A 144,179-nucleotide genomic window follows, 5' to 3' on the forward strand; every position below is an offset into this window, starting at 1 on the left:
GGGGCAAAGCTGATACAACCTTATTCATTAAGAGAAAGGGTAAAGATACCCTGCTGGCTCAAATATACGTTGATGATATTATTTTCGGTGCTACTAATGAGTCAATGTGCAAGGAATTTAGCAAGCAAATGCAAACTGAGTTTGAAATGTTGATGATGGGAGAACTCAACTTCTTCCTTGGACTTTAAATCAAACAAGGGAAAAATGGCATCTTCATCAGTCAAGCTAAATATGCCAAGGAGATATTGAAGAAATATGATCTTGAAAATTGCAAGCCAATATCCACTCCTATGGGCACTGATACTGTCCTCTGCGCTGACGAGAATGGTAAGTTGGTAGACAGAAAATTATATCAAGGTATGATAGGCTCTCTACTTTACTTAACAGCAAGTAGACCAGACATTCAGTTCTTAGTATGCTACTGTGCTAGATATCAATCTAACCCTAAGGAATCTCATTACATAGTTGTAAAAAGAATCCTTAGATATTTGCAAAGCTCAGTGAACGCAGGTTTATGGTATCCCAACACTCATGGCTTTACACTCGTTGGATACACTGACGCGGACTATGGTCGAGACAAGCTAGAACGAAAAAGCACCTCTGGAGGATGTCACTTCTTAGGAAGCTGTCTTGTATCCTGGTTCAGCAAGAAGCAGGCGTCAGTAGCCTTGTCTACCACTGAAGATGAGTACATTGCTGCTGGTCACTGTGTTGCTCAAGTCCTATGGATTAAGCAACAGTTTGAAGACTATGGTGTTCAAACAAAGACAATTGAGGTCAAATGCGACAACAAAAGTGCAATTGATCTATCAAAGAACCCAATTCAACACAGCAGAATGAAGCATGTCAGCATAAGACATCACTTCATTAGAGACCATGTACTCAAGGTTGAGATAAAGCTGACCTACGTCCCAACGGATGAGCAACTTGCGGATATCTTCACAAAGCCACTGGCTCGTGAACAGTTCAGTATACTGAGAGAATCCATTGGTATGTTTAATCCTCTTCAGTAAATTCCTGTTCTAAATGTAAAGTTATGCTGAGTGAATTACTATGCTGAGTGATTGTTATGCTGAGTACTTAACGCAAAATATATATCAATACCGAGTAAATATGCACACCAAGTAGTAATCTCAAACTGAGAAATCATCCTTTTATATACTACTGACCACTCAGAATATAAAACGCTTAGTATTCTAAACGTTGAGTGTTAGATCCGTTGCATTAAATGCAAAAGCACGCGAATAGCCACCTAGGATGACGTATGCGACGAATGTGTCATAAAAGCCAGGATCTTTGTCGGTTGACAATCCCAAGGCAAAACTGACACATGGATTCGATAAGATCCATTCTTCACCGCTATAAATAATGGGTAAATCCCCATTTTTTATTTTCTTTACACTTACCGAATTCTCTGGCAAAGTATTCTCTCTATTTCTAAGACTCCCAAAGCTTCCCAATTTTCTTTCTGAAACAATGACTAGAGTTTCCGTCAACATCTCCGGTGCCGGTCACCCTAAGACCAGTTCCGATGAACCCTCCAGGCAGACTACTTCACCTGAAACCACAAAGGTCACTACGCCAAGCAAAGGGAAAGCTGGCCAAGCTACCTCCTCTAAGGGAAAGCTGACCAAGGTCAGAACCTATACCAAGGTATTCGAAGACGTTAGGGAATGGAAATTAGACTCCTCACGATGGGTCTCGGAAGCCTTCGTAAAAACTGAGCAACCCTTCTACGAATGGATATCAAAGAATGGCTGGACCGAGCTGTTCTCCATTAGAGATCACACCTACCCTAACCTAGTAAGGGAGTTCTACCACAATCTTCGAGTTGCCAATGATAACCAGGACTATCTGGTAACTGTGGTAAAGGAAAAGACTATCTTTATAAACCCTACCTATCTTGCTAACTTGTTGAAGTTAAAGAATGAGGGAACAAAACTGAGGAGATCTGGGGATCACGAAGGAACTGGGTACGATACCACCTTCTGTAAGCCCGCTGGCCACTCTGGAGAAATCTCCAGCACCTCAATGGGTCAGCACCAAAAGATGGCTCACTATCTTCTGACCTACTTCATTTATCCCAAGATAAACTGCACCACCTCAGCAACGAATTTTGAGCAATGCTTCATATGGCATATGCTGACATACAAGCCGATCAACATGCCAGTATTCTTGATTGCTGGCTTCCAAAGGAGCACTGGAACTCTCAGGCTGGGATCGCTCATCACCAGAATCCTCCTAGATCATCAAATTGATCTATTTGAGGAAACTAAGGTTAGAGGATTTGAGATAACCGTTGCTTCGCTGAGGGCTTTGAAGTTCAATCAGCCAATAAAGAAAGGAAAAGCTGTTGCTGAACAACAAGCTGAGGAAACAGCTCCAAAGCAAGGCAAAAGGACAAAGGCTCCAGCTGCCCGCAAGAGGAAAGCCGTCGGGACTCCTTCAAAGAAGGCTGAGCCTATAACTAAGAAGCACAAGTCAGCTGCTGATCAAGGTCAGGAAAGACCTAAGTCAGCTGAAAAGAGGAGCAGGCAAGATGAGCCTGAAACAGAAGAGCATCCCCTGAAGAAGAATAAGTCTTCAGAGCTGACCCCTATTGATGATGTCCCCACTGACATCATCGTTCCTGGTAATTCTCACTACACTCAGTGTCTAGGAACTGAAGCTGAGCATCAAGAAGATGATGTGCATCTGGATGATCAGTTCATTGCACAAGTTGAGGAAGAGTTAGATGGCAAGGATGAAGAAGATGATGAACAAGGAGAAGAACACAGTGATGATACTGACTCCGAGGAGACAGCTAGTGAAGTTGAAGCTGAGCCAACCAATACTGTGTTGGCTGCTGGAGATGAACAAGAACCTGACCAACCCAATGTTGATCAAGAACAAGAATAAGCTGACCAGCTTAATGCTGATCAAGAAGAAACTTCTCCCTCTCACTCAGGAGAGTCTATCCAAGCTGACCCTCCTCCTCCCAGAAGAAGATTAGTTAAGGCAAGTCAGAAGTCTGTCATTGACCCTCCTGCTCAAAAACCAACTGTCCCTGACTTTGCTATCCAGAAGCCGACCAAGGATCCTTCTACACTCAAGCTGAAATTTTTCAGAAAACAACCATCTTCTACTCTATCGGCTTCTCTTGAAAAGAAAGCCTCTGTTTCTTCACCAAAGGAACACGCCGACTTGAATGCTTCTGCTAACTCTACAAGCCAAATGGAGCAAATTCCCATCAATGATGTCACTACAAGCATTGTGCTGACTCAGAACATCCCTGCTCCAGTCAGCACAGACATCATTCGAATTCCTTCTTCTCCAATCAACACTTCTGCCGATCAATCAGCTCTACCCGAGCCTCAAGTGCAGATCGAAAACACACTTCCAGTCACTGACCATGTTATTCCACTGACTCCTCTTCCAACCGGTCATACTGAGGAAACAAGGCAAGTTACTGAACACTCTCTCAGCTACTTGCATGCCACCGAGTCTGGTAAAAGAATCATCGACTCGGTGCAAACATTAATTAAAGACCTTCATCAAACCACTCCACCTGCTACTGGGTCTTCTACTGTTGAGACAACTCAGCTTTCCCATGTAACTCAGCTTCTCAATGAAGATAAGGGATTCAAGGATTTGCTAAGTGTCATAGTCTCCATTCAAGCATAGCAACCTAAGCAGGATTCCATCACAAAGCTGACTGAGCTCCAGCTGACAATAATTCAACACCTAAACACTCTTCAAGGTCAAGTTCAGACCTTGTCAGCTGCGAACACGCGATATGCAACTTCTGATGAAGTCAAAATGCTCTTTGCTCAGCTTCACACCGAGCAAATCAAGACCAACGAGCAAATGGTCTCCTATTCTCAATGCTCAGTGGAGCAATTTGGAGAGGCTGTTCGATTGTTGAACTTAAACAAACAAGAGATGGACACTGACGCCATGAAGCAAAATGAGATATTGTCTGTCACAAGACAAACCTTCAACCATGTACGTCACAGCAACATTCAGCGTCAATACTACGACACATCCTTACTGAAGACATTTCATCAAGTTGTTGCTGGTCTGTCCGATGCACTTACCTGGATCGGTAAATCTCAAGCTTTCATAGTAAGCATGATCAGCGCTGCTGAACTCAATATACCCGCCGAGGTCTCAGATGATGGCGTTGCTATCTTTGACGGCGTCAATGAAAGTGCCGATAGACTTAAGGAGCTGTCCACAGAACTGACCAGAGCCGTCTTAACCGACGCCTTTAGGATTCCTCCTCCCGATGCTGACAAAACGGGGGAGAAAGAACAAGCTAGAACACAGTATGAGCATAGTCAGTCCAAACAAAAGAAAAAGAAATAGAAATTAGGCTAGCTCAGTGTATGCTAAGTTTGTAGTCTCTATGCTTATATGCTTATCTTTTGTTGTATGCGCTGACTACTTCTATTAATATCAATACTTGCATCTTCTTATCCAAAACCTGAGTTATGAGTTATTATATACGATGCTGAGTATTAAGTTATTATGTATCTTCAATTACATCAACTATGTTTAATGCTTATAAAACTTATTGATGTACCCAATGCTGATAACATGTTTGACATTGACTTGTATGTTTATAAAACATTGTCTTATAAGACTCATTGAACAACAAATTACTCAGCGCCCTCTGAATGTTAAAACTTCCGCTTAAACACTGAGTAAAATAGAATATGTTTCATGAGTTGACCTATATCTGAAAACTGACCTTAGACTTACTCGATTAAACCTTTAAATGTTTAGAGTAAAACTAAGTCAGTGGCTCAACCCTGACGGGGGAGTTTGCTAAGTTATATTAGGTCAACTATCATGGGGGAGCTCAATACTGAGTTCTTCGCTGAATAGTTTTGCCAACATCAAAATGGGGGAGTTTGTTGAAACACCTTTCCACATAATTTTGATTTGACAAAATTGTTTAAGTGTAATTAAAAATATTATAAACACACTAAGTTTAAATGCTTTGATTTATTCTACTAATGTGTTTGTTCAATGTTGAGTTAAATTGTTCATAAGACACAAAGATTAAAAGCCCCAAAGCCCAATATGGAAGTCAAAGCCCAAGTCAAACAGTTTAAGGCAACTCGGCCCGCATATGTCAAAACGCTGTCGTTGTGTACAAAACGCAGCCCAGCGGAAGAAGGATCTAGAAGACCTTCGTGGAACAACTTCGGACGAAGCTGCTGAGTTGATTCGACAAAGAGTACAAGACAGCAGCTGAGCAAGAACAACTTCCAGACAAAGTGTTTTCACTTTGGGTAAAGTTCAGAAGACACAGAATGTTGTCTAGTTGACCTTACCATAAATGGAGAGACATTCTGCCGAGCTGACCAAAAGCTGACCGAGGACAGAAGATACTCAAATCTGATTGGCCGAGAGCTCTAAGCAAGACAGGATGACAACGACAGGAAGCCGTTTCCCTCCAACGGTTATTTCGAAATTCGAAATGACTGATGCCTCAGACGTCTCTATAAATAGAGCCCTTCAGTTGCTTCATTCAACACAGAACTTGATCAAGCCATTACGCTGACCAAATTTCTACGCAAAGTTCTGCAAGAAAAAGCAAAGCAATCTTTCACTAAATTTCATATCTTTTGTGTAAAAGTCTAGAGTGATTATTCAATCATCTAAGGTGTCTTAGCAATCGTTGTTTAGGACAAACACTTATCATTTCTAGAGATTAGAAATGAGAGGCTGAGTACTCGGTTATAGTACTCAGCGGGAGATTAGGATTGAGTAGAGGTATAGAGGAAGTTACTCTTGTTATACTCAGTTGCTAAGATTGTAAAAGGTTTGATGCTCTACCGTTAAAGAGCTCAGTAGAGAATTCGAAATCTCGGAACGTGTTCCGAGGACAGGACGTAGGCTTGGAGGCCGAACCTGGATAAATCTGCTGAGTAACATATTTCTAACCTTAAACTCCTTTACATATTTATTGCTTGCTTAAACAAAAACTGACCAAGTAAAGAGGTCAAGCTGAGTTGTGCGCATTGAATATCTGAGCTCAGGAATAGACTCTAAGTGCTATCTCATGACTCAAGTAAAGAAACTGACCTAGTAACAAGTTGACTAAGCCAGTATCTTGCTATTCACTCAGCACCGCTGTTAAAACCTTTTTTTCACGAAAAAGAAGTCTGCCCTAACTTAAAATTTTTAAATAGTTCCTAACCCCCCTTGAAACTATACTTGTAACGTTATAAGGGACCAACAATTCCGTCTTCTACTAGGCTCCAGAATTCCTTTGCTCGAAGGAAATTCTCCATCAATTTTGCCCAATGTTCATAGAAGCCATCAAATTTTGGGATAGCTGGTTGCACAAAACCATTATTATTGTTGCTTTCTGCCATCTCTTCACACTCTTCTCTCGTGTTTCTCTCACACTCTTCTCTCTCAATCAGGCCTGTTTAGAAAGGCTCTGATAACAAATGATAAATATTGATCAGGATTCTTAGATTACTCTCTGAGTCTCTCTATATAAACATTGTTTTTCCTACTTCTTCTTTCCATTGTTTATTTCTTCTCTGTTTCTCTAATTTAGCTGCCATGGAGTTACCCACCAATTCAATTCCGATCGACACTCTCTCTCTTTCCCTCGCTAATCTTTCCTTTTCCGACCAAAGGCTTCGAACCAGTCCGTCAGGAACTCAAGAATCTGTGTTCAACAATTCAAATCCTCCGTTTTACCCTCATCAATCCATCTGGGCTTCAATTCCAGGCAATATATATCAAATCTTTACAGGTTTAAACAATGAAATTCCGGTAATTTCAAATTCTGAAGAAGGAAAGATAGAAGACTTTGTTTTCTTGAAACTTGCAATCAATCCTGAAGGCTCAAGAAAGCTTCAGGAAATTTTAATAATGGCCGGAGATTCAACGGTGATTGGAGTAGTCGAAATCATTACTTCCAAGATTTCGGGAATTCCCCTAATTTACTATCTGATGATTGATCCGTACGGTTGCCTTGTCTGTTCCAAGCTGTTTGATGTCTGCAACAAATTTCAATTGGGGTTTCTGGTGGAGAACATAGCAAAAGATGACGAAATTTTCGTCAGTTTAGCGACGAATATACACGGAGCCACATTGATGAAGAAGTTGATAAGATTGGTTAAAGGATCATCTTACAGCTCTTTTATTGTTTTCAGAATGTCGCTTTCGTTTAACCGGTTAATGAGGAATAAAGCCGGATCGTATGTCGTAAATTGCTGCCTGGATTGCCTTGATATCAATCAGAACACACCACTTTATGAAGCAGGAATTTCAGAATGTCTTGATTTGGCAACTCATGTAGTAGGATGTGTTTCTTTGAATTACATGATTGATAAAATCCAAGGGTTTCATAGGCAACAACTTCTCGAATTGGTCGCGAAAAACGCCGCGTTCCTTTCACTGGATCCTTCAGGGAACCATGTTGTGCAGAAGGTTTTAGAGCTCGAAAATCCGACCTTTACTACGCTAATAGTGTCCATGCTTCGAGGTCATTACGTGAAGCTATCGATGCAGAAATGGAGCAGCCATGTCGTCGAGAAGTGCTTGAAATCGGAGGCGGGTATGGAATACGGAGGGGAGGATTTCTTGCACTGTAGCAGTAATCAATTCTTGCAGATTGCTAAAGATCAGTTTGGTAATTATGTGATTCAAACAGCATTGAAATTGAGCAAGCAACGAAAAGTGTCGCTTTATCGGAGACTTGTCGAACGCATCCAAACGAATCTCAGCCCCCTTCGGTTCGGTTACGGGAAGAACATCTATAATCTGATCATGAGTGAGATACATTATAGCAATGGGATTTGATACTATGTTAGTTTCTGAATATTGTAGTTTCTGTTTTCGTTTTTATGGCTGTGGTATGTATTATCTTGAAGGATGTTTTATTCATTAAACGGCTTAATAAATTTGGTCCCTTTCGGGTTTTATGAGCTGGTGCCAATCTGGTTAGGATTAGTCTCGGGTTTCCACTCGAATAGGTTACCTATGTTTTACTTTTAAAAAGTGGTTCATTTAATGTTTAGATGTCCTTATAGCTTTTGGTCCAATACGAATTTAGTAGGTTAATCTCATGCTAATAAATAATTGTTTATTTTTTAATTTACCAAAAACCGATACAAAAATTTGTCTCAACTGTGGTTGGCGTACTAATCCGAAATCAACGAAAATATTTAAGACTACTATATCATCCTGTAATACTTTTAACCGATAGTAATATTACATGCAATCTATAAACACTCAAGTTTTGGATCAAAATTTTGTATTAGTCGGAATTAGAGTGATATGAATATTTAAAATTGTTAGTATTTTTTTTTTTTTTTGTATTTTTCCATTTCATCTTAAACAAGACACGAAAACAACACCAGTTCAATTTTATCGGCTATAACACGTAACTTATTGAATTGGGTTACAATCGACAGACCACAAACGCAACCTACTTACATCTATTTGACACCCTTAATCGCAACCAGATAAGCAATAGGTATTATCATTATTCATGGAGTTGTTATTTTTTCTCATACAGCTATATTGTGAAAGAGGGAAAAAAATGCAGATTTGTGTAATTGACCAGTAAAAACTAAATAAGTATAACGTTCAAATCCGAATACCAAAAGCAATTACTTTTTAATTCTAACGGAACACTTTATATCTACTATTTAGATGAAAAAAAAAGCATACAACACACAATAGCTTGATAACGGATAGATTCACGAGTAGAACCAGCCAAGCTAGTGATAAATTTTACAAAAAAAATAAAAGAAAAATAATTGTTTACAATGTTCAATTTCATGAACAAATACAGACCATGAATTTGGCGTCCTGCCCCAAACCCGGTCTATTAAACCTTACCAATGTGCCAACGAAAACATGACAATCTGACAATCGTATAATTGTTTTTCTTTACACCAATTGTTTTTGTCCGTTCCACCCGATCCACTGTAAAACTTCTCCACATCCCACCTCTCCTTGGAAAGAAAATATGACAGGAAAGTAGGAAATCTATTCACCCAATACTGTACTGTACATGCTATCCCCAGCCCTTAGAGCAATTTGAGAATTTAACAACAGAGCATCAAAAACAAGCCCTCTCTTAAAGAAAAGATGAACATAATTTGACAACCCAGCCCGAAGTAAAAGAAAAACCCGAAGAGAGTTCTACCAACATATAAGGCAGCTGAGTTGCATGTTTTTTTCACAGCAGTTGTGCAAAGTTGTGTGAAAATGACCGAATACAAACTTGAAAACTAAAACCCGAAAGCATTAAAAACTGACTTGCAATGCTCCGAAGCTTCTGCTTCATTTACACCACGTACTCCTAACTAAGCGATGGTGCACAAGCACAGCAGCATAGAAACAAATACCCCAGAACATCGATTGTCCAACAATTTGTTACACTTGCTCTGTCCAAGACTGCATCGACTTGGGCTCATGGGTTATCGAGTAACATAGCATTTTCAAGTTGCTCATATTAACTCAGTACCGATTAGGTATTCATTCGACTATTACCAGCATCTTGAACACTCAAGGATCTTTGAGAAAGATCGTATAACATCTTCTTTTGGAAATCATTAGTGTGGGGAACACTGGCACGTAAGAGCTCCATAGGTAATTCCCTCTTGATAGCTTCAGCTGGATCTGGCAAAGTAGACTGCATAATGCTATCGTATTTGTTGATGCAATACTTCACAAGTAGACCAAAAAACTCATCAAACGAGGCCTTCCAAAGTGCCCGATTTGTCACATTATAGTTGCTAGCATCTTGAATTTCACTCAACAATTCGGTTGCCCTCTCCAAGACAGACATTAAAATGATAGAAGCCCCATTTCCAGTAGTGTTTCCTAAGGGTCGAAGGGGGGGCTGCTCAGAGGAACAAACTACTGCTGCAAGACAAGCACTGAGCGAACCAAGGTCCATGCGTCGGGCACAAAATGAGACAACCCTAGCAAGGTTATTAGTACTTTCTGCGGCTCCAGAATCAGAGGGGAGGCCTCCAAACAAAAACCTCAAATGACGAAAAATAGCCATGCAAACAATCCGCATAAGGTCACTCCCAGGAGAAAGAAGCTGAAGGTACCTAGCAAGCAGCTTTCGGCCCTTGGAAAGTGATACTATCCGTAAAAACACAAGATCATCCTTTGGAGCAAGTCCAACTGTATGTCCTGTCTTCCCAAGTGGATCAACCAACTGCAGAGAGGCTGCAAGCCCCTCCAACAAGACATGCCTCCTACGTCTCAATTGGGCTCCACCATCTTGAAGCTGATTGAATTCTACAAAACGGTCAATATCATCTACATCAAGAAGAAGGCAAAGACCATCTTCAATTGCCACTCTAGCTGCAAGCATTGGTTCCTGTTCAAGGGGCTTCTCAGTAACTTTCTGATCAGAGCCACCAGTAATAGACGAGGTTGGTGGGTCAACCTCAAGAAGTGGACGAGGTCTTCGAATTGAAGAAAAGGCAGCTCTTCCTAGAGCATCAACCTGAAGATAAGCATGTGGCTCATTATTAGGCCGTGCTCTAGGAGGAAGTTCCCTCAAATGAGTGGGGCAGAAATGATGTTTGAGCTTAGCCCCAGCAGACTTTTTTGAAAGGCAAGCCTGGTGATAATAATCATCCACATACGGATCATTACTGTGCGTTGCAGCCAACTGCATTCTGAGAATACTCTCAATTTCATCAGCTGTCATATGCTTAGATCTGAACTGAGGCCAGATACTCTGTCCATTGGTATCAAAGCCCTGTTGAGAATACCGCATATTTTGTCTACCTTTCTGAGCTGACTTTGGTCTTTGATCTCTCATATCGCCTAGACCAAGCACTGCTTCAAACCTATTCATCATCGGTGGGGATGGAGAAAGATGAGGATTAAACAATTGCGACTGCATTCCTGATAAATGGCCTAATGATGGCTGACCAGGGGGATGGTGTAGTCTATGCTGATGTGACTGCAGTTGATGCAACAACTGTGGATGCATCAAACCATTTTGATGAGGTAGTTGCTGCTGCTGCAAAATATTGTTCAAACGGTTTGGATGATCTCCATGATATAGGCCTGTATGGTTAACCCATTGGTCAGGTGGCCGGCTATTTCCAGATAGACCAGAAGAAAATTGTGATGCATTTCCACTAAAATGTGGTGATCCATGATGCAAGCCTGGCAATTGAAGCTGGGGACTTGAAAACGGAGAGAGATTTGGTAAAGATATTGCCGTTTGGGGCCCACCGCCATGATATGGAATATTTAGATGACTATGATTTGGTGAAGCCTGAGGAGATTGACCACCAGGGGGAGGATATGAAATATAAGAAGACTTTGGCACAGGAATTGGTTCACTTGAGAAGTATTGATGCTGTTGCTGCTCTGGGTATGAAGATGTTCTGTACAAAGACCTTAATTCTGAAAGGCGAGCAGACGAAGAATATGGCTGTGAGGACCACCTTTTGCCATCCAGATCGCCTTCAGGGTCAAAGGGCTGCTGTTGATCAAACCAGTTAGGATAATCGTCTACCTGTGCCCATTCAGCAGCAGATGAACCTGGAATAAAAATGCATACTTAGGCTCCCATCATTGAGCATAACTAAGAAAATCAAACGACTATGATGGAGGATTGATGCATCTAAAATTTGACTACAGTAATAGAATTATGAAAGGTAACACTTGAAAATAGCATATATAGACATGCTTTGATTACCCTGTATATTCAAAAGAGCATATCTACAGCTGTAGTCAGGCAACTTAGTGGTTTATTTTACTTGCAGCAATCAATTACATCAGTGGGTCCTAATAAATGAATAAAACTGAATGGAACATATTCAGATTTCAAAGTGCCTCAGTACTAAGAATTATAGAGTTTGCCATTTAGAACTAAGCAAACCCAAAAGAAAAATGACTATGGCACGCTTTAATATGCTAGAAGCTACAGGATTCTATATTACCCCCATAGGTAAAACTTAAATCTTAAATCATGAATAAAACAACTAAACAACATCTGACCAAAACTTTTCTGCCGTAAACTTTACCCAATAAAAGACTGCATCATACATAGTGTTTAATGCATATGATATTCACCATGAAGGCAGGGGTGCTTTGCTTGCGTTTAGATCTCTACTCCATGCAGAAGAACAGAATGTAATACAGTGCCCAGGAGAACAATTGATAAGTTTAAATGTATTTAACAAAAAAAATTCTACCCATATGCAACCTCAACCCGATAATTGCCCACTGATGTACTCTAAAAGCCACCATGACATGATAAAGAGACCAATTAAAAAGCATAGCATTCACTAAAACATCACTTAAAACTTCATAAAGATTGCTGAATTTTTTTTTTTAAGAACTTTCAAATTTTAGATTAACATAAATGCATTAGGGAATTCTCAAACTCACTTTCTCTGGATCCCCTATCACCAATCACTCCTCCACTCCAAGGTCCACTGACAACCTTGTTCAACTGTAACGGGAAAAAAGGCAGTAATAAAGAATTCAGTATATAATGGCACATGCACACTAAGTGATTAACAACGTAACTGTCATAAGCTGATCATGCCACTTGTTCTTATTTAATTTAAAATTTCCCTTTTTTTGATAAATGATGTAAAAGTTTTGCAAATATATTAGTACAGAACTTGTATGAGGAAAACCTCTTCTACAACACTGAAGAGGTAATTTGAGCTTCCAGACAGCCAAAGTCGAAATTTATGAAAGCAGAAGGAAACCAAATACACACTATAAAGCTTGCATTGGAAAAGCGTGTTGAAGTATGCACTTAATGGTAGCAAAAGCCAAAAACAATTACATGTTATCTTTGGAATGTTTTTTTTTTTTTTTAAGAATCAGCAAATACCAAGTAATAAACTAACCTTTGAAAAAGTACTAGCAAGATCATCAACATCAGACAGAGATCTTGCAAACCCACCCTACACAAATAAGAAAGAACAGTTAGTTCTTAGCAGCAAGAATGGAGATTCCTATAACTTGAATATTGTGAACCAAAAATTTAAACCTGAAAGAATGGTTTTACATAACTGGGATCTGAAGCTTAAAATTGATTCTATGTAGAGTTTGTTAACTCATGAGAATGTAATAGGATGCAATGAGGTTCTACTACTTGTTTTCGCGAACTTACTGGATATACGGTATATTAATTGCAAGTAATTAACTTATCTTCTATTGTAGAAAGGATAAAAAATGAGTAAGATCAAATTATGCACCCTTTATCTAAACTTCTAACTAAATCATGTAAATTCCACCAACACATGACTTGAACAGTATATTCCTTATTTTGTAAACATCCAGATCCATTTTCTTTTAGGCTGTCTCTGACATCTGCTTTATTAAAAATTGCATATATATATATATATATACACGCATATAATAGTACTTCTAAAGATGTCAAATAGCCACTTAAATAAGCCCATAGGAAAATGGTCCTCAAATGTATCTGCTACTCTCTTATAGCCCAAAAAAAAGGTACAATCATAAATCTCATTCATACATGCCAGGCCTACATAATTGTAATAATGCTATAGAAAGTAGAAATACTGAGGCAGGACTCAACTTTGACGAACAGCACAAATTCAACTAAATTTCTAAAGAAGTGAAGCTAATTACAAAATTTGAACATTTAAGATGCAGCCAGCCACATCGTAGATCTCTCTCCTCAATCCACCATCCAGAACAAGGGTTTGTTTCAAATCAGTAACCAAAATCACAGTAGGAACAGAAACAGAGAAGAATAGCTCATGCTTTAAGCAACTACTTCAAGGAATATTTACTATAGTATTATTGGGGAATGTGGATCAGGAACAAACATCTTTTATAAGTTCATAACGATGAACTCCTGTTCTTTGATTTCCTTTCACATCTCTGGTTAATTATGATCCTCCAAGTTAATCTCATCAAGACATAAACTAAAACAATTCAAAACAGGACAGAAAATTCACAAATCAAGATCAGAGTGTAACCTCTTGTCTTCTAAAGACAAACTCCTCTTCATCAAAATCAGCAGCGGGCACATCTTCTTCTTCATCGTCCAATCCTCCTAACTCAACCTCCCCAACAAGATCTTTACCAAAAAAGGCATATTGAGATGCATCGAACATAGGCTTCTCTGTGCAATGAAACAATTCAACTGAAAAGACTATAAACTCAAAGAACATAACTACTTGTACAATATTACAATTAACACCAGAGTTATTAAACAATACAGAGACCTACTACTCATTTAGAAAAAGTAAAAATCACTCATAGAGCAAAATCGATCATATAAAACGGATGCAGTCTCATAAAAGCAAGTAAAAGCGTTTGAAGCCATTATCCTTCAGCAGATATTACTATTCAATTAAAACGATAAAATATTAAAACGAGTTGGATCTTAAAATAACCAAAGAAAAGTCTGTATACATTAAACTTAATCCACCATTAACGTTGACCAGTTAAGTACAATCACTTAAATCCATATCTAGTCTATTTTGAGGAACCAAACAATAAAATCAACAAAATTAGATCTCCAAAATTCCAAAATGGATAGTACGGATCCAGCTAAAACGAACAAAAACATGAACGATAATAAGAAAATAAAAACCTGCAGAACTATCTCCAATTTGCTTTAGATCGCCAGCTTTGGCAGCCTCCTCAATACCACCCCCGACATCAAATCCCTCCATATCTACAAGCTCTTTTTAGCACTAATTCTACAACTACAAAAAATTTAAAGAAAAAAATCCAAAAGAAAATTGAATCCAATCTATAACACAAAACGAATACTCAAAAACCCTCAACATTGAAACTTCTAGGGTTTCATTCAGGAAGATTTACAGAGTGAATGGATACAAATAATTATTCCTACATAAAGGTTATTGAATTGAAAAATGCTAAGAGAAGCCCTATCCGAGAGAGGATAACGATGCCGATTTATTATTGCATCCGATAGAGAAATGGAGAGGGGCCGGTGAATATTGTCAAATTGTTTCTTCTTCTTCTTCTTTTTAAATTTAATTGAGATTTTTATCTTTTATTTTTGGTGAAATATTAAGAAACCATGAACAACTGTAATGGAATCGTTTTTTAATTAAAAATAATTCAGGCTACTATTTATTTTATTTTATTTTATAAAGGCTACTATTTATTTATGCACTTCAACTATTTTTATCCTCAAACTAAAGTTTTAAAGTCAATTAGGATCTTAAATTATCAAAATCATCAATCAAGTTCATTGACTAAGTAAAAATCATCAATTGAGTCTTCATTCTATCCTAAAATCATAAACAGTGAATATTTAATATAAGCTGTAATAATTTTTGTGTTAGTTCAAAATAAGTTTATAGAAGAGAATCTCAAACTGTTCAATCGAATGATTTTTAATAAGACCTCAATTGATGATTTTTATTTAGAATAGGAACATGATTGCTGATTTTTTATTAATTTAGAGATCTATTTAATAATTTTAATAGTTTAAGATTTTAATTAACTTTGAAAGCTTAGTTTAAAGAGTGAAATGTGTATTATCCCTTATATATTTATTTAGTTTCTCATGTAATGGAGTTTTAAAATATGTTATTTCATGATATAAAATGAAAATGTAAAAATACTCCCTCAATTCTGGTGTTTCCAATTTATGTGGACTTCTGATGGTAGTACGTGGTGTTTCTGGAGCTTTCATGGCATGTTTGCATCTCGATTGTGCATGGATTGCACGATCTCAAAATTATTGAAGTCTTTACATCTAGGAAGAGTCTCCTTTGGATCATTTCTCTTAACTTGTCTCATGTTGTTTTTGAGATGGATGAGAAGTTGGAGGCAAGGGCGGAGCCAACCCAGGGCTCGGGGGGGCCGGAGCCCCCCGGCCACCGGCTCTGCCCTTGAGTATTTATCGTTTTGTCCCGGTAGCCCCCCCTAAAATTAGTATAGATTAATTCTATGTAGTATTATTTTGATGTTTAAAGGTGGATGAGATGGTTAAAGATGTATACTCATATTCAAGAGATCCTAGGTTCAACTTCCCCTAATCTCATTTTATTTTAGAATTTTTTATTTATTTTAACTTTATTTTTTTCAATAATTATAAAAACATGTTACCATTTTTATTAATTTAAATAGACTCTTTATTTTGATAACACTTTTGAATTCATTTTTATTATGTCTTTATCATTAAAAAAATTAATTTATTATTTTTGAGATTCAAATAACTTAGTTTTTAAATTAAATCTTAAATTATGAAAAATATAAAAAATTTAAAAATAAAAACTGTAAAAATCTTATAATTTTTTAGAAACTAGCATTGAACTAATAGAAAATTAAATATATTTACTATTTTTACGCTGGACATTTTTAGCAATCACACCGTCAGATACTTTTAATGTTTTAGCAAACACACTAAAACGATGGTGTGTTTGCTAAAATATTAAAAATGTCCAACATGAAAAGAGTAAACATATTTAACAAATTTTTATTAATTCAATGCTAGTTTCTAAAAAATTATAACATTTTTACAGTTTTAACGCATACGGTGTGTTCGTTAAAATATTAAAAGTTTCCAACGTGAAAAGAGTTTTAATTTTCTATTAGTTAAATGCTAGTTTCTAAAAAATGATAACATTTTTAAAGTTTTAAAGCGTTGGAGGCTAAAAAATTTTTGCCCAGCCCTCATGGACTGGACTTTAAAAATTTACCCTTAACTCCACGGCTAAAATTAGCCCCTCCCCAAATTTAAATTCCTGGCTCCGCCAGAGGTCAATGGTTTGGCTTCCAATCGTCAAGGTTTATCTGAGTTTGGTAGTCACCTTCTGTTAACAAAGACATTTTAGTCTCTTTTATTTCTAAATTTAGTGATTGGTGTTGTCCACTTAGTTGTTCGGCATATACTCCCTCTTTTATTTTTTATATGTCGTTTACGATTTTTCATCAAGACTAATGCAACTTTAATTACACTATTAAAATGACTAATTTGTACTTTCTATGAAAAAGTCTTTCTTTTTAATTTTTATATCTTAATTAAAATTATTTGCATCAACACTGATGAGAGAAGTGGACCCACAAACATATAAAAGCTAGCAAGCCCACCTCCGCCATCATCCAAAGGGTTAGCCCAGCTCAAGTCAAGCTCATTAGGCCATCTGCCCAAAGACACATCAGTCACGAAGCCCGTTACTGAATCCTTATAAATGGATGAATTGCACCATTGGTGAAGGGTTCCAGGATCTCTCTTTGGTACTTTTATTTGGTCAATTGCACTACTTTATTTCATCCACTAACTTGACCACCAAAGTATCCACAAGGACCGTTCCCGATGCAGGAGTAGAAGACATTACTCGAAAATCTCATAACATTATTATTTTGGTGCGGTGAGTATGGAGGAATGCACGACTTCTCTTCTCATTTTGAAAAGTCATCTTTCCCACTGTAAATGTGTTAAGCATGGCGGATCAACAGTCAACCTATACGTCGATAAAAGAGATGGTAAACCCTTTGATTACCAGCTCTAGCTCCCCCCTCAATAGAAATCCAACATAGCCATGCAATACAGTCATAGAACCTAAGACCTCTACTGAAGGAGGTCGACTCTGATGAAGAGTCTAATGGCCCAATAGGCAGCTCATTAACATGATAAAAAAAGCAGCACATGGTGTTGATTATGCGTCGGTTGAGGTGGTTCCGATGTTAGTTTCGAATAGGATGAATGGGGATCTTATTCGACCTTTTACGGTGGATGAGTTCAAAGCCCCTATAATGCAAATGCATCCGGATAAATCCCCGGGCCCGGACGGTTTTAGCCCGGGTTTTTTCCAGCATTTTTGGGAAGATATTGGTGACGATGTGTTTAATGCATGTATTGGTTGGTTGGAAAGATGTGAGTTCCCAAATGGGTTAAATGATATTGTTATAACTTTGATTCTTAAATGTGAAAACCCAAAGCAGATGGCGGAGCTTCGACCTATATCCTTATGTAACGTGCTGTATAAGCTAATTGCTAAGGTTTTGGCCAGTAGAATGAAGGGCATTTTACCAAAGGTGATTTCACAGACTCAATCTGCCTCCGTACCAGGTCGATCCCTGCTTGATAGTGTACAGAATGCGTTTGAAATGTTACATTATATGAAACGTAAGCAAATGGGAATTAAGAGTGAAGTGGCTGTGAAAATCGATATGAGTAAAGCATACGATAGGGTGGATTGGGGTTTTTTAAGATGGGTTATGGAAAGTATGGGCTTTCATGAGAGGTGGGTGGAGTGGATAATGTTGTGTGTAACCACGGTCTCGTTCTCAGTTGCTGTGAATGGAGAATTAATTGGACCCGTTGCTCCTGAGAGGGGTCTGAGACAGGGGGACTCGTTATCCCCATATTTATTTATCATGTGTGCTGAGGTTTTATCAAGATTAATTGCACAAGCAGAAGCTGAAGGAGAGTTAACAGGCTGTAAAATTTGCTCTGGGGCACCTAGTGTATCTCATCTTTTTTTTTTTTGCTGATGATAGCTTCCTTTTCTATAGTGCTACTAAGCAAGAGTGCACAAAATTGATGGAGATTTTGAAAAATTATGAGCAATGTTCCGGGCAGGCTATTAATTGCGAAAATCGGGTGTGTGTTTTAGTGCAAACGTTAACGAGCAAGTTAGAGGAGCTTGTTGCAAGTTACTGGGAATTTCTGGAAAGTATTTGGGTTTGCCTTCATTAATTGGTAGGTTGAAAAAACAGAAATTTGGATTCCTGAAAGATAGACTATTTAAGCGGTTTAGAAACTAGACATTTCGTTTTCTATCTGCAGCTGGGAAGGATGTGTTACTGAAAGCGGTGGCTCAAGCATTGCCAACATTTTGTATGAGCACCTTTTTACTTCCTAAATCCATTGGGGTTGAATTGGAGAGGATGATGAATTCCTTTTGGTGGGGTACGAAGGAGAATGAGGAATGGAAAATTCATTGCTGTAGTTTGGATAGACTATGTCTACCTAAGGAAGAAGGAGGATTGGGATATCGGACCATGAGAGAATATAATTTGGCACTTTTGGGTAAGCATGGTTGGAAATTTTTGGATAAACCTCATACGTTGGTAAGCAAGATCCTCAAAGCTAAATATTTTCCGAATGGATCTTTCCTTTCGTCCAAATTAGACACTAATCCTAGTTTTGTTTGGAGGAGCGTATGGAGTTCGATAGAGGTTTTGAATTGAGGAATCAGATGGAGAATTGGAAGTGGGGAGATGATATCGGTTTGGAAAGACCCTTGGGTGATTGATGATAGATCCAGGTGTGTCACTTCAGTTTATAGAGACGGCGTGCGGTCTGCTAAGGTGGATGATTTATTCATTCCTGGCTCCCGGTTATAGAATCAGCAGAGAATTCGGGATTGGTTTTCTCCTGCTGATGCGGTAAAGATTCTGCAGATGATTGTCCCTCTCGGTGGTGGTTCTGACAGGTTGTTATGGCACTTTACAAAGAGCGACTTGTATTCCGTTAAATCTAGGTACAAACTGTTGGCTCGGCATCAGGAGGGGGCGAGATATGGCAATGGTTGGAGGAGATTATGGGCATTAGAAGTTCCGCCAAAAGTTAAAATATTTTTATGGAGGTTTTGCGCAAAATTATTACCCACGTGGTTGAGATTGGCGGATAGACGGATTGCAATCCCTATACATTGTCTGATGTGTGGTAATGATATCGAGCACATATGGCTTCTATTTAGTGGGTGTGAGTTTTGCGCGTGACTGCTAGTCTTTTACGGGTATTAGTGCACCGGGAGAGGAGTTTGAGTGGGTTGAGGAGTAGTTACTGGACTGTTGTGCGAATGAAGGGGATGATTGGCGTTGTTGAGCTGCTATGGTACTATGGGAAATTTGGAACTTTGGTATGGAATGGCACCAGGAAATCTTCGTCTTCTACAGTTGAGGAAGCGCTGCGATTTTTGGGAGAATGGAAGCGTGTAAGGGATGCGGATGCAGGTAGGCAGAATCCACGGATTGGACGGAATGGGGCGGATCGTAGTGGGTGGACGGCACCGAGCGTTGGTCATCTGAAATGCAATTCAGATGCTGCTATCCCGTCGTCGGTTGCAGTAGTGGGTTCGGGAGCGATTATTCGAGATTATCGGGGGAACTTTATAAGGGGTTTGTGCACGTTTCAGCAGGGCATTGCTAATGCTAAGTTAGCAGAGGCGATGGCGTTGAGGTGTGCAATTGATTGGGCTCGTGATCTCGGGTACAGAAACGTGGATTTTGAAGTGGATGCGAAGAATGTGGTGGAAGGTTTAAAGAGAAGGGAGCGGAATATTACTGAAGTCGGAGGCGTTCTTGATGATATTAAGGAATGTCTTGTTTCTCGTCCGGATTATACCGTGGCTTTTGTCCCAAGATTACCGAATGAAGCGGCTCATTTATTGGCCCCGTAATGCTCATTCTTATGCTAATTTTTATCATTTTTAGATGTTCCTAGTTTTTTTGTTCTACATTATGTAAGGATTTGGATTCGGGTTTAATATAATAACTGTTTTTTATTAAAAAAATATTAAAAATCATAATACATTATGTGCACGGATTTTCATATTATACTAAATTTAATTCCATAAACATATTTACATAAGGAAATGATAATATCTTCGAATAAAATTGTCCCAACAAAAAAAATCTTTATTGTTAAGAAAAAGTTCACATTGCTATTAGTTTATATATATATATATATCAAATTTGCTCAAGCATAAATAACTTTAGACAACCATTTTAAATAGACTTTCAGATATAATTTTATTAAATCTTAAGTAGGCAAAAAGCATCTTAAGGTCCCTGATGTTTTATTGTTTGGTGCATTAAACCCTTGATCTTTTATTTAGACACATTGAGCACCTAATCTTTCATTGTTTGATGCATTAAGCCCTCGATCTTTCATTTAGACACATTGAACTCTTGATCTTTCATATATGAGTGTATTAGACTCTTTCGTAAATCAATTTATATGGATGTATTAAGAGCCTGTTTGGTTAGGTTTATATAACCACATCGTTTAGCATTTTCTTTGGACACTGCAGCATTTGAGAGCTTTTCATGAACAATTATTTGTAATTACATGTTATTGATAAAATTATCCTTCTTATTTCCACAAAATGTGTTTCCTTTTGAACATTATTTTTATTTTTAGGACATAATTATCGAAAAACAAGGTTTTATTGCGTTCCATAAATTTTTTATTTAAATTATTTTTATTAATTTTTTATAATACATTTTTTATTTTATAATTTATTTATTGATTAATTTAAAACATGTCCATATTAGATATTTTAAATACTAACAACAACAGTTCAGTATAATTTTACTAAACACTAATAATTAAACAGCTAATAACAAACAGTTTACTACAACCGCAAACAACTAACATCAACAACAACATCTATTAGCTAACAGTTGAATCAAACATGCCCTTAATACACTCATATATAAATTGATTTACGGAAGGGCCTAATACACCTATATATGAAAGATCAAGGGCTCGATATGTCTAAATGAAAAATCGAAGACTTAATGCACCAAACAATTAAAGATTAGAGACCTCAAGATATTTTTTAGGGTAAGTAATTTATTAGTCCCTATATTTTGACAAAACATACTGTTTAGTCCCTGTATTTTCAAAAGCACGCGGTGAAGTTCCTAACGTTTTTTTCGCTGAACTGTTTAGTCCCTAACGTTTTTCTCGGTGAACTGTTTAGTTCCTGCCGTTAGACTCTCATGAAGATTATGTTAGTCAATTTGGATTTGCGTTCTTCTTTTCCTTTATTTTCCGTTCCTTTAAACTCTAATGCATCTGAAATCAACTTTGAGTGTTCTTCTTCTTGATTTTCTTCTTAATCGTTCAAATTCGTAAGCATTAGGCCTGTTCTTTTTTTTGTTCTCCATACAAATAGCTTCTTCTTCTAAATTGAATTTCCTCTTTTGAAGTTTGAAGGTAAATAGTAAAGGCTAATTTAGTAATTTCTGAAGTCATAAACGGTAAAAATCTAACAAACAAATGGAATGACTAAACAATTCACTGAGAAACAAATTAAGAACCTTACCATGTGTTTTTGAAAATACATAGACTAAACAGTGTGTTTTATCAAAAAAAAAAAAAATATAGAAACTAATAAATTAATTACCCTATTTTTTACCATCTAAGTATTAGGGCTGTTTTGAATCTATCGCTTCACGTATAAAAATCTTTATGACGAGTTTCACTTTATCATAATTTTCAATAGGAAGATTTATCTAATAATATCTTATCATTAATTGAATTAATTTAATCTAATGATATATCATGTCTCAATGTGTTCAAAATAATTAAAAAATGACAAATATGAACAATATGAATTAGAGGATGTGGGGCCAACAAAAATCTGGTGGTCGGAGAAGCGGCTGTTCAGCTTTGATAGCGACGGAGACGTTACTAGTAGTCTTGGTGAAGACTGAAAATGGAATGGAATTAAGGTATATACTTTGTATTTATTTTAGCATAAAGTGTTATGATGAGTGGCCTCATGTTTCATTGTTTGCTACATTCAATCCTGATTTTTTGGAATAATATAGAAAAAAAAAATCACTATTCAAAACCAAGTCGGTCTCGACCGTTTGGGCCCGGTTCAGTAGGGATGGCAACGGGTAGGGTACCCGTGGGTAATGCCAATCCCAAACTCTTACCCTTTTATTTTGTAATTACACGTACCATTTCCATTACCCTAACAGGTATACCTTTTGCATCCCATACCTGTCCCATTTAATTCGCGGGTACCTGCGTTTACCCTTACCCATTAAGAATCAATAAATGAAACAAAAATATTACAAATTTAACAAAGTATAAATTTAATAAATCATCCATTTAAAAATTGAACACGTTGAACCTTAATTAATAAGAATAAATTAGATTAGTGGTATCACTCAATAGTTGAAAAACAAAAGTTTGGGGTTCAAATCTCACGTCCTACATCTAAAAAACAATGATATTTATTAATATATAAAAAAATTATAACGGGTACCGGGTACCCTGGGGGGTATTCCCATACCCGTCCCATTACCCTAACGGGTAATGGTTTTGATCCCATACCCATCCCATACCCTTTTATACAGGGTACGGGTAGTCCCATTAGAATCGGGTAGTGTCGGGTACCCGCGGGTAGGGTACCCGTTGCCATCCCTACGGTTTAGGCGTTTGAAATCGAAAATCCGCTCCAGTTTTCTCTGATTAGTCCCTCTAAACGTTTTTCTGTCCCCAAAGCGATTTTTAGCCGACCAGACTTCGCCTAAACCGTCTCAATGCCGCGTAAACCGACTAGCCGCTGGCTAAATGATGATGAAAAAATGTATTTTTTTTATTTTGAATTTATTTTTGCTTTATTGTAATTCACTTTAAAGTTGTTCAATTATATTGTTGAAATATTGATGTTTTTACATTTTTAAAGATATATTGTAAATATGTGTTTTTTTTATATTAAATAATTTTATAGTATTATTTTCTTAGATAGTATAATATATATTTTAATCGAATTTATATAACAATTTGTTAATTAATAAATAAAAAATACAAAAATACAAATCTGATTAATCCCCGATTAATCCTCAAGGACTCCGTCCACCCGACTAGCGAATAACGTTTTTTACAACCTTGGTCAATATAATTTAGTTTATTTCTCAAAATTCAGTTTTTCTTATTTATTTAATATATAAAAGGTTTAAGCGATAAAAAAACATAATATTCACTACGAATATTACAAGAATATGTAAAAACTTTATATTTCTATGTAAAAATATTATTCAAAATTTGAATATTAAATAATTAATTAAGGAAAAGCATTCATTTATGTTTTTTTATATGTAATAAGAATATTAAATTTATGGGATTTCAATAGAATTTATTTATATTTATTTGTTCAAAGAGGATTTTAATGATGAAAATTGAATTATTTTTCATGAATTTATAAAATTATTTTAATGAATGGGATGGGCGCGGTAATCAGGGATGATGCGGGTGAGTTCCTTTTCTGCAGCAGCAGTTTCATTCCATGTATAAAAGAGTCACGAGTTATTGAGGTGCTTGCATTACGCACGAGCCTTATTTCGCTAGCTTCTATGAGGTACATGAATGTGGAATTTGAATCTGATGCTAAGCTAGTTGTTGAAGCGATTCATTCATGCAAACAATATATCTCAGAATTTGGATCGTTTGTTCAAGATTGTCAAGCTATTTTGCGATCCAATCCTTTTTTTAAATTATTTTTTATTCCTCGTTTAGCGAATAGGGCTGCACATCTGGTAGCTAGGCAGGCCTGTTCCAATGCTAGCGATTTTTTATCAACTGTAGTGCCTGATTGGCTGTCAAACGTTGGATGTCAATTCCATTTATATATGAAACTTATTTCCAGATTAAAAAAAATAGTGAAATTTAATTTTTATAATTATTTAATTTTAGATTTTTCTTTTATTTTTTATAATTTCTTTTATTATCTTCATGGATTTTGTAATGATCCTAATTGGAATTTATGTAGGAATTTATGTCTCTATATTTATATTTTATTTTATTTTTTAATTGAAAGATATATGTTTTGTTTTAAATGAATATATTAAAGGCTAATCTTTTAATTAGGAGCAATAATTGATATATTATATGGTTTTCATAAATGATGAAACCTTGAAAAGAAAAACATCTTTACCTAACAAATTGATTACTTTTGTGTTATCAAAAAAAAAAAAAAAACAAATTGATTACTTTTGCTTTCCTTTATGCCAATAAAGATAGGCAAAATGCACCATTTAAACCCCTGTCTTTCATTTTTTTTGTTTATTAAGCCATTAATTTTTTTATTTGGATATATTAAGCCTCTAATCTTTTATTTTTGGTCTCATTAAGCCATTGATAACGAAATTAGTAAGTTGTGAACATCTAATTCTGTTAAAAAGGCGTTAATAACTTCATCTGTATTTGAAATTATTAAAAAAACACTTTTCACAGTTTGAATTAAAGTTTTTACAGTTTTCCGATAGCGACATTACACATCTAAAACTGCTTTCAAACAGTGAAAAAAAATACAAATTTCGAATATAGGTGCAATGAATAGCAGTATGTTGTCCGAATTTTATGTTCAACATGATGTTTTTTGGTCATCAAGAACTTAATGAAACTAAAAATAAAAGATCAAGAACTTAATATATCTAACTAAAAGATCAAGGGGTTAATGAATTAAAAAATAAAAAATTAGGGACCTAACGATGCTTTTTGCCATAAAGAGAAGCCCTACTTGGAAACCAGCCGCGCTTGTATCCATGTCCAAACAAGATGAATAGCTAAGCATAATGGAGGATTATAAAGCCAAAATTCATCGCACCAAACAGTAGTAGAAATTTAGATTTGTTTAGACCGATGGTGGGGTAATTTTTCAAAGTCCAATCTGTTAGAACTGATAAATTTTTTTTAGCCTCTAACGTGTTAAAATACAATTATTTTTGTGTGTTCTCTAAACAATTAAAAGTATTCAACGTGTAAAGGAGTTATTTAATTTTTTATTAGTTTTAATGATAGTTTCTAAAAAGTTATAACATTTTTACATTTTTTATTTTTAACTCTAAATTTTTTATATTTTTCATAAATTAAAATTTAATTTAGAAATTAAGTTGTCTGAGTCTTAAAAATAAGAAATTAATTTTTTAATAGAAAACACACAATAAAAATGAGTTCAGAAATGTTATGAAAATAAATAAATTAATTAATAATGGTAATTTTATAATTATTAAAAATAAAGTTCAAATAAATTAAAACATTCTAAAATAAATTGAGAAATTAAGTTGTTTGAGTCTCAAAAATAAATAAATAAATAATGATAATTTTATAATTATTGAAAAATAAAGTTCAAATAAATAAAAATAAAGCCAAAATTCACCACGTGGTGAGGCGTGATAGCCACACGCCCGTGTTCCGTAAAGAAAAAAAAATAATTTTTTACAAAGACTGAAACAATAAAGGCAGTTTCATCATTTCACAGGACTAAGGGTGGGAAATGGTGGCGGATATAACAACCCCTTTCAAAAATATACTAATTGGTGTAAGTATTTATCATGTCAATCTAATACAAGGTCTCTGATTCGAGTCATGGGAAGCTAATTTGTTTGCAAAAACATATCTGTTATATCATGTTATTTGTTATTATAAGACATCAAGGTTTCGTGGTGTAGTTGGTTATCACGTCAGTCTAACACACTGAAGGTCCCCGGTTCGAGACCGGGCGAAGCCATTTGTTTTCTTTTTTTATTCCGCAAAGTATCAAACGACGTCGTTGGCAACGTAAAAGACGCGACAATCACTCCAATCCATCATCTTCTCTACCACGTCAATCAGGACTCAAATTCAGTAATTCCAACGAATCACAGCCAATCATATATCTCATTATATATTTACTTTTATTGTGGTATTTAAAATTAGATCTTTTCGAAAAAAAACTTTAAAATTAGATTTTTTTAATAATAAAATTATTAAAATCCCTAAAAGATTTTTGAAGAAAAAATCCGGCAAATTTTTTAGTAGTATTTTGGCTTAAATCACTATTTTGCCTCTAATCAATTCAAAATTTTGTCATTTGACTATATTATTTGGTCATATTTTGCTTCTGATCTATCCCAATTAATGAACTTTTATCCTGTTTGTATTAAAACTTAACTGAATCGTTATCTCATTGATAAGTAACGATTTAGTAGATTTAAGTTTATGATTTGTTTTTTTTTATTTTTTTCTTTTTTAATCTAATTAATTATTCCCATATAATATGGCAAAAAAAAAAACTTTAACAAATATCACGTGTCAAATTTAAGTGTCAAAATATCGTTGCTTGTCAATGAGACAACGATTCCATTAAGTATCTATACAAATTGGGTGAAATTTCACTAATTGGGATAGATCATGAGCCAAATGTGACCAAATAATAGGCCAGAGACCAAATGACAAAATTCTGGATAGGTCAGAGGCCAAATAATGCTTTAAGCCTAGTATTTTTTATTGATATAATGTTTTTCTTTTTTTACCGTTGATCAAGTCAAAATAAGCGATAATGACATCAAAATAAAAAAAGTCGAAGAATTAAAATTGTATAGAACTACATCTGTCAACAAACTGTGGTTTTTTTTATTTTCCAAATCACGGTTTTCAAAGTTTTTTTTTTCTCTAAACAACCATTTTTTATGTATTAACCAAACAACACCTAAATAATCCTAAAACGAAAATATTCAAGAATTAAAAATTGCTTAGAATATAATTTTCACCAGCTACATGAAGAGTTACTTGTTATTAGAGTGACCATGTTGGTCAATGGTAAAAATGATCATTATATTAGTTAAGTGTAAAGTTTATAGACTTGAATATTCGATTTTGAAGTTCGAGGATTATAAATAAGTATAGATTTGAAGGACCATGAGTACATAAATCTATCATATTAAATGATAAATGACGAGGGCATCTCCCTGAGAAGTCCAAGTCAAGACTGAGGAAGAGCTTACACTACATGTCACATAAGCCACACGTCGTGTGAGCGTGGTACTGAAGGAGGGAGGTGATGGTTGAAGGACCACACGTCATGTGGCTAGCTTGTTGAAGCTCCTGGAACTTTTGCATGAATTCACACGGTGTGTGACCTTCTTAACGTGTCATGTGACGCTAGTTGAAGAGCCGCCAAGGACATTGCCCATACTTTTTTTGATTTACAATCTAGTTTTGTTAGCCACATGGCGATCATATACCGTGTAGACTTCCTTTGACACCAATGAAACAAGCCTGCCACAATCCTGTTTTAATCTATTTACTATTTTACCATTAAGTTTCTTTTTTTCCCATCTTACCCCTAGTTTGTAAATAGAGTTTGTAACCCTAGAAAAGGTTTAGGGGTCTTTTGTCATTTAAATTAGGAGAGGTATTTAAGCCCCAAGTTTTATAAAGATAAACAACTTTTATATCGGGATGGAGAAACAAGTTTTGTAAGGATAAAAAACAAAATTCCTTTTGGAAGAAAGTTTCTAACCTATATCGGGATGAACTCTTACTAGTTAAGCTCGTGAAAAACTTATTTTATTGATTTAAGATCAAAATAAACTCTATCGTCACGAATCCGTATCAATAAAACATTGGCTTAATACCTCCACTTGCTTATTCACCTATTGGTCAGCTTAATTTGTTTAAAACGGTTAGCAAGTCTGTTGTAGGCCAATAATAGATTTTTTCATATTAGTTGCTTTCATCCAGTAAAAGATTGGGTAAATTACACCTGTGCCCACTGAACTTTACAATTTTAACATTGTGGCCACTGAACTTCAATTCTTAACCGTATGACTACTGAACTTTACACTTTTTAACACCGATGACCATTAAACTTTAACAAACTCATCAAAATAACAATTAACGACCTCAAAATAAAAATATTCAAGAATTAAAGTTGTTCAGAACGACATTTACCATAAAACCACATGTTTTATTTTTCAAAATCACCTTTTTTGGAGCTCTTTCTCTAAAAATTCACCATCTCTGCTAACCAAACAACACCTAAATGACCCCGAAACGAAAATTTTCAATAATTAAAGTTCCTTAAAATATCATTAACTCTTCGAATTTATTATTTATAGACCATCAACAGTCATTTTGAGACGTTGAGTCGCCACCGGTGTTAAGAAATGTAAAGTTCAGTGACTATACTGTTAAGAATTGAAGCTTAATCAGTGGTCGTGAGTGTAATTTACCCAGTAAAGATTATACGTATATGCATGTTAGGATGGTAATTTCCCCTAACAAGCTTAAATTCCAAAGTTAAATATTAAGTGTTGAGTTAGAATTAAGAAAAAATTACTTATAAACAAATGTTAATATCTAGATGGGAAAATTACAAAACTAGGTCAGATGGGAAGCCCATTTACATATTTAACCCATTTACTCAATCTATTACATATCTAGACTGTTTTTGTGTGACTTTCCCATAATACCCCCAATCTTTCATCTTCCTCTTCCTTACGGTTTCCTCTTCACCCAAAATGGCTCCTCCTCCTTCCACAGGGATCTAACCTGCAAAATCCGTTGTTGTTTGACGGCGTTCTCCAGCAACTCCTACTCCAGTGAGAGAAAAGGGAAGCGAACGGCGGAAGAGGAAAAACGAGAGGGCGATTTTAGGGCGAACAACGTTGAGAGAAGGTGAACAGTGAGAGCAAAAAAGAAGAAGAATGCGAACAGACGGTAGAAGAAGGTGAACAGTGAGAAAAAAGATGAGGAAGAAGGCGAACAACAGATAAAGAGGGCGATTTTAGAGCGAACGACAACCTCGTTCCGTGAGGCAGAAGATTGGGAAACGCAGAGAAAATGCCTAATTCTATAAATCTCACTGAATTATTGTTGGTGTATTCATTTATGTTCTGATTTTTTTGTTAAATAATGTTAGAATCCGTTGTTGTTTGCCATTTCTTTTGTTATATACCACTTAGCAAATTTTGTTAAAAACACATCCAGACTTCGCATGTGCTAACTAAAATCATCAACTAAACCAAACATTCGCGTCGCAGGCTTCGCAGGCTTCTCATATGCTAATTAAAATCATCAACTAAACCAAACATTAGCTTCGCAGGCTTCGCATATGCTAACTAAAATCATCAACTAAACCAAACATTAGCTTCGCAGACTTCGCATATGCTAACTAAAATCATCAACTAAACCAAACATTAGCTTCGCAGGCTTCGCATATTTAGCTTCGCAGGCTTCGCATATTTAGCTTCGCAGGGTTCGCATATGCTAACCTCTGCGAAGTCAGACGGGAGGAAGACAGCCGCGCGTAAATATTGAGGGTATTATAGAAAAGTCACATAAAATCAGTCTAGATATGTAGTAGGTTGAGTAAATGAGTTAAATATGTAAATGGACCTCCATTTGATTCATTTTTGTAATTAACCCTATCTAGATTTGAACATTGCTTATATTTATTTAGTTTTCACTTGTCAATTATTAAATCGATTAGATTAGTAATTTTTCATGAGGTTTTTGCACAAATTTTCGTATTTCGACGGTTATTGAGTTATTACCACAATATGTATTTTCCCTCTCTTTAACAATCAATGTTTTTTTTTTTTTTTGAGATAACAATCAATGTTCGTTGTCAAAAAAAAAAAACAATCAATGTTCAAAAATCTGCCTAAGTGGCATATAGGAGGAGATTTTTAAAATATCGTCCCGATTTTCTTAAGTCGAGTGACATAAATTGGTTTATCGATTTTTAACTGCCCAAATGATTTTAAACGGCCCCTTTAAAAAATAAAAATTGGCCATTGAATTTTATTTAATTTTTTTAAAATTTTAAATAAATTATTAACTAACCAAAACTAAAATAAAATACCTAAAAATATCAAATTTTATTTTTTAAGGATATTAATGTTATTTTATTAGCATATTTTGTTGGTAAATTTTTATTTTTTTTAAGGATATTAATATATATATATAATTCTATCTTAAATATTTTCTATTATTGTAGTGTTTGATATTCTCATTGATTTCGGATGAGTATTTCAACCACAATCTGAGGCAAATTTTTGTATCGGTTTCAAGTTAATTAAAAAATAGGAAAATTTACATAGAAATTCATTTTTGAAAAACTATTTACAATTATGTTAAATCATAATTTTTAATTATGTCAAACTAATAAAATCATTATTTTTAAAGATTAAAGTTTATAAATTACGGGTCTAGAATATATTATCAGGAGTCTGAGATTTATGAATTGGGGTTTAAACTTTTTAAATTAGGTGTAAAAACATATTAGTTTGGTATATATAGAAAAAAAGGACATATTGAGAATTAAGTTTGATGATATGATTTAGTTGTAATTTTGTAGTCAATTATGATATTCATGTAAAAAGCCCTAAAAAATAACGTAACACGACAATAATGAATAAAACATCCTTCAGGATAAATACATATAAAAAAAACAGAAACTAATATAGTATCAAACTCCATTGCTATAATGTATCTCACTCATGATCAGATTATAGATGTTCCTCCCGTAACCGAACCGGAGGACACCGATATTCGATTGGATGCCTCCGACAAGTCTCCGATAAAGCGAAAAGTTTCGTTGCTTGCTCAATTTCAATGCTGTTTGAATCACATAATTACCAAACTGATCTTTAGCAATCTGCAACAATTGATTACTGTTACAATTCAAGAAATCCTCCACTCCGTATTCCATCCCCGCCTCCGATTTCAAGCACTTCTCGACGACATGGCTGCCCCATTTCTGCGTCGATAGCTTCACGTAATGACCTCGAAGCATCAACGCTATTAGCACAGTAAATGTCGGATTTTCGAGCCCTAAAACCTTCTGCACAACATGGTTCCCCGAAGGATCCTGCGAAAGAAACACCGCGTTTTTCGCGACCAATTCGAGAAGTTGTTGCCTATGAAACCCTTGGATTTTATCAATCATGTAATTCAAAGAAACACATCCTACTACATGAGTTGCCAAAACAAGACATTCTGAAATTCCTGATTCATAAAGTGGTGTGTTCTGATTGATATCAAGGCAATCCAGGCAGCAATTTACGACATACGATCCGGCTTTATTCCTCATTATCAGGTTAAACGAAACCGACATTCTGTAAACAATCATAGAACTGTAAGATGATCCTTTAAGCAATTTGATCAACTTCTTCATCAATTTCGCCCCGTGTAAACTCATCGCTACACCGACAAAAATTTCGTCGTATTTCGCTATGTTCTCCACCAGAAACCCCAATTGAAGTTTGTTGCAGACATCAAACAGCTTGGAACAGACATGGAAGCCGTACGGATCAATCATCAGATAGTAAATCAGGGGAATTCTGGAAATCTTTGAAGTAATGATTTCGACTACTCGACTCACAGTTGAATCTCCGGCCATTATTATAATTTCCTGAAGCTGTATCGAGCCTTCAGGAGTCATTGCAAAACTCAAGAAAGTAAAGTCTTCTACCGTTGCTTCTTCAGAATTTGAAATTGCCGGAATTTCATTGTTTAAACCTGTAAAGATTTGATCATTATTGCCTGGAACTGAAGCCCAGATGGATTGATGAGGGTACAACGGAAGTGCGGGAGGGTTTGAATTGTTGAACACAGATTCTTGAGTTCCCGACGGACTTTGGTCGGAAAAGGAAAGATTAGTGAGGGAAAGAGAGAGAGTGTCGATCGGAATTGAATTGGTGGGTAACTCCATGGCAGCTAAATTAGAGAATCAGAGAAGAAATAAACAATGGAAAAATAATGTTTATATAGAGAGACTCATCAGAGAGTAATCTAATCGGACATGGAATTCGTTTTTCTAATGGTTTTAGGAATCCTAATGAGCAAAGTAAAAATAAATCGAGAAGTCTTTTTATAGTTAGGTTAGGATTAGACAATGGCATTTTTAAATGAGGGATAAGGTAAAAAAAAAAATTAATGTGGTAAATGATATAAATATAACTATACATATGATATTTGTAATTTGAATTTTATTTTTTAAATAATATTAGAAGTTTGAATAATGTTTAGTTATTGGCCCTGTCTGGGAATTAGTAGCTGATTACATTAGCTGATTTGACTAGTTGTTTGTGTAGACCTGTTTGGTAAAAATTAGCTGATTGATAATAGCGGTTTGTGCAAAAAGACGAATAAGGGCATTAATTTTGGCGCAGGAGAAGAGGAAGTCTATCTATTAGGGTTAAAGAAGTCCATTAATTTTAATATTGCAAAACGCTAATTGAAAAAGCTCCTTTTAAGAGCTTAATCTAAATTAGCGTTTTCATCCCAAAACTCTCTCCCAAACCTCTCTCCACCAAACACTCCAATTAGCGGTTTCAGTGGTCAAACCTCTAAAGTTGGTCAAAACCGCTCTTTTTATCCCAAAACGCTCTTTACCAAACCGGGCCATTATTAATGAAGCATTTTATGCAATCAGTAATCTCGTTATATCCACTCCACCATTGCGTCTTGTTACCACTCATTAATAACAGATCAAATACGTGTAAACGTAAAAAAGAAAGAAAAATAAAGGCTTAATATCCCTGAATTTGTCCAAAAAGCTTGATTAGCCTCTTGAATTTTCAAAGTGTCTCGATAGTCCATTCAAATTGCATAAAATATTCAGTTAGCCTATTGAATTTGCGCAAAATATAATAAATTGATCACTCGGTTGTAAAAAAGTAAGTTAAATGCGGAAGATGTATTGTATACGTCTTAAAAAAAATAAAACGACAAAGATCGGGATATACAGTTTTAATATTAGCGAAGACAAGTTTTATAGTTTAATAAGTAATAACTTCCTTTTTAATCTATTTTTAATTATGTAATAACATTCTAAGATGCGTGGAATACATGCTCCGCATTCAATTTACTTTTTTACAATCGAGTGTTCAATTGATTACATTTTACGCAAGTTCAAGGGGTTAACTGGATATTTTATGCAAGTTGAGGAGGCTATTGGGATACTTTGAAAGTTCAGAAGCCAATCAAGCTTTTTGGACAATTTCAGAAGGCAAATGATGTATTAAGCAAAAAATAAAAATGTTAAAAAATAAGAGCGTTATTGACATATCCAAAAATCCAATTCAGCACAGCAGGATGAATCATGTCAGCATAAAACATCACTTCATTAGAGATCATGTACTCATGAATAAGATTCCCATCATTCGCTTGCTTTAACAATGTTGTCAGGCCTTCCGTGCACATAATGAAGAGATACGGAGACAACGGGTCACCCTGTCGGAGCCCTCTTGTTGGTTTAAATCCAGCGAATTCAACATTCATGTTTACTATTTGGTATTCTACTAAAGATACACAACTCATTATCATATCAATAAACTGGAGTGGGAAATTCATACGTACCATAATAGCTCTTATGAATGGCCATTCCACTCTATCGTATGCTTTAAACATGTCTACTTTCAGTGTGGCATACCCTTAACGTCTTCCTCTACCTAGTTTTAAGGCGTGGCCAACCTCATATGCGATCATGATATTATCCGTAATAGACCGTTTAGGAACAAAGGCACTCTGGGATGGAGAGATGATACTATTTATTATCCGTTTCAGTCTGTTTGCAATAACTTTGGTCATGATTTTCATCAGGATGTTGCATAAAGCAATGGGTCTAAGATCCGTGATGCTAGAGGGCGGAAACTTTTTAGGAATGAGCACCAAATTGGTAATATTATGATGTGTTGGGATGGAGCCACTATTGAGACAGGAGATGCAAAAAGCCGCCACTTCAGGGCCCAAAGTTTCCCAGTGCTGTTGGTAAAATCTCAGATTAAGCCCGTCAGGGCCAGGGGATTTATCCGAGTGCATAGAAAAGAGTGCCGATTTTATCTCCTCTGCCGTATAACCCCTGAGGAGCTGCTGCCCTTGTGCCGTTGAGATACTAGACTGGACTGCCTCAACTAAATTTAATCCATCGCAACCTTGTGATTTGAATATATTTTCAAAATGCAACTGAATTTCCTTTGCCAAGTTCGAGCTCCACAAACAGCGGGTTCCTGCTACGCTTTGTAGGTTATCAAAATCGTTTTTTATTCTTCGGTTCTTAACCATTTTATAGAAAAAACGCGAGTTTTGATCGCCCTCACGGAGCCATTGCACTTTCACCCGTTGTTTCTAATATATCTCCTGCTTATGTCTGACTTTGTCCAGTTCTGCCGAAACTGAATTAAATTCCTGACTATCCCCTAATCATCGTAACGCTTCTAACCGTGCATGTAGCTGATGCGTTCGCCCTCTGAACCTCTGTCTGAACTGACTGCCCCAATTACTAATTGTATTTCTGCATTCGGCCAATCTGGTAGGGAAATCCCTCCCATGCGATGCGCTCCAGCTATTAGCAATATGCATCCGACACTCCTCTTCAAGCCACCATGCGTTTTTGTACCGAAATCTTCCTATCCCAAGTGTCATCGGATTTCTTATTTTCAGAATAAGAGCAGAGTGGTCCGACTGTGTAGTGATAACATTAACTATGTAGGCTGAAGGGAACCGATCCAGCCATGCTTGATTTGCTAGCCCCCTGTCTAACGTCTCTTCCAACGTATGCTGACCATGTCTTCTTCTGCTCCAGGTAAATGGATAACCATGCATAGGGACTTTTGAAAGTTGACAAACATCAATGGTGTAATTAAAACTGCTTAGGAGTTGGGCAGGTTGTCTTCAGCCACCTTTCTTTCCAAATGTACAGAGCATATTGTTGAAGTCTCCTATAACCACCCACGCTAAATTAGCAATACAATATAGTTCTTTGAGACATTGCCAAGATTGAATTCTTCTTCCTCTTTCTGGAAACTCGTACAAACCAGTCAATGTTCATTCCTCCATCCGTGGCACTGATATTTTGACATCAATGAAGTTCCTACCAAATTTAAAAAGGTTAACCGAGACGTCACTCTTCCATAACAACGCTACACCTCCTCCTCCACGAACACATGGCACAACGAAATTACCTACCATAGTTTCCATTAAGAAGATCATGTTAGGTTTATGGGTCTGAATGAGCTCTTTGAGCTCCCTTATTGACTCTAGGTTACCCATGCCTCGACAGTTCATAGCTTTCAGCTGGCCCGTTCATGGAGCCTTCTGGTATCTCTTCATTAGTATTCTCTTTCATTGTTTTCTCTCCTTCTGCTTCATTCATTCTTTTTCGCTTTGCATCTGACAGTGATTGCCTCCTTCTTGATGTAGATGATATTGACCGTTTTGTAGAATTCAATCAGCTTCAAAATGGTGGAGCCCAATTGAGCCGAGGAGGCATATCTTGTTGGAGGGGCTTGTAGCCTCTCTGCAGTTGGTCGATCCACTTGGGAAGACGGGACATACAGTTGGACTTGCTCCAAAGGATGATCTTATGTTCTTGCGGATAGTGTCGCTTTCCAAGGGCCAAAAGCTGCTTGCAAGGTACCTTCAGCTTCTTTCTCTTGGGAGTGACCTTATGCGGATTGTTTGCATGGCTATTTTTTGTCATTTGAGGTTTTTGTTTGGAGGCCTCCCCTCTGATTCTGGAGCCGCAGAAAGCACTACTAACCTTGCTAGGGTTGTCTCATTTTGTGCCCGACGTATGGACCTTGGTTCACTTAGTGCTTGTCTTGCAGCAGTTGTTTGTTCCTCTGAGCAGCCCCCTTCGACCCCTAGGAAACACTGCTGGAAATAGGGCTTCTATCATTTTAATGTCTGTTTTGGAGAGGGCAACCGAATTGTTGAATGAAATTCAAGATACTAGCAACTATAATGTGACAAATCTGGCACTTTGGAAGGCCTCATTTGATGAGTTTTTTGGTCTACTTGTGAAGTATTGCATCAACAAATATGATAGCATTATGCAGTCTACTTTGCCAGATCCAGCTGAAGCTATCAAGAGGAATTACTTATGGAGCTCTTACGTGCCAGTGTTCCCCACACTAATGATTTCCAAAAGAAGATGTTATACGATCTTTCTCAAAGATCCTTCAGTGTTCAAGATGCTGGTAATAGAAGAATAAATACCTAAACGATACTGAGCTAATATGAGCAACTTGAAAATGCTATATTACTTGATAACTGTTGGAGCTGGAATATAAAAACAGCAGGAGACCGAACAAAAAATAAATAGGCAGAGTCGCGGACAATGTCGCTTTCTTTAAGACGTTCGCGGAACTGTCGGAAAATTGCAAGCAGTATGAACCCCGACCGCCTCCAGGATAAAACAGCCCTCTGTAATACGAAATTGTATTGCAACCGTACAATTTCATTTCTGTCTACACTCTCAGTTTGCTCAGTTTCGAAAAATTGAATGAATGAATTAATGTGTAAGTAAACCAGTCTCTCACACCTATTTTATACTGGAAAAAAGAGCTGTTGAGCTTTGATTCAGTGGAGAAGAAGGTGGGAGGATAATCAGGGAAGGTAGGGGAGACTGGGTTTGAGAGAGACACGTTCAGAAAAGACTAATTTAGAGTATTTAACTAAATAAAAATTAATAATAAAAAATATTATTAGTTTTTTCAATAAAAAATTATAGATTTTACACCACACCACACCACACCCAACCCAACCCGGTTTGGACGGCGGCAACGGCGTGTGTGGTGGTCAACCAAGAGGTAGGTCCTCACCCTTTCACAAAAGTGTGTACCCCTTGGGGCACACCCCAAGTGTGTGAGGACCTCCTTAATAAGTATCTCCACCAAGTGCTTTGAAAGCAATGTGAGATACTTTCCATCTTGAAAACTCAAAGGCATAGGCTCTTTTCATAAACTCAAAGATCCTTAAGTGTTCAAGATGCTGATAAATAGTCGAATAAATACCTAAACGATACTAAGCTAATATGAGCAACTTGAAAATGCTGTATTACCTGATAACCCTTGAGCTCCAAGTAGGTCCAGTCTTGGAAAGAGCAAATGTAACAAATTGTTGGACAATCGAGGTTCTGGGGTATTTGTTTCTATGCTGTTGTGCTCGTGCACCATTGCTTAGTTAGGAATCCGTGGTGTAAATGACGCCGAAGCTTTGGAGCATTGCAAGTCAGTTTTTAATGCTTTCGGGTTTTAGTTTTCGAATCTGTAGTTAGTCATTTTCACACAACTCCGCACAACTGCCTTGAAAAAAAACATGTAACTGAGCTGCCTTAGATGTTGGTAGAACTCTCTTGGGGTGTTTCTTTACTTCGGGTCGGGTGGTCACGTTATGTTCATCTTTTCTTTAAGAGAGGGCTTGTTTTTTATGCTCTGTTATAGCATGTACAATACAGTATTTGGTCAATAGATTCCTACTTTCCTGTCATATTTTGTTTCCAAGGAGAGGTGGGATATGGAGAAGTTGTATAGTGGATCGGGTACAACAGGCTGAAATGGAAAAGCGATTGGTGTAAAGAAAAAAATTATACAATTGTAAAATTGTCATGTTTTCATTGATAAGGTTTAATGGACCGGGCTTGGGACGGGATGTCGCTTTCATGGTCTGTATTAGTTATCGGTTTCAGGTTAATTAAAAAAATAATCAATTATTTATTTAACATGACGTTAATTTATCAAATTTGTATTGGCTTCGGGTCGTATTATCAGATTGTATCAAAGGATTTAATTTAACTCTCATTAAAGCAATAAGGACATTAAAACATTAACCGAACCATTTTTGTTAGTAAAAGATGGGTAACCTAAAACCCGAAAACTAATCCTAACTAGATTGACACCAGCTCAAAAAATCCGAACAGCTAGGGACCAAATTTATTAAACCTTTTAATGAATAAAACATCCTTCAGAAACGTAAAACAGAAACTACAATATTCAGAAACTAACATAGTATCAAACCACATTGCTATAATGTATCTCACTGTTGATCAGATTGTAGATGTTCTTCCCGTAACCGAAACGAAGAACACTGAGATTCGATTGGATGATTTCGACAAGTCTCCGATAAAGCGGCACGTTTCGATGCTTGCTCAAATTCAATGCTGTTTGTATCACATAATTACCAAACTGATCTTTAGCAATCTGCAACAATTCATTACTGCTACAATGCAAGAAATCCTCCCCAACGTAATCCATACCCGCCTCCGATTTCAAGCACTTCTTGACAACATAGCTGCCCCATTTCTGCGTCGATAGCTTCACGTAATGACCTCGAAGCATCGACACTATTAGCGTAGTAAATGTCGGATTTTCGAGCCCTAAAACCTTCTGCACAACATGGTTCCCTGAAGGATCATGCGAAAGGAACACCGCGTTTTTCGCGACCAATTCAAGAAGTTGTTGCCTATGAAACCCTTGGATTTTATCAATCATGTAATTCAAAGAAATACATCCTACTACATCAGTTGCCAAAGCAAGAAATTCTGAAATTCCTGCTTCATAAAGTGGTATGTTCTGATTCATATGAAGGCAATCCAGGCAGCAATTTACGACATACGATCCGGTTTTATTCCTCATTAACCTGTTAAACGAAAGCGACATTCTGAAAACAATCAAAGAACTAAAAGATGATCCTTTAAGCGATTTGATCAACTTCTTCATCAATTTCGCCCCGTGTAAACTCATCGCTACACCGACAAAAATTTCGTCGTATTTCGCTATGTTCTCCACCAGAAACCCCAATTGAAGTTTGTTGCAGACATCAAACAGCTTGGAACAGACATGGCAGCCGAATGGATCAATCATCAGATGGTAAATTAGGGGAATTCCCGAAATCTTGGAAGTATTGATCTCGACTAGTCGACTCACCATTGAATCTCCGGCCATTCTTATAGTTTCCTGAAGCTTTCTTGAGCCTTCAGGAGTGATTGCAAGTTTCAAGAAAGTAAGGTCTTCTACCTTTTCTTGTTCAGAATTTGAAATTGCCGGCATTTCATTGTTTAAACCTGTAAAGATTTGATTTATATTGCCTGGAATTGAAGCCCGGATGGATTGATGAGGGTACAATGGAACTGCCGGACGATTTGAATTGTTGAACACAGATTCTTGAGTTTCCGATGGACTTTGGCCGGAAAAGGAAAGATTAGCGAGGGAAAGAGAGAGATTGTCGATCGGAATTGAATTGTTGGGTAACTCCATGGCTAAATTAGAGAATCAGAGAATGGAAAGAAGAAGTAGGAAAAGAATGTTTATATAGAGAGACTATGTAGCGGGAACTCTTTTAAATTAGGGATAAATGATCATTTTTGGTGTATTTTGATTGGCACAAAAAATCATCAATTAGGTCCCTGAATTAACAAAAAATCATCAATTGAGTCCTCATTCTAAATAAAAATCATCAATTAAGGCCTCATCGAAAATCATTCGGTTAAACAGTTTCAGACCATCTTCCTTAAACTCATTTTGAACCAACACAGAGATTATTACAGTCTCTATTAAATAGTCACAGTTTCTGATTTTAGAATGAGATGAGGATTCAATTGATGATTTTTATTTAGTTCAGGGACTTAATTGATGATTATGAGAGTTTAGGGTTCTAATTGACTTTGAAGCTTCAGTTTGGAGATCCAAATGGGTATAATGCCATTTTGATTTCTTGATAATTGGAGCAATTTGGAATTTTTAACGGGTAAGGGTACCTACGAATTAAATGAGACGGATATGAGATGCAAAAAATATATCTGTTAGGGTAAAGGGATGGATACGGATAATTAAAAAAAATAAACAAGTAAGAGTTTGAGATTGGATACCCTACCTGTTGCCATCACTTGTTATAACACATCAGTAACTTATGTGTACATGTGTGTAAACATGCTATATTTTTTAAATTTGGGCTTAAAACATCATTTGCCCCTTGAACTTGTCCAAAATAGTTGATTGGCCCCCTGAACTTTCAAAGTGTCTCGATAGTCTCCTGAACTTGCATAAGTTAACCCCCTGAACTTGCATAAAATGTAATCAATTAATCATTCGGATATGTTACACGTGCCTTAGAATATTATTACATGCTTCACAAAATAGATTAAAACATGTTAAAAAAGATGTTCTTACTTATTCAACTATAAAATATTTTCTTCTCTAATATTATAATCGCATACCCCGATCTTGGTCGTTTTACTTTTTAAAGATGTGTGGAACATATCTTCCGCATTTAACTTACTTTTTTACAACCAAATGATTAATTGATTACATTTTATGCAAGTTTAGGGGGCTAACTGAATATTTTATGCAAGTTTAGGGGGCTATCGAGATACTTTGAAAGTTCAGGGGGCCAATCAACCATTTTAGACAAGTTCAGGGGGCAAATGATGTATTAAGCCTTAAATTTGTTTCTTGTGTTTTGAAACCATCACTGATAAGTGACATCATGACGCATATGTGGAGTGGAAATAATGAGATTCATAACTACGTTATATATAGTTAGACCTAAAATTGGTCCAACTAGCAAATGTTAAGAGTATAATTATAGAGATAATATTATTTTTTACCTTAAACATCGAGTATTTGTACATATTATCCCTACAAATTATTTCTTAAATGAATCCAGGCACGAGGCTAAAAACCAGGGTTGTAAATTTTTTATTTTTAGTTTAAATTTAATTTAAAAAATTAATTTCATATATAAATTTTTTATTTTATTTGTTAAAAAAACAAAAAAAGAAAATAAAAAAATTATATATGAAATTAATAAAATATAATTATAACAATTTGAGATTTTAATTAAATATTATTATTATTTTTTTGAAACAAAATATTATTATTTTAATTAATGTTATAATTAAAATTATAAAATCAGTATTAATATTTAAACACTATCTATAATTTCATTATTAAGTTTATGATCCCTACGGAAATAGAGATAGATTTCCCACGGAGCGCAAAGAACATATTACTCATCCTTCTTCAAATTTCAAGCAAATTTTTTTTACTATTCCCATCCTCTAGGATTCTTTTTAGGAAATCTTTGTCTGTATCTGGGCGGATTCCTGACAGAGATATGAAATACAGAGATATGAAATACTTACTACATTAACAATCCTAGATCAAACACGGTTAGGTGGTCCCATAAGAACTTTGCATATTGCAACATGTAGGAATGTGTAAATGTAAACTCACTTAAAATTTTTTTGGAAAAACCATTCACTAAAGTTTAAATCATTTAACAATTAGTTAAGTAAGTGATTGTCCACGAACCTAGTTTTACTTCAGATCCATTTCGCCGATTTTTTCCGGTTGGTTGAAACTGGATGGCGACTCTATCTTTTACAAATCAAGTGTTTTGAAGTGCTCTTTTGTATCGAATTACACGATACGGTTCCTCACCAGTCTAGCATCGAACCTTATTCTATTTATAGTGTTTATTTAGATTTAGGGTTTTGAACACGGTTCAGAAGTAGAGGGATTTGAGGCTTCTATTAGCAATCTCTCTAGAGAGAGTTTATTAATATCTAGATTTCAACATTGCTTATATTTATTTAGTTTTCATTAGTCAATTATCAACTCGATTAGATTAGTAATTTTCACGAGGTTTCTGTGTAATTTTTGTATTTCGACGGTTATCAAGTATTACCACAATATTTTGTCTCAATAAATTCACTCCAACGACTTCAAGAGTAAAAAGACATCGGAAACATGACTTAGCTTCCACATTAACTAAACAATGGGTAAGTTATCTGAGTGGAAACCCGAGATTAATCCTAACTAGGTCGGCACCAGCTTAGAGAACCCGAACATCTAAAGACCAAATTTATTTAACCATTTAATCATATCCAATGTAAACAATTACTTCCAAGCTACAAGCCTATTCTAAATGAATAAAACATCCTTCAGGATTAATACATAAACTAACTTAGTATCAAACCACATTGCTATAATATTGTATCTCACTCATGATCAGATTATAGATGTTCTTCCCGTAACCGAACCGCAGGACACCGAGATTCGATTGGATGCTTTCGACAAGTCTCCGATAAAGCGACACGTTCCGTTGCTTGCTCAATTTCAATAATGTTTGTATCACATAATTACCAAACTGATCTTTAGCAATCTGCAACAATTGATTACTGTTACAATTCAAGAAATCCTCCACTCCGTATTCCATACCGGCCTCCGATTTCAAGCACTTCTCGACGACATGGCTGCCCCATTTCTGCGTCGATAGCTTCACGTAATGACCTCGAAGCATCAAAGCTATTATCATAGTAAATGTCGGATTTTCGAGCCCTAAAACCTTCTGCACAACATGGTTCCCCGAAGGATCCTGTGAAAGAAACACCGCGTTTTTCGCGACCAATTCGAGAAGTTGTTGCCTACGAAACCCTTGGATTTTATCAATCATGTAATTCAAAGAAACACATCCTACTACATCAGTTGCCAAATCAAGAAATTCTGAAATTCCTGCTTCATAAAGTGGTGTGTTCTGATTGATATCAAGGCAATCCAGGCAGCTATTTACGACATACGATCCGGCTTTATTCCTCATTAACCGGTTAAATGAAACCGACATTCTGAAAACAATCAAAGAACTGTAAGATGATCCTTTAAGCAATTTGATCAACTTCTTCATCAATTTCGCTCCGTGTAAATTTGTCGCTACACCGACGAAAATTTCGTCGTATTTCGCTATGTTCTCCACCAGAAACCCCAATTGAAGTTTGTTGCAGACATCAAATAGCCTGGAACAGACATGGCAGCCGTACGGATCAATCATCAGATAGTAAATTAGGGGAATTCCTGAAATCTTTGAAGTAATGATTTCGACTACTCGATTCACCCTTGAAGCTCCGGCCGTTATTATAGTTTCCTGAAGCTGTATCGAGCCTTCAGGAGTCATTGCAAAACTCAAGAAAGTAAAGTCTTCTACCGTTGCTTCTTCAGAATTTGAAATTGCAGATTCTTGAGTTTCAGACGGACTGGCTCGAAGCGTTTGGTCGGAAAAGGAAAGATTAGCGAGGGAAAGAGAGAGATTGTCGATCGGAATTGAATTGGTGGGTACATCCATGGCTAAATTAGAGAATCAGCGAAGAAATAAACAATGGAAAGAGGAGTAGGAATATCGATGGTATAATGTTTATATATATTACAGTAATTAATCTGTAATCTAATCGGACATGGAAATCGTTTTTCTAATTGGTAACGGATTTCTTTGTTTTAGGAATCCTGATGAGCAACGAAAAAATAAAAGTATGTTTTTTTTTTAATTAAATATATACGGAGAAGTCTTTTTATAGTTAGCTTAGGATTAGAGAATGATATGTTTAAATTAGGGATAAGGTAAAAAAAAAATTCTTAATTTCATAAATAATATAATTATAAGGGATAAGGTGAAAAAAAAATACCTTATTTTACTTTTAACGTTTAAAATAGTGCAATTTTACTCCTAACGTTGGCAGCCAAAAACAATTTTACCTCTAACATTAGCAAATTGGTTCAATTTCGGACATTATTATAAAACACAGATATTTTGTTCCTTATTATGTACTTGATATCGGGCTAAACGATATCATATGCGTGACGTCATCACTACACTTTTACAACCTAGGCCCAAACGACCTTAGAAGGACAGAAACCATTGATGCGACCCAAGCCCAAACGAGCAGCGGCCCATCATCATATATTCCAGCCTCCAAGCCTTAACACATCAAAGGACCTTCTGGAATCCTACAAGATAAAGGATTCCTCACATGATCTGGAATCATAAGCTTGTAAGGATTCTTAAGGAGCTGACAAACCTTAAACCTAATCATGCACTATAAATACACAGGTATAAGTATAAGGTTCGATACGTTAACTATTATCTTTAAACTAGTCCATTCCCTTCCATTCAATCTCAGATTATAAACTGACTTAGGCATCGAAGCGGGTTTGCTGTACTCCAACCCCGTCTGGCTTGCTTATTGTTTTATAGGCTCTAATATGACGTCGGATCATCGTCACGATCGAATCCCGTGACCAAGTTCAAGTAACGAGATATCATTGGTGCGGTGAACGTGGATTGATCTTATCTACCATCTGTCAAAATATTCCGTGATGGCTCAATCCGATCGAGTTCATTCAGAAATCCACCGGAGTAGCAATGAATAAGTGGACTAACGTGTTGGGCCCTAACCTCAGTTAGACCCTCAGTATCAGCTCTTGGCAAGGAAGTATCCCACAAATTTGTGCAAAATTTAGCCACTCATGAGCTAGAGATTGCCGATCTGCAACGACAATTGCGGAAGGCCAAGGAGGGTGAGAGGAAAAAGCCCGCACGGGAGGTAGAATCTGGTGGGGAGTCCTTCGGAACCCCTAGGGCCTTTCCCTGAAGCCCATCACCTAGTCGAAGGTATTCCAGATCAAGGAGCCCTCGCAGGCACTATACTAGGCGAAGGAATCTGAAGGGCAACGAAAACCCTATGGGTGAGGCAAACACCGTTCCCTATTAAAGCCCTAGAGCAACCACCGTCGAAGGTCCGAGCCTAAGCAAACGAGGGTTAAAGAAGGCACACCCTTTGTTATCACCATTTTAGTAGGGTTTAGAATATAGTTTTATCTGTATTTTTTAGTCTTAATGTATATATTCCACTGCTTATTAGTGACTTTTAACTTATTTTGGTCTTGGTTAGAATTTTGAGCGATTTCAGCCAATTTCAGGCCTTAAACGAAAAAAAGGCAGTTTGAAAGGTTGCCCGTCCATGTAGCTCGCTGAGCAACCTAGACGAGCTATGATTTTGAGTTAACAAATGAAGTTCAAAGTCACAAAACACGAGTTGTATAAGTAGCTCGACGAGCAAGGCATCATAGCTTGGTGAGCAACGTCAGAAATCGACATTTGATTCCAATCGGAACTCTAATTGAAAAGGGCTTGTTCTTATCCAACTTCTACAACTCTAATCTGACTAGATGAAGGTTAGAAGACCTACTAGAGATCAGAGGACAACCTAATAACTATAAATAGGAGCTTTTACAATGTAATTATGAGAAGGAATTAGCTTAGTTCTTAAATTAGCTTAGTCATAACTTAGTTTTGCTTTCCATTTTCACATACTTTGATTTGTATTTCGCTTTACCTTAGTTTAGATTATTGTTTTTGTTCCATTATTAGTTTAGCTTAAGCAAACTTTGACATTAATTTGTTTTCACCTCTTATTCTTAAGTTTAGTTCATTTAATTCGAGTTTCCTCTAAGGGCCTTTGCCAATCTGTATGCTTTTGCATTCTCCTCTCTGAAGATATGTGATATCTATCAAGTGGTTCCCTTTTATAGGTTTATTAGCCTTTTTTTTTACCTCATCCATGTATTTTAATATAATTGGGTCTTTAGTGACATCTTTTATTGATCTTATTCATTATCAGACTATAGTCACTGAAAATATGTACTACATCTTGCCCCATTTCCTTAAAGAGCTACAATCCTTGAATCATAGCTTCATACTTTGACTTATTGTTGTTAGGGGAGAATTACATCTTTATTTCACATGTCATTCAAATCTTGGTTGGACCTTTAATAGCAATTCCCACTCTGATGCCTTTGAGGGAAGAAACACAATTAGTGTACATTTCCCATCTTTCGATTTCCTTATGCTCTTTTGAGTATTAGGAGATGAATTCATCAACGACATCTTCCAACATTTGAATTTTCAATGATGGTTAGATCTCATACCTGTCACTCCAAGTTGCCACCATTGCCTTCTTGCTGTTCTTCTTTTCCTTCCTCAAGGTAGGACAGCTTGATTTGATATGGCTAGTTTGATGACATTCAAAGCATGTGATGAGCTTTGAGCTGTCCTTCTTGTACTTGCTGTCGCTGGACTCAGCTTTGTACTTATCAAACTTCTTGTAAGGCTTCTTGGAATATTTATCATTCTTTCTGAACAGCCTTTTCATTTTTCTAGTGAACATGGCCATTTCTTCATCGTCTGTTGAGCTCCCATCAGTGGAGTCAGTTTTCATGACAAGAGACTTTTGCTTCTTATCCTCAGACTTCTCCTTCACCTCAAAGTTCTTCATTGAGATCTCATGGGTTAGCAGAGATCCAATGAGTTCATCATACTTGTAGGTGGTCAAGTCTTGAGCTTCCTCAACAACAGTTTTCTTGGCTTGCCAGCTTTTGGGAAGACTCCTCAGTATCTTCTTGACTTGCTCTTCCTCAGTAAAGATCTTGCCAAGTCTTTTGAGCTCGTTGATTATGTTTGTGAATCCTGAGTTCATTTCAGAGATTCCTTCATCATCATTCATTTCAAACAACTCGTATAACCTCATGTGCTGGTTCACCTTAGATTCCTTAACTTTGTTGGTTCCTTCATAGGTGACCTCCAGTTTCTTCTAGATTTCCTGTGCTGACTCACAACCTGAAATTTTATTGTACTCTGCAGCATCTAACGCACAGTGAAGCATGTTTATAGCCGAAGCATGATTTTGTAGCTTCTTGAGGTCATCTTCTGTCCACTTAGCCTCAACTTTAACAACCGTTTGGCCATCAACAGTTTCAACATGAACAAATGGGCCTTGGACTATAGAAAGCCATGCACTCATATTTGTTGCCTGAATGAAGTTTTTCATTCTGTTCTTCCAAAAGGTGTAGTTAGACTCGAAGAACAGTGGAGACCGAGTGATGGACAGCCCCTCAGGAAGAATCTGAGTTGTCTGATTTCCTGGGAGGAAACGAGTGCTGTTCTCAGCCATTGTGGGGATCAGCTCAAGATAGTTGTATCTTGTTCAGTGAGCTGTTAATCTCTAATACCACTTGTTGGTCCCGTGTAATGTGATAAGATTAGTTCCAAGGGGGGGGGGGATAGGAACTATTCAAAAAATTTGTATGTTAAGACTGACTTCTTTTCTTTAAGAAAAGGTTTACACATCAGTGCTGAGTAGTTTAAGACACAAGCTTAGTCAACTAGTGACTAAGTCTGTTTCTTTTCTTGAGTCAGGAGATAGCACTTGAGTCTATTCCTGAACCCAGCTTCTCGGTGCACTTAACTCAGCGTGAGTTCGTTACTTAGTCAGTTTTATAGCAAGCAATATATAAAGGATTTAAGGGTTAGAAATATGTTACTCAGCAGACATATCCTGGTTCGGCCTCTCCTCCTACGTCCAGTCCACGGAACTCGATCTGAGCTTTTTGAATCCTCTACTGAGCTCTTTAAAGGTAGAGCACAAAACTTTTTACAACAGAAGCTGAGTATACAAGAGTACCTTCCTCTATTCCTCTACTCACTCCTATTACTACTGCTGAGTACTATAACCGAGTACTCAGCTTCTCCTTTATATACTTCTAGAAATGATAAGTGTTTGTCCTAAACAACAATTGTTAAGACACTTTAGATGAATAAGATCACTCTAGACTTTTACACAAGATTGGAATTGGTGTAAGATTTGCTTTGCTTTTCTCACGGAACTTCAAATAACAATTTGGTCAGCATTTCGACTTGATTGAAGATCTGCATCGAATGAAGCATTTGAGAGGCCTATTTATAGTGACACTTGATGCACCGGTGATTTCGAATTTCGAAATAACCGTTGGAGGGAAACGGCTTCCTGTCGCTTTCACTCAGTACGTGCTCAGTGTCCTCGGCTAATGAGATTCTTGTATCTTCTGTCTACGGCAGTACTCGGCAGCTTTTCGTCAGATGGAACAGAATGTTTCCACATTTATGGTAAAGTCTTCCAGACAGCTTTCTGCGTCTTCTGAGCTTTACCCAAAGTAGAAATACTTTGTCTCTAAGTTTGTTCTGTTCTGCCGCTGACCTGACTACCTTGTCGCTCAACTCAGTAGCTTCGTCTTGAAGCCATTTAGATGAAGGCTTCTTGATCCTTCTTCATGCTGGGCTGGCGTTTTACTCAGTACGACTGCGTTTTGTCTTCCTGGACCGTGAGGTCTTGATCTGTCGACTTGGGCTTGACTTCCTCTTGTGGGCCTTTAGGCTTTTTATCTTAAAGTCTTATAAATCAAATAACTCAACATTGAACAAACACATTAGTGTGAATAAATCAAAGCATTTAAATTTAATGTGTTAGAATATTTTTTTTATCATTCACATAAATAATTTTGTCAAATCAAAATCGTGTGGAAAGGTGTTTCAACATGTTTCATGGGCCACCTTCTAGTTGCCCCATTACACGGCTAATCTATTACTAGTTAGAATCTGTAAGGCCAAATGTCTTAGAGAAATATTCTTGTTTGAGCCGTATAAGAAGGGTCGTCCCATAATAATGTTATATGTTGATAGTATATTCATTATGGTGAACTCACAATCACCATTCCAAATCACGTCCGCATCACTAAATTAGCACTCCAACATGTTTAGGCTCACACTGGGGCCGAATGTCCTATAAGATCTATCAACAAAACATGTACTAACTCACCACTGATTGGATCTACTTAGTAGCTTGTTGAAATAACTACAGATAATCACATTTATAGAGCTTCCATTGTCAACTAGAATCCTCTTAACCTTGTATCCCTATACTAATGTTGTAAGGACTAAGATGTCTGCATAGGGATAGGATATGAGGTCAGCCAAAAAGAATGAGTGGTTTCAGACATAATACCTTAAGGTGGTAAGAGAGTTAGATCCCAAGCTACGCGCCTTTTTTTTATGGAGGTTTAAAATCTACCATGTCCATTTGTTGTCATGTTTATTCCTCATTATGTTCATTTGGGATTTGACCGAACTTCCCCTACAGCAAACATGTGCCTTATTTTGGTGTTCGCCTTTCCTTTTTAGCAGGAACACTGAGTAGGACTTTAGGATGTAACCTTCCCAATGCGTCACCATCCACTAAGATTTGCATCGTCATAGTGGTGGTGATATGAGGGATTTCCGCCTCCTTTCGTAGTTGAGACACTAATTTGTCCAACATCATACATAAGGTGTTTGCATCTTATAATTTCCCCTTTAGCTTTAGTTTTCTAAAGGAATTTGTCAATGGATTCTGTAGAAGGAGTATCCTTAGGAAGGATGCTAGAGTCGCCTTGAGTCATAAATCCTCAATAAGCACCTCCTTCCTATCCTTCTCGGAACCACCATTAATAACTTTCGTCACTAGAGCAAATGCATGCATGAGGAAATCTCGGCTCCACGCTAAGCACAACAGTGATTTCCTGAAAAATAAGGGAGGTATCAACTGTGCGGTGTAGACGCTCTGATGCCAAAGTCAATATGACTCTTACGAATAATGAAAGCAATTGGAGCATACAAGGAGATTCCTTTAAACCTTCTTTATAGGATGTCATTTTTCTATTGGAGAATTGTTGTCTCAATAGAAACCCTCCACGTAAATCACATTTCTTTGGTTGTGTTCACACTAACCCCTTTTAGATGCATGTCTTATGAACTTCATTTTTGGTTAATCATTTGAAGCCAAGACACGCGACCTTTACTTGAATCCTAATCATACATGGACATTCGTCCATCGGTCTTTACCCGAATCTTAGCCACGTGAACTTGAGGCATACAAGTACATTTGTAGCCATTATTTAAATCTTTGACATGCAGTCATATGACATGCACATATCTTTCTATTAGCTTTTATTTGCATTTTCATTAGGGATGACAATGGGTACTGTACCCGCGGGTACCCGACACTACCCGGTTCTAATGGGACTATCCATACCCTGTATAAAATAGTATGGGACGGGTATGAGATCAAAATCATTACTCGTTAGAGTAATGTGACGAGTATGGGAATACCCCCAAGGGTACCCAGTACCCGTCATAACTTTTTTATATATTAATAAATATCATTGTTATTTAGATGTAAGACGTGGGATTTGAACCCCAACTTTTTGTTTTTCAACCATTGAGTGATACCACTAAACTACTTTATTCTTATTAATCAAGGTTCAATTTGTTCAAGGTTTAGATAGATAATTTATTAAATTTGTAATATTTTTTGTTTTATTTATTGATTCTTAATGGGTAAGCGTATCTGCAGGTACCGCGAATTAAATGAGACGGATATAAGATTCACAAAGTATACTCGTTAGAGTAATAGGACGGATACAAGTAATTCAAAAATAAAAGGATAAGGGTTTGAGATTGACATTACCAACGGATATCCTACCCGTTGCCATCCCTAATTCTCGTTGATGCTTTCCAAACATCCGGCTCAAATATCTCTTGGAAGCTTCGAGGATAACATCTACCTGATATCAAATAGAATTCGAAAGCATGAGATCTCAAATTAAAAAGTAAAAAAAAATGTCTAAGCATTTGTTTGGGAGTTTGGAAGTTAATGGAAGCGAGAGTTAAATGAGGTAATAGAAAGGGAATTGAAGTGATGGAAATGAAAATTAAAAATTAACCTTGTTTAGAAGTTTATAGGATGTAAATGAGGTTAAATTTTTAACTTCGTTTGAGAATTTAAATATGGAGGGGAATGAAAATTAAATTTACTCTGCAGAATAAGAAATTTTAAAAAATTTACGTTACTCCCATTAATCCCCAATTTGGAGGTTTGAGTTTGGAGGTTTGAGGAAGTAAACATTTAACTTCATTAACTTTCATTTACTCTCAAAAAATAACTCTCAAATAAAATTAACTTAATAATTAACCTTCCATTACCCCCATTTACTCCGGTTAATCTTGTCCCAAACAAGGGCTAATTTGAATGAAATTTTGTCTAATTCATTGTTGAAACGACACAGGAAAAGACAAAACGACATAGCAGTAAGAACAAGAAGCATAAGCCTCTCAATTTCAACCACCGAATCCCTTTCGAATTCTCTCTTCTGCAAAAGCACCCATTCCTCTTCCCTCCCTACTCTCTTTTCCTAATTCCACTCTGTGGATGATTATGGTAACAGTTTTAACTTGTTTATAATTCATCAAACGATACATCTCGTTGCGTATGCTTCCACTGGAGAGTAGAGATCTTCTTTAGTTTCGGAGTGAAGGGTTTAATTAGTTTTTCTGAATTTCAGTTCTGCTTATTTGTCTTTTCTGAATGATTTTTACTTCTCGAATTAGTGATTTAGAGAAAGTTTGTTGATATGGAAAGTGGAATTTTTACTCAAGCGGCTGGCGATAGCTCTACAGGTTGGTATTACTCTCTATTGTTCTGTTTGTTCTTTTTTCTTTGTTCGCTCCTCGGTTACGATATTGGATTTCATAGATTTCAGGATTTATTCTATTCGCTTAATTTGATGTATTGCTTTTTGTTATTAATGTCGAATGGTGGATTAATATTTCATTATTTTGCATTATTTTTTTTTGGCTAATTTCAGTGTGTTCTAGTTGATTAAGTTCCAATTTGGCAAATTACGATAGTTTTAAGGCTTAATTTTGTTTGATTAATCAGTTGTAATTGGTCTTTTTGACTTGATTTGTTTCATGTTTGCAGATTCTCTCTTATTTGATGCATCTCAATATGCCTTCTTTGGTAACGATCATGTCCAGGAAGTTGAGTTAGGGGATTTGGAGGAGGAAGAAGAGGAATTTCCTGGTGCGGAGTTTGATGAGGAGGAGGTTCTAATTGGTGGACAAGAGGTTAAACCTTTTCTTTAATATGTGGCTTTTTCCTTTATCTTTCCGGGTACATATGTTAGTAAGGCTGTCAGTTTCAAACACGACAACACAATTTATGGAGATAATCTGCTTAACACGACCTGTTCACATGATTACCGTGTTTGTATCATTTATATCATATATAATCATGCAAAATATATAGATCACATTAACGATTATGACAAGTTAACCCGTTTGAATTGATACCGCCGTTTGTCAGAGATGTGGATCGGTTTGTAGAGCTTATATTATGTAATTTCATGATTCTATGATCATAATTGATGCACAACTGACTTCTTTTTAAACTTCTATTTTGTGGAATCATGGGTTATCAAATGAGGCGTGCCTCAGGAGCTAGGCTCTAGGCATGTTGCTTGAGAAGCCAAAAGGCACGATCTGTTCAAGAGGCGCTTGATTGATTGCGCGTTTCTGAGCCTAGCGTCTTGCCGGAGGCGTGCCTTGGTGCAATTTTATTAGACATAAGTGTTTTTTAGGGTTCCAAGTTAAAATGTGTCAGAAATATCGCAAAGTTTCATGAGTGATGACTATGGCTTATGGAAACTTTAGTTTTGATGAAAAGTAGTTATTAGACTATTAGTTAATTAACTTAGGATGTGGTTGAACTTTAATCTTTAGATTTAAAATTTATTATTATGATTATGAAAGAGTTAGTAGTTAATTTGGAATTTATTTCATTCTAGAATTTATGATTAAGATTATGGATGATTGAATATGACTTAGTATTTGACTATTTATTGTATTTTAGAATATAACTGTTGTTATTTATGATTATGTATATTATTTTTTGAATTAAGGGGCAAAATGGCCAGTTTATCCCTAATCGAAGTTTAGGTATCAACTCAGCCCTTGAGTTGGCAAAAATTGACAAATTAGCCCAAAAGCAATCAGTTTTAATACCTAAACGTTTGTCAAATTTGGGCTAATTTGTCAAGTTTTGCCAACTTCGGGACTTAGTTGATACCTAAACTTCGATTTGAGCTAAAGCGATCCTGCCCCCAACTTCAGGGGCCATTTTGTCCCTTAATTCATTATTTTTATTTAGTTCACCTTGTGTCGCTCAGTCACGTGCCTGTGCCTTGCGCCTAGGCTCCAGGACCCCTTGGCCCCTATTTGTGCGTCTTTAATAACTATGCCAGAAACGTGATGCTGTAAGTATTTCTGATGGTCTAACTAATTGTTCTTTCTTATTTTTAGGGAGAGGCTGTAAGGTCTCTATCAGGTATTGATGATCTTGCACATACGTTTTCGAAGGTTAGTACACTAGTTGCTGATAATGTCAAGTATAAAGTTAATCATTTTTCCTTCTAGTTTATGGCTATGTATCATTTATCTAATTGTTGTTGCAAATAATAGAGAACGATAGATTACTACCTCAAACATCACTTTCCGATATGCCGAAAAGTCATCTGCAGTGTAGCCAAAGATTAGAAATGTTAGATCATGCTTGGTTGTTTGCTAATATATGCTTGATTTTGTTCTTGTGCAGTTGAACAAGGATGTAGGCCAGCCAATAAACGAGGGGACAATAAATTATGGAGAAACTAGAGAATGTAAGTGTGGGAATTTCATGAATTTGGATTTTTATTGAAATGTAACTAAGCCACAAGCTTATAGGTCTTTCTCCTTGCATGCACTCGTCATCACTTTAGATTATGTTACATGGAAACACAAACGGAAACCAGGACACAATATCTATAGAAATTATAGGAGATGGCAATGTGTACATAATAAAACTAATATGTGTATAAAAGGGTGGCCCGGTGCACTAGGGTCCCCGCTATGCGAGGGTAAGGGGAGGGGTCCCACCACAAGGGTGTACTGGGGCAAGCCTTCCCTTGCCAATTTTGGCAAGAGGCCGCTCCTATAACTCGAACACGTGACCTCTCGGTCACACGACAACAACGTTTACCATTGGGCCTTTTTTACTTTCAGTTTGGCTTTTCGACCTGGGGGAGAAAGCCTCTGTGAAATATTCCCTGTCTCTGTAGTTCTTTTTTCGGCGAATCCTTCATCTGACGCCTCATTTGGTCTAGAAAATAACCTCAGGCCCGGGGTAGTTCCTCTTTCTGCGCCAAGGCTCGTCCTCTAAAACTAATATGTGTATATCTATAAAAAAAACATTTAAATTATAAGAATGTAATTTTAATGGTTATTTGTATATACATTAAAAAAAATTACATAATAGAGGGGAAACGAGATTTTTTCATTGTAAAAGCTTATGAGGTAGAAAATATTAGAGATTTACTGAACATGTGATTAACATTGATCCATTTCTGAAAACATATTATATTCTAGGAAATGAGTTTCCAATTTTTTCTAGGTAAAAAGTATCCCGAGGATCTTGATCTTTTATTTTTTGGTGGATTAAGCCCTTGATCTTTTATTTGGACACATTAGTCCCCTGGTAGGACCAAAAAAGTTGATATTTTAACATAAAACTCGGGTAACTAACTGTTATTCATCTCATTTGCATTCTGAATTTGTATTTTTATCAGTTCGAATGCAGTTTTTGATGTGCATAATGTGGCTATAGGGAAACCATAAAAACCTTATTTCGAACCGTATAAAATATAATTTCAGACACAAATAAAATGAATACCATCTTTTTAAGTGAATTAGATGTTCACAATTAACCAATTTGGCAAGTAAGTGCTTAATGTGACAAAAAAATAAATGATCAGGGGGCTAATGTGTCCAAATAAAAGATCAAGGGCTTAATGCACCAAAAAATAAAAGGTCAGGGACCTTAGAATGCTTTTTTCCTTTTTTAAAATTAGGGAAACGTGACCTGGAACATTTCATGAAAGCTTCCAAGAGTTTCAGTTTCTGTTCAACATAGCTTCCCGATATAATATGCTTTCTTTTGGCCACATTATTACCTCCCTGTGCTATGACTATAATTTATAGTAGTGTATCTCGTAGCTATAGTTAATGCATCTTGCTACCTTGGTGACTGTCATGTAATACATATAGGTTTTATGGAGCTCGTAGGTTCAAAAGATTCACAATTAAGTATACTGTGTCTTGGTGTATTTAGAATTGGAACAAAAATAGTTTTCGTCAGTATTGTTAGTTTAATATCGTAGAAGTGTGCGACAATATTTCTGTATTTCAATCCATCTGGCAGACCTTATAATTTGTAGCTTGGAGCCTGAAGGTGAATTTGAAAACACTGCTTACTCTTTTTTTTTTTTTTTGCTTCATTGGGATATTTATCGGGTAATGTTATGCAATAAGGTAGTGGCATATCTCTGGATGTGGAGACTCTTATAAATTGTTGACAGATTTTGTGCATAATGATATTTATACTGCATAAAAATGTTGAGTAAAATACATATATCGGCCCTCAACTGTATTGCTACTAACATTATGGCCCCTAAACTTCATTTTGTGTCAATTTTTTAAATGGAATTTTGTTGATTTGGACGTTTTTTTAAACTTGATTTGGACTTCAATGTTTTAGTAATGTAAAGTTCAAGGAGTTTTATGTCACAAAATGAAGTTTGGGGGTCATAATATTAGTAGCTCTATAATTGAGGGGCCATTAATATATTTTACCCTTAAAATGATGATATTTCTTATATTCTTCTAGTTTTATGCTTAATATTGTAATAAAGCAATTGGTTCCATCTTATAAAACTTTTAGTTCACATAGTTTTGGACTTCACCTCGAGAAATGAATAATGAGAAGTTTATGTATGATATTTTCTTCCAGTTTCATCTACTGGTCAATGGGCACCGCACCCGAATGCTCCTAACTGGCTGGATCAACAGCGGCTAATCAACTTTGGAGGTATTGAGGATGCCCAAAGGCGGTCCATGCCGCCATATACTTCTCAAAGAACATCATACTTAGAGCAGCCAGAACACCATGGGCGTTTCTCCAGTGAACCAATTCCTGTGCCGAAGTCTTCATTTGCATCGTATCCGCCCCCTGGTGAACAATCTTCACCAAACAAAAGTCATTTAGATGTTCCATATCTTGGTGGTGGCTCCCAAATGGCGATACCTTCACCTAACCTCTCTCCCTTTTCTAGTCAGTTTCAGTTAACAAGTTTACGTCATGGCTCACCGCATTTTGGTGGAAATGCATCTCAGTATCCTGTTGGTTTATCTCCAAATAATCAGTCGCCGAACCAGTGGGTTAACCGTATGGGCTTGTACCCTGGAGATTATCCTAACCGTTCAAGTAATATGTTACAGCAACAACCACCTCATCAGAATGGTTTAATGCCTCCGCACTTGCTGCCGCACCAGCAGCATAGACTGCAGTATCCAGTTCAGCCACAGTTGCGCCATTTATCGAGTATGGAGTCTCAGCTACTTAATCCTCATCTTTCTGCATCTCCTCCCATGATGAGCAAGTTCGAAGCAGTGCTTGGCCCAGGCGATGTTAGAGATCAAAGACCAAGAGGAGCTGTGAATGGTAGAGAAAATTGGCAATATTCTCAACAGGGCTTCGACATGTATGGTCAGAGGTTCAACAGTGCCAGGCATCGATTCAGATCAAAATACATGACAGCTTATGAACTTGAGGGTATTCACAGAGCACAGCTTGCTGCAGTTCACACTAGTGACCCGTACGTGGAGGACTACTATAACCAGGCTTGTCTTGCTAAGAAATCAAGTGGGGCACAGCTCAAACATCATTTCTGCCCGATTCATGTGCGAGATATTCCTCCCCATGCACGTGCTAACACTGAGCCACATGCTTTTCTCCAGGTTGATGCTCTTGGTAGAGTTCCTTTTTCTTCAATCCGTAGACCCCGACCACTTCTTGAGGTTGATCCTCCAAATGTATCGAATAGTGATGTTACTGATCAGAAAGTTCCTCAGAAACCCTTAGACCAGGAGCCATTACTTGCAGCTAGAGTGGCAATTGAAGATGGTTTTTGCCTTCTTCTTGATGTAGATGATATTGATCGTTTTCTGGTATTCAATCAGCACCAAGACGGTGGCGGCCAGTTGAGACGCAGGAGGCAGGTCTTGTTGGAAGACCTTGCGACATCTCTGCAATTGGTTGACCCTCTTGGAAACAATGGACATGGAGTTGGACTTGCTCCAAATGATGATCTCGTGTTCTTACGATTAGTATCTCTACCCAAGGGACGGAAGCTTCTCGCATGGTACCTTCAGCGCCTTCCTCCAGGTAGTGACATATTGCGAATAGTCTGTATGGCTATTTTTCGTCATTTGAGAATTCTCTTTGGAGATCTCCCTTCTGATCCCAGAACTGTAGAAGCTACAAATATCCTTGCACGGGTTGTATCATCATGTGCCCGCCGAATGGATGTTGTTTCACTCAGTGCTTGTCTTGCAGCAGTTGTTTGTTCCTCAGAACAGCCTCTGCTTCGACCCCTTGGGAGCTTTGCCGGAAATGGAGCTTCTCTTATCTTAATATCTGTTCTTGAGCGAGCAGCCGAATTGCTGAGCCAGCATAATTCGCCTAATCAATCTATTTGGAAGGCCTCATTTGATCAGTTTTTCGGGTTGCTCATGAAATATTGCATGAATAAATACGATAGCATTATGCAGTCTTCTCTGCCAGATCCATCTGAAGCTATTAAGGACGAACTACCAATGGAGCTCTTGCGTGCAAGCATTCCCCACACAAATGACTTTCAAAAGAAGATGCTATTCGATCTCTCCCAGCGTTCCATAGTCGGTCAAGATGGTGATAACGGCAATTGCACAAATACAGTATTGGTAAAGTCTTGATTCTTATACCAGAAGGTAAAATTTTGAGGCAGCATCCCAGCTCTATGTGCTTTCTTGTGGCTTAACTTGCCCCGAGTTCTGTAACTCGAATCATCAAACTCGCGTTGATTGTCGGCTCTAAGGCCATCACCGGAAAAATTATAAGAATTGGTGCTTTTTGGAGAAGAATTTTGCAGTTGCAGGGAAAAATTCCTAGAAATCCATTACAGATTATGAGGAGAATAGAGTTTTACTTTGATTCAGTATGTTTTAGGAAATAGAACGAACTACTTCAGTTTTAACTAGTTCTTGATTCTTCTTTTTCATCTTCATTTGTATCTGAGAATGAATTTATTGTTATTTTGGTTTTTAATTCACTATTCTCTTCCGTAAATTGCGTCTAAGTTTTTGGCATTCGTTTCAGGAAGTTGTTGCGCTAACGGATCTACAATGGGGGCACTTGCCCCACTGAGATCTAGGAATTTATAAAACTGTGTAATTTATGATTTGCAGATTTTGCCCCCAATTTTTTAAATTTTCGATTTTTTTTTTATTTTTTATTTTTGTAAATTGCATTATTAATAATTGAAATTCAAGAATAATAAATAATTGAAGTTTTTTTGTAAGTTGTGTTGTAGTGTTGATTGAAGTTTTTGTGTAAATTGAGTTATTAATTATTGGGATTTAAGGATGGTTATTGAAATTCGAGGATGATAATGGAAGTTTGTATGTAAGTTGTGTGATGATTATTGAAATTCGAGGATGATAATTGAAGTTTTTATGTAAGTTGTGTTATGAGGATGATAATTGAAGTTTTTATGTAAGTTGTAGTTTTTATGTAAGTTGTAGTTTTGAGTATTGAAATTCAACGATGATAATTGAAGCTTTTATGTAAGTTGTGTTTGCTTCCACTAAGGTTAAGGTAAAAATCTAGATCCGTCTGTGGCGCTATAGATATTTTCTTTTAATAAACTCACCAAGTTTTACATTTGATTTCAATAAAATCATTTCGATAAATTTTTGTATAAAAGTTTGGGTCAAAGTATAAAAATAAACCTTGTGATTACACCTATTTTCGTTCAGCACCTTTATGGTTTAAAAATTTACAAAGTTATTAATCAATAAGGTATTAGTTTGTAAATTTTTAAACCACAAGGGTACCAATCGAAAACAGGTGTAACCACAATGTTCATTTTTGTATGTTTCTCCATATGTAATTATTTAAGAGAGAATAAACATGTTTAATTGTTTTTTCTTCTCTATATATATTTAGTTAATTAATTTAAAACACTAAAACTAAAAGTAGTATGTATTTTTTTTATTTTTTTATTTTTTTGTTTCAAAAAAAAAGTATGTATTTTATTTCGGTTCGGTTTTGGACCGAACCAAAAACCAAACTAGCTTAAAAATTAAAACCGAATCGAATCAAAATATAATTTGGTTTGGTTTGTTCCGGTTTTTTCGGTCTTTGGGTTTTCGGTTCAGATCTGCTCATCTCTACTTGTAAATCATTTATTACTCCCTACATTTTCACTAAAAATACTGTTTAATCCTTTGTCAATCAATCCCATTTTACAACACATACTATTTTTTCAATTTGTATGTAGAATACACAGATTGTGACCAGAAATGCATTCAGTATAAAGGGCAGCCCGGTGCACTACGCATCCCCGCTAAGCGAGGGTTCAGAAAAGAGTCCCACCATAAGGATGTATAGGGGGTAAACCTTCCCCTACCAATTTGTTTGGCAAGAGGCCGCTCCTAAGACTCGAACTCGTGACCTCTTGGACACACGACAACAACGTTTACTTTTTCCATTTCATGAAGTTGCATAAAATTTTGAGGTCTAAAAGTGGTCATTCATACAACAAAAAGAAAATCAGCATGATCAATACATATTTTGGTCAAACAATTTGCTACAGAAACAGAATGAAATGGCCTGCAAAATGAATATTTGTTATAAAATCAGCTTTAAAACCGCCAAATTTGCTGAAATTTTGTGCATGTCAAGCCTTCAGACGTGACCATAAGAGCGTTTTACCCGAAATCAAACCCGACATAAGCAATTTATCAAACACCTCATCTACTTCAAAGAAAACCAGATTTCAATAACTCCATTCAAAGAGTGGTTCTCTTGTGGTCCCAAACACACCTAAAACGCATTCATACTCATTCCTCTCGACTATAATGCTACAAAATTATGTACAACATTAAATCGGAAACTTTACATGTAAAATCCTAAACTTTTACAAATTTGCTGAAATTTTGTACATGTCAATGACTGTCTAGCCTTCAAACGTGACCCGAGAACTTTTTACCCGAAATCAAACTCAACAACATAAGCAATTTATCAAACCAGATTTCAATAAATCCATTCGAAGAGTGGTTCTCTTGTGGTCTCAAACACACCTAAAACGCATTCATACTCATCCCTCTCGACTATAAAGGGCGGCCCGGTGCACTACGCGTCCCCACCGAGCGAGGGTCCGGGGAAGGGTCCCACCACAAGGGTGTACTGGGGGCAAACCTTTCCCTGCCAATTTATTTGACAAGAGGCCGCTCCTAAAACTCGAACCCGTGACCTCTTGGTCACACGACAAAATTCTGTACAAAATTAAATCCTAAACTTTAGGTGTAAAATCCTGAACTTTACAAATTTGCTGAAATGTTGTGCATGTCATGACTGTCTAGGCTTCAGACGTGACCCGAGAGCTTTTTACCCGAAATCAAACTCAACATAAGCAATTAATCAAACCAGATTCCAATAACTCCATTCAAAGAGTGGTTCTCTTGTGGTCCCAAACACACCTAAAACGCATTCATTTTTGTGCATGTCAGCCTTCAGACGTGATCCGAGAGCTTTTTACCCGAAATCAAACTCAACATAAGCAATTTATCAAACCAGATTTCAATAACTCGATTCAAAGAGTGGTTCTCTTGTGGTCCCAAACACACCTAAAACGGATTCTTACTCATTCCTCTCGACTATAATGCTACAAAATTCTGCAATAAACTTTATATATTGACATAAAAATCCTAAACTTTACATTACTGTGTAACATTAATTTAAATCAGCAAGACTTGTCCATCTACATTTTCGATGTACATTCAATTAATTCCTACTCCATAACGATCCCTTACGCTCCCAAAACTGGATCGTTATTACGATTAATGGCAAATATCAACAAAACGTGACTTTGATCATACAAAGCTGTGGAGAACTTCTTAAAACCTCAATTCGGAGTCCTAAAAATGGAAGAATAATCAAGAGAAAGATCCACTTCCTCATCTGAGCTAGAGGAACTAGAACTGGAATCCCCAAGTTCATTCAGTACCTTCGCAAGTTTCGCCGAAATATTGCCATTTCGGTTGAGACGAGTCTCCAAATTTAGTGCTGCAGGTGAACCGTGCTGGATAGGAGAAGCAAAAGGTACAGGCTGTTCAACTTTTATTCGCTTAGCTCTCTTGGGTGAAGAAAATGCATCATTGTTATCTATGTTTCCGACCATGTCTGCCATGAAAATTTAGGATATTAGAGATATAACAATCAAATGCGAAAAAACGCTAAATTCAGTTAAATTGTCTTTTAAAACATAGCTAGAAAACGTAAAAAGAAATTGAAACAGTAATGGGAAAGCAGAAACGGTATTGAGTTTCACTGCAATATAGCAACTTAAAAGGATAGTGCAATTAAGAATAACCATTTGTCTGTATAATGGAGACCGAAACGGACACTGAAAATGTCATTTCTAAAACATAGTATTCAAAACGTAGCTAGGAAATGAAAACGGAATTAAAGCAGAAGAGGAAAAGCCACTAACATTCTAAGGTGTTGCTGTATTGCACTAAAACTCAATAGTGTTTCTGCTTTTCAGTTTCTGTTTCAATTTCCGTTTCCTAGCTATGTTTTAGAAATGATGTTTTTCGGATTCCGTTATACCGACAAATGGTCGTTCTTAACTGCACTATCTTAACAAGTTGTTGCTATATTGCACTGAAACTCATTATCTTTTCTGTTTCAATTTCATTTTAGTTTCCTAGGTATGTTTTAGAAATGACGTTTTCGGTGTCCATTTCGGTTTCCATTATACAAACAAATGATTATTCCTAATTGCACTATCTTTCTTAGTTGTTGCATATTGCACGGAAACTCAATAGTGTTCCTGTTTTTCCGTTTCTGTTTCAATTTCGTTTCTATTTCTGTTTCCTAGCTATGTTTTAGAAATGACAATTTTGGTTTCAGTTTCCGTTATACAAACAAATGGTTATTCTTAACACCGCTATCTTTCTAAGTTGATACTATATGCACTGGAACTCAATAGCTTTTCTGCTTTAATTTTGTTTTTGAATACAAAGTTTTAGAAATGACATTTTTGGTGTCCGTTTAGGTTTCAGTTTCCGTTATACAGATAAATGGTTATTCTTAATTGTATAATGGAAACTGAAACCAAAACCGAAACGGAGACGGAAAACGTCATTTCTAAAACTTAGTATTCAAAATATAGGTAGGAAACTAAAATGGACACCAAAACGAAATTAAATCGGAAAAGCTATTGAGTTTCAGTGCAATACAGAATCAACTTTGAAAGATAGTGCAGTTAAGAATTACCATTTGTCTGTATAACGGAAACTGAAACCGAAACAGACACTAAAAACGTCATTTCTGAAACTTAATTTTCAAAACGTAGCTAGGAAACTAAAATGGAAACAAAAACGAAATCGAAACAAAAACGGAAAAGCAGAAACGCTATTGAGTTTCAGTGCAATATAGCAACAACTTAGAAAGATAGTGCAATTAAGAATAACCATTTGTGTGTATAATGAAACTGAAACTGAAATGGACACGGAAAGTCATTTCTAAAACATAGCTAGGACACTAAAATGGAAACAAAAACGAAATTAAAACAGAAATGATATTGAGTTTCAGTGCAATGTTGCAACCACTTAGAAAGATAGTGCAATTAAGAATAACCATTTGTCCGTATAACGGAAACTGAAACAGAACCGAAAAAATGTCATTTCCAAAACATAGTATTCAAAACATAGCTCGGAAACGGAATTGGAAACGAAAATGAAATTGAAACAGAAACTGAAAAGCAAAAATATTGAGTTTCAGTGCAAACTTAGAAAGATAGTGCAATTAAGAATAACCATTTGATACCCTCTACTTTCCGTTTGAGGGCCTATTCACTTGCCAAAACAAAAGGTAAATTACATCCATAGCCCCCATCACAATTAAATAATAGTTCTATGAGACTAGTGCATAAGCTGTGTAAAAATAAAATCTATATGTATTTTAATTTTTTGTGTTTTTCTAATTTAATCAGATATATCGCCTCGCCTCTCGCCTCCCCTCAAGGTGATATTTTGCCCTTATCGCCTTCCTCCTTTAACAACTATAGCATTACTAATATTATGACTTCTAAACTTCATTGCTTAACATAAAAATCCTTGAACTTATATAACTGTAATATTAAAGTCCAAATAAACAAAAATCCATTAAAAAGTTACTGAAATTATGAGGATAAAATAGATATTTGACGGTAATTTTTGGTGAGATGGGCTAATATCCCAAAACATATCTTAGAAAAGGACCATTGATTCCTAAAAGGAGAAGGATTGCTTCGCATATACGTGGAACCATATAGCTATTTAATTAAGAAATATGAGACATCTAACAATTTTAAACGTGAAACTACCTTGAGAGAGTGAAAAAACAAGTGCATTTGTATTGAAATATAACCATACCAGTTACAGTAAATATCTACATATGTCCAGGAGCAATTCGGATTATGAGGTAATCATGTCAAAATCGTGTCAAAATGTAAGAAAAGTGATAATCGTGCCAATCATATCATGTCAAAAATTACCACCCTTGTTAATAAGCCTTCCAACAAAGTCAAGGTATATGAACTTTGACTTACCCGTTCTTTCTCCACCACTTGGATTTGGATTCGTTCCCAAGAGCAGTTTCACTACATTCCATCAAAAACATAATGGAAATATTAGTCTAACTCACCCAAAACATAGCTTAAAAGGTGAATTTTCACATATATAATGGATATATGAACTTTGACTTACCTGTTCTTTCCCCACTACTTGGATTTGGATTTGGATTTGTTCCCAATAGCAGTTTCGCTACATTCAATCGAAAACATAATAGAAATATTAGTCTAAGTCACCCAAAACATACCTTAAAAGGTGAATTTTCACATATATAATGGATATATGAACTTTGACTTACATGTTCTTTCCCCACCACTTGGATTTGGATTTGGATTTGGGTTTTGATTTGGATTTGGATTTGTTCCCAAGTGCATTTTCACTACATTCAATCAAAAACACATTAGTCTAACTCACCCAAAACATACCTTAAAAGGAGAATGTGCTCATATATATAAGAAGCAATATAATGTGAGTTAAATATATTTAACGTATATCACTCACGCGCCCAGAACTATCTAAAACGTGAAACAAATATTTATGGAAACTAACATTGAATACAAGGCTTTGATACTATGTGGATATTAGCCTAACTCACCCCAAAAGTACATCAAAAGAGAAGGATTGTTTCACTAATCAAGCAATATGAGAATAGGACTATCAGTTTATCACAACGGCAATACGATTTACAAAGACAAACCACTCAACACGACTCATTTGACAAGATTATCATTTTGTTGCACTTATATATCATATCATACCTAATCATATGGAACATATAAATTACACGGTACAACTCGTTTTGACACCCTAATCTGAGATATTTTACACATAAATACAAATAATTGAAATGAAAAATGAGATTCAAGCATTGTATAATACCTGCATTTGTATCAGGAGATAGATTCGCAAGTCCACCCTTCTCAATCTCCCAATCCTTCTCCAAAGACAAAACCCTCTCACTTAGCCCCTTGAGCATGCCTTTATTGACAGCCATTTCAGTCTCAGCATTCAATTTAGCACATTCAAGCTCAGAGTTCTTCCTTTTCAGCTCAATAATCTCTTCCTTATCATCTTGATTCTCTTTGACTCTCTTCAACAATTCATCTTGAACTTCCTTGATTGTCCCTCTACAGATATGCAATTCAATCTCAGCATTCAGCTTAGCACTTTCAAGCTCACAGTTCTTCCTTTTGAGCTCCTCAATCTCTTTCTTATCGTATTCATGGTCTTTCATTATATTCAACAAGCAATCTCGCTCTTCTCTCAATCCAGTAACCAATTCCTTCAATTCCCCAGACTCCTTCTCAAACCTCCGCAATCCATCTCGCTCTTCCGTCAATCGAGCAACCAGTTCCTTCAACTCCGTACATTCCTTCTCAAACCTCTGGAGTCCATCTCGCTCTTCCGTCAATCGAGTAACCAGTTCCTTCAATTCCCCACACTCCTTCTCAAACCCCTGCAATGCATCTCGCTCTTTCGTTAATCGAATAGCCAATTCCTTCGATTCGGCATACTTCTTCTCAAATCTCTGCAGTTCATCTCGCTTTGCCTTGACTGTCCGTTTACAGACATCCACTTCAGTCTCAGCCTTCAACCTAGCACATTCAAGAGCACAGTTCTTCATTTTGAGAACAACAATCTCTCTCTTATCTGCTGTACTTTCTTCCATTTTCTCCAAATATCCAGCTCGCTCTTCCGCCACATGAGTAACCACTCCCCTCAATTCCCTATTCTCCTTCTTAAACATCCGCAATTCTTCCGCCAACCCTTCGATTTCTCTGTCCTTACCCTGGATTTCCATCTTCAAATTCTCTTCTCTAGATAAGAAAACCTCTTCCACTTGAGTAAAAGATGTTTTCAGTAGCTCCGACACCGCCGAGCCTTCCACCTCCTCCTTAACCTCTACAATTTCAGTTCGACCAGCCATTTTTCGAATGAACAAAACTGTGAAAATGAGTATTGAAATTGATCTGTTCTCTTCTCCAATACGATGGATCGGTTCCTTTATTGTCAGTAATGAAGCGAAAATGGCAATTGGCGAGAAAGGAATCTGTTCTGTAGCCTTCCTTATTTGAATTCATTTTACAGCCTTTTTTTTTCAAACACATACACTGTTCACCTATCACACTTTTGTAAATAACTTATCACTCCTTACATTTTCACTTAAAATACTTTTTAATCCTTATATTTTAATAATACACTTTTTAATCCTTTTATTTTAATAATTTTTTTTAATTACAATGAAAAAAATGTTATTTGAAATTTGATTAATTGAAAATTGGGATCCGCACATGTCCTGAATCCACATTAGGGATGCAAATGGGGCGTCCCCATCAGTGATCTGCCCCGACGGGAACGAAGAATCCCCGATAAGGATCCTTATGGGATGGGAATGGGGATAATTTTGTTCCCCATGACAGGGATGAGGCGGGGATGGGAAAGGTATCCTTGCACCGCGGGGATCCCCGTCCCCGCCTCGTTAATCTCCGATGAGGATCCCCGATTATTCTCTATGATAATTGATTTTTTTGGATTATTTAAGTACATTTTAATTAGGTGATTGGATGTTTTCAATTTTTAGTTTTTTTTATTTAACAATTTCGAGAATGGTTGTTAATACCTGATATTATTATCCACTGTTTCCTAAACGTTTTTATTTTACTAATTTATTAAATATAAACAGTGATTCCTCACGATGAATGGGGAATATGGATAACGTTTTTGGAATATTTGTAAACGGTGAATGGGGAGCCCCATGAGGATGGGGATTCCCCATAGGATTAGGATCAATTTGTCCCAATTTAGCTCGTGAGGATGTGGATAGTGAATCCCGAATAGACGAGGATGGAGATAGGAAATGTATTCTCTACCTTGCTCCGCCCCGTTTATATCCCTAATCCACATGAATAAAGACGGGTATGATTTTTTTCCTTATTTCATCAACGGATGATGATGGAAATTTTCCAAATAGACATGGATGGAATGGGGAAGCATTCTCACCTCATCATGTCCCATTTGCAGGTCTATGTATACTTTATATTTGGAATAAGGTAAAAAAAAAATTCCATAGTTTTTTTTGGAGAAGTATCAATTTAGGTTTCATGTACAAAATAACATTAATATAAGCTTAATATTAAAAAATTGTATCAATTTAGAACTCGATAATGGAATAAAGACACATCATTGATATTACTCTGTTAAGTTCTGTCAATTGTATGTATGGGAGAAACCAGAACTTAACGGAATAATAGGAATGACGTGTCCAATCCGTTATCGATATCTAAATTGATACTTTTTTTTTAAACGTTAAGCCTATATTTGTGCTATTTTTTTACGTAAAGTCTAAATTGATACTTCTCCAAAAACCATAGGCTTATTTTGATACCTTATACATTCATATTTTATTTGTCGGAGTTGAATTGTCAGGTTTCAGGTTGACTCTGATTCTTACCGAGTTGTTGAAGAATAGCAAAAACTTAATTTATCGGGTTTCAGGTTTACTTAAAATACTGTGTAGTCCTTCTATTTTAATAGTACATAGTTTAGTCTTTAGTTTTTATTGGCTTAATACATCAGAAGCCCCATGAACTTATCTAAAAAGTTTGATTGGCCTCTCAACTTATATGGTGTCTCATTAGCCGCCTAAACTTGCTTAAAGTATCATGATTAAATCTCTAAATCTATAAAAACATTGTAAAAATATACAAAATAAAAAGATAATTTGTTATAAAGACTTAAAATCACGAATTATGTCTTTATTTTTAAGTTTTGAATTTTTTCACATATTTAGATAAATTGCAATACATATCAATTTAAACAAGTCGAGGGGACAAATGGATCACTTTAAGTAGGTTCATGAAGCCAATAGGTCACTAAAAATAAATTTAGGTGGCTAATAAGTTATTTTAAACAAATTGAGGGACTAAGGAGACATTATGTAAATTCAGATAGTCAATTAAATTTTTTAAACAAGTTGAAAGAGTTTTTAATGTATTAAGCCATTTTTATTCTATTGAACCGATCAGACCCTTATAAATGACCTAAACTGTTTAATAATTTAAATAATTGAAGGAAACTGTTTGAATAAAAAAATTAAAGACTAAATACTGTATTATTAAAATATAAAGACTAAACAATATGTTAGTTAAAAAAACATAAATACTAATAAATTATTTATCCTATTTTTATATTATAAACTTATAATTACTTATTTTTTTTAGCCTACTAGTGCATGAACCCCATTTTGAAGAATGGAACATTGAAATTATTATATTTCATAATGATATTATTCAGAAATTTTTTAAATTACGAACAAAGAAAATGTTATTTAAAATTTGAGTAATTGAGAATTGAAATCCGAACAGGACATGAATCCACAGAGATAGAGACGGGAACAATTTTTTCCTTATTTCATCAATAGTGACGAGAATGGAAATTTACCATCTAGATGGGGATAAGGATGGAAGAGTCATTCTCATCTCCATCCTACCTCATTTGAAAGCCTATGTAAGTGTTATATTTTGTTCGGATTGTTATCGTGTATTATGTTCATTTTAAATCAATAATTTTAAAAAAAAAAAAAATCAATATTCAATCAAGTTTAAAAACATTTCATTCTTAAATGTATTATGAAATTGAAAATAAATAAATTAATTGATAGGTAAATAATACAGAATATATGAATAAAATATTTGATTTTTTCTTTAAAAATATCTAAAATTGATCTAACTAATCAACAATAAATCGTTTCCTAATTAATTATATTTAATTCTTAACCTTCGCTTAAAAATTCAGTAATATTGGATTTAATATTTGACATCGACCATGAATTGCAAAAAATATGAATGAATCTTACTATAATTCTGATAATTCTCAAGGTTGTAAAAATGTTAGGCGCTAATCGGGCGGATAAGACCCTCTATAATTAATCAGAGATTAGTCGGGGATTAATCGGTGATTAGTCGGATTTGTACTTTTATATATTTTATTTGGTAATTAACAAATTGTTATATACCTTCAATAAAAATATGTACTATACTATCTAAAATTAATGATATAAAGCAAAATAAATCACAATAAAAAAATGTTGGCTTAATACATCATTTAACCCCTGAATTTATCCAAAAAAGCTTGATTGGCCCCCTGAACTTTCAAAATATTCCGATAGCCCCTGAACTTACATAAAATATTCAGTTAGCCCCCTAAACGTAGGTAAAATGTAATCAATTGATCACTCGGTCATAAAAAAGTAAATTAAATGCGGATGATGTATTCCACGAGTCTTAAAAAAAGTAAAACGATCAAAATCGGAGTATATGATTCTAATATTAGAGAAGACAAGTTGTATAGTTGAGCAAGCGATAACTTCCTTTTTAATCTATTTTTTAATTATGTAATAATATTCTAAGACGCGTGGAATACATCTTCCGCATTTAACTTACTTTTTTTTACGACCGAGTGATCAATTGATTACATTTTATGCAAGTTCAGGGGGCTAACTGAACATTTTATGCAAGTTCAGAGAGCTATCGGAATACTTTGAAAGTTCAGGAGGCCAATCAAGCTTTTTGGATAAGTTCAGGGGCAAATGATGTATTAAGCCTTATATTAATAAGACCCAGCCTTCCTTATTGCGAAAATGGCAATTGGCGAGAAAGGAATGTATTCTGTAGCAAAAACACCCTAACGTTGACCGGAGTAATTTTACTTTTAAATTCTAAAATTGTGTAATTTTATTCCTAACGTTGACCGTCAATAGTAATTTTATCCCTAATATTGATGAGTTTCATCAATTTGAGAAATAATTCATCAAACCGTGTTATCGATCATGAATCTATCATCTACGTCTCAAATGTGCGTTATTTTATCGCTCATTAGTAACAGATTTTATCGCTCATTAGTAACAAATTATAAACATATGATTAAATGCGAGATTTGTTAAAAAAAAATAGTCTTTTGTATGAGTCTGATAAAAAAAATCAAATATTTCGCTAAATTTATAAATATTAATCTCCAATTCTATTATTGAATTATACAAAAAAAAAAAAAAAAAAAATTTTTTAGAACTAACTAATATGCAATTGGCGGAAAATAAGAAACAAAATATGCGTGTTTTATAATAAATCTGAAATTGACCCAACTTGGCAACTTTAAGAGTAAAATTGCTCTTGTCTACTAACGTTATGAGTAAAATTGCTCTTGACGGTAAACGGTTATTTTTACAGTGTATCCCCTTTTGTAAATCATTTATTACTCCCTACCTTTTTAACAAAAATTCATCTAGTCCTTATATTTTAATAATACATAATTTAGTCTTTAACTAAACTGTTTCTAGTACTTGTATTTTAATAATTCAAATATTTTGGGACTAAATTGTTTGAATAAAAAAAATTAAAAATTAAATATTGCATTATCAAATTACGTAGACTGAGCAATATGTTAAATAAAAATATAAAGACTAATAATTTATTTACCCTATTTTTTATATTATTGAAAGGCTTAATTAATACCCTCACAGTCCCCTCAAGTTGGCTCAATACTGCAACTGATCCTCCGTACTAACACTTTTAACCAATAACTCCCAACTTGCTTATTTCGAACAACTAACCCCTCAAATGGTTATTTCGGGAGTTTTTTTTTTCCATTTACTTAATGTATCACTAGATTAGTTAGATGTAGCAACCGATAATTTGAAATATTTTATTTCTGATGTAGTATTATGTTGAATGTTTTTTTGGATTTAGGGGTTATTTGTTCTAAATAAGCAACTTAATGAGTTATTTATTCCAATTGAGCAATTTGAAGGATTATTTGTTCCATATAAGCAAGTTGAAGGAGTTACTTGTTAAAAGTGTAAATACGGGTCAGTTGCAGTATTGGACCAACTTAATGGGCTACGATGGTATTAAGCCTTATTAAAACTATATTTACTATTTTTTAGCCTACGCATGAGCGGAATTTTGAAGAATTCAATGTTGAAAGTATTATATTTTCATAATGATATTATTAGAAAGCTTTTTTAAATTACAGTAAAAAAATATTATTTAAAATTTGAGTAAGAATTGGATCCGAACAAGACGTGAATTCATGGAGATGGAGACGGGAACAATTTTTTCCTAATTTCATCAATGGTGACGAGAATGGAAATTTACCATCTAGACGGGGATAGGGATGGGGGAGCCATTCTCATCACTAGGGTTGTAAATGAGCCGAGCCGCTCATTACCGGTTCGGTGGTCGGCTCGATTTGTAAACGAGTCGCTCGTGAGTGTGATTTACTGGCTCGGTTCGTAAACGAGCCGGGCTTGAGCAGACCAGAGCTCGGCTCCAAAGCTCGCGAGCAGGCTCGATTAGGACATTTATGAACAAATTTTAGTTTTGTAGAAAACTATATAGTTTTATGTTAGTTCACAAATATTTAAACTTAATATTATTTCATTTGTTATTAGATGAGTTTGTTCACAAACATAATAAATGGGTAGTAGACGAACTATTTGTAAGTATCTTATTTATTTATTCACGAACTTTGCTTGTGAGCTTGTTTATGTACACAATTGAAGAGCTATTTGCGAGCAAACTTCATAAATATAATTAACGATTTTACTCACAAACAATTTATGGTTAAATAATTTTCTTAATGAACCAAGTTCAAAGAGTATTTTAGACTCGAAACAAGCTCGAAGCTCGGCTCGAGCTCGTTTAATTTTTAATGAGCTGAGCCGAACTTGAGCAAGCCAAAACTCTGCTCGGACTCGAACTCGTTAATTTTATAGCGAGCCGAGCATGAGCAGGTCAAAACTCGGCTCGACTCAGCTCGATTACAGCCCTATTCATCTCCATCATGCCTCATTTGTAAGTCTACGTAAACGCTATATTTTATTCGGATTGTTATTGTGTATTATGTTTATTTTAAATCAATAAAGTTTTAAAAAATTCAATATCCAATTAAGTTTAAAGACATTTCATCATTCCTAAATACATTATGAAATTGAAAAAACTATAAATTAATTGATACATAATATGAGAATAAAATATTTGATTTTTTTTTAGTAATATCTGATCTAACTAATCAACGGTAAACTATTTCTTAATTAATTGCTTTTTATTCTTAACCTCCGCTTAAAAATCTAATAATATTGGATTAATATTTGACATCAACCATGAATTGCAAAAATATGAACGAATCTTACTATAATTCTGATAATTCTCAAGATTGTAAAAAACGTTAGACGCTAGTCGGACAAACAAGACCCTCCAAAATTAATTAAGGATTAGTCGGGGGATTAATCTGAGATTATTCGGATTTGTATTTTTTGTATGTTTTATTTGTTAATCAACAAAATGTTATATACATTCAATAAAAAATATATGTACTATACTATCTAAAATTAATGATATAAAGCAAAAAAAAAATCACAATAAGAAATGTTTTTATTAATCATCGTTTAGGCGGCTCCTAGGTGGTCTAGACGGTGTCGAGACGGTCTAGGCGGGACTTAAGCGATCCAGACGAATTTGGTTTTGAACAGTGACAATTCTATAGTCGCTGCTTCGAGTAAAAGAAAAACTTAGCAGAATACACCAAATGAAAATAAAATTAAATACTCTCTTATTAATTTAATCAGTATATATATATAGATATTTTATATTAATTCTATCTATGTACATTTACAATTATACTCTTAGACTTAAATATATTAATAATCCTTTCAAAATGGAGGCTATAATGAAACAAGACCCAGTTTGGAAAGAAAAAAATAAAGAGAAGAAGCGAATAAGGGTTCAATAAGAAAATATAGGAAGTGGAAAGGAAATCGAAGCGAAGAGGTTCACGAACAATGGAAATCAATATTCAAATGTTTGGTTTGTTTGTGAAAAACTGGATTAGAAGCGATATGAATAGCAACCTCATTGTCACAGTGTAGGGCAATAGGTAAAGGAAGGTGAATTCGAAATTCGCGTAATAAATAAAAATACATTTGAGTCAACAACTTATGTTGGTTATACTATGGCACTGACTCGGTGGAAGACTTGCTAATAATAGGTTGCTTTTTAGCTTTCCAAGATATTAAGGCAGTACCAAAAAAATGGAATAACCACTAATAGATCGTCGTGTTTCTTTGCAGCACCTCCAATCAGCATTACAGTAAGTTGTACGGCGCAAATAGGTAGAAGCACTGTAAAATAAACCATAATGAATAGTACATTTGAGAAATAAAGCATCAAGATGATATAACAAGGCCGATTATAAATTGACTAAGTTGTTGAACAGTAAAACGTATACGGGTCGAGTGAAATTTAAGTAGAGTAGTGGTCCAACAAGACGACAATAGTTATTTGGAGCAACGATAGGGTGCTAAAAGATGGATCCAAATTGATACAAGACTGCATAGGTTAAGAAGAAGGATTAGCCGAGGTTAAACTCGTATCAGATAGCAAGTCCAAAGTAATAATTCTGTTGAGATAAAAAAAAATCCAATTAATTTTGATCTCGAGCAAGTTTAATGCTCAAAAAAAAATGTTTAGCAAGACCAAGATCTTTAATAGTAAAAAAAATGTTATATCATTCCATCTGGATAAACAATATGCTTACTTTGCAGTATATTTTATTATAGATATATAATAATTTTATTCCCGAATATCCAATATAAAGTATTTGGGAATTGAGATTGGGTTGGGTCTAATCGAGTTTTACATTTAGTTCTCTTATTCAAGCTCAACTCATACTATATCTATATCGAACTTATATCAGACTAGGCAAGTAACTTCTAAACTTAAGCTCTGTTTGATGAGCCACTTAATTATTTAAATAAAAAAATTGAACATTTATTTAATTTAAGTATGTTTAATAACTATTTTTTAAAAAACATTTAAATTATTCAATTAAGTTAAAATCACTTATTTTTATAATTCAAAATTTTTTTAGACATTATATCCATTTGGATCCCTAAACTAACGCTTCAAAAACAATTAGGACCCCAAACTATCAAAATCATCAATTAGATCCCTGAACTAAAACTTCAAAATCAATTAGGTCCCTAAAATCGGAAACTGTGACAATTTGATATAGACTGTAATAATATTTGTGTTGATTCAAAATGAGATTGAGAAAGGTGTGAAATTATTCAACCGAATAATTTTTAATGAGGCCTCAATTGAAGATTTTTATTTAGAATTGGGATTCAAATGATGATTTTTAGCTTGTTCAGGGACCTGATTGATAATTTTGATAGTTTAGGGTCCTAATTGACTTTGAAGCCATAATTTAGAGATCCAAATAGGTGTTATGTCTTTTTTTTTTTAAGTTATATGTTATCAACTAATATTTTTATATTCAGTATTTATCAAACAATTACATCATTTAATCTTTTTAGTACTTATAATATTCAACACTTAAAATTAAATATTTCTTTTTTTTGTTAGTTCTATCAAACATCATTTATTTTAGTCTGTCTAACTAATATATTTATATTAAAAAAAGTAAAATTACAAATTAAAATTAAATTGTGATTATTGAACACAAATAAATATATAAATTTACATAAAATAAAAGCGATCCGGATATTTAGATTTGGAAATGTCAAATATACATATTCAAACACATCATGTATTAAGCATATTCTTGAGAGTCGCTAAAAAAAAAGTTTGATGTGAACACATGAGGAACAATGCCTTCAAAAACTCGACAACTATATTTGATCCTAAGAAAAGCTAACGAATCAGGATCGGACAGAAAAGAACCCTTACAAAATTAGATTGTAAAGACTCGATCTCAGTTTCCAATAGTTAAAGATTGGATTAAGGTGCAAAAATACCCCTACCGTTTTGGGTCAGGAGCAATTTTACATCTAATGTTTAAAATGGTACAATTATACCTCTAACGTTGAAAGCTAAAAGCAATTTTACCACTAACGTTAATAAATTGGTGAAATTTGAAAAATAATTCATCAAACTGTCTTCTCGATCATGAATCATGTCATCTAACTTCACACGTGCGTCATTTTATCAATAACAAATCACAAACATATGTTGAAATGTGAAAAAAATATACTGTCTTTTTGTACGAATTAGACAAAATAACATTAAAAAAATTCACTGAATTTATAAATATTAATCTCCAATTCTATTATTAAATTATAAAAAAACATGAAATCCTTTTTTTAGAACAAATTATTATGCAATTGGTACAAAATACGAAACAAAAATATCTCTAATTTATAAGAGTGTCCGAAATTGATCCAATTTATTAACATTAGAAGTAAAATTTCACCAAAAAATTTACACACCTTATCTATAAATAATAAAATCATATATTTAATTTTTCTTTCAAAGGATAAAGACAATATTCAACTTCTTTTAAAGGATAAGGCCATATTTAACTCTTACCTTTTAAAAGAACTAAAAAATTAATCTTAACATAAATTCAACTCAAACATATATAAAATGGTATAAATTTAAATCCTAACGTTTTCAAATAAAATTAATTTTAACACTACATTATAAAAAATTAAAACAAAAAACAGTTTATTTAATATTTAACCATCCCTTTAAACTTTCCAAATATCAATTATATCTAAAATATTTAATGTAATAACACAATTTCAAAAAATTTAATATTTTATTAATATAATTACAAAAAAAAAAGCAATAACAAAACTACTTTAATATCCATTATAACTGTTTTTCATCTACTCGATGTTACATTATATTCACATAAAAAACTTTAAACATTAACATAAATCCTAAACTTTACAGTACTGTGTAACAATTCTAGCCCTAAATTCCGATGTACGATTTCAATTCATTCCTACTCCATAACAATCCCTTGGGACCCTCTCTTTCCACCCGGGCTTCATGCTCCCGCATTTCCAACGTACGATTCAATTCATTCCTACTCCACAACGATCCCTTAGGCCGGCTCTTTCCACCCCGGCATCACAATACCAAAACAGAGTTAGAAAATGAGAGTTAAAACATGTATTAAAATTAATGACAAATATCAACAAAATAAGAGTTTAATCATACCGAGCTGTGGATAACTTCTTGAAACCTCAATGAAGTCTTATAAATGGCAGAATAATCAAGAGAAAGCTCCAATTCATCATCTGAGCTAGAGGAACTCGAACTGTGTCATCCTCAAGCTCGCTCAGTATCTTCAACAGATTCGCCGAACTTTTGCCTTTTCCGATGTAATGTGTCCCAAATTCAGTGCTGCAAGTGAACGATGCTTGACAGGAGAAGCAAAAGGCACAGGCTCTTCGACTCTTACTGGCTTACCTCTCGCGTGTAGAAGATTCATCGTTGCTATTTATGACTTCGACTCTTTTCATAAAGGTCTCCAACTGTCTGCCATGAAAATTTAAAACATCAGAGATGTAACAATCAAATGCAAACAAACACTAAATTCATGCTTACAAATTGTCTATATAACAGAAATCTGAAACTGAAACGGCACCGAAAAAGTCATTTCTAAAACATAGTACTCAAAACATAGCTAGGAAACCGAATTGGAAACAAAATTCAAACAGCAACAGAAAAGCAGAAACACTATTGAGTTTAAGTGCAATATATAGCAACTCAGAAAGATACTGCAATTAAGAATAACCATTCGTCCGTAAAAAGGAAACTGAAACCAAAACGAACACTAAAAACAACATTTCTATAACATAGTATTCAAAACATAGCTAGGAAACCGAAATGGAAACCAAAACGAAATTGAAACAGAAATAGAAAAGCAGAAAGGCTATTGAGTTCCAGTGCGATAGAGCAACAACTTATAAAGATAGTGCAATTAAGAAAAACCATGTCTGTATAGTGGAAATTGAAACCGACACCGAAACCGACATTTCTAAACATAGTATTCAAATCATAGCTGTGAAACAGGAAACAGAAACGAGAACGAAATTGAAACAGAAACGGAAAAGCCAAAACTCTGTTGAGTTTCCGTACAATATAACAACTTAGAAAGATAGTGCAATTAAGAATAACCATTTCTGTGTATAACGGAAACTGACTTCGATGGACACCGAAAACCCGTCATTTCTAAAGCATAGTATTCAAATCATATCTAAGAAACAGAAATAGCAACGAAAAAAATATTGAAACAGAAATAGAAATGGAAAAGCAGAAAAGATTAGAGGTGGCAATTTCTGACACGAAAACACGATTATAGAGCCAACCCGACTGACACGACACGATTGACACAAAAATCATTTTTCTAGCATTTATAACATATAAAACCATATGGAACATAAATATGAGATAACACGATTTTGACACGAAACACGAAATTGCCACCTCTAGAAAAGATGTTGAGTTTCAGTGCAATAAAGAACCAACTTAGAAAGATAGTGGAATTAAGAATAACCATAACCCTTTGCCCGTACAACAGAAACTGAAACCGACACCGAAAATGTTGTTTTCATAACATAGCTAGAAATGAAATTAAAACAAAAACGGAAAAGCAGAAAAAAACAAAAACGGAAAAGCAGAAACAATATTGAGTTTCAGTGCAATATTGCAACAACTTAGAAAGATAGTGCAATTAAGAACCATTTGTCTGTAAACGTCATTTCTAAAGGGTAGGCTAAACATAGTATTCAAAACATAGTTAGCTAGGAAATAAGATCGAAATTGAAACAGAAACAGAAACAGAAACGGAAAATAAGAAATTCTGTTGAGTGTCAGTGCAATATAGCAACAAGTTAGAAAGATAGTGCAATTAAGAATAACCATTTTTCTGTATAATGGAAACCGAAACCGAAGTGGACACCGAAAACTTCATTTCAACATAGCTAGGAAACAGAAATGGAATAAAAAACGAAACTGAAAAGCAGAAAAGTTATTGAGTTTCACTGCAATATAGAACCACTTAGAAAGATAGTGCAATGAAGAATAACCATTTGTCTGTATTACGGAAGCTGAAACCGAAACGCACACCAAAAACGCCGTTTCTAAAACATAATATTCAAAACCTAGCTAGAAACAAAAACAAAATAGAAACAGAAATGCTATTGAGTTTCAGTGCAACATAGCAACAATTTAGAAAGATAGTGCAATTAAGAATAACCATTTGTCTGTATAACCGAAACTGAAACCGATACCGAAAACGTCATTTCAAAAATACAGTATTCAAAATATAACTAGGAAATGGAATTGAAAAGTGAAATTGAAACAGAAATGGAAATGCTATTGAGTTTCCGTGCAATATAGCAACAACTTAGAAAGATAGTGCAATAAAGAATAACCATTTGTCTATATAACGGAAACTGAAACCGAAACGGATACTGAAAACATCAATTCTAAAAACGTGGCTAGGAAACGGAAATGAAAATAAAACAGAAACAGAAACAAAAAGCAGAACGCTGTTGAGCTTCAGTGCAATATAGCAGCAACTTAAAAACATAGAGAATAACCATTTGACATGACAAAAATTTCAGTTAAACCCTCTTACTTTCTGCTTGAGGGCCTAATCACTTGCCCAAACCAAAGGTAAATTACACACATAGCCCCTGAAATATAGCATTACTAATATTATGACCCCTAAATTTCATTGCTTGACATAAAAATCCTTGAACTTATATAACTGTAACATTAAAGTCCAAATAAAGAAAAATCCATAAAGAAATTACTGAAATGACCGATAAAGTAGATATTTGACCATAATTTTTTGTGAGCCATATAGCTTAACATCCCAAAACATATCTCAGAAAAGAAGGATTGACTCTATAGCAAGAGCCATATAGCTCCCTAATCTGATACCATGTAAATAAAAGCGTCACACTCCAAAAGATACCTCAAAAGAGGAGGATTGCCTTGCATATACAACAAACCATATAGATGTAGTTATCTAATTAAGCAATATGAGATATATAACAATTTTGAAGGAGAGATTGCCTTGAGAGAGTGAAACAGCAAGTGATTTGTATTGAAATATAACCTACCAGTTAATACCCTCCACATATCTACAGGTGCAATTCGGATTATCGGGTAATCCTGTCAAAATGTAAGAAATATGATAATCGTGCCGAACATATCATGTCAAAAATTACCACCCTTGTAACAAATAAGCCTTCCAACAAAGTCAAGGTATATGAACTTTGACTTACCTGTTCTTTCCTCACCACTTGGATTTCGATTTGTTACCGAGAGCACTTTCTCATCAGAATCAAACATCTCAGTTTCTTCCACTACATTCAATAAAAAAATACATTACAAACTAAAAACAAAAAACAAACAAATAAAGGAAACACATAATGGAAATATTAGTCTAACTCATCCAAAACATGCCTTGAAAGGAGAATTTGCTTATATATATATATATATATATATATATATATATATATATATATATATATATATATATATATATATTTAAAGCAATATAATGTGAGATATTTATTTAACACGTACCACTCATGCCGCCTAGAACCATCTAAAACGTGAAAAAAATATTTATGGAAACTAACATTGAATACAAGACTTTGACACTATGTAGATATTAGCCTAACTCACGCTAAAAGCTATTGTCCTAATTCATGATTATAAGTGACCAAAAAATCAGTTTTTGAAACATAAACTCGATTAAGAGCGCATTATTAGTAATTATGTAATCAATCAACCATTCCTTACAAATTAAAAACACAAAAGGAAACACCTAATGGAAATATTAGTCTAACTCACCCAAAACATACCTTAAAAGAGAATTGCTCACATATGTATATATATATATATAAGAGTCAATATAATGTGAGATATTTAATGCGATCACTCACACGCCCAGAACAATCTACAACGTGAAACAAATAGTTATGGAAACTAACATTGAATACAAGGCTCTATACTATGCACATATTAGCCTAACTCGCCCAAAAAGCCATTGGCTAATTCATGATTATAATCCCTTGCTGACTAAAAAAGTCAGTGTTTTAAACATAAACTCGATTAAGAGCGCATTATTAGCATTTATGTAACCAATCAGCCATTCCTTACAAATTAACATAGTTGTTAAAAGCGCAAGGCACGCTAAGGCTCCAAGGGGTCGTGGAGCCAAGGCGCAAGGCGCAAGGCAAGGCGGGCGCCTTAGATACACGAGTTGCATAAAATAAAATAAAATATATACTCTCTTACTAGTTAAGTGTAAACAGAAAAAAAAATACTTATGACTGCACAAACAAATAAAACCACATAAAAACATAATACTAAATCATTAATGTCAAAAACACCAAATTAATTACATACTTCATAGAGACCCTAACATATACTTAACGTCTTAACCTACCTATAACTGATGCTACTAAACTAATAACCATTCATTATCAATCAAAAAGAACATACCGAACAAAAACTAACAATCATCATCATCAAGACCATCACTCTGTTTCTTCTTCACTGTGTCTGTGGAAGTTTGTTTTTGCCTAATCTTTCTTTACTTTTCTATATATTTAATCATGACATCTTGATATTCTTATTTAAATTCAGGGTTAAGATTAATCTTATTTAAGTTAGATTAGTGGTTGAGATTAATCAAACAGTTATTTTAGAGAAAACTGTAAAAACAAAACTAAAAACCTAAGTAAAAACCGCCACGCGCACCAGGCTCAAGGTCCCAGGCGCGAGTGAGGCGCACAAGGTGAGAGCCTTTTGTACAGAGCCTCATTTTCTAGGTTCAAGGCTCAAGACCCTGAGCCTTGACTGAGGCGCGCCTTTAACAACTATGCAAATTCAAAACAAAAAAAGGAAACACATAGTGGAAATATTAATCTTAATCACCCAAAACATACCTTAAAAAAAGAATTTGCTCATATGAGATATTTAACATGTACGACTCACGCCTCCCAAAACCATCTAAAACATGAAAAAAATATTTATGAACACTAACATTGGATAGAAGACTTCAATACTAACATTGGATAGAAGACTTCAATATTATCTAGATACAGTAAAACCTCTATATAGCAATACACTTGGGACCGGGCTATTTGTATAACAATTGGGAGATTATTACTAAATAGAGTTTAGTACATCTAAAACATGAAAAAAATATTTATGAACACTAACATTGGATAGAAGACTTCAATACTATCTAGATACAGTAAAACCTCTATATAGGAATACACTTGGGACCGGGCTATTTGTATAATAATTGGGAGATTATTACTAAATAGAGTTTAGTATAATAAAATTTCTCAAACACATAAAATTTAAAAATTTTAACAATAACAAGAACTCTAATTATTATTATTCAGAAAATATTTATGTAAAGTTGTTTGACACATTGATATATAGTTTTTATATTTGCTACTAAATCTTTGAACTTATAACAATAGACATTAATGGAACAAATTAAATATTTAGAATTTCAATTTAGAGTTTAGGTGTTCAATATATAGATAATTGGAAGAGTTTTATGGGAAAAATGTAAACATCAATGAGAAAACTAAATATTTATAATTTCAAGTTGTTGTTTGTGTTTCCAACTCATAAATAATTTCAATAGTTTTTTTAATATTTTATAATTTAGTATAAATAAATATATATATATATATATATATATATATATATATATAATTATTACTATATAGAGGCATAGTTTCTAAAGGTGGGACTTGAAAAGTGTATAACAAATAACGTTTGGGAGGTTATTCCTATTTATAACTGGCCCAAGTTGGGACCGAGTTTTTATTTATTACAAAATAGAGGTTATTCCTATATAGAGTATTCCTATATAGAGGTTTTACGGTATTAGCCTAACTCACACCAAAAGCTATTGACCTAATTTATGATTATAAGCCCTTGATGACTAAAAAAAACAGTTTTTTAAACATAAACTCAATTAAGAGCGCATTATTAGTAATTATGTAATCAATCAACCATTTCTCACAAGTTAAAAAAAAACAAAAAAACAAAAAGGAAATACATAATGGAAGTATTAGTCTAACTCACCCAAAACATACCTTAAAAGGAGAATTTGCTTATATATAAGAAGCAATATAACATGAAATATTTAAAGCGTACCACTCACACACCCAGAACCATCTACAACGTGAAACAAATATTTATGGAAACTAACTTTGAATACTAGGTGCTACGTAGATATTAGCCAAACTCATGCCAAAAGCAATTGGCCTAATTGATGATTACAAACCCTTGAGGACTAAAAAAATCAGTTTTGTAAACATAAACTCGATTAAGAGCACACTATTAGTATTCACGTAAGCAATCAACCATTCCTTGCAAAATAAAAAAGGTAACACATAATGGAAATATTAGTCTAACTCACCCAACATACCTTAAAAGGAAAACCGTAAATAATTTACTAGTCCCCTATGTTTTACCTAACACACTGTTTAGTCTCTCTATATTGAAAAACACATTATAAGGTCCTTATCCTTTGTCACTGTTAACCTTTGGTCCTTCTATCTATTTTTTTTAGACTTCTAACCATAGTTGTGAAAGGCGATCGACTGGGTCGCCTGAGGCGCTCCTTCCCCCGCCTTCTTCACTGGAAGGCGGGCGTTATTCAGAAGGTGAACGCCGCGGTCGGAGGCAGTCGCCCTCTGAACTTAGGTGGTTGCTTATAGTTTTTTAAAAAAAAAAAAATTAGAAATAAATATAAAAAGGATATTAGATTAAAGCTATGTTGCCCGGACACGGGAAACGTCATTTCTATAAAACACAGGACACGGATACGTGTAAATCTCTGAAGCACGGACACGCCGGCAACCCAACGTATCCGATACGGAAACACCGGGGACACGGTGTCGGGGCCGTTTCCGTAACATCGGAAAGTTGGACACGCGTATCAGTGAAGGATACGCAAAAACACTCCGATTCTTCAAATCTGAAAAGACATCCGTTCAACTCCAAAGAAATTCTTCAATCATCGATTCTTAGATTTGGAGAGCAAGAAACTCCAAAGGACAGGGGGAATTAATGTCATTTATATGTATTTATTTAGTTATATTACAAAAAAATCACATATAAAAATATATTTTTAATATTTATAAATGTGCCCCAATATTTTTAATATTTACACGGATACGTGGGGACACGTGTAAATATTAAAAATATTGGGGCACATTTATAAATATTAAAAATATATTTTTATATGTGATTTTTTGTAATATAACTAAATAAATACATATAAATGGCATTAATTCCCCCTGTCCTTTGGAGTTTCTGGCTCTCCAAATCTATTTGGAATAAGAATCGATGATTGAAGAATTCCTTTGGAGTTGAACGGATGTCTTTTCAGATTTGAAGAATCGGAGTGTTTTTTTTTTTTCTGGGACACGCGTATCCTTCACTGATACGCGTGTCCAACTTTCCGATATTACAGAAACAGCCCCGACACCGTGTCCCAGGCGTTTCCGGTCGTTTCTGTGTCGTCGGACACGCGATACGTTGGGTTGCCGGCGTGTCCGTGCTTCAGAGGGTTAAAGACATCAGAACCTTTGGAAGCGTAGAAGGAAAAAAAAAAAAAAAAAAAAGCAAAATAGCCACAACAGCAAACCTCCTCTCCACCCACCCAACGGCACCGATCGACATAAACAGGTACGGTCTCTGTTCTCCTTTCTTTTATTTTTGTTTCTAATACTCTTCTCTGTTTTCATTTCTTTTATTTTTCTTTCTATAATATTCTCTTTTCTTTTTCTTTTTTTTCCATCTTCATCCTACTGTTATGCTGCCCAAATTTCTACCCTTTATTTATGACTTATGCAAGTTTTATGCTGCCCAAATTTTGTGGTTTGTGTTATTATTACTAAGTTTTGAAAGTTTAGGAGGAGTTTATGAAAGTGTGTGAAAGTTTATGCTAATGCTACTGTTACGAAAGTTTATGCTACTGTTATGAAAGTGTGTGAAAGTTTATGCAAGTTTACGCTACTGTTATGCAAGTTTGTGGAAGCGTGTGAACTGAAAATGTGTGAAAGTGTTTACAACTCTATGGAAGTTTGTGAAAATGTATGAAAGTGTATGAAATAGTAGCTTACAAGTGTCTAATTTTCCAAACTTTGCACGCTTTTGGACATCAGTATTAGTAATTCTAATACAACGAAAGCGACAACAAGAACGAATCCTTGTTGGAAGTACGATGACATTGAGCTTGATGATGATGTTTGATATGTTATTAGGAATCAGGATCTTAGCATTAGACTAGAAGTTTTACTTTGTTTTACAACTTTAGAAGTTAAACTAGTCAATTTGAGTTATGGTTTTATTTTTTGTTTTTTTCTAATTTGTTTGTCGCCACACGTGCGAGAGGCAGTCGCCTCGCCTCGAGGCGATATTTTGCTCTTATCGCCTCGACTCGCCTTTCACCATTCACAACTATGTTGTTAACCGTTATATTTGGCATAAACAAGCAGACAAAAAAAAGAACAGAGTAACATGGCCATTTTGTATTGTACTATGGTTGTCCTAAGAGCTAAGGTATGTTCAGTTAAAAATCTAAAAAAAAAAAAAAAAGACAAGGACCAAAGAGTTAATATTGACAAAAGATAGAGACGTTATAATATGTTTTCCAAAATAGGGGCACTAAACAGTATGTCACGTAAAAAATTGGGGACTAATAAATTATTTACCCAAAGGAGAATGTGCTCATATTTTACATATATATAAGAAGCATATAACGTGAGAGATATTTAACCCGTACCATACACGCCTAGAACCATCTAAAACGTGAAACAAATATTTATGGAAACTAACATTGAATACAAGGCTTTGATACTATGTAAATATTGGGGTTCCTCACCCCAAAAGCTATTGGCCTAATCTAATTCATGATTATAAGCCCTTAATGACTAAAAAAATAGTTTTTTACACATAAACTAGGTTAAGAGCACATTATTCATTTTAACCATTGGAAAGCAGTTCATTTTAAATGTTTGATGCATTTATAAAGCAGATTTGGAAAGCAGGGGATCAATATGTAGATAAAGGCTCAAATCACCAAAAGCACATCAAAAGAGAAGGATCGTTTCACTGATTAAGCAATATCAGATAGGACTATCAATTTTGGACACGACAATACGATTTCCAAAACCGGATCATTACAAAAAGAGGCTTAAAACATGTATAACAATTAATGACAAATATCAACAAAATGGGAGTTTAATCATACCAAGCTGTGGAGAACTTCTTAAAACCTCAATCCAGAGTCTTATAAATGGTAGAATAATCAAAAGACAGATCCAATTAATCATCTGAGCTAGAGGAACTCGATCTGTCATCCCCAAGCTCACTCAGCCGCTTCGGCAGATCTGCTGAAGGTGAACGGTGCTCAACAGGAGAAATAGAAGGAACAGGCTCTTCAACTTTTACTCGCTTGCCTCTCTCGAGTGAAGAAGATTCGTCGTTGCTAACCATTATTTCGACAATGTCTGCCATGAAATTTTAGGATATCAGAGATATAACAATCAAATGCGAACAATTTGTCTAGATAACCGAAACTGAAACCGACACCAAAAATGCTATTTCTAAATAATAGTATTCAAAACATAGCTAGGAAATGGAAATGAAAACAAAATTGAAACAGAAACGGAAAAGAAGAAACACTATTGAGTTTCAGTGCAATATAGCAACAACTTAGAAAGATGGTGCAATTAAGAATAACCATTTGTTTATATAACGAAAACTGAAACCGAAACGGATACTGAAAAGGTTATTTCTAAAACACAGTATTCAAAGCATAGGTAGGAAACGGACATAGAAATGAAAACGAAATCACAACAGAAACCCTATTGAGTTTTCAGTGCAATATAGAAAAACTTGGGAAGATAGTGCAATTAAAAAATAACCATTTGTCTGTATAACGGAAACTGAAACCGAAACAGACACCGAAAACATCATTTCAAAATATAGTGAAATTGAAACAGAAACGGAAAAGCAGAAATGCTATTGAGTTTTAGTGCAATTTAGCAAAAACTTAGAAAGATAGTGCAATTAAAAATAACCATTTGTCTGCATAATGAAACTGAAACCGAAAAACGAAACTAAAACAGAAACGAAAAAGCAGAAACGCAAATGAATTTCATTGTATATAGAAATAACTTAGAAAGATAGAATAACCATTTGTCTGTATAACGGAAACCGACACCGAAAACGTTATTTCTAAAACACAGCATTCAAAACATAGCTAGGAAACGGAAATGGGGACGAAAACAAAATTGGAACAGAAAGGGTAAAGAAGAAACACTATTAAGTTTCAGTGCAATGCAATGTAGCAACAACTTAGAAAGATAGTGCAATTAAGAATAACCAATTGACAAGACAAAAATTTGAGTTAGACCCGCTACTTTCAGTTTGAGGGCCTAATCACTTGCCAAAACAAAAGGTAAATTACATTTATAGCCCCCTGAACTATAGCATTACTAATATTATGTAGGGGTGGGGCACGGTTCGGTTAACCGGTCCATGGGGTAAAAAATTTAACCGAACCAAAACTATCGGGTTTTTAAACCATCCAATCCGAAATCGGTCCATGCATTATCAGTTAATAATTAATTTCGGTTAGGTTTTTCGGTTAACGGTGTTTAACCAATTCTCGCTGGTTAACCAAAAATCAACAGCTAACCATAATTTTTACCCAAACCTAAATTTTTAAATGATGTTAAAATACACATAATTTCAAATATCCAAACGAAATGAATTCATAATAAAAGTTCAGAATTCAAACATAAGTACCGAACTAAATAAACAATGCATCAAGTTTACATTCAAAACATAAAGAAATACAAATATTCAAGACTTGGATGTAGTTTTCTCAAGATTTTCCATACTTAAAGGAGTACTTGAAGTACCGTCGGTAGTTTCAGTTTTTATCATCGTCTCCCCTGGTAAACAACTGAAAACAGGAAAAAAAAATATAGCAATCTGTTAGCATGTAGACCAACTAATGAGATATCACAAAGTGTTATCAAATTTTATTAACCCTTGCAAAGATGAACTTCTTTTGACATATATATGGCGCTCGCCACTAATTTATGTCCTCTGCTTAAATTGAACTTTGTACCTAGCGACATGCTTGTTTGCTGATGTAGTAATTGGTCCTTATTGCAAACAACTATCTTATTATTATTTATCCTTACTGTTATATTAATTACTATAAATGAGCATATAGATGCTATAATTACTAAACAAAATTACATGTCTATTATCTACATCAGCAGCAAACAGATTCAGTTCTCAAAACATATCAAATTAAGATTCAAACGTATAATTCCACATGAAAAAAACTTCATATCTTTTCAAAAACCTATAAATATAAACTTGACAAAAATTACAAGAATTCTGAACCTAAAGTCAACTAATAGCAAATAATTCAAGAAGAGTTTATTGCCAGCAACTATTGAGAAAATGGAATTTATCACTAAATGCTAGAAGGAACCTGTCTAAATGCTAGAAGGAGCATGCTATTAAAACATAAGTATGTTAAAGAACTTAAGAAGCAACCAATTGTAGTGATTATGAAAGATATTTCTTGGAAAAGAACAAAAATCTTCATAGAAATTATGAACTTAGAGTTTTTCCATTGCATCAAGCATTCATTTTACACAATTGAAGCTATAGCTTTAATAGCCACAAACAAGCAATGCTTAACATGTTGCATCAAGCATTCATTTTACACAATTGAAGCTATAGCTTTAGTAGCCACAAACAAGCAACGCTTAAAAAGAAAGATATGAAGTTGTTACAGGTGCAGTCAAGTTTGTGGATACTGACATCCTAGCAAAAAATGCAGTAAGTTTTATAAGATTAATATAAGTGGGAACACATTTAATTTGGAGGCTAATGTATCTGCTAACAGATAGCATGTAGACCAACTCATAAACAGATACATTATTCTATCTCATTAAACTGTTGTCAAATTTTCCATATAAAGTGTTATCACAATTTCAAAGCTCATTAATGTCATTAGCAAACATTATAAACCCAGACATTAGCAAACATTATAAACCCAGACATTAGCAATTAGCAAACATATTAGCAAACCCATACATTAGCAAACCCAGAAATTAGCAAATCATTAGCAAACCCAGACATTAGCAACTGAATCCAGTTTGCAGCAATAATGTGCAGATTAGTTTTTTAACTTCAGTTACTGTCTCAGATACAAAGTGACTATGGAAACCATACAATGCTACTTAGTAGTTACATGAGAGCTCGAAAGGGATGGTGGACAAGGAACGAAAGCGCTCGAAAGGGATGGAGGACAAGGAACGAAAGCGCTCGAAAGGGATGGAGGACGAGGAACGAGAGCGCTCGGAAGGGATGGAGGAATCGCGGTGGAGTTATGACGAGGAGGAACAGCGGTGGAGGAACGACGAGCTGGTCTGTTGAGGGAAGGACTGGAGATCGCTAGCCTATGTTACATGGACTCAGCAAAAATGCCACTGTACCGGTGTCAACATGACACGGATTCGGGTACGAAATCCGTGTCGGATTCGTGACTGAACACCCGGATATGGCAAGCTCTGAACAGCCCTCCATCTCCGGAGGAATCTGAGGAAGAAGGTCTGCCGCCCCACCGCCGTCAAATGTCTCTTCTTCTTGGTTGAGATTGTTTCAATGAAGCTGGGCACCATTTTAAAAAAAAATATTGGGCCCAGACAAAACGAAGTCGTTTAATCTGGGCCCAGTTTTTTTTAATTGGTTCTGCACGCCAAAACGACATCATTTTGGAGTGCAGAACCAATGAAAATAAAATCCCGCCTAGAGAGTATTTTAAAAAACAATCTATTTAAAGTAAAAGCAGATTAGTTTTTTATATGAAAAAGAAAATTAAACTTAATTGGGAATCAAAAACACTCCTAGAAATCCAAAATAGAATTAAAAGCTTCGGTCTCTCTCTTCTCAGACTCTTCTTCTCCCATCCTATCCCTAATTAATTGCTTCTTCCTTTCTCTAATACAGTTGATGGATGTTTAAAGTTAATTGCTTCTCCCATCCTATCCCAACTTTTAATTTTTAATTAATACAATTGGCAGGGGCAGCTTGCCCCCAGTACACCCTTGTGGTGGGACCCCTTCCCGGACCCTCGCTCAGTGGGAAAGCGTAGTGCACTGGGCTGCCCTTTACAGTTGATGAATGTTTTAAATTTTGGGGGTTTTTTGGAATTTCTATATATATAAATATATAAAAAAAAATTGTTCCCATATCCCCGTATCCGTGTCCAAATTTAGGACAGAGTCCCCATGTCCAAAAAATTTTAACTTGCCGTACCGGATACTCGGATCCACACCCGTTTCGGACACTCGTATCCGAGTCCATGTAACATAGTCGCTAGCGCTAGGTGGTGGGTGGCGGCTTCTTTCTTCTCTTAGACTTTAGGGTATCGTTTTGTTTTTCAGACGGAAACAAAAACATAAAGAAAACTTAGAAAAGAATAATGAGTATAGTATAATTATAATAATGTATATATATTATTTTTTTATGTGTATATATTTGTGTAAAGTATAATATAAATAATAGTATAATATATGTATATATATAATATTATTTTTAAAATAGATATATATTACACGGTTCAGTTAACCGTAAACCGTGGTTTTTGAACACTCCAAACCGAAACCAGTCTATTTTTTCAACCCTAAAACAAAACCACCGGTTCGGATTACCAGTTTTTCGGTTCGGATTACCGGTTTTCCGGGGTTTTTGCCCACCCCTTATCCTAAACTTCATGGTTTGACATAAAAATCATTGAACTTATATAACTGTAACATTAAAGTCCAAATATACAAAAGTCCATTTAAAAATTACTGAAATGATGAGGATCAAATAGATATTTGACCATAATTTTTGGTGAGATGGGCTAACATACCAAAACGTATCTCAAAAAAGGAGGATTGACTCCCATATACAAAGAGCCATATAGCATTAGTAAATTAGATACCGGAGAGAGTGAAACAACAAGGATACCTCAAAGGAGAAAGATTGACTCACACATACATGGAACCATATAGCTATTTAATTAAGCAATATGAGAAATCTAACAATTTTAAAGGAGAGATTAACTTGAGAGAGTGAAACAACAAGTGCAGTTGTATTGAAATATAACCATACCAGTTATAATAAATATCCTCTACATATATACAGGTGCAATTCCGATAGATTATCGGTTCATCGTGTCAAAATGTAAGAAAAATGATAATCGTGCCAATCATATCATGTCAAAATGTAAGAATAATGATAAGCGGGCCAATGATATATGAACTTTGACTTACCTTTCTCTTCCTATGTGATGAGCCACCACTTGGATTTGGATTTGTTTCTGATTGCATTTTCTCATCAGAATCGCCCATCTTCGCTTCTTCCGCTACATTCAATCAAAAACATACCTTACAAATTAAAAACAAACAAACAAAGGAAACACATAATGGAAATATTAGTCTAACTCACCCAAAACATACCTTAAAAAAAGAATTTGCTCATATATATATATATATATATAAGAAGCAATATAACGTGAGATATTTAACGCACCTCTCACGCTCAGAATCATCTAAAACATGAAACTAACATTGAATACAACACTCTGATACTATGTAAATATTAGCCTAACTCACGCCAAAAGCTATTGGCCCAATTCATGATTTTAAGCCCTGGATGACTTAAAAAATCAGTTTTTCAACCTTTACTCAGTTAAGAGTGCATTATTAGTATCTATGTAATCAATCAACGATTCCGTACAAATTAAAAACAAAAAAGCAAACACATAATGGAAATATTAGTCTAACTCACCCAAAACAAATACCTTAAAAAGAGAATTCTCTCCAAGAGCTTTTTCTGCCATTTTTCTTGGTTTTTTCCCCTGGTCAAAAGGAATATAAATTGTACAATTTGTCTACACAAAAGGTTTGCGTCTCTAGAGACGTTATTCTTCATGAGACTCTTTTTCCTTTTCTTACTTTTGTGTCCTCAAATTCTGTTTCTAACCCAAACACAGTTCTACCAGTTTCCACAGATTTAAATCCTGATGTTTCTTGTTCCCTAGCTTCCTCTCCCATGACTGCTACTCAGTGCATTCCTATTCCTAATTCCTTATCCTCTCCTACTTCTGGATCAGTTCCAAAATAAAATGATTTTCCTCCTAATCCTTCTCAAATAACTATTTCAAATTCTTCTCCTATTCCTGCTTCTATTCCTGAACCTTGAAGAACCACAAGAATTAGTAACCAACCAAATTGATTACAAGATTTTGTTGTTAATCAAGTTTGCACAAAATCAGAGACATGACACCCCCTTTCTCTTATACTTCTTCCCATCATGTTGTCTTGTCAAAACTCTCTAAAGAACAGGAACCTAATACCTATAATGAAGCTAGTACTAATCTAAAATGGGTTGGGGCAATGCAACAGGAGTTGCAAGCTCTTGAACAGAACTAAGCTTGGCAATTGGTTCCATTGCCTGTTGACAAGAGACCTATTACCTCTAGGTGGGTATTTCGAAGTATAAGGCAGATGGTTCTGTGGATCGATATAAGGCTAGAATTGTGGTGGCTATTATCATGAGTTATTCTCCCTAGGTACAAAAGTTACAACTGTTAGAATGCTTTTAGCCATAGCAGCAACAAGTCAATGGGTTATACATCAAGCAGATATAAAGAATGCCTACTTACACAGGCATATAGATGAAGAATTATATATGGAACCTCCTGATGGATATAATGTTCCATTTGGGATTGTATGCAGCTTATTAAATCCATGTATGGCTTAAAACAAGCAGGAAGACAGTGGAATTTGGAATTCACAAACAAAACGTGTTCAATGGGTTTTGTCGAGTCAATTCATGACTAATGTCTCTTCACTAAAAAGACACATAGTGATTTTCTTGCTCTCATAGTCTACGTGGATGATATCCTCATTACAGGAACTTCAGAGGATTTAATCATTCAAGTTAAACAAGAGCTTCATGATGCTTTTACTATAAAAGATATAGGAGTTGCAAAGTATTTTTAGGAGTTGAGATGGCTAGATCTTCTTCAGGCTAATTGTTATCAAAACTAATGCAAAAGCAGTGCCTAGTCCTTTTCCTTGTGGCTTGCAATTCACAGATGTTGCAGATCCTTGTGAAGAACATGAACAATATAGAAGGCTTATAGGTAAGCTTCTCTATCTTGGGTTTTCAAGACCAGATGTGTCTTATATAACTCAATAGTTAAGCCAGTTGATGAACAAGCCATCTCAAGTACACATGAAGATAGCTATGCATGTTCTGAAGTACCTAAAAGGGACAGCAAGTCTGGTGTTATTTTATCCATCAAATAATGATTTAAAACTTTAAGGTTTTTGTGATTCGGATTGGAGAAAATGTAATGCTACAAGGAGGTCAGTTACTGGGCATTGTGTTATGCTTGGTAATTCTCTTATTTCTTGGAAATCTAAGAAACAAAACACAGTGACACTTTTCATCTGCAGAAGCAGAATATAGGACCATGACTACTACTACTTGTGAGCTTAAATGGCTCACCTATTTGCTTAAGGAATTTGGTGTCAATATTGACTTATCTCTGAGCTTGCATTTTGACAACCAGTCAACAATATACATTGCAGCAAACCCATTTTTCCATGAACACACAAAGCACATATCAATTGACTGTCATTTTGTAATAGAATACATTCAAAATGGTTTCCTAACAACTCCTTTTATCCCATCTAATCATCAACTAGCTGATTTATTTACTAAATCACTCAGTAAAAATCAAATGAAATATGCTTTGAATAAAATGGGATTGGTCATCTTACCACTGCATCTTGAGAGGAGAGTGTTGGAATAAAACATCAAGAATGGAGATAAATGTGGCACAAGCAGTTAGTCTAGGAGGTATTACCATTCTGTTAGTTAGTTTCAACTGTAAATAGAGTTTTTTTATATATAGCAAGGCTTTCTGTATCAATCATTAAGAGAAATCGATAAGAATTCATTACTACTTTCTATCAGTTCAAACATTAATTATCATGTGGAACACGTATAAATTACATAACACATTAGGACACGACAACCCCTTTTAACATCCTAGAATAAGATATCTAACACATAAATAACAATACATAAAATGGATATGAGATTCAAGCATTGTATAATACCTGCATTTGTATGCAGAGAGAGATTCAGAAATGGGTCCTTCTCCAATGTTCTTAACGTCTCCATACCCTTCTCTAAAGACAAAACCCTCTCATCTAGCCCCTTGATTGTCCCTCTACAGAGATCCACTTCAGTATCAGCATTCAGCTTAGCACCTTCAAGCTCACAGTTCTTCCTTCTGAGATCCACAATCTCTTTCTTGTGGTATTCATTCTCTTTCATTATATTCAACAATCTATCTCGCTCTTCAGTCAATGGAGCAACCAATTCCTTCAATTCGGTACATTCCTTCTCAAACCTCTGGAATCCATCTCGCTCTTCAGTCAATCGAGCAAGCAAATCCTTCAATTCCGTACATTCCTTCTCAAACCTCTGGAATCCATCTCGCTCTTCAGTCAATCGAGTAATCAATTCCTTCAATTCCCCACACCCCTTCTCAAACCTCTGCAATGCATCCCGCTTCACAAATTCATCTCGCTCTTCCAACCCTTGAGTGACCACTCCTCCCAATTCCCCATTCTCCTTCTTAAACCTCTGCAATTTTTCCACCAACAATTCGTTTTCTCTGTTCTTATCCTGAATTTCCATCTTAAATTTCTCTTCTCTAGAGGAAAAAACCTCTTCCACAGTTGTGAACAGTGAAGTAAATAGCTCCACCACCGTCAAGCCTTCCAGATCCTCCTTAACCGCTCCAATTTCAGTTCGACCATCCATTTTTCGAAAGAGAATATAAATGACCAAAACTGTAAAACTCACCTAATAACCGTATGGATCGGTTTCTTTTTGTGCCAGTACTGAAGCAAAAATCGTAATTCGCGACTGAAAGAGATGAAACTGAGACCGAGAAGGTGGTGCTGTTGCTTTTTGCCGCACCGAAGTGAAAGGCAGGAAAGGGATCTGGTACTTGCACCGCTTAGAGAAGATGTCTCATGCTTAGGTATTTTTGTGGTCGAAAGGCGAGAAAGCTACAACGCAGAGGGGTATATTAGTCAAACCTAAATTTTTAAATAATAACAAACAAAATAATATTTGTGAGTGAGACTAATAAAAGTATAACTTGGCAAAATAATGAATACTTAAATTATAACACCAACATTGTTGCAGGGAGAAAAATATTGTTCTCTATCACTTAAATACTAGTTTAGTCTACCTTTCTCAAGTAAATATGAGTATGTTAATTAGATTTTGAGTGATTGTGAGTTCATTCTAGATAAGACAATGACATAAACAACATCTTTCACATAACATTTTAGGAAGTAAATAAATAAAGCGTACAGAGATATTTACAACAAAGAATTAAGCACCAACACCTTCCAAGCCAAGACGGAGCCAGGGCTCAGAGTCCGAGGGGCTCCATTGCACCAAGATTTTTTTTCCTAATAATAACTGACAGTGGCGGAACCAGAACCCCGGATAACCCGGGGCTGAAATATATCAGCAAAAAAAATTCAAAACGTCAACAAAAAATTCGAAACGTCAGTAACTATTATTGAAATCAAATTTAGAAAAAATAGCTAATGAGCAAAACAACGTCGTATGTAAATTTTCAGATGTAACAATAACAGATGTAAATTTTCATATGTGCTACAAATTCAACAGCAAGGTAAGCTAATCCACAATCAAATCAATTCAGAAAACGCAATCCCAAACAAATTACAATAGAAACAGCAAGTAATCAAAAGAAACCCCCAATTCAGCAAGCAACCAATATCCAGAAATCTAAAACAAACAAATTACAATAGAAACAGCAAGTAATCAAAAGAAACCCCCAATTCAACAAGCAACCAATATCCAGAAATCCAAAACAAACAAATTACAATAGAAACAGCAAGTAATCAAAAGAAACCCCCAATTCAGCAAGCAACCAATATCCAGAAATCCAAAACAAACAAATTACAATAGAAAACAAATTACAGTAGAAACAGCAAGCAACCAATATCCAGAAATCCAAAACACATAAATTAAGATACAAGCAGCAATTCATAATCCAATCCAATTCAATCTAATCCCCAATTCAATCTAAAATTCATCAAGCAGTAAAAGCAAAAGCAAAGAAAAATCAAGCAGCAAAAACGAAAACGAAAATGAAAAATCAAGCAGGAAAAATAAAACGAAAACTCACCTCCTTCCTTGCGATTCGCGTTAAACAAGCAGCGGCGAGTGACCGGCGGCTGCAATAGCAAGCAGCGATGGCGGTGGAGAGTGGCTGCTCCTCCCAGTGGCGCGGATTCCTTGCGTTTTCGCGCCGGCTCTGTGCGTGTGCGAGAGGAGGTTTACGATGAAGCCTTCGAGGACGACCTAAATCCTTGCGTTTTTGCGCCGGCTTTGTTAATCTGTTGTTATATTCTGCTGTTAATTTTTTATATCAAAACGACGTCGTTTTGATATACAAAAATTTTTTTTTTTTCCCCGGCTCCACCATATCCCCTCCTAGTTCCGCCCCTGATAACCGAAGGCTTTGATTCATAGTAATAAAATCTGACTTTTCAAAATTTCTGTAATATAACGGTAAAATTGATATTAATCGAAAACGTTAAAACAAAGTTTATACAATTTTAGAAGTTAGGGTCAAATTTGTAGTTCTCTAAAAACATGAAAATGAAATTTGATCCTGAAATAAAAATAAATAAAAAGTAATCATGTAAAAAAAAAACAACTGAGCTTCAAAAATTAATACTAATTAAGAGCTAAGCTACAAACACTCAATTTAAAGTAAAAATATACAATTAAAAAAAATCTATTCATCTTTTTGTATCCTTATCTTTTTTTTCTTTTATGAACTTTGTCCTTATCTTAAAAAAAATACAATTAAAAAAAATAATATAAAATAATGACATAAAGGGTTCTGATATATACAAGGGTTTTCATAATAAAAATATCACAAAAGCGCTACTTACATAAATCAACAACGACGATGAGAGATCAGAACAAAAACGGTGCGAGACAACGGTGGTGCGACGTCGGTGCGAGATGGGACGACAGATGTGCTAGATGGGACGTCTGTGCGAGACGGAACGACGGTGGAGGAACGAGGGCGCTCGGAACGGATAGAGGAACCGCGGTGGAGGAAGGACGGCGGATAATGGAGATCGCTAGGTGGTGGTGGTGACGGCGGCGGCGGCTGCTGTGTTCTTCACTTAGAATTTAGGGTATCAGTCTATTAGGTAATGATAGATAGATCAGTATAGGTTAGGTTTTGTTTTTTTAAGGCTTAAAGCACCTTTTTTGTCCGTTGACCTATTCAAAATTTGTGCATTTGGGCTCTGATCTATTATTTGGTCACATTTGGCCCCTGATCTATCAAATTAGATAAAATTCAATCAATATAAAAAATTAACTTTCTTAAAAAATTAACAGCAGTCACCAATACAAAAACCACACATGACACATAAATAAAATTACTTTTCAACTAGAAATGACAACAGTAACTATTTTACACAGTAAAAAAATTCTAAAAACTTTTTTTAGTGTTCCAATAGAGTGAAAATTAATTTTATTTATTTGTCATGTGTTATTTTGTATTGGTTATTGCTGTTAATTTTCCAACATAGTTAATTTTTATTCAACATGGATTGGATTTTATCTAATTTGATAGGTTAGGGACCAAATACAAAGTCAGGGGCCAAATGCATAAATTTTGAATAGGTCAAGGGTCAAAAAATGTTTTAAGCCTTTTTTTTAAATAGAATAATTATAATAATTTTGTATATAATATTTTTTTGGCCTAATGCTTCTTCAGCCCCCTTAACTTATCCAAATTGGTCATTTTATCCTCTCAACTCATCGAATGTCCTATTTACCCCCTTAACTCCATAAAAGTGGTATTTCTCACCCTTTCAACTTGTCCATTTATCTCTCCAACTCATAGAATATTCTATTTACCCCATTAACACTATAAAAGTGGTATTTTTCACCTCTTACAATTTGTTATCGAAGCCTAAATTGATAACTTTTTTTAAACGTTAAACCTATATTTATGTTATTTTGTAAGTGGAATCTAAATTGATACTTCCCGGTTATTTGGAATGATTGTTCGAGATAGTAATGGCTTGGTATTTATATCGGGTGGAGGTCCAATTGGGTCTACTTTGTCGGTGCTTCATGCGGAATTACCCCATAACTTATCCAAATTGGTCATTTTATCCTCTCAACTCATCGAATGTCCTATTTACCCCTTAACTCCATAAAAGTGGTATTTCTCACCCTTTCAACTTGTCCATTTATCTCTCCAACTTATAGAATATTCTATTTACCCCATTAACACTTTCTTCAGCCCCCTTAACTTATCCAAATTGGTCATTTTATCCTCTCAACTCATCGAATGTCCTATTTACCTCCTTAACTCCATAAAAGTGGTATTTCTCACCCTTTCAACTTGTCCATTTATCTCTCTAACTCATAGAATATTCTATTTACCCCATTAACACTATAAAAGTGGTATTTTTCACCTCTTACAATTTGTTATCGAAGCCTAAATTGATAACTTTTTTTAAACGTTAAACCTATATTTATGTTATTTTGTAAGTGGAATCTAAATTGATACTTCCCGGTCATTTGGAATGATTGTTCGAGATAGTAATGGCTTGGTATCTATATCGGGTGGAGGTCCAATTGGGTCTACTTTGTCGGTGCTTCATGCGGAATTATTTGCGATTCTATATTCATTGCGCGTGGTTCGGGATTGTGGATTCAATTCAATTGTGGTAGCAACTGATTCAGCCTCGGCTATCCAATTAATTAAAGGTGATTTAGCTTTGTCAAATTAGCTTGGAATCATTGTAGGTGATATTCTAGAGGTGGCCAATTCTTTTGCATTAATAGAGTTCGTGCATGAAAGACGTCAAACAAATGCTGCTGCACACATTTTAGCTGCTTGGGCACGATCACTTTCTGAGTTGGAAATTTTTATTGAAGATTTCCCTAATTGTGTTTCTTCTTATGTTCAGAATGATGTAAATTCTTTTGTTTCGTAATATATATGGTTAGGTTTATAAAAAAAATAAAAATTGATACTTCCCCAAAAATTATAGTCCTATTTTGGTAAATTATTTATCCCTGCATATAATGTATTTAACTTATTTATATTAATGTTCATTATTTGCATTTTTTATTCGTTCTTTCTCTTTTCAATTTTTTTTACAACTATAAAGGGATAAGAAATCAATTTTTATGGTGTTAAGAGGGTAAATAGGATCATACGTGGTGAGAAATACCACTTTTATGGAGTTAAGGGGGTAAATGGGATATTCGATGAGTAGATAAGGAGTAAAATGACAAATTTGAACAAGTTAAGGGGGTGAGAAATACCATTTTTATGAAGTTAAGGGGGTAAATAGAACCTTCGATGAGTTGGAGAGGTAAAATGAACAATTTGGACAAGTTAAGGGGGATGGAGAAGCATTAAGCCTATGTTTTTTTATTTGTTGTATTATAATAATTTTGTATATAATATTTTTTTATGTGTTGTGTAAAGTATAATAGTATAAATATAGTATTCTATAAAAAAAATCGTATAAATATAGTATAATATTAATAATATATGTATATATACATATATATTTTTTAAATAAATATTTATTAAATGGTTCGATTAATCGTTAATTGCGGTTTTTGAACATACTAAACCGAAACCAATCTATTTTTTCAATCCTAAAACAAAATTGTCGGTTCGGTTAACCGTTTTTTGGTTTGCATTATTGATTATTAGTTCGGTTATCGGTTAGTCCTGTTTTTTCATCTCTAATTAAAACAGTTTTTTTAAATTTCCGATAAAAATACGGTTAAAATATATCTTACTTAAAAAACTTATGGATAACTTTATAGGTTAGGTTAAATCTACACTTCGTTATATAAAAATAAGTTAGTAACGTTAGTAACAATTTTTAAAATCTGAATAACTTTATTCTTTACACTTTCTTTTTCATTTTTTAGTTTGTCTTTTTTGTTTACAAGAAGGGCGGCTAAAACCCACAAAAAAAAACTGTGTACCAACAATACAACTAGATCTTAACTGTGAACATCATTTAAAATATTGTGAATGTCTGCAAGAGGCATATCACACTCATAATGGTCTAAGGAAGATGATCCTGTGAATTACGTCATCCAGTCAGTAACACATTTACCTTCATGATAGGAGTGAGTAAAGCGAATCTCCTAATTTATGTTCCGTAACTTTAAACAATTAGAAATAAACTAATAGTAAGAATGGTGAGCCCCCACATTTTGACACATGCAATCCAAAACTGATTGAGAATCCATTTCAACAATTAATTGATTCACACCGTTCTTCCAGACAAGTGGTAACCCGAAATACAAGTCCCATAATTCAGTCATAAATATCGTGTAAATACCAATATTAACAAATCCATCATGCCAAGCTTCCATATGGTCCCTAATCAGAGCACATGTTGATGCATAATCCGGGTTGCCCTTGCAAGAGCCATCTGTATTGAGCTTTAACCACCTAGGCTCAAGCGGAGTCCAACGGATCCAAATAATACGAGAAATATGGCTAGGCGCATTATAAAGAGATAAAAGGCATCCTGAAACTCTTTAGTAGCTACAATAAGGAAGGAAAAAGAGTCCCGAGTGAACTGTTTATTCTCAAAAACAGAATCATTCATCCATCTACAAATCCACCATGCCACAGTAAAAAAAGGATGGTCAAGTTCACCAACCCACAAGGAACGTTTAAACCAAAGTTTATGAAAAAAACAATCATGTGTCTGTAAAGAGAGAAAAACGACTTGTTTATCAATTGGGACAAATTGGCACCAAATCTCCTTGGCCAATCGACAATCTCAAAATAGATAGGTTTCTATTTTTTTCGCAAAACACGATGGGCAAATGGAATTATCAGTGGCTATCGTCAGAATCTATTTTTTTCCCAGAATTTGCAGGTTCTAAATTAGAGACTAAAAGCAAGTACAAACATGCCTTGGCGGAAGGAATGTTGCTCTAAACCTGACGCTACAACATAGCAACCCTTCGTTGTTTTTTTCCAGAATTCTTAGATGCTCCCTATAAAAATTTATGTTACAAAGTATCTAATTTTAGACATATATTATAAGGCAATACAGTCATTTGAAGAGCACATCTAAGAAGAGATGATGTTACCGGTTTTATCAACGTCAACCGACATGCCATATTCAAACACTTTACTTTCCACCCTATCATGCGAGCTTGAACTCGGTCAACAATATATTTATAGGTTTCCTTTATTACCATTGGTGCAGTAAGGGCATTCCTAGATACATCCTGAGATCTTGAGTTTTAGCATACCCTAGAACATCACAAATACATCGGTTAATAGTTTGAGAAACTTTATGGAAAAGAAAATACAGGATTTAGAATTATCCATGTGTAGTTTTTAAAAGAAAGAAGAAGAGAAGAAAATTGTGCCGTATATTGATATTTTATTTAATTCACAGTATTGTGAATTTATAGAACTACAGCAAAATTGAAATACATAATCTTTGCCAATAAAATCTCAACAACCTAACTGATCTCAAATAAATAAAACAGATTATTTCATAAATCTAAAAACAGAATAAAAGATAATTGCAGATTCTGAATCCCTAAAAATCAGGAGCAAAATATTGCATAAATCAACACTCCTCCTTGCAATTTTTGCTGAAAACTCTCATCCTTGCTCTCAAATATTTGAATCTGCCTTTTGACAAAGCCTTAGTCATAATGTCTGCAAGTTGTTCCTCTGATTTACAATAAACCAGAAGAATTTCATTGTCCTTCTGAACTTCTCTGAGGAAATAATACTTAATCTTGAAATGCTTAGTCTTGCCATGGAACACAGGATTGTTAGAGATGGAAATAGATGCTTGATTGTCAACGAACAATTTTGTTGCCTCACTTTGAACATGCTTCAAATCAGCCAAAATTTTCCTCAGCCATAAAGCTTAATTGACAGCTTTTGTTGCAGCAACATATTCGGCCTCTGTTGTGGATTGAGCCACCAAATCTTGCTTCTTTGAACACCAAGAAAAACATCCTGATCCAAGACTAAACAAATATCCAGAAGTACTCTTCAATCATCACTTGATCCAGCCCAGTCACTATCTACAAAGCCATGTACAATTGATTTATCTACAAAACCATGTAAATTTGATTTATCTGCTGATGTAAACCAAATTCCATGATCAGTAGTTCATTTGAGATATCTTAACACCCTTTTTGCTGTTTTAAAATGCAACTCGCTTGCACAATGCATAAATCTTGAAAGCAAGCTTACAGCAAACATGATACCAGGTCTTGTTGCTGTGAGATACATTAAACAACCTATGAGGCTCATGTACAGCCCCTCATCGACTTTCTCTCCAGCTTCAACTTTGCTTAACTTGATATTCTGCATTAAATGGGTGCTAATTGGCTTGCAATTCGCCATGTTGAATTTCTTCAAAACCTCATTTGCATATTTCTGTTGCCCAATAAAAATTCCATATTGAGATTGCTGAATCTCCATGCCAAGAAAGTATGACATTTCTCCCAAATCTGTCATTTCAAAAACCTGCATCATTTGGTCTTTGAACTGCTGCAACATGGTTGAGTTGCTTCCTGTCACCAACAAATCATCAACATATAAAGAAATAATTAAAATATCAGCTCCAGAAATCTTTACATATAGAGTTGTCTCACTCAAGCTTCTTTCAAACCCAATCTTCAATAAATGGTCATCAATCCTGCTGTACCAAGCTCTCGGGGCTTGTTTCAAACCGTATAAGGCTTTCTTGAGTAAGTAGACCTTATTTTCTGCACCCTGTACCATAAAACCTTCAGGCTGCTCAATAAATATCTCTTCCTCTAAGTACCCATTCAAAAAAGTTGACTTTACATCAAGTTGGTGAACTTTCCATTTTTGTTGAGCTGATATTGCTAAAAGCATTCTGATAGTATCTAATCGGGCAATAGGTGCTAATGTTTCAGCGAAATCTACACCAAATTGTTGAGCATAGCCCTTGACAACCAACCTGGCTAGCTTTATGTTTGTTGATGGAGCCATCAACATTGAGCTTGGTTTTAAACACCCACTTCACACCGATAGGCTTCTTATGAGTTAGTCTATGCACAAGTGTCCAAGTCTCGTTCTTCTCTATCATTCTCAATTCTTCTCTCATCGCTACAATCCACTTCAAATCTTTTGCAGCTTCAACGTAACCTGTAGGTTCCATCAAGGCAACATTACATCTTTGATAAATTTCAGTTAATGATTTTGTACCTCTAACTGGAGTATCATCAACTGTTTCATCTGCAAATTCATCTTGTGTTACTTCAGGAATATCTTCTTTATTTTCTCCAGTCTCCACTTTTGAATTGTCCCAATTCCAAGATGCATACTCATCAAACTTGATGTCTCTACTCACAATCACTGTGTTAGTTAAAGGTTGATAGACTCTATAACCTTTGGTGATATTACTGTAACCAATGAAGACCCCAACTTCAGCTTTCTGCTCTAACTTGTCCATTTTCACATCAGGAATATGTGTGTAGCAAATGCACCCAAAGACCTTCAGATTTTGAACAGAAGGTTTGTAACCATACCACACTTCAAATGTAGTTTTTCTCTTTAGGGTCTTTGTTGGTAACCTATTTAGCAAATAAACAGCTGTGTTGACAGCCTCTGCCCATAGCTTCTTAGGAAGTTTCTTCTCCAACAGCAAACACCTAGCCATCTCCATTATTGTCCTATTTTTCCTCTCACTAACCCCATTTTGTTGTGGGGTGTATGGTACTGTCAGCTGATGTTCAATACCTGCATCTTCACAAAACTTATTGAACATATTTGATGTGTACTCAGTTCCATTATCCGACCTGAGTATCTTTATTTTGCAGCCACTTTGATTTTCAATCCAATGTTTAAACTTCCAAAACACCATAGGAACTTCTGATTTGTGTTTTAAGAAATAAACCCAACACATTCGACTATAATCATCCACAAATTCAAGATAATACCTGCTGCCATTTAGGGATTGAGTTCTCATTGGGCCACAAATGTCTGTATGAACAAGATGAAGTTTTTCAGTTGCTCTCCAAACTTTGGTACGTGGAAACGGCAATCTTGCTTGCTTCCCTAACTGACAAACTTCACAAATACCACCTCCTTCTTCAACATTTGAAAAATCTTCCACCAACTTCATCTTATCCATGTATGAAAGGCCAGAGTAGTGAAAATGCCCTAGCCTTTTGTGCCAAAGCTGAGATTTTTCAGCAAGCCAAGGATATGCACTAGAATTAGGCTGCTCCATATCTAATGAGAAGCTTTTTTCTTTCATCTTACAAGTTTTATCTTTGAAAACTACAGAGTAATTCTTCTCTAGGAGCTGTTGTAGGTGTCGCGGCCTCGCCCGAGCGGACCGGGGGGTGGACACCGTTGATGATAGATGCTGTGATTGGCGCCGAAAGCAACCAATCGTAGAATCAAGCTGCTCGGCAGGACCGGAGCCTGGAGTATGGAAGAGTCGCCACCCACGAATGGGAAATGAACACCGATCCCTTGCGAGAGACCGGTGAGGGTTCGGGAAACTTAGGTACAAGCCAAAAAGGCTAGCTCATTTCTGAAGAAAGGCTACTAGGCACCCCGACATCGCCCGGTTATGAACCACCGGCCTCCTACTTAGCGTGTTAGGCGATAATGGACTAATCGCATATTTCTTTAAGTTTAAAATTCATTTGAAACCTTTTCTTTCTCGCTTTGAAAACCGTTTTGAGCATGTTATTTGGAAGCCATTTTAGTAAAGAATCACCCATTTTGCATAAATTTAAAGTATATAGGAGAGAGAGGGAGAAGAAAGAATTGATTTATTCACAGTGTGATTTATGCTTCAATTTATATATTAACTCTAAGCTAATCTCATTCCCCAAAAAAACGAGTTTATTTACACGGTTCGTACCTTAATCGTCGTTGGAACGAATTAGGTACGTTTCAAAACCCCGTCAATTTACATGATATCGACTCGAATCGCCGCTGGAACGACTCGAGCATTTGAAAACGTGAGATAAGAAGCTTTAACAAAAAAACGTGATTAAGCATACAAGTCCATTAGTTTTTGTACAAATCCACTTAGTTGGGAAAACAATTCAAAAATCTATTAATTACAATTTAAAAGACGATTTTAATTACAAGGTTCGCTTAATCCGTCATTAGAACGAATTAAGGTTTTAAAACATGATATTTGAGAAATCGTTTGAAAACGATAAAGAATTAAAGAGAAACCTTTTAATTACATTAGGAGGGTAAATTTCATCAATGGTGTACAACGTTTGACCAATTTCACACTTTGGTGTACGAACTTCAATTTGTCTCACTAATATGTACGAACTTATAGGTGACCTCCCACTAAAGTGTATAGCAGGTAAAAATTGTTGGTCCCTTGTAAGGTTGCAAATATAGTTCCAAGGGGGGGGTTAGGAACTATTTGACCTTTTTAATTGATTAGGGCAAATTTCTTTTTCTTAAGAAAAGATTATATGACAACGGCGCTGATCAATCGACAAGACACTGGCTTAGTCAACTAGTGACTAAATCAGTTTCGTTGCTTAGGTCAGGAAATAGCACTTGGAGTCTATTCCTGAACTAATTCGTTGACAGCGCACAACTCAGCTTGACCTCTTTTACTTGGTCAGTTTTAGTTTGTTTTAAGCAGGCAATATAAATAAGGAGTTAAGGTTTAGAAATACTTCACTCAGCAGATTTATCCAGGTTCGGCTTCTTCCAAGCCTACGTCCTGTCCCCGGAACACTTCCGAGATTTCAAATCCTCTACTGAGCTCTTTAAAGGTAGAGCCTCAAACCTTTTACAATATCAGCAATTGAGTATGACAAGAGTACCTTCCTCTATACTTCTACTCAATCCTAATCTCTCCGCTGAGTACTTAAAACCGAGTACTCAGCCTCTCCTTTCTATTCCTAGAAATGATTAAGATTTGTCCTAAACAACAATTGCTAGAACACCTTAGATGATTGAGGATCAATCACTCTAGACTTTTACACAAATGAATAAGCTTATGGTGTAAGAATTTGCTTTGCTTTTGATGGAGAACTTTTTGTACACGTTTGGTCAGCGTAACGGCTTTTGCTCAAAGTTCTCTGTTGATGTGGATTCTGAATGCTCTATTTATAGAGAGCTGTGAGAGCTTCTGGTTATTTTGAATTTCGAAATAACCGTTGGAGGGAAACGGCTTCATGTCGCTTTCACTCAGTCTGTTCAGCAGTTCTCTTAGCCAATCAGATTCCAGCATCTTCTGTTCTTTGGTCAGTGTGGCAGTATGTTCCTCCAAATCGGGTAATGTCAAACAGACATCTTCCTGCGTCTTCTGTTCTTTACCAACAGAGGAAATACTTGGTCTGGAAGTTGCTTTGTAGTCAGCGGCTGTCTTGTACGTTTTGTCGAGACAGCTCAGCAGCTTCATACCGAAGTTGTCTACGTGGATCTTCTCAATCCTTCATTGGTGAGCTCCGTTTCAATACTCAATGGCAGCGTTTTGAAATACGCGGGCTGAGTGATCTTGGGCTTGTTTGACTTGGGCTTTGACTTCCATGTAGGGCTTGGGCCTTATGATCTTTATGTCTTATAATAATTATAAACTCAACATTGAACAAACACATTAGTAACAAAAAATCAAAGCATTTAAACTTAATGTGTTATAGAATATTTAATTTCACTTAATTAATTTTGTCAAATCAAAATCCTGTGGAAAGGTGTTTCAACAAACTCCCCCATTTTGATGTTGGCAAAACTAATCAGCAAGGAACTCAGCGTTGAGCTCCCCCATGATAGTTGACCTCATTGATTAAGTGAACTCCCCCGTCAGGGCTGAGCTACTGACTTAGTTTTATTCTAAACATTCTAAGGTTTAATTGAATAAGTCTAAGATCAGTTTTCAGGTATAGGTCAGCTTATGGGTCATATTCTATTTTACTCAGTATTCAGCGGAAGTAATGTATAGTGACAGAGCATAACGCTGAGTAATTTATTTGTTCAATGGTTTATATTAGACAAGTTCAAACATTAATTTTTATACGCAGCATGCATTCAGATAATACTTAGCATGTAGGATATATAACCAGGATAAGTAACCAAAAGAAGTTAGGCATTTTTAATTGCTTTCAAAAAAAAGATAAGAACAGACACTAAGAACAGACACATAAGGAATTCTTAACTACTTCTAAATTCCTTCCTAACTTCTTCTCTAACTTCTAACGTCTAACGTTGAGTTCCTTCTCCTGAATTGCCACTTTTCTCCCCCGTTTTGCCAGCAGCAGTAGGAAAATTGACGGATGGGGCAGTGGACTTGGTGAGTTCTTGCAGCAGACGAATTTGACCCTCCAAAGAGTTCATGTGATTGACCATAGTCAACATGAGTTCGGTCATTTTGGTCATTTGAGCTTGGGTTGGTTGCTGCGTCTGAACCGAAGAGAAGTGGTTGATCAAGTCATGAATTTCACGCAGAATTTGGTGAGTTACAGATGGATGAGAGGACTGATCGTGAGTGGACTAGTTATGGTTTGGTGGAGAATGAATTTATTCTTGAAGCAGAGTGTTAACTGAGGCAATGACACGCCGTCCTGATTCAGTAGCACCTAGGTGTGCAAATTTGGTAGGAGTGGGCTCGCACTGAGTGCCTTGAGTAGCATCAGGACTATGGGGTGTGTTGACTTCAGGTGCTGAGTTGCTCTGGTATTGAGTTGGAGGTGGGATTTGAGCTTCTTTTGGACTAGCAGGGGTTTTGGCTTGTTTCTCACTTTGAGGAACAGAGGCTTGTTTTTGTGGAGAACTCTCTTGGGTAATGTGGGGCTCAATAACAGTTTCTTCTTCTGTTCTCATTTTCTTCTGAGCTGACTCAGCTAGGTCCTGATCAACTTTCTTCTTGTTTCTTTCCATTAGCCTTACCTTTCTTGGGACAGTACGAATATCCTTCGAGCAGGTTCCCTTTTTCTTCTTCTTCTCAATTTGAGCAATCTCAGATGGCACAGTAGAAGTATACTCAGTTTGAGGTTCATGTGTTGGTTCTGTACCCTCATCAGATTGAGCAGTTTCAGCCATAACATTAGCTATAGCATCATCCAGATCTGTTAGATTTTCCATTTCTCCAATGGGTTGCTCAATCTCAGCCATAATATCCTCCTTCTCAGTGCTTCCATTTCCGTCATATCCTTTCAGGGGTTGACTATGTGATAGTCCATTCAGCAGACCTGCAGTGATAACATTTCCTGATGAACTTATTTCACCTACAGTCTCTATATTCTTGTCCTGTATTATCTTTATGATGAGAGAACCCAAACGGAGCTGCCGTCCACTTCGTTGAAAAGCTCCGACCAAAAAGACAGGAAGATTGAATGGAGTGCTGGTCAGCATGTGCCAGATGAAGCATTGTTCAAAGTTGGAGGCAGATGAGGGTGAGCTGAGTTTAGGAAAGATGAAGTTGGTCAGTATGAAGTGGACCATCTTCTGATTTTTGCCCATGCAGGTGCTGGGTACTTCTCCTTTGTAGTCTCTGGGTTTACAGAACCCCTTCATCTTTTCTGCGATGGCTTTTGGTATTGGCTCCTTTGTTGTCCTGAACTGGATCCCTGTATTTGGTATATCTAGCAGTGTTGCTAGATATTCAGGAGTTATCACTATCTTTTGACCTTTAACTGTGGTCTCTAAGTAGTTAGAGTCATCTGCATCAACGTGCAGGTTGGAGTAGAACTCTCTCACTATCGTGGGATAGGTTTGTCCGAAAAGAGAGAAGAGACCTTTCCATTTGTTCTTTTTGATCCATTCACAGAATGGTTTCTTAGAAGAGACGAAACCAGAGTGAAAGTATCGACTCCTTAGTACTTCTTGATTCTTGGCCCAATAGTGTACCTTGATCATCCTTCTTACCATGCTAGTTGAAGGACCAGCCTGATCAGTGGATTTGAGGGTTGGAGAGAAGGTACTTTTGTTTAAGGACATTTTTTTTTGAAGTTCTGAAGCTCTTAAGTGCTTAAGGAAAATTCTGAAGCTTTCTAAAGTTCAGTGCGCATGAAGAGAAGGTAGTGGGTTAATATCCACTATTTATAGATTTTTAACTTGGATTTCCATTTGAATTTTGGTCGGTTTTGCCCTTGGGTTGTCCAATCGGCAGAAAATCTGACATTTATGACACTTTAAGACGTATTCGGCGCATGCGCAGTACAGGTGTTATTACGCGTGTGGTGGCATTAAATGCTAATAATTACTTTTACTCAGCATTTGTTGATATAAACGTTTCATATTCTGAGTAGTCAGTTTTGTTCAACGGATAGTTATAGAGGTTAGTTACTCGGCATGAGATAACTCACACAGTGTGCATTTATTTATGGGCATGTGATTTTGACAGATACTCTTTAAAACACTCAGCATGTTAACATTCATTCAGCATGCATCATATCACATTTTTACTTAGGAATTTAAGACAGTGGATTAAACATACCAATGGCTTCTCTCAGTATGCTGAATTGCTCTCGTGCTAGAGGCTTTGTAAAGATATCAGCGAGCTGCTCATCGGTTGGTACATAAGTCAGCTTGATTTCTTCCTTGAGTACATGATCTCTGATGAAGTGATGTCTTATGCTGACATGTTTCATCCTGCTGTGCTGGATTGGGTTCTTTGAGAGGTCAATTGCACTTTTGTTGTTGCATTTAACTTCAATTGTCTTTGTTTGAACACCATAATCTTCAAGCTGTTGCTTAATCCATAGGACTTGAGCAACACAGCTTCCAGCAGCAATGTACTCAGCTTCAGTTGTGGACAGGGCTACTGACGCCTGCTTCTTGCTGAACTAAGATACAAGACAGCTTCCTAGGAAATGGCATCCACCAGAGGTGCTTTTTCTTTCCAGCTTGTCTCGGCCATAGTCAACGTTAGTGTATCCAATGAGTGTAAGGTCATGAGTATTTGGATACCACAAACCTGCATTAACTGAGCTTTTCAAATATCTAAGGATCCTTTTTACAGCTATGTAATGGGATTCCTTAGGGTTAGCCTGATATCTAGCACAATAACATACTGAGAACTGAATGTCCGGTCTACTTGCTGTTAAGTAAAGTAAAGAGCCAATCATACCTCGGTACAACTTGCTGTCTACTGACTTACCATTTTCATCAACACAGAGGACAGTGTCAGTACCCATAGGAGTGGATATTGGCTTACAATGTTCTAGTTCATATTTCTTCAATATCTCCTTGGCATATTTAGCTTGACTGATGAATATGCCATTCTTTCCTTGTTTAATTTGAAGTCCAAGGAAGAAGTTGAGTTCTCCCATCATTGACATTTCAAATTCAGTATGCATTTGCTTGCATAGTCAATACCTTCTTGCTGACTGTAGCCCTAAGCTACAAGTCTTGCCTTGTTTCTGACTACGTTTCCTTGTTCATCCAGCTTGTTCCTGAAGACCCATCTTGTTCCAATGGTCTTTTGGCTTCTTGGATGTGGCACTAGCTCCCATACATTATTCCTCATGAATTGGTCGAGTTCCTCTTGCATGGCATTCATCCAGAATTCGTCATGCTCAGTTTCGGCAAAGTTCTTCGGCTCCTTAACTGAGACGAAAGCTACATTGCCGAGATACTTCCTTAGTTGATTCCTTGTCATCAGTGTATTTCCAGCTGAGTCAAGAATTGCATTTTCTGAATGCCCTCTTGGGACTCTTATCTCCTTGGGTAGATTCATGTCTTGTTCTACTCGTGTTTCAACATTCTCTGCAGAAGTAGATTGGTCAGTGAAAGTAATTTTAGGTTCACTCTTACTCTTGGTCAGCCGTTTTGTGAAGGACTCAGTAGCTGGTTCTTGATCAGCAGGTGCTGAGTTTGGTTCATCTTCTATCAGCGGCTGGTATCTTCCTGCAGGGTCAGTTTCATCGAATTGCACATGTATAGATTCTTCTAATACTTGGGTTCTCTTATTAAAAACTCTGTATGCTTTGCTGTTTGTTGAGTAGCCTAGAAAGATAGCCTCATCAGCTTTTGAATCAAATTTGGCTAAGCTATCTTTGGTATTTAAAATAAAACATCTACAGCCAAAGACGCGAAAGTATCCAATGTTGGGCTTTCGTCCTTTCCAAAGTTCATAAGGGGTTTTCTTAAGTATAGGTCTGACTAGAGCCCTATTTAGAATATAGCATGCTGTGTTAACAGCTTCTCCCCAAAAATACTTTGGAAGCCTATGCTCATCCAGCATTGTCCTGGCTATTTCAACCAAAGTCCCGTTCTTCCTTTCAACAACCCCATTTTGTTGAGGCGTTCTAGGAGTAGAGAAATTATGGTCAATGCCGCTGGCTTCACAGAATTCAACAAACTTTTGGTTTTTGAATTCTCCACCGTTATCACTACGGATATGAGCTAATTTTAGGTCTTTTTCATTTTCAATTTTTCTAACCAAGTTTGAAAATGTCTCAAAGGTCTCATCCTTGCTGGTCAGCAAGATAACCCACGTATACCGAGAGAAGTCATCTACAATGACCAAGGAAAATCTTCTTCCACCCAGACTCAGCGGCTGGACTGGACCAAAGAGATCCAAGTGTAGTAACTCTAACGGACGTTTAGTTGAGACAATGTTTTTACTATGAAAAGATTGTTTGGTTTGTTTTCCAGCTTGGCAAGCGTGGCATAGTTGGTCTTTTTGAAATTTAAGTTCAGGCAGTCCCTCAACCAATTGCTTTCTTGCTAATTTGGCCAGGAGGTCCATGCTTACATGACCAAGTCTCCTGTGCCATAGCCAGGAATTTTCTTCCTTTGTGACTAAGCATACAGTTTTTGAAAACTTCTTTTCTAGGTTCAGCATGAAGACATTATCTATCCGAGGGGCAGTTAAAATTAACTCATTCGTTTTTTCCCTCATATATTTTACATCCAGTAGCATCAAATATAACTTTTCTCCCATTGTCACATAGCTGCGCTACGCTGAGTAAGTTATATTTGAGTCCGCTGACTAGGGAGATAGATTCAATAGTAGGGTTACCTCCGATGATTCCTGAGCCTACTATCTTACCCTTCTTGTTGTCTCCAAAACTTACACTCCCTCCTCGTTTACGTTCAAACGTGATGAACTGAGTTTCATCACCCGTCATATGCCTTGAGCATGCGCTGTCAATATACCACATCTTTGACTTCTCGGCACATCTCAGGCTTACCTGCATTGTAACTAGTTACTTTTAGGTACCCAATTCTTTTTGGGTCCTGACTTGTTAGGTGCAACAGGTATAGCATCATATTTTATTTTATGGCGACATACATGGACAGTATGGCCATTCTTTCCACAGAAGTCACAACTGACCTTCTGTTTAGGATTTTTTACTGACTTGTCAGCACCCCAGTGCTGAGCGTGCCAGCACACTTTAGTAGTGTGTCCTAACTTCCCACAAAAGTCACATTGGACTCTTCGCTGGGGATTTCGTCTCTGCTGAGTACCTTGGTACTATGTACCTTGATACTGAGTTCTCAGCGGAAAATTGTTTTTGTTTGGAACCTTTAATTGGTTCTGAATGGTTGTGACATCCTTCCTCAGTTTCTTTGAAACTGACTGGACTTCAGAGACAGACTCATGAATGGTTTTCATATTTTCATGCAAAACTGAGTTGTCTTGAAGAAGATATCTGAGGTCACTCAGTTTGACCTCTTCTACTTCATCACAGCGCCGGCTGAGTGCTTTAATCTTCCTGTTACACTTTTTAACAAGTGTATAGAGATCACTCAGGGCGTTACCCATTTCATTTCTGAGTTGAGAGAGTGAGATTACCTCATTAGATTGCTCTTCATTATCTGACTCATCAGATTGGTCAGCATGCTCAGAAATGCATGGGTCAGCAAGTTCGTCAGCCATAAAGCATATCTTCGCTGACTCGGTAGCCTCAGTTTCTGTTGATGAAGATTCATCACTGTCACTCCAAGTAGCCACCATTGCCTTCTTCCCACTTTTCTTGTCTTTCCTCAGCGTGGGGCAGTTTGACTTAATATGGCCATCTTGATGGCACTCAAAGCATATAATGGGCTTTGAGCTGTCCTTTCTGTATTTGCCGTCGCTTGAGTCAGCCTTATACTTATCAAACTTTTTGTAAGGCTTTTTAGAATATTTGTCGTTCTTCCTGAACAGCCTCTTCATCTTTCTTGTGAACATGGCCATCTCCTCATCATTAGTTGAACTCCCGTCAGTGGAGTCAGCCTTCATGACAAGTGACTTCTGCTTCTTGTCATCAGATTTTTCCTTCACCTCAAAGTTTTTCATGGATATCTCATGGGTCAGCAATGAACCGATGAGTTCGTCATATTTGTAGGTGGTTAAATCCTGAGCTTCCTCAACTGCTGTCTTCTTTGCTTGCCATTCTTTTGGAAAACTCCTGGGTATCTTTTTGACTTGTTCTTCCTCAGTGAAGATTTTCCCAAATCTCTTGAGCTCATTAATGATGTTGGTGAACCTTGCGTTCATGTCTGAAATGCCCTCATCATTGTTCATCTCGAACAGCTCGTACAGTCTCATCTGCTGATTCACCTTGGATTCTTTTACTTTGTTTGTTCCCTCGTAGGTGACTTCCAGCTTCTTCCAGATCTCTTGTGCCGACTCACAACCTGAGATTTTGTTATATTCTGCAGCATCGAGCGCACAGTGAAGCATATTGATAGCCGAAGCATGGTTTTGAAGCTTCTTGAGATCATCCTCTGTCCATTCAACCTCAGCTTTAACAACTGACTGGCTAGCAACAACTTTCACAGGTACAAACGGGCCTTGGACTATAGATAGCCAGGCACTCATGTTTGTAGCTTGAATGAAGTTCTTCATCCTATTCTTCCAAAAGGTATAGTTTGACCCGAAGAATAGGGGAGGCCTAGTAATGGACAGCCCCTCAGGTAATATCTGAGTTGTCTGGTTTCCAGGGAGAAACCGAGTGCTGTTTTCACCCATGGTATGGATCAACTCAAGGTTGTTAGACCTTTAGTAATGAGCTTTTAGGCTCTGATACCACTTGTTGGTCCCTTGTAAGGTTGCAAATATAGTTCCAAGGGGGGGTTAGGAACTATTTGACCTTTTTAATTGATTAGGGCAAATTTCTTTTTCTTAAGAAAAGATTATATGACAGCGGCGCTGATCAATCGACAAGACACTGGCTTAGTCAACTAGTGACTAAATCAGTTTCGTTGCTTAGGTCAGGAAATAGCACTTGGAGTCTATTCCTGAACTAATTCGTTGACAGCGCACAACTCAGCTTGACCTCTTTTACTTGGTCAGTTTTAGTTTGTTTTAAGCAGGCAATATAAATAAGGAGTTAAGGTTTAGAAATACTTCACTCAGCAGATTTATCCAGGTTCGGCTTCTTCCAAGCCTACGTCCTGTCCCCGGAACACTTCCGAGATTTCAAATCCTCTACTGAGCTCTTTAAAGGTAGAGCCTCAAACCTTTTACAATATCAGCAATTGAGTATGACAAGAGTACCTTCCTCTATACTTCTACTCAATCCTAATCTCTCCGCTGAGTACTTAAAACCGAGTACTTAGCCTCTCCTTTCTATTCCTAGAAATGATTAAGATTTGTCCTAAACAACAATTGCTAGAACACCTTAGATGATTGAGGATCAATCACTCTAGACTTTTACACAAATGAATAAGCTTGTGGTGTAAGAATTTGCTTTGCTTTTGATGGAGAACTTTTTGTACACGTTTGGTCAGCGTAACGGCTTTTGCTCAAAGTTCTCTGTTGAATGTGGATTCTGAATGCTCTATTTATAGAGAGCTGTGAGAGCTTCTGGTTATTTTGAATTTCGAAATAACCGTTGGAGGGAAACGGCTTCATGTCGCTTTCACTCAGTCTGTTCAGCAGTTCTCTTAGCCAATCAGATTCCAGCATCTTCTGTTCTTTGGTCAGTGTGGCAGTATGTTCCTCCAAATCGGGTAATGTCAAACAGACATCTTCCTGCGTCTTCTGTTCTTTACCAACAGAGGAAATACTTGGTCTGGAAGTTGCTTTGTAGTAAGCGGCTGTCTTGTACGTTTTGTCGAGACAGCTCAGCAGCTTCATACCGAAGTTGTCTACGTGGATCTTCTCGATCCTTCATTGGTGAGCTCCGTTTCAATACTCAACGGCAGCGTTTTGAAATACGCGGGCTGAGTGATCTTGGGCTTGTTTGACTTGGGCTTTGACTTCCATGTAGGGCTTGGGCCTTATGATCTTTATGTCTTATAATAATTATAAACTCAACATTGAACAAACACATTAGTAACAAAAAATCAAAGCATTTAAACTTAATGTGTTATAGAATATTTAATTTCACTTAATTAATTTTGTCAAATCAAAATCCTATGGAAAGGTGTTTCAACAAACTCCCCCATTTTGATGTTGGCAAAACTAATCAGCAAGGAACTCAGCGTTGAGCTCCCCCATGATAGTTGACCTCATTGATTAAGTGAACTCCCCCGTCAGGGCTGAGCTACTGACTTAGTTTTATTCTAAACATTCTAAGGTTTAATTGAATAAGTCTAAGATCAGTTTTCAGGTATAGTTCAGCTTATGGGTCATATTCTATTTTACTCAGTATTCAGCGGAAGTAATGTATAGTGACAGAGCATAACGCTGAGTAATTTATTTGTTCAATGGTTTATATTAGACAAGTTCAAACATTAATTTTTATACGCAGCATGCATTCAGATAATACTTAGCATGTAGGATATATAACCAGGATAAGTAACCAAAAGAAGTTAGGCATTTTTAATTGCTTTCAAAAAAAAGATAAGAACAGACACTAAGAACAGACACATAAGGAATTCTTAACTACTTCTAAATTCCTTCCTAACTTCTTCTCTAACTTCTAACGTCTAACGTTGAGTTCCTTCTCCTGAATTGCCACTTTTCTCCCCCGTTTGCCAGCAGCAGTAGGCAAATTGACGGATGGGGCAGTGGACTTGGTGAGTTCTTGCAGCAGACGAATTTGACCCTCCAAAGAGTTCATGTGATTGACCATAGTCAACATGAGTTCGTTCATTTTGGTCATTTGAGCTTGGGTTGGTTGCTGCGTTTGAACCGAAGAGAAGTGGTTGATCAAGTCATGAATTTCATGCAGAATTTGGTGAGTTACAGATGGATGAGAGGACTGATCGTGAGTGGACTAGTTATGGTTTGGTGGAGAATGAATTTGTTCTTGAAGCAGAGTGTTAACTGAGGCAATGACACGCCGTCCTGATTCAGTAGCACCTAGGTGTGCAAATTTGGTAGGAGTGGGCTCGCACTGAGTGCCTTGAGTAGCATCAGGACTATGGGGTGTGTTGACTTCAGGTGCTGAGTTGCTCTGGTATTGAGTTGGAGGTGGGATTTGAGCTTCTTTTGGACTAGCAGGGGTTTTGGCTTGTTTCTCACTTTGAGGAACAGAGGCTTGTTTTTGTGGAGAACTCTCTTGGGTAATGTGGGGCTCAAGAACTAAATAGAGAAAATAATACATATCAATAGGTAAAAACAATGATGAAAATACTATTAGATATAATATATTTTTATTCAAGTTAAAATTATGTAAAACAATGAACAAAATTCATAGAAAAACAACCTTTAATTCAAAATAGTTTTTTTTATCTAATAAACTCCAAACCAAGATTTAATACCCCCAACATCATCTATTGATTAATTATCCCAAAAACCCCAAAGAACTATACATATATACATATAATTTACCAAAGCTAATTTAGTATAAATGATATCAAAATAAAGAATAAATAGATGTATAATTAGTATTTAATAGTTATATACCCCAAAAATAATTTTAATAAACATATTACATAGTTACATATATACATATATAAGAATTAATTCCAAAAAGGTAAGAAAAATGTTCAAAAAGGGGCTTTTTAAAGTTCCAACAGGTTTACCGACGGAAATTCCGTCGTAAACAGCCTTTAGCGACAGAAAATGGCAGAATTACAGAAACATCACCTAACTTTCCAGATTTCTTCAAACACTTTAAATCTAATCTATTCTATCGTTTTGGATCTCCGAACTATCAAAATTGGATCATAGTCAATAACGGAGGTTCCTAAAACGATGTTTTATTTTAAAACGTTATTTGAAAATATTTTTAAAATTTATAATTACAACGTTTTGATCCCGAACTACCCTCAAATTGGGTCACGGTTCGTGTTGGGATGTCAAAACAAGGGTTTTTATTTAAAACAAAAATCTTTGTTTAACACGAGACGGGAATTAAATAAACGCGGAAAAGTAAATAAACGTGATAAATAAATAACTAAATAAATAAAACCATATCCTAAAAATAAATAAATGAAGAGAATAGATAAAATAAATAAAACGAGTCTAGTCCTCGGATAATACCTCAAGATCGGTATTGACAGCTGAAGTCGGTTGATTCCACGAACTATGATTTTCGGTGTTTTTGATGTTTCGGTAAAATATTTAACTTTTAGAAAATTTGGATTTTTTTAGGAAAAAAAATATTTTCTCCCAAAAATTGACTTTCTGTCTCTAAAAATGTCTAGAGTGAGAAAGCTCCAAAAAATCCTCCCCTCTCAAATGCATGGGGATCCGTGGGCGTCGCCTGAAGGGAGTTGGGCGACGCCCAAATCATGTTGGGCGAACGCCCAACAGCCGTTGGGCGTTCGCCCAACCTCGTCGGGCGTCGCCCAACGAACGTTGGGCATCCGCCCATCGAACGTCGGGCGACGTCGACGTGCCTCGGGCTGCGCCCAACGCTCGACGAGTGACTTTCGACACCCGGCCCGTCGGGCGGGTATTTGACGCGTCGCGCGCCGTTATTTATGGAATGACGATTATCATCGTGAGCGACATTGGTCATTCATCGACCAACGCCCGACCCCCGGGGCCTTCTCATGCATCGATACGACGGTGAACACGTCCGACCTTGCTCAGCAGACGCTGAATTTGTTAGCGGGGCTATCACATGCCGGCTCTCCGAGTTTCCCCTTGATTTTTAAATTTCCTAATTAATGGAATCAACCGCTTTAGCCGTTTGTCGTGGGTTTTCGTCACATGCCCTCCAACTCGGTGTCTACAGTTGCCCCTACTTTTCTATCTTGATAGTGATGTGTGTGTTTTGAAAACGTTTTTCGCTAACGCAGCACATGCAATGGAAATATATTAAAGTAAAAGACACATATAGAGTAGGAGGAGGAATACCTGATCTCCGCGCCGCACGCTCCTGCCTTGTCTTCGATCTTTGCCTTATCTGTCCCGTCCTTGCCTTTGAATCGGCTGCTGGCGGATGCTTCTTCTGGGGACCCTGGTCTAAATCGACCGTAGGTAAATGGCTCTTTCTAACGACCCTAGTCATCGACCGTAGGTAAAATGGCTCTCTCTAGCAACCCGAGTCATCGACCATAGGTAAAATGGCTCTCTTTAGCAACCCTGGTCATCGACCGCGGGTAAAATGGCTCTCTATAGAAACCTCGATCATCGACCGTAAGTAAAATGGCTCTCTCTTGCAACCTCGGTCATCGACCGTAAGTAAAATGGCTCTCTCTAGCAACCCTGGTCATCGACCGCGGGTAAAATGGCTCTCTCTAGCAACCTCAGTCATCGACCGTAGGTAGAATGGCTCTCTCTAGCAACTCTGGTCATCGACCGCGGGTAAAATGGCTCTCTATAGAAACCTCGGTCATCGACTGTAGGTAAAATGGCTCTCTCTAGCAACCCTGGTCATCGACCGCGGGTAAAATGGCTATCTATAGCAACCTCGGTCATCGACCGTAGGTAAAATGGCTCTCTCTAGCAACCCTAGTCTTCGACCGCAGGTAAAATGGCTCTTTCTAGCAACCTCGGTCATCGACCGTGGGTAAAATGGCTCTCTATAGCAACCTCGGTCATCGACCGTAGGTAAAATGGCTCTCTCTAGCAACCCTGGTCATCGACCGGGGGTAAAATGGCTCTCTATAGCAACCTCGGTCATCGACCGTAGGTAAAATGGCTCTCTCTAGCAACCTTAGTCATCGATCGTAGGTAAAATGGCTCTCTCTAGCAACCCTGGTCTCTAAATCGACCGCAGGTGAAATGGCTCTTTCTAGCAACCCTGGTCATCGACCGCGGGTAAAATGGCTCTCTATAGCAACCTCGGTCATCGACCGTAGGTAAAATGGCTCTCTCTAGCAACCCTGGTCATCGACCGCGGGTAAAATGGCTCTCTATAGCAACCTGGGTCATCGACCGCAGATAAAATGGCTCTCTCTAGCAACCCTGGTCATCGACCGCGGGTAAAATGGCTCTCTATAGCAACCTGGGTCATCGACCGCAGATAAAATGGCTCTCTCTAGCAACCCTGGTCATCGATCGCGGGTAAAATAGCTCTCTATAGCAATCTGGGTCATCGACCGTAGATAAAAATGGCTCTCTCTAGCAACCTTGGTCGTCGACCGTAGGTAAAATGGCTCTCTCTAGCAATTCTGAATTTCCAGACCCTGTCGTCTGCATTTTTTACTAGAGCTACTGTCTCGTGTACTAGAGTTGTTGATAGGAATGTCCTTATCCTTTCGTCTGCAACACTTTAGACTAAAAATTATTTTCCTATTGACTGTTGTCTGTATTTTAACTGGCACCACTATTCTATAAATTTCGGCTGTCGTCTGGAGTCACCCCCTTGGGGTATTGGCCACCGCCTGGCAGAAACGCAGGCTGAAACGGACTGCAAATCGGAGGTCTGTGCACCCGGTAATTAATTATTTACTTTTTAACTTTATGTCACGTCGTACCTTTTTCATTATTACGGATATGTCATTTCCTCTTCCTATAAAAGGTGGTGGGGTTCATTTCGACCCCTCTGATGCCCTCCATACCTCGAGGGAGACGTGCTCCGACTTTGTGGGATTGTCTGATTATTTGCGAGAGCAGCTCAACTTGCGTTGTGCCATCCACCTAGTGAGTATTCTTATTCTGTTATAGTGTAGTGAAATGTATGCATGTTATGCACATATGTATGTATGACTTCTGTTGTTGTCTGTTTTGGTGTTTTTTTTCTTTTTCTTTCCTTTTTTTTTGCAAAGTGATCTCCATGCTAACGATCAGAGGTGCAGCGAGACGCCGATACTCGGGTTGGACATGTATATCGAGAGAGGGACGCTATCTGGACGGAGCGGATGCGTGCTGAGTTCGAGGGTCGCCGTGTAGCGGAGGAGGGGCGCCGGATCATCGAGGAGACCTTGGCAGCGGAGCGGGCCTCACATATGAGGGCTTTTGAGGACTTTTGGGACTTTGGATCGTTCCCTCCTCGACGAGCTCACCGTTATCATGCCTTGTAGCTTTCTTTTATTAGTATTACCCCGATGTATACTTTGTATGTAGGGAGAGGGGTAGATAGAGGGATAGGCTTTTTATGTGAAAGAGATAGGAAATGTATAACTCATGATTCATAATACAATGCATTCAGTCGATTATAACGATTCCAATCATTCTCTTCAAATATATTCATGCCTTTATTTATTTACAAACAACAGAAATACTTAGCCACTTATACCTTATTTTCGTAATTGCTCAAGATATAACTACTGTTACCAGGACCCGCCTTTTTTCGGTTTTCAGATCCCAGTGATTTTTCAACTCTCCTTTTATTATCTCGGAATTTTCAAATGAGCGCCCTCTCGGGTTTTCACTCATTGGGATGTCCCTTATTGTTGCATAGATCGCCCTTTGCGGGTTTTCAACCTATCGGGAATTTTTTCTTTTTCTCTTTTTTTTTTACGAAAATTATTTCTTAAGCCTATCCAGATTGGTAGGTTCGGAGAACTCCATGCCGTCCATAGTAGTTAGCTTCACCGCCCCTTTGCTTAGGATCTTCTTCACGAAAAATGGTCCTTCCCAGTTTGGCCTAAACTTGCCCCTAAGGTCGGTGTGCGTCATTCGGATCTGTTTCAGCACCATATCCCCTTCTTTGATAGGACTGACCTTGACCTTTTTGTTGAAGGCTCGGGCCATCCTTCTCTGATATAACTGCACATGGTAAAGAGCCTCCATCCTTTTCTCGTCCACCAATGCCAACTGTTAATATTGCTTCTTCACCCATTCCGTCTCGGGAATCTCTGCTTCTACCGTGATTCTCAGCGATCGCTTCTCAATCTCAATCGGGAGAACGGCTTCTGCCCCATATACCAAAGAGAACGGTGTTTCCCCAGTTGACGTTCTAACCATCGTGCGATAAGCCCATAAAGCGAGCGGAAGCTGCTCGTGCCAATTCCGATGCGATTCCACTGTCTTTACGAGAATCCTCTTAAGGTTCTTATTTGCGGCCTCCACTGCACCGTTAGCTTGCATGCGATATGGAGAAGACCTATGATGCTTGATACCGTATTCCTAGAGGAGACTTCTCACTTCCCCCTGAAACTGGACCCCATTATCCGTGATCACGTGATGAGGCACTCCGAACCTGGTGATTATGTGCTTTTCAATGAACTTCCTCATCTGTTTAGATCCCAACTTGCTAAATGATTCTGCCTCTACCCACTGATGCGCCTTCCGTAAAGAAGACTCACTAAGGGATAAGTGTACCCCGTCGTTATCAAGTAATAAAATCTGGAAAGTCCAGGTATCGAATCCACAGGACTTATTTACCACAAGTATCGAGCTACTTGGTCTCAGGTGTTATCTAGGCTTTGTGGGTTTTGAGTTTGTTTGTTTAAGTTAATCTACTCCTAGGTTGAATTACGCTACTCCTAGCTAAATTATACTAATTCTAACTAAGCTATTCTACGCCTAATTGAGTTAAACTACTCATAATTAAGTTATACTACTCCTAGGTGATCTTTCACTAATGCAATTACCCGAAGGAACATGGTATGAATGATAATAATGAAGTTAGGTTATTAGGTCTGTTGATTAAAAACCTAATCTAAGTCACTTGTATTCAAGGCGATTAACCCTACTTACCCTCCTGAAGTTCTTAGTGCGTGATTCCCTTGTAAGGCCGAAACTAGGTCTAAGGCTCAGCAATTTGGGCTTAATCAACTAAGAGGTCGTCAATCTCCTAGGCTCTGACTAGGTCAGATTCAGCTCACAATATGTGCCTACTAGATTTTGGGGCTTTTGAATGAGTTAAACCAATTGAATAAAGCGTAAGACAAAGATTAAACAATTAATCATAGAACAGAATAAGAGCTAAAATATTATTAAAGGCGAAGAACAATGTCACAGGATACAATTAGCCTAGGATTCATAGACTGTATCAAAGAGTACAAACAAGGAAAGATAAAAGGTGATACGAAAATCCCTTTCAGGGAACCTGTCTACTCTACAGTCGGCTTCCTAGGTCTTAAGGACGGACCTTGAATATTCGTCGGTGAACAGCTTTGAAGGAGCTTCAATGGAGGTTGAAGAAGATGGAGGAGATGGAGAGGAACTTCAAGGGGAAAGCTAAAGTAAATTACAATAATGAAAGATATCTAATTTACAATGGAAAAGTTCTATTTATAGTTGAAGCTCAGGCCCTCTTTTTGACCTATTTCGTGTCCTTATGCAGGTGGGAAGTCGTGGGACCGGTCGTGGAGTCGTGGGGTCAAAACTGACATTTTTGACTAATTCCCGCGGGTCAGCTCGCCGAGCAGCACGTGCTGCTCGGCGAGCAGGCCCCCAGCTCGCCCGAGCAGGCCCCTGGAGGCCTGCTCGGCGAGCTGGCCTAAAAAGGTCAGTTCGACGAGCTGTTTTGCCCTGCACGCTTCCGCACGGTTGCTCGATGTTCCACGATGTAAGTTTCGCCCGAATTTACCCTGCGCATGCACGAAAACTCCAAATAACATTAGTCTCGAGGCTAAATTGACCCGCCAATCGCTCATTTTGAGCAAACGCTCCGTTCGGTGCGACTTTTGGCGGATCAATTAGCTATAAAAGATAACGGAATTATAACATACATGCCATTTTGGCCTTATTTGCTAAAATGATCAGAAAACGAGCCTAAACAACAAAAAGTTAATAAAACATTTCCAATTCCTAACTAACTCACACAAAGGCATATAAATGCGAGAATTGCTCGCTTATTCATGAAATAACACTAAAAACCGTCCTTAAACCGTACCCAAAGATAGGGGTTTTTGACCTCTATCAAACCTCCTCGCACTTAAAACTTTACTTGTCCCCAAGTAAACTAAAAAACTAAACCCGCAATCACAAGCAAGCTAGAAAACCTCCTGGTTTGACTAGGTGCTTGACACAATTTCGAGCATCTGTAATCACATGCATTCGGAAATACAAAATAGAGACACGATATCCAAAAGACGCATTTCAATTATCATAGGTCATATTTTTAAGAAAAGAATACATGTTTAATTAAACGAGCTTAAGGGGATAGCTAAGTAAAACACCTCACCATAGGTAGTTCACTCAATTCACACAATTTTGGTGGCTAAAGTGTTTACTCTCGGCTTATGTTCTTGCTTAGGATTACGTTGATTTTGCACGTTCATCCGAGTTCCTCTACTATGCTATATGACTCCGATGATATAAAAAACAGCCTCGAATTGGGGTTGTAATGTGGTTAGAGGGTTAAAGGTACAACAAGGGTTATGAGTTCTAGCGCTAGAAAAACAAAGTTTAAAGATGGCTTTAGCAAATTGTGAAGTGATTGAGCTTTTTATTTACATATATATATTTTTTTTCTTTTCTGAGACGTTCTAATTTTAAGAACTGGGAGATAGAGTTCTCCTTCTTTTGTTCGTCTCTTTTCTTTTCTTTTTCTCTTTTTTTTCTTTTTGGATAGTGATGCTCATTCAATTCTTAGCCTTTTGGCTTGCTACTACGATGCCATAAACAAAGATAAAGCGCTAGAAGAAAACAAAAGGCTCAATGTGAGCTTTGCAAAAACTCGGGTTAGGTAACAAACCAAGTGATGGTTTGCAAAAATTGGGTTAGAATGAAAGAAAAATCTACAAACTACAAAAATACAGGCTCAAAGGGGCTTCCTAGAGTGGATGAAAAAGAGAAAATAAGGTAAAGAAAAGGGTTAATTCTAATGAGGCTGATTCATCGTTTATCATCTCAAATCATTACATGTAGGTTCAACTCAGTATTAGGTGCAAAATCTGTAATCTTTCCACAAGTCAAAGCATTCACACAAAAATGTCAAGAAAAAGAGCTTTTTGATGTTCGCTGTTAGGCTCAAATTCAACTCACAATTCTTTGGGTTTCAATTTTGTGTTTACTAGTTCTCCCCAAACTCAAGTTTAACATCACATGCCTTCAATTCTTAAGTTATCTACCTAAGTAATGATTTTAGCATTTCTTCAAAAGTAGGGTCTAAATGCAAACTTTAGCTCATGCTTTTACAGATACAAGGATTATGTCCTACACCTAAACTAGTTGTCATGCAATCTTAGATTCGGTTCTCAGCCCTCAAGGATAAATAAAGAAGTTTAGATTCGAAGGAGGTTCACGGTTTTAGGTCCTAAACATGCGAAAACATAAATAAAACCCGAAAAATGCTAAACTAAGCTAGACACGACGCAACAAAATTTTTAAAAATTATACAATTTTTGTAAGTTTGTCTACCCCTCCTCCTCACACTAAAAATGTGCAATAAGTTCCAACATTGCATCACAAACCATAAAGTACAAGTGCAAAAAGTTAGGGTGGAGAAGACAACTTATTGATCGGCCGGGGGGTATGGCCACGGCATGTTGTAGCGCTCATAGTAGTCTGCCGCTACATATTCAAGGCCTGTGAGCCTCCGGTCCATGTTCTGCTCGAAGTTAGTGAACCGTTGGTCCATTTGTTGAACAGTGTTGAAGGTCTGAAGGTTAAGGTCTCTCATTTCTGCCATCATGGTGTTGATGGCTTGGAATTGGGCCTCCGTCCCCGGCTCTTGGTGTTCCATTTGGTCACTTACTGCTGCAGCTTCTTCTCCCTCAGGTTCGTCGTGCTCTCTCTCTCTCTGTCGTGGTGGGTTTCTTGCCCGTTTTCTTGCCCTCACGCTTGAGCTTGCTCCTCTAGATGGGTTCCTATTTAAAACTGCATGAAAAGTAGATCTTCCCAAAAATGTGGAGTTAAGCAATGTGGGGTGGAAACCATCTTCGTTAATTTCCAAATCTTTGAATTGGTTATCAAGGAAGTTGGTTACCAAATGTCCAAGACCAAGTGATCCGCGTTTTCTACTTGTGTGGCTTTGAAAGCCTTCAAAGATGGTTTTGACATTATCAACGGGTTTATGATTATCTACACACCACGATATGAGCAACTCCGCGCTCGAGATCTTATTGCTCTCATTTTTGCCTAGCAAGTTGTGAGCTACAAACTTGTGTATAAGGTTTAACAATGGGTCTAAGAGAGAGACCGGGCTAGCAGTGCGGGAGTCATAATCTGATGAGCCTGTTAGTTGGAGCCAGGAATTATCTAGTGTCATGGGTTCCTCAAAACCCAAGACTGCCTCTGGGTGGTTGTAGACTCCCATTAAAGCTGCTATCACAGTGTCACTGAGACGGTAGGGTCTACCGTTCAGTCTGAAAGAGTACTTTCCTGTTCCTATGGGTGGTTCCTTTTTCAAGGTGGTCAGAAATTCCACAGTGTAGTTATAATACACTAGGGTCCTTTTTGTAGCCAGTTTATACCAGCCTTGGAATTTTAGGATTTCATTGAAATCCTTTTCCAAACCTATAGATGCTAGGTATGACTGATCAACAATGACTCGAGTGGCAAGGTCCTGCTTAGAGAACCGTGCATACAACAACCCCTCACGTTCATCGACCAGTCCAAAAGTAGGATTATACTTAGCTTGGAGGGCGTCACTGAATTCGATGTCAGAGTCGGCTTCATTGTTAACCGTGATCTTGGCCTTGCCTTTCCTGCCCATAGTACCTGAGGGATAGACCAAATGGACTAGTTAGAATTTTTTTTTTCATAAAATATAAACATAAACCCCCAACCAACAATTAAGCATAAACCATAGCTTAGAAACTTAGGGACCAAAACCATGTGCTTTCAGTCCCTAAGTAATTTACCCGTAATTCCAAATTCGTGCAAAATCAAGGATGCCCAGTGACCAAAATGCGTTAAGAATGTGATATAGAACTCCCTTGGCAAGTTTTCAACTATAAACTGAATAGTTGAACTTTGAGCTAAAATGGAAATTTTACCCAAATTGAGCAATTTCTCCAAATATTCACAAATTAAGAACAAAAATCATACCCATACCACATATTGATCATAATGTTAATATATATTGCAAGAATATCAAGAATTAAAAGCAAATAAGAGATTATTTGAGAAAAAAGATAAAAACCCCAAAACCTAGGTTTATCTCAAATCTCAAAAATTAACATCCTAAACTAAAATCTAAGCCTAGAAACATGTTAGAAATCAAAAATAGGTAAGAATCCATACCTCGTTTGTTGAATTCGGGTTAGTATGGTGGATTTGGGGGGTTAGGTTGTGAAAGAAAAAAGAAAGAGAGAAAGAAAAGAAAGAAGAGAAGAAAGAAGAAGAAGGTAAGGAAGGGGATGATGAGTCATCCCCTATCTTTTTTTTAATTCGGGATTTTAAAAAAAATCCCGAACAGCCCCGTGTCGGCCAAGCTGGTTGGCTCGGCCGACCAGCTGGGTGAGCTGGGCGGCAGAGCCCAGCTCGCCCGAGCTGGGGTGCTGGGCGAAATATATATATATATATATATATATATATATATATATATATATATATATATATATATATATATTTAAGAGAGTATGGGGGGTGCAAAACTTGACAAATTAATAACCAAAACGAAAATTATGAAAATAACAACCAAAATTAACAAAAAGAAAAGAAAGGTGCATAAATAATTGTTCAAGTTTTGGATTTAAACCGAGGAGAACTCGATTTCTCCCCCTTACTCAATCCTTTCTCAGGATCTTTGGATTCTTCTCCGTTGTGCTTGGGAGAGAACCCTGTGGCCTTTCCTGCCTGTCCCTATTGATCTGAGCTACCTGATTGCTCAGATCCTTGCAGAAAGCTTCATTGTTGGCAAGCCTAGCCGAAATCTCCTTCAAGAGAGTAACCACCTCATCAGATTCCTTAGGAGGTTGCATTGGCCCTTGATTCTGCTGTTGATATGGGGGCATGCCAAGCCCCTGCTCTCTATGTTCCTAAACAAAACCGCTGGGAGGTCGAAGCACATTCTGATTTGAATTTCCATATGATAGGTTCGGGTGCTGAGGCCTCCTATAGTTGTTGTTGTTGTTGTTGTAGGAGTTGTGGTTGTTGGGGTTGTAGTTGTTATAGTTCTGGTTGTATCTCGGTTGCCCCCCAACATAATTTACCATCTCCACCCCATCTCCGGTGAAAGGGTTACCTGCCTGACAGTCCTTTCCATGGTGGTCGCCGCCACAGTGCACATAGGTGGGAGGTTGGCTGAATTTAGCCAACAGGACGTCCATCTTCCTACTCAAATCCGCAACACCCGGATTTTGTTCTTGTTCTTCCACAGCAAACACCCGCTGCCTTGTGGGGCCAGCGAGTTTCTCCTCTTGCCACTGCACACTCTTCCTAGCCAGCTCATTAATCATGTCATACGCCTCTGTTGATGTCTTTTTGAACAAATCTCCACCCGCTGCGGAGTCTACAATAGCCCTGTTAGTGGGTGTCAATCCGTGATAGAAGACGCTCACCAATTGATGCTTGGGTATATCATGATGAGGGCACATGCGCAACATTTTTCTGAATTGGATCCAAGATGTATGGAGCGCTTCTTGCTCAGGCTGGTGGAATGAGGTGATCTCACCCCTGAGCATCGCTGTCTTCGAGGGGGGAAAGTAGTAGGACAAGAATTCCTTCTCCAATCCTGCCCAAGTCGTGATTGATCCGGGCTCCAGTGTTCTTAGCCATTCCAAAGCCTGCCCAGTTAGAGAAAATGGGAACAACTTCAGCCTAGCAGCATCTTGGGGAACCCCATTTGTTCTCGCAGTGTCTGCGCACATTAGGAAGCGATCCAGATGATCATTCGGACTCTCATGTGCTTCCCCTCCAAACAATCCGGTCTGTTGAATCAAGTGAATTATGCCTGACTTGATTTCATATGTGTTGGTCGGAATATTCGGAGCGGCAATGCCGGACAGATGCTGGTGTCGGTGTGGTGCCAGAATCTCACTCATCAGACGAGTGTCAGTTTTTGGTCCGGTGTTCTCAGTGTTCCGGTCATTGTTAGGAGTCTCAGCCATTTTGACAGGCTCGATGATCTCGTCTTGCTTCAGCGTTCCGATCTGTTTGCTCCTGCGAAGAGTGCGTTCAAGTTCAAGGTTAAGAGGGGCACACGGTATTCTCGCTGATCTTGTAGGCATATGCTGAGAAGAAATAAATGAAAGCAGAAATTTTTCCTATGAAAGAAAAGTATAAACATCATACAAGGTCACACAGTTTTATACAAGTATTCTTATTGGTTTATATTGACAGATATAGATTGGTGTACATGGTACAAACTAGTAGAGATAAACAAGTATATATAAGTATGAATCAGAATATGAACAAGTATAAATATAAGAATGAACAAGTATAAAAGGTATAAACAAGCACAGACAGACAAGTATAGATGATATTAACAAGTATAAATATACGTTTGTATAAACAAGTATAAACAAGTATAGGTATGAACAACTACACAAGTTATGAGTAAACACGGTAGATATAAACAAGTATAGAAAGGTCATATATACTTAGGTTATAAACGAATAAACAAGTATTTGTATATGCAAGTATGAATATAAACAAGTATAAGTATGAACGATATAGACAAAGAATATTCACAAGCGAATGCCTAAACTAACAAATCGACCTTTGGTTCGATATTGAAGAAGAAATAAATCCCCGACAACGGCGCCAAAAACTTGATGCGCCTTCCGTAAAGAAGACTCACTAAGGGATAAGTGTACCCCGTCGTTATCAAGTAATAAAATCTGGAAAGTCCAGGTATCGAATCCACAGGACTTATTTACCACAAGTATCGAGCTACTTGGTCTCAGGTGTTATCTAGGCTTTGTGGGTTTTGAGTTTGTTTGTTTAAGTTAATCTACTCCTAGGTTGAATTACGCTACTCCTAGCTAAATTATACTAATTCTAACTAAGCTATTCTACGCCTAATTAAGTTAAACTACTCCTAATTAAGTTATACTACTCCTAGGTGATCTTTCACTAATGCAATTACCCGAAGGAACATGGTATGAACGATAATAATGAAGTTAGGTTATTAGGTCTGTTGATTAAAAACCTAATCTAAGTCACTTGTATTCATGGAGATTAACCCTACTTACCCTCTTGAAGTTCCTAGTGCGTGATTCCCTTGTAAGGCCGAAACTAGGTCTAAGGCTCAACAATTTGGGCTTAATCAACTAAGAGGTCGTCAATCTCCTAGGCTCTGACTAGGTCAGATTCAGCTCACAATATGTGCCTACTAGATTTTGGGGCTTTTGAATGAGTTAAACCAATTGAATAAAGCGTAAGACAAAGATTAAACAATTAATCATAGAATAGAATAAGAACTAAAATATTATTAAAGGCGAAGAACAATGTCACAGGATACAATTAGCCTAGGATTCATAGACTACATCAAAGAGTACAAACAAGGAAAGATAAAAGGTGATACGAAAATCCCTTTCAGGGAACCTGTCTACTTTGTAGTCGGCTTCCTAGGTCTTAAGGATGGACCTTGAATATTCCTCGGTGAACAGCTTTGAAGGAGCTTCAATGGAGGTTGAAGAAGATGGAGGAGATGGAGAGGAACTTCAAGGGGAAAGCTAAAGTAAATTACAATAATGAAAGATATCTAATTTACAATGGAAAAGTTCTATTTATAGTTGTAGCTCGGACCCTCCTTTTGACCTATTTCGTGTCCTTATGCAGGTGGGAAGTCGTGGGACCGATCGTGGAGTCGTGGGGTCAAAACTGACATTTTTGACTAATTCCCGCAGGTCAGCTCGCTGAGTAGGGCGCGCTGCTCGGTGAGCTGGCCCTTGCAGGCCAGCTCGCGGCAAGCAGGCCCCCAGCTCGCCCGAGCAGGCCCTGCTCGGCGAGTTGGCATGGCCAGCTTCCCTGGGGGCCTGCTCGGCGAGCTCGCATAGCCAGCTCGCCCGAGCAGGCCCTTGGAGGCCTGCTCGACGAGCTATTTTGCCCTGCATGCTTCCGCACGGTTGCTCGATGTTCCACGATGTAATTTTCGCCCGAATTTATCCCTGCGCATGCACGAAAACTCCAAATAACATTAGTCTCGAGGCTAAATTGACCCGCCAATCACTCATTTTGAGCAAACGCTCCGTTCGGTGCGACTTTTGGCGGATCAATTAGCTATAAAAGATAACGGAATTATAACATACATGCCATTTTGGCCTTATTTGCCTAAAATGATCAGAAAACGAGCCTAAACAACTAAAAGTTAATAAAACATTTGCAATTCCTAACTAACTCACACAAAGGCATATAAATGCGAGAATTGCTCGCTTATTCATGAAATAACACTAAAAACCGTCCTAAAACCGTACCCAAAGATAGGGGTTTTTGACCCCTATCACCCACTTGGTGAAGTAATCAATGGCAACCGCGATGAATTTGTGCCCATTTGATGCATTAGGCCTCACTTCCCCGATGATATCAATGCCCCAAGCTGCAAACGGCCAAACGGGTGCCAACACGTGCAGTTCCATAGCCGGCAAGTGATTATAATCTCCGTGGATTTGACAATCATGGCATTTCTTCGCATATTCGTTACAATCTCTTTCCATGGTGAGCCAATAGAAGCCTTGCCTTACGATTTTCTTTGCTAACACTGCCCCTCCCATATGGGCTCCACAAATTCTCGAGTGTACTGACTCCATTGCCTCACGGGTTTCTCCCTCATCCAAGCACCTCAATTGTAATCCATCGGCGTGTCTTTTGTAAAGAAAATCATTGTGGATGACGAACTGCTGGGCTAACCTTCTGATCACGGCCTGATCCCTAAGTTCTAACTCTGCCAGATACGTCCCGTTTTTTATGAAATTCATAATGTCGAAGTACCAAGGCTTCTCGTCAACTCCTAGCAACATTACATCTTCATAGCACGGTTTGTGGGACCTTTTTAGCACCAAAGGCTTTGAGGCAAGATTCCGTGGATTATCCCACACCGACACCAAAGTGGCCAAAGCATCCACCGCTTGGTTCTGTGCTCGAGGAATGTGATAAAAGCGGCACTCGTTGAACCTCTACGCCAATCCCCCCAGCTGGTCTAGGTATGGATGCAACCTTTCTTCCCTTACTTCCCAGTTTCCCTGTGCCTGTTCGATAATCAGTTTTGAGTCGCCCCAGATTTCAACATATGATGCTCCCAGCGCTGCTAACGACTCTAACTCGTAGATGCACGCTTCGTACTCGGCCATATTATTGGTGAGGGGGAAGGATAACTTCTTCGCCATTGGGATCTTTTCTCCTTCTGGTGAGATAAGTAGCACTCCTACCCCGGCTCCATTCGAGTTAACCGCTCCATCAAAGAACATTTTCCACGGTATAACTTCTATTGCGTTCAAGTGCTCATCGGGGAAATCATAGTTTATCTCCTCCTCTTTCGCATTTAGAGGCTGATTGGCCAGAAATTCCGCTACGGCTCTCCCCTTAATAACCTTTTTCGTTACATATTCGATGTCGAATTCTGACAATAATAACAACCATCGAGCCAGCTTCCCGGTTAGGGACGAAGTCCGGTACAGATATTTTACGGGATCCATTCGAGAAATGATGATCACCTTATAAGATTGAAAGTAGTGTCACATCTTCTTTGTTAGCCATACCACTGCCACACACGTTTTTTCGATCATGTTATACTTAAGCTCATATTCCAGGAACTTCTTACTCAGATAATACACTGCGTGTTCCACCCAATGTCCCCTTCTTGGGCCAACATTGCTCCAATGGATCGCTCCTCGATCGCCACATACAAGAGAAGTGGTTTTCCGAGTTTGGGTGGTCTCAGAACCGGAGGATTAGTCAAATAAGTTCGGATGCTCACCAATGCTTGCTGGCATTTGTCATTCCAAACCGTCGGTTGATCTTTCCGTAGCAGTTTAAAGATCGGCTCGCAGATCGTGGTGAGTCGTGCCATGAACCGACTGATATACTGAACCTGCCCCAGAAATCCTCTCACTTCTTTCTCATTCTTTGGTGCCAGCATTTCCTGTATGGCCTTTACCTTGTCGGGATCCACCTCGATCCCCTTGTTACTGATCACGTAGCCTAAGATTTTCCCCGATGAAACACCAAAGAAGCACTTCTTCGGATTCAACCTTAGTTTGAATTCTGCAATTCGGGCCAAAAACTTGTCAAGTGCGGCGAAATGCCCCTCTCTCGTCTCCGATTTGACCATCATATCGTCCACATAGACTTCCACCTCTTTGTGTATCATGTCGTGGAACAGTGCCATAGCCATCCGTTGATAAGTTGCCCCAGCATTTTTCAATCCAAATGGAATTACTCGGTAGCAGTATGTCCCCCATTCAGTGGTAAACGAAGTTTTTGCTTTGTGTTTTTCGGCCATTTGAACTTGCATGTAGCCCATGAAGCCATCCACATTCGTGTGCAAGACGCTCGATGCTGCACTGTCGATTAATACGTCAATGTGAGGTAATGCGAATTCATCTTTGGGGCAAGCCTTGTTGAGATCTCTATAGTCGACGCACATTCGCACCTTACCGTCCTTCTTTGCGATTGGCACTACATTTGCCACCCATGGCGGATATTCCATTACTTCGATGAACCCTGCTTCTAACTGTTTCTTCACTTCCTCTCTGATCTTATCTGCCCATTCCGGCCTCATGCGTCGGAGTTTCTGTTTCACGGGTTTAGCATCGGGGGATGTTGGAATATGGTGAGTTACGATTGATTGATCGATTCCTGGCATATCTTCGTACGTCCAAGCAAACACTATTTCGTATTTTTTAATTATTCTCTCAAATTCTTTCCTCTCTTCAGTAGTTAATTCTTGAGCAATTTGTATAAGTTTAGGATTTTCATCCGTGCCAAGATTGAAAGTTGACATTTCTATTGCATTGATTTCAAATGTAGGCATGTTATATGAATGAGAATGCATGGAATGATCAGAATCAACATCAAGCAAGTAAGCAAAATCAGAATTCATTTCATTGATAGCATTGGCGAGTACATCATCAGATTCAAACAAAGCGGTAATACAATTGTCATCAATAGGGTTCTTGGGTTTCTCATAGGCCTTGGAGGTGCCGGGCTCGTCCGCCACTCCTATAGTGGCTTCCATTGTGATGACCTGCTCCTCGATATTCAGATCTAACATCATGATCTCCTCGATGAAGCAGCTTGCCTCCCCTTTGCCCCAGCTAGTGACATCATTGAAAATTTCAAAGCCTGGTAGAATTTTTCCTTCGGTGCTAGTCCACGACTCGGGAGTTCCAGAATAAAACTTATCGTGGCCTTCATTCACAAAATACTTCTTTGGGCCCACTTTTCCCTCACTGCCTGTGTTGGATGGACCTCCCAGCTCATATCCTAAACCCCTCTGGGTTTTCTGACTCTTGAAGTCCGGAGATTCTGGCAACCCTTGATGGTGTGCTCCCAATCCCATACCGGGGATGAAACCCCCCTTCATCATCTTTATCACGTCGGTGGTCATGCTGGACTCGTAGATCCTGAAAACCTGGAATCTGGAGAAAAGCTGAGGCTCAATTCCCAATTCAGCCACCAAACTCAGTTTCTCGGCTCGGATAGTTACTATCTCCTCCCCGTAGGGGAACTTGATCATTTGATGGAGCGTGGAGGGAACACCCCCCAACTTGTGGAACCATGGACGTCCCAATAATACAGCAAAAGTCACCGGTATATCCAACACAGTGAATTCAGTCTCTTCCTCATGCGGCCCCACTTTCAGCTTAGCCTTGAAAACTCCCTCGATGTGGCGACGACTATCGTCGTAAGCTCGAATTATCGTTTCCGAGGCCATCAAATCTCCCTTCTCTATCCCCAACTTGGATAGCAGCTTCAACGGGCACACGTTAATGGCCGATCCATCATCAACCATCACACAGCTCATCCTCTTCCCATTTATCTTAGCTCGGATGTACAAAGGCTTGTTATGAGCCTTCCCTTCTTCCGGGAGATCTTCATCGGTGAAGGTGATCTCAGTTCTCTTCCGGGCCATGATTGCCCCTACTAATGCTGCCGGCTCAGTATCGGTAGAAATGACCAAATTCTGCAACTCTTTCATCAAATTCTCACGGTGGTACTTAGAATGACACAAGACTTCCCACACTATAGACTTAGTTTGTGTTTTCTTCAACTGCTTGAGGACTTGATCATCCGGCTTGGGACCCGATCCTTCTCCCACCTTAGTTTCCACCACCGGCGCCTTTCCCTCGGCCACTCGACTTGATCTTGTCATAACGGCAATCTCCGGCTCATCATTAGATTCATCCCAAATATTGATAGGAATTCTCTGATCGGCATTCTCCTCCTCCGAGGAACTTTCCCAAATGTCCACGACCATCAGATCCATTACATGAGGGACGTTCGGATTCAAATAGAAGGGATCTGCCGATCCATACATTACCCAGCCTATCAGCTCGTCGTAGTTTCTGAGAAACACTCTATTCATCCTTCTTGCCGCTATCGGAGTAGCGCCTCTCTGTATGCACATGAGCTGCACCTTATCACTCATTGTTTCTTGACACTGCTCGTAGTGGTATCTCCACCTCCTAGCGTAATCCACAAACGGTTCCTCGAGGAATTGCCTGATCCTATCCAGATCTTCCAGGGATCCCATCCACGGAATGTACATTTCATATCTCGACACAAACGCATCCCGAAGAGGTATCCAATGGCCCATTTCTTTTTCTGATAGCCCTTGGTGCCACAACAAGGCTTCCCCCATGAGAGTTTCTGGGAAGTGTTCATGTAACTCATTTTGAGGGAATTCGGCGTCATACATATGATTGCGGAATAACTTCGCGTGCTCAGTGGGATCCCGATATCCACCATACTTGGTCATTGCTAACACCGCTTTGGGCGTCTCATAAGAGGGCGAGTCCGGTGTTTGGTTCGCAAGCATCCATACCGTATATTCCTTAATGAACCTATTGGTCATCGCGGCCCAATCGCACTTGATACGCATCGGAAGAGACATATACCACATCAGCGGCTCCCCCATTAGTGAATTGCAAAATAGACTAGTGATCTCTTCTTCGTTAAAACCCAAAGGCTCCATAGCCGACAAGTAGAAGTGAAGGTGTTCCATTGGATCCTTGTTGCCGTTATACTTACTGACAGCTGGCAACGGACGTTTAATAGGCCCAATTTGCAGCGTAAAACGCTCCGCGGTCCTATCCTTAGCTTTCTTGTACTTCTCTAGGAATAGATCGGACAACTGTTCCCAATCATGCTTGCAGGAGTCGAGCAATGAGTGGAACCACCTCAAAGGCTCACCTATTAACGAATGGTGGAACCACTGAGCAACCTCGTCCATCCCAAAGGATTCAACAAACATATCATGCATGTACTCGCGCAAGTGCACATCGGGATTCTCCACCCCACTGAATAAACTCAACTCTGGCACAATAGTTTGAGATGATCCTTCCCCGGTCTCTTCGGCACTATCTTCATCATACGGTGCTCCGTTGTCTAATCCTTCATCCATCGGTTCGTCCGCCTGCTCCTTGCCAAGAAAGGACACATATAAACCATTTCCCACATTACTCTTCTCATCGGAGTCTAACAACTCCTCTTCGTCTTCCCCGAAGGATTCCATAACCAAACTCGCTTTGAGTCCAGATCCGATCATGCTCACCCTATGGTTAGGCAATGGATTACGCCTAGTGGAAGGGTTTATTGATCAGCTATCTTCTTCTCCTCAATCAAATCTTGGATCTCGTGCTTCAACCTCTCACAATTCTCGATATTGTACCCATAATTACTGTGGAACTCGCAGTATCCCCTAGCTTGTATCTGCAGGGTAGGTTGTGCCTTGTTATAAGGAGTAAAAGCTTTCAACAATCCCTTTTTCTACAATCGTTCAAAAACTTTTGCATATGTCTGATCAAACTTGGCAAACTGCCTCTTCTCGATAGCGTTGAGTTCAAGCATTTTCACTGCGGCAGGTTCTGCACTAGCGCTTGGCCCTCCGGCACTATACCCAGACTTCGTCCACTTAGTATAAGCTTTCTTAGTCTCCCCATCTCCCTCAACTGTCAACACGCAACTATACATCTGATTGAAATCGGAAAAAGGCATATACCGCAGCTCATTCTTAATATATGGTAAAGTGTTGCCAATTACCATTCGGATCTGGTCCTGCTCAAGCGGCTTCTGCTTCATAACTGCCGCCTTGGCTCTCCACCTCCTTACAAAATCGGACAAAGACTCCCCAGCTTGCTGCTTAGTGCTCTCTAGCTCTTTCAACGTAACCTCAAGCATAGTGTTGAAACTATATTGAGCGATAAATGACTTTGCCAACTCCTTCCAATCTCTATTTGTTACCAACGGCAACACATGAAACCACACGAGAGCGGCCCCCTCCAGATAAGTATTGAATAATCCAAGAACTTGTTCCTCAGTCAGGATCGTGTGTTTCATTACTGCGATATACTGGTTCATATGAGCCGTGGGATCCCCAGTTCCATCAAACTTCTTCATGTCAGGGAGCCGAAACTTCAAAGGCAAAGCAGTTGCCGACAAACAATTCTTCAAATTATAAAAGTCCTGACTTCCGGAGCTTCCCCCATGCAGATCCTGCACCTCTTGAGTAATGTGCTGCTTCCATTCCTCCTCCTTAGCCTTCTCCTTCTCAAGCTGTTTTTGGATATAGTCCTGATAGTCATCCTCATTCCCGAAGCGGGGACCAGTGTTCACTTCATTCTCAGCACGCTTACTACCGCTCTTGTTATACTTCAGGGCCAACCCAGCTAGCTGGGCCAGGATTACGGCCAATTGATCATTAATGTTGTTCACGAAATTCTCCAATTCGGCCACCTTTTCGTTGGTCGCAGACATACTGACCGAAGACTGAGTATACTCATACGAAGATGATTCAGAAGTCACAACCGCCGACTGCGATGGTTCAGAACTGATGATCTGTAACTAGTCGAACTGTCTGACTAGCCGACTACTCTCACGGAACCACAACCGCTTAATGAAGAAGTCTGCGCGAACGGTATCCATTAGTATGTATGCATGATTTTATATGCATGATTCGTGGTGTGTGCGTTTATTTATTTACAGATATATAAGATAAGAAGAACAAACGTTAGTCTAATTACACGTATCACAACATCTCTCTTCCACCCTTATTCCTCCACATACTCGATGGTCCAAGTCTCTTTCCTAGGATTTTGGTTTGGGGCTCACATTGCAGTCTAGGGGACGCATGATGACATCGATTATCGCAGAAAAATAAATCATCCATCAGACAATACAATTCGTTCTAACGTATCGACGTTTAGTGACTAAGATATCGACCAAATGGATTGTCCTTTCGAATAACTCGTCTTTTGTTATTTTGCGAGACGCATTAGTTCGGGTTTTGACTCCCTTTTGAGCGTATCTCGGATTTAGACGTGGTACGGGTTATTCTTTTGGTTCAATTGCTCGTTATTGACAATGATTCGTCCCCCCTTTTATTCGCGTGGGTTCGTGTCTCGATTTTTGGATTACGACGGGATCTTTTGGATCTTATCGAGAGACGTAACCACATGTTTGTTTAGTGAGAATATCACTTTTGGATTTTATTTTAGGGAATGGACCCATTGCGTAATGTGTTTGATTTTAGCGTCAAGAATCCGTTTGCTCGTTTTGGCTACGTGAAAAAGACGGCGAGTCTTATTCGAGCGCACGATAATCTTTCGGCTAATAACAACTCTTTATTTCTTCCAATTTACGGGATATAACATCCTAGCGTGGTTATAGAAAATCAACATTTCGTTTAATCGCATGCTTATTCGAAGCAAGGATATTACCGTTCTTTTCATCCAGGCACGAGTTAAGAAAACATGCAGATCGGGCCATATTTCTTGTAGTTTTGGTAATGGTCGAAATGATCGAGCCATTAGTCAAACCCACAGTCTCGTCCATATGGCGCAATTATGCGGTTTAGATTAATTCGGCTTCGTGATTTTAAGCGGCGTATATACTCGTTCGAGGCACGTATTCAATGGCATTGGTTCATTTTCTTTAACTACTCTCGGGATTGATATATATCGTAGATACGGAATGATTTTGGTCGTTTTTATTTTTCCTTTTCTTTTATTTTCTTAGTCACTTTTGCGGATACGTCCATTTCTCTTGAGAACAACGCAAGGTATAACGTAAGAGTTCGTTTTTTTATTCAGAAGGGACAGGCGACATTCACGAAACTCTTTATGTAACAACGAGGTCGTTCAAAACAGAAATGTTCTTCGTCTTCGTTTTGTCATAATATCGCTTTATCCCAACGTATTTAAAGAATGTGAATAACGGCTATCGTTAATATAGTCTTTTGAATCGAGATATAACTATCCCTAATATCCAACCGATTTGTACTAATACGTGCTTACGTCATAACGCATTTCCTGAACATGTGCCTTCTTCGGGACACGGAAAGGGACCAGGCGGGTTGCACAAGTTCATTCATACGAGATGACTAAGTCGTCTTTAGTTCGAATCGTTTCGATGTTTTGGGGTAGTTTATATATCGGTTCAAGAGTATATATTAACGTATCCTTTCATTTTCTTTACATAGTTTAGGATTAGACACGTATTATGGCAATTTGAAAACACGAATTGATTCATTTATCACATAAAAAATGGTAACGGGTAATCCTATGGAAACTTCTAAGGCTACTATATGCTGACACGACTGATCGTGTGACCTCACAGGATCGCACAAATTCGCCCCTAACGAATGGATGGGGACCCTTTGGCGCCTTACTGTAAGGGGGAACTTACACTAGCCTCTTTCGAGCGACGAATGGACTCTCGCTAGAGGTTTCGCGGAAATTACCCAAAAGGTTTGCAATAATGCGTATGAATGCAGACGAAAAGAAATAATACGATATGTCCCCGTTAATGGCTTAATACACGCCTTCCAGAATCAAATTTCTCACTTCCCCAGTAGAGTCGCCACTTGTAGGTGCCGCGGCCTCGCCCGGGTGGATCGGGGGGTGGACACCGTTGACGACAGATGTTGTGATTGGCGCCGAAAGCAACCAATCGCGGAATCAAGCTGCTCGGCAGGACCGGAGCCTGGAGTATGGAAGAGTCTCCACCCACGAATGAGAAATGAACACCGATCCCTTGCGGGAGATCGATGAGGGTTCGGGAAACTTAGGTACGAGCCGAGAAGGCTAGCTCCTTTCCGAAGAAAGGCTACTAGGCACCCCGACATCGCCCGGTTATGAACCACCGGCCTCCTACTTAGCGTGTTAGGCGATAACGGACTAATCGCATATTTCTTTAAGTTAAAATTCATTTGAAACCTTTTCTTTCTCGCTTTGAAAACCGTTTTGAGCATGTTATTTGGAAGCCATTTTAGTAAAAAATCACCCATTTTGCATAAATTTAAAGTATATAGGAGAGAGAGGGAGAAGAAAGAATTGATTTATTCACAGTATGATTTATGCTTCAATTTATATATTAACTCTAAGCTAATCTCATTCCCCAAAAAACGAGTTTATTTACGCGGTTCGTACCTTAATCGCCGTTGGAACGATTTAGGTACGTTTCAAAACCCCGTCAATTTACATGATATCGACTCGAATCGCCGTTGGCACGACTCGGGCGTTTGAAAACGTGAGATAAGAAGCTTTAACAAAAAAACGTGATTAAGCATACAAGTCCATTAGTTTTTGTACAAATCCGCTTAGTTGGGAAAACAATTCAAAAATCTATTAATTACAATTTAAAAGACTATTTTAATTACAAGGTTCGCTTAATCCGTCATTGGAACGAATTAAGGTTTTAAAACATGATATTTGAGAAATCGTTTGAAAACGATAAAGAATTAAAGAGAAACCTTTTAATTACATTAGGAACCTCTAGAAACCATTAGTTTAAATAATCAAGTTAAAATCTCTTTTGTGGTTTATTTTTCCCATTTTCACTCAATTTACTTCTTACTTAAACACAATTACAACAATAAACAAATTAAATCCAAACCCCACCCCAAATACATTTGAAATATATATATATATATATACAAAAATGAGTAATAATATCCATTAAAACTAAATAGAGAAAATAATACATATTAATAGGTAAAAACAATAATGAAAATACTATTAGATATAATATATTTTTATTCAAGTTAAAATTATGTAAAACAATGAACAAAATTCATAGAAAAACAACCTTTAATCCAAAATAGTTTTTTTTTATCTAATAAACTCTAAACCAAGATTTAATACCCCCAACATCATCTATTGATTAATTATCCCAAAAACCCCAAAAAACTATACATATATACATATAATTTACCAAAGCTAAATTAGTATAAATGATATCAAAATAAAGAATAAATAGATCTATAATTAGTATTTAATAGTTATATACCCCAAAAATAATTTTAATAAACATATTACATAGTTACATATATACATATATAAGAATTAATTCCAAAAAGGTAAGAAAAATGTTCAAAAATGGGCTTTTTAAAGTTCCAGCAGGTTTACCGACGGAAAATCCGTCGGTAAACAGCCTTTAGCGACAGAAAATGGCAGAATTACAGAAACAGCACCTACCTTTCCAGATTTCTTCAAACACTTTAAATCTAATCTATTCTATCGTTTTGGATCTCCGAACTACCAAAATTAGATCATAGTCAATAACGGAGGTTCCTAAAACGATGTTTTATTTTAAAACGTTATTTGGAAATATTTTTAAAATTTATAATTACAACGTTTTGATCCCGAACTACCCTCAAATTGGGTCACGGTTCGTGTTGGGATGTCAAAACGAGGGTTTTTATGTAAAACAAAAATCTCTGTTTAACACGAGACGGGAATTAAATAAACGCGGAAAAGTAAATAAACGTGATAAATAAATAACTAAATAAATAAAACCATATCCTAAAAATAAATAAATGAAGAGAATAGATAAAATAAATAAAACGAGTATAGTCCTCGGATAATACCTCAAGATCGGTATTGACAGCTGAAGTCGGTTGATTCCACGAACTATGATTTTCGGTGTTTTTGATGTTTCGGTAAAATATTTAACTTTTAGAAAATTTGGATTTTTTTAGGAAAAAAAATATTTTCTCCCAAAAATTGACTTTCTCTCTCTGAAAATGTCTAGAGTGAGAAAGCTCCAAAAAATCCTCCCCTCTCAAATGCATGGGGATCCGGGTCTTTTATAGGCACGGATCCCAAAAAGATTTGGGCGTCGCCCAAATCATGTTGGGCGTTCGCCCAACGAACGTTGGGCGTTCGTCCGACGCCGTGGGGCGTCCGTCCATCGAACGTCGGGCGACGTCGACGTGCCTCGGGCTGCGCCCAACGCTCGACGAGCCACGCCCAACGTCCGATGGGCGACTTTCAACACCCGGCCTGTCGGGCGGGTATTTGACGCGTCGCACGCTGTTATTTACGAAATGACGATTATCGTCGGGAGCGACATTGGTCATTCATCGGCCAACGCCCGACCCCCGGGGCCTTCTCATGTATCGATACGACGGTGAACACGTCCGACCTTACTCAGGAGACGCTGAATTTGTTAGCGAGGCTATCACATGCCGGCTCTCCGAGTTTCCCCTTGATTTTTAAATTTCCTAATTAATGGAATCAACCGCTTTAGCCGTTTGTCGTGGGTTTTCGTCACAGGTCCTCCGACTCGGTGTCTATAGCTGTCCAACACTTAACAGATTGTGATCAATTTCAGGTACAAAAAGAACATCATCAATGAGTTTTGTACCTGAACTGCAGTTGATAGCAACATTCCCTTTTCCTTTTGCTTCAATATAGTCTCCATTTACAATTTTAATTTTGGAAATATAATTTTGATCAAGCTCCTTAAATAATGACTTATCATACGTCATATGATTGGTGCAGCCGCTATCTATCAGCCAAGCTTCACTCGAAGTACTTCCTGCAAAACAAGTTGTTGCAAATAAGTGCTCCTCCTGTTGTTGATCAGCTACTTGAGCTTGTTGCCCAACTTTCTATCCAGATCGCTGTTTGTTTTTGCAAACTTTTTCAACATGACCCATCTGGTTACAAACATTGCACTTTACACCAGGTCTGAACCAGCAGCGCTAGTGTTGATGTGAAGTATTCTTGCAATGTTGACAAGGTGGAAAATTGCTTTTCTTCTGTCCATCTCCATTGTTATCACCATCTTTCTTCTTTTTATTCCAAGGCAGCCTCTTATTTCTAGCTTGAAAAGCTCCTTCAGTCACTGTTGTTGCTGACTCCATTTCTTTTCTCATGGATCTTTTTTGCTCATGTGCTTGCAAAGCACTTGTCAATTCTGGCAAAGTCATTTGACTAATATCCCTTGAATCTTCAAGAGATGAAATTTTCGCCTCGAACCTTTCCGACAGGCTCACAAGTACTTTCTCAACGATTCTACTATCTGGTAGCGCCTCTCCCATCAGCCTTATCTTGTTTACCACAGACATCAGCCTGTCAGTATACTCCTTTATGGTTTCCTTTTCTTTCATGTTTAAAATCTCAAATTCTCGCTTGAGATTCAAAACTTGCATCCTTCTTGTTCCAACACTACCTTGATATGTTTCCTTTAATGTATCCCAAGCCTGTTTAGCTGTTTCACAAGCCATTATTCTTGTGAAAATTTCTTCAGATACAGCAGCATAGATTAAAGATAAAGCTTTCGGAGCTTTAGAAACTTCTTCTTCATAAGCCCTAATTTGATTCAACGTTGGATTGATTCCTAATGGAGGAAGTTGCCTTTCTTCATCAACCCATTGCCACAAACCGAGACCTCTCAAATGAGCTTTCATTTTCACAGCCCATATCTGATAATTTTCTCCTTTGAACATAGGAGGTGCTGACAAGAAGTTATTTCTAGCCTTTTTTTTTGATGATGGGTTCTGTCAAATTCACTCACACACAATACAGGTCCTTTAAGAATAAAAGGAAGCTCTGATATCAATTTGTAGTTTTTAAAAGAAAGAAGAAGAGAAGAAAATTGTGTTGTATATTGATATTTTATTTAATTCACAGTATTGTGAATTTATAGAACTACAGCAAAATTGAAATACATAATCTTTGCCAATAAAATCTCAACAACCTAACTGATCTCAAATTTGAATTCAAATAAATAAAACAGATTATTTCATAAATCTAAAAACAGAATAAAAGATAATTGCAGATTCTGAATCCCTAAAAATCAGGAGCAAAATATTGCATAAATCAACACCATGCGTTAGACAGAAGCAACATAGAAACGTCGCATGATATCAACAATAACAAAGGCTTGATCAATATTAGCTTCAACCATTAGCACTATATCATCAACAAAACAAATATGTGATAAGGGAGGTACATGCCTTGGGAGACGAATCAGTGACCAATTACCATTTTTAACTTCATCAGTTATAATATGATATGATATAATCTTTCCAAATATAACACAAAAAGGTAAGGCGAGAGAGGGTACCCCTATCGGAGACCTCGGGAAGGCTTAAAACCATTCAACTTTTCACTATTCTAGAGCACACTCATCGAGGAGTTCGTCACATGATGCATAATAAGATCTAACCATTGACATATTAGGCCTATCAAATAAAGAGTTTCCTTCAGGAACTTCTAACTAACTCAATCGTATGCCTTTTCAAGGTCGAGTTTTAGAATTATTAAACCTATTCTCCTTGTGTGAATCACTTTTTTGAAGAAGTATGATATTATCGGCTATCTGTCGGCCTAGGATGAAACTGCTTTGCATCAAGCTGGTATGGTCATTAAGAAAGGCTTCTAACGGTTCACAATGCACTTGGTGACCGATTTATAAAGGATACTACACAAGCTTAGACGGAACTGAGATGTATATTCTGGATTGGGGACCTTAAGAATGATAGTTAATAGGGTGTCATTCTAATTTTCCTTAATGTTACCATTATTAGGACCATTTAAAACATTCCTAATAAACTGTGCTCTAACGGTGTCCCACAGACGTTGATAGAATATGACTTTATAACCATCCAGCCCTAGAGCCTTGAAATGGTGCATATCAAAATTTCATTTCTAAATATCCTCTTCACTGAAGGCTGTGCTCATCATGGAAAGCTAGGGAAGGTCGTGAATGTGGTTAGATTAGGACACTCAAGGTCCTCCTCTATGTAAATCATCACAAAAAAAAACTCAATGGTCATGGTCTTTAAAATCTTTATATCCCAAACCCAATATGCATTATGATCTCTCAACCCCTCAACTTTGCTCCTCCTTTGTTTGATAACCGTTGAAGCATGGAAGAAAGCAATATTTGTTGAAATAATAAACTTATAATTAATAGTGTTTAATTTGGTTCAGCGTATTGTCCAAGAGTCATTTCTGTATCTGCATTTATAGAGAGTTAATATAGTTTACCAAGAGTCATATCTGTAATCTATAAATACCTATCAATACAAAGTAGTAAGACAAGAGAATTTTCTTCCATCAATTATACTCTTCCTCTGTTACCTCTGAAAGTTTGTTTATTTGATCCAACAATATTGCGGTCACCTTGGCAAATCCACTTTACTCATAATTTATGGTATCAAAGAATCTCATCCTGAAGAAGTATATCATTGAGTTCCTATTGCAATTTTCCTTCTAACGTGAGGAGACCTGCCATAACTCTAGATCATATGCCTTTTCAAGGTCGAGTTTTAGAATCATTAAACCTACTCTCCTTGTTTTCCTTCTCATTGTGTGAATTACTTTTTGAAGAAGTATGATATTATCGACTATCTGTTTTGCATCAGGCTGGTAGGGTCATTAAGAAAGGCTTCTGACGGTTCATAGTGCGCTTGGTGACTGATTTATAAAGGATACTACACATGCTTATATGACAAAACTGAGATGTATATTCTGGATTGGGGGCCTTAGGAATGATAGTTAACATGGTATCATTTTAATTTTCCTCAATGTTACCATTATTAAGAGCATTTGAAACATTCCTGATAAAATGTAGATGGTGTCCCACAGACATTGATAGAATATGACTTGATAACCGTCCGGCTTAAGAGCCTTGAAATGGTGCATATCAAAAATTCCTTTCTGAATATCCTTTTCACTGAAGGTTGTGCTCATCATGGAAATCGCATAAGTGGGAAAGCTAGGGAAGGTCGTGAATGTGGTGAGATTGGGACGTAATTTGTAATTTTTTAAAACTAATTTTTAATTAGTATTCTATATAAAAATAATCAACATTTATTTAATTTTTATTTTTTAATATAAATAATTAAAAAACTTAAAATATCATTTTATGCAGTGGCTTGCCCAGTTGTTGCAGGAATGCCATTGGCATTCTGCAATAAATATATAGACGCTGAAATGAGTAATTAAATATTTTTTTAACTATAGTTCAAAACTGCCTTTTTGAAAGAAATATTTTTTAACTAACACCATGTTAGAAATATTTTTTTCAAATAGTACTAAATTGGAGTTTAACCTTTTCATTTTAGAATTATAAGCTAAGAGT

General features: G+C 36.9%; 4 protein-coding genes, 1 non-coding gene and 1 pseudogene across 14 annotated transcripts; 3 read left to right on the forward strand and 3 right to left on the reverse strand.

The window, feature by feature from the left end:
• Positions 1-8,624: 8,624 nt before the first annotated feature.
• Positions 8,625-15,007, reverse strand: LOC136221795 (protein PAT1 homolog). Of its 2 annotated transcripts, none has more exons than XM_066009224.1 (5): positions 14,591-15,007; positions 13,971-14,137; positions 12,867-12,923; positions 12,394-12,457; positions 8,625-11,541 (listed from the first exon to the last, which is right to left on the reverse strand). In XM_066009224.1, exons 1-5 carry the CDS (start codon positions 14,670-14,672, stop codon positions 9,491-9,493), a joined length of 2,421 nt encoding a protein of 806 aa, XP_065865296.1. In that variant the 5' UTR covers positions 14,673-15,007; the 3' UTR covers positions 8,625-9,490. The 2 variants fall into 2 exon arrangements, with proteins under 2 accessions (XP_065865296.1, XP_065865301.1); XM_066009229.1 differs by having other exon boundaries at positions 13,971-14,116; positions 14,591-15,006.
• Positions 15,008-26,166: 11,159 nt separating this feature from the next.
• Positions 26,167-26,240, forward strand: TRNAV-AAC (transfer RNA valine (anticodon AAC)). The gene has a single exon. It is a non-coding gene; the product is annotated as a tRNA-Val (tRNA).
• Positions 26,241-35,586: 9,346 nt separating this feature from the next.
• On the forward strand, positions 35,587-36,503 carry LOC136216895 (protein PAT1 homolog 2-like; annotated as a pseudogene).
• Positions 36,504-51,061: 14,558 nt separating this feature from the next.
• LOC136221812 (protein PAT1 homolog) lies at positions 51,062-58,127 on the forward strand. 2 transcript variants are annotated; one of them, XM_066009251.1, is made up of 6 exons: positions 51,062-51,176; positions 51,347-51,415; positions 51,720-51,865; positions 53,099-53,155; positions 53,391-53,454; positions 55,620-58,127. In XM_066009251.1, the coding sequence occupies exons 2-6, from the start codon at positions 51,370-51,372 to the stop codon at positions 57,620-57,622; spliced, it is 2,316 nt and encodes a 771-aa protein (XP_065865323.1). In that variant the 5' UTR covers positions 51,062-51,176; positions 51,347-51,369; the 3' UTR covers positions 57,623-58,127. The 2 variants fall into 2 exon arrangements, with proteins under 2 accessions (XP_065865323.1, XP_065865313.1); XM_066009241.1 differs by having other exon boundaries at positions 51,078-51,415.
• Positions 58,128-60,586: 2,459 nt separating this feature from the next.
• Positions 60,587-65,590, reverse strand: LOC136215515 (uncharacterized). Its single transcript, XM_066002941.1, has 5 exons — positions 64,427-65,590; positions 63,846-63,926; positions 63,683-63,739; positions 63,526-63,576; positions 60,587-61,112 (listed from the first exon to the last, which is right to left on the reverse strand). The coding sequence occupies exons 1-5, from the start codon at positions 65,472-65,474 to the stop codon at positions 60,835-60,837; spliced, it is 1,515 nt and encodes a 504-aa protein (XP_065859013.1). The 5' UTR covers positions 65,475-65,590; the 3' UTR covers positions 60,587-60,834.
• Positions 65,591-75,144: 9,554 nt separating this feature from the next.
• On the reverse strand, positions 75,145-95,869 carry LOC136221817 (uncharacterized). 8 transcript variants are annotated; one of them, XM_066009308.1, is made up of 10 exons: positions 95,526-95,868; positions 94,751-95,123; positions 93,385-93,593; positions 92,631-93,309; positions 89,769-89,860; positions 86,325-86,389; positions 84,668-84,926; positions 78,654-78,734; positions 78,489-78,540; positions 75,145-75,891 (listed from the first exon to the last, which is right to left on the reverse strand). In XM_066009308.1, exons 4-6 carry the CDS (start codon positions 93,214-93,216, stop codon positions 86,357-86,359), a joined length of 711 nt encoding a protein of 236 aa, XP_065865380.1. In that variant the 5' UTR covers positions 93,217-93,309; positions 93,385-93,593; positions 94,751-95,123; positions 95,526-95,868; the 3' UTR covers positions 75,145-75,891; positions 78,489-78,540; positions 78,654-78,734; positions 84,668-84,926; positions 86,325-86,356. The 8 variants fall into 8 exon arrangements, with proteins under 8 accessions (XP_065865380.1, XP_065865361.1, XP_065865344.1 ...); XM_066009289.1 differs by having other exon boundaries at positions 75,145-75,465; positions 75,571-75,891; positions 92,631-93,593; XM_066009272.1 differs by adding an exon at positions 93,939-94,014 and having other exon boundaries at positions 92,631-93,593.
• Positions 95,870-144,179: the final 48,310 nt, after the last annotated feature.

Source organism: Euphorbia lathyris, chromosome 1, assembly GCF_963576675.1.
Source record: "Euphorbia lathyris chromosome 1, ddEupLath1.1, whole genome shotgun sequence".
Classification (NCBI taxonomy): Eukaryota; Viridiplantae; Streptophyta; class Magnoliopsida; order Malpighiales; family Euphorbiaceae; genus Euphorbia; species Euphorbia lathyris.

Bases quoted from the DNA above. Each gene is read 5' to 3' on its own strand.
- LOC136221817 (XM_066009283.1), bottom strand. From the start codon at position 93,342: ATGGATGGTCGAACTGAAATTGGAGCGGTTAAGGAGGATCTGGAAGGC. The intron at 89,861-92,630 runs GTATTATACAAT...GATTGAATGTAG, and splicing joins CTCTCTGCATACAAATGCAG to CGGAAGAAGCGAAGATGGGC. The intron at 86,390-89,768 runs GTAAGTCAAAGT...TCCTGTTTTCAG, and splicing joins CATCACATAGGAAGAGAAAG to TTGTTTACCAGGGGAGACGA.
- LOC136215515 (XM_066002941.1), bottom strand. From the start codon at position 65,474: ATGGCTGGTCGAACTGAAATTGTAGAGGTTAAGGAGGAGGTGGAAGGC. The intron at 63,577-63,682 runs GTAAGTCAAAGT...GATGGAATGTAG, and splicing joins AAGTAGTGGGGAAAGAACAG to TGAAACTGCTCTTGGGAACG. The intron at 61,113-63,525 runs GTAAGTCAAAGT...TTTTCATGGCAG, and splicing joins AAGTGGTGGAGAAAGAACGG to ACATGGTCGGAAACATAGAT.
- LOC136221795 (XM_066009224.1), bottom strand. From the start codon at position 14,672: ATGGAGGGATTTGATGTCGGGGGTGGTATTGAGGAGGCTGCCAAAGCT. The intron at 12,924-13,970 runs GTTACACTCTGA...TTATTTGTGTAG, and splicing joins TTGTCTTTAGAAGACAAGAG to GGTGGGTTTGCAAGATCTCT. The intron at 11,542-12,393 runs GTGAGTTTGAGA...TTTTTATTCCAG, and splicing joins TGATAGGGGATCCAGAGAAA to GTTCATCTGCTGCTGAATGG.
- LOC136221812 (XM_066009251.1), top strand. From the start codon at position 51,370: ATGGAAAGTGGAATTTTTACTCAAGCGGCTGGCGATAGCTCTACAG. The intron at 51,866-53,098 runs GTTAAACCTTTT...TCTTATTTTTAG, and splicing joins TTCTAATTGGTGGACAAGAG to GGAGAGGCTGTAAGGTCTCT. The intron at 53,156-53,390 runs GTTAGTACACTA...GTTCTTGTGCAG, and splicing joins TTGCACATACGTTTTCGAAG to TTGAACAAGGATGTAGGCCA.